We start from the raw sequence: 144,035 nt of genomic DNA on the forward strand, positions 1-144,035 counted from the left end.
CTTCGGAGGGGCCCCCTCCTGTTACGAGCGGCGGGTACAGCAAAGTTCCGGCGAGGTATAGCAGAAGATAGAGGTCCAGCTATCTCCCGGACTACGCTGTCTCCTCTATGCCGCTCGCACTGCTTCCTGGTTTAGTGCGCGGCAATTACAAAGGAGACAGCGACTGGGAGGCAGCTGGACCTCTATCTTCTGCTTTACCTCGTCGCCGGAAGTTTGCTGTACCCGCCGCTCGTAACAGGAGGGGGGCCCTCCGAGGTGAGGGATTGGGAGGATAGGAGGGGGCCCCCCCGGGGAAAATAGTTTTTTTTAAGGGAAAAAAAAAAAAAAAAAAACAGTCGGGCTGCAATCCCCGCGGCTTGTAATTGGAGGGGGGACACCCAGGTGAGGGGGAGCATAGGAGTCGGGGCCCCCACTGGCTACCCACCCGGCTACCTAACTGCCCACCCGGCTATCTAACTGCCTACATTCCCACCCGGCTACCCTTCTGCCTACCCTCCCACCCGGCTACCTAACTGCCTACCCTCCCACCCGGCTACCTAACTGCCCACCCGGCTACCTAACTGCCTACCCTCCCACCCGGCTACCCTTCTGCCTACCCTCCCACCCGGCTACCTAACTGCCTACCCTCCCACCCGGCTACCTAACTGCCCACCCGGCTACCTAACTGCCTACCCTCCCACCCGGCTACCCTTCTGCCTACCCTCCCACCCGGCTACCTAACTGCCCACCCGGCTACCTAACTGCCTACCCTCCCACCCGGCTACCTATCTACCCACCCGGCTACCTAACTGGCTGCCCACCCGGCTACCTATCTACCCACCCAGCTACCTATCTGCCTACCCTCCCACCCGGCTACCTAACTGCCCACCCGGCTACCTAACTGCCTACCCTCCCACCCGGCTACCCTTCTGCCTACCCTCCCACCCGGCTACCTAACTGCCCACTCGGCTACCTAACTGCCCACCCGGCTACCTAACTGCCTACCCTCCCACCCGGCTACCTATCTACCCACCCAGCTACCTATCTGCCTACCCTCCCACCCGGCTACCTAATTGCCCACCCGGCTACCTAACTGCCTACCCTCCCACCCAGCTACCTATCTGCCCACCCGGCTACCTATCTGCCCACCTGGATACCTATCTACCCACCCAGCTACCTATCTGCCCACCCGGCTACCTAACTGCCTACCCTCCCACCCGGCTACCTATCTACCCACCCAGCTACCTTTCTGCCCACCCTCCCACCCGGCTACCTATCTGCCCACCCGGCTACCTATCTACCCACCCGGCTACCTATCTACCCACCCAGCTACCTATCTACCCACCCAGCTACCTATCTGCCTACCCTCCCACCTGGCTACCTAACTGCCCACCCAGCTACCTATCTGCCCACCTGGCTACCTAACTGCCTACCCTCCCACCCGGCTACCTAACTGCCCACCCAGCTACCTATCTGCCTACCCTCCCACCCGGCTACATAACTGCCTACCCGGCTACCTATCTGCCTACCATGCCATGGGCGTCCCTACATAGGGCAAAATGGGGCATGCGCACTCCCCTGGCTAGCTGCTGCCCCCCCCCCTAGCTACCCGGACGTGGCTGGCCCGCCCGCTCTGGGGTGGCAGCGGAGAGAGAAAAGAAGTGGCAGGCACAGCGGCGCTGCCTGCCGCATCACTTAATTCTAAAGGGGGGAGCGAGAGAGGGGGAGCCCCAAGGTGAGGGAAGGGGGAGGGGGAAACGTCCTCCCTTCCCCACCGCTTCTCTTCTCTCTCCGCTGCCACTGAGGACACCTATAGATCTGGCTATTTAAACTGGGGACACCTATAGACCTGTCTATCTATACTGGGGGGCCCTGTCACTACCTAAACTAGGGGCTCCTTTCACTACATACACTGGGGGGGGGGTCCCTGTCACTGCATACACTGGGGGGCTCCTGTCATACCTAAACTGGGGGTACCTGTCACTAACTGAACTGGGGGGGCGCCTGTCAATACCTGAACTGGGGGCACCTGTCACTTCCTGAACTGGGGGGCCCTGTCACTACCTAAACTGGGGGCTCCTGTCACTACATACCCTGGGGGGCACCTGTTACTACCTTAACTGGGGGGCACCTGTCACTACAAACACTAAGGGCTCCTGTCACTACCTAAACTGGGGGGTATCTGTCACTAACTAAACTGGGGGGCTCCTGTCGCTACCTAAACTTGGGGGTCCTGTCACTACCTAAGCTGGGAGGCTCCTGGTGCTACCTAAACTAGGGTGCACCTGTCACTACCTAAACTATCCAGGCCAGCCCAGCATCACCACCAGCCAACCAGCCCAGAATCACTGTCAAAAAGGCCATAGCATCACCACCAACAGTCAGGCCAACATTTACTTCAACCAGCCAAGTACAGCCCAGCATCACCGCCAGGCCGGCCACAGCATCACCGCCAGGCCTTTCAGCCCACACATCATCCCCAATCCAGCCAAAAACAGTATTGCCTGGCACAGCAGCCAGTAGAGGAGAATTCAGAAGCCAGGTGAGAGGTGTCTACCATATTAAGTGGGCATTCTGCCTATTTATGTGAAATGCTGTTTATTTATGTGCCTCATGACTGCTGAATTTGTCTTGTTGGGGGCCTCATGGTTACTGAATTTGTCTTGTTGGGGGCCTCATGATTGCTGAATTTGTCTTGTTGGGGGCCTCATGATTGCTGAATTTGTCTTGTTGGGGGCCTCATGATTGCTGAATTTGTCTTGTTAGGGGCCTCATGATTGCTGATTTTGTCTTGATGGGGGACCTCATGATTGCTGAATTTGTCTTGTTGAGGGTCACATGATTGCTAACTGCGAGACTATGGAAAAAGCTGAATCATCATCATATGAGACAATAGCTACTTTTTAAAACAGAAAATAAAACTGGGAGGTTCTAAAAAAATAAAAATAAATAAATACATTTTTCAGGAGTTGGATGGATAAAATTGTTTATCTTCACAGTTTTCAACTTGGATTTTCCATAATGTTCATGTATGAGTTAAAACGTTTTTATTTAGTTTAAATTGCTGTTGCCACTTTGTAATAGATAAGTGACTTTTGGGTTGCAGTTTGGGCACTCTGCCTTCAAAAGGTTCGCCACCACTGTCCTAATCTAATGTCCCACCATTCATGCAAATTTGTCTCCACCCATGACTACACCCACATTCTGGTCCATGACCACACCCAATTCTTCCATGACCGCACCACTTCTTCCCCCTCCCCCTTTTTTCTATCTGCCCACCCGGCTAGCTATCTGCCCGCCATCTCACCCTGCTAGCTATCTAACCTATACTGGGGGCAGCTACCTATCTAACCTATACTGGAGGCACCTACCAATGTAACCTATACTGGGGGCAGCTACCTATGTAACCTGTATTGGGGGCATCTACCTTGCTAGCCTTTACTGGTGGCAACTATACTGGCTACCTATATTGGAGGCACCTACTTAACTAACCTATAAAGGGGGCACCTACCTATCTAACCTATGCTGAGGGAAACTATTCTGGCTACCTATATTAGCCCACTGCCTTACTGTTCCAGTTACATTACAATTACCCCCCCACCCATGTGATGTCATGTCCACACCCATTTTTTTTGTCGCTGCACGCTTTGCTTTTTGGGGGGGGTGTTGGTAAATTATCCGCACCGGGTGTCAAACACCCTAGCTACGCCACTGGAGGGGGGCACAGCTTGGAAGGGGGGGAATTGGGCACAGAGCGGCGGGGAGGGGGGGAAGCGTCCCCCCCTCCCTCACCTAGGGCCCCCCCCTTCCGCGCACCCCCCTCCTCCAGAAGTGCAGCCAGCAGCGAGCGGAGAATAGCTACAGAGATGATGCTATCTCCGCTCCGAGTCCGCATGCCGCTGCCCTGCTGGTCTCTGACTGTAGTGTGTGACGCTGTCCAATCACGCTCTCGCAGTACTTCCTGCTAGAGCGTGATTGGACAGCGTCACTACAGGAGACAGAGACCAGCAGGGCAGCAGCGGCATGCGGAGCGGAGATAGCATCATCTGAAGCTGGTAAGCTATTCTCCGCTCGCTGCTGGCTGCACTTCTCGAGGAGGGGGGTGTGTGCGGAAGGGGGGGCCCTAGGTGAGGGAGGGGGGGAGGCTTCCCCGCTGATCTGTGCCCTCTGCCCCCCCTTCCAAGCTGGGGGGGACTTGCATTGTGTGGGGGTATCTCTGCCACCAACCTGATTGCATTATGTGGGGGTATCTTTGCCACCAACCTGATTGCATTGTGTGGGGGTATCTGCAGCCAACCTGATTGCATTGTGTGGGGGTATCTGCAGCCAAACTGATGGCATTTTGTGGGGGTATCTGCAGCCAAACTGATTGCATTTTGTGGGGGTATCTGCCGTCAACCTGATTGCATTTTGGGGGGGTATCTGCCGTCAACCTGATTGCATTGTGTGGGGGGTATCTGCCACCAACCTGATTGCATTGTGTGGGGGTATCTGCCGTCAACCTGATTGCATTTTGTGGGGGTATCTGCTGCCATTTGACTACTTGATGAATTATCATGAGGCATGTAACTACTTGAATATTTTATCTACAATGTATCTGGTCGGACCTAATCTCTGAATAACGCCGCTACTTATTTTGTGTTTTGTATTTTTTTTTTTTTAAGTCTGCCCATGACTCATCATGACCACGCCGATGTTCCAGTGCGTGGTGACACCCATTTAGTTTCGCATTTAGACATATCCCTATTGGAGACTGTCCTCAGAATTGCTCACAATCTATTCCCTACCATAAAGTCATGCAACATTTCTAGAGTAAATGTGTATGTGAGCCCAAAATGGGGGGGGGGGGGGGGGGGAGGAGGAGGAGAGGGGGGTGGGCCCCAGGCTGAAACTTCCTTGGTGGGCCCTTGGTGTCCCAGTCCGACCCTGGTGACAGCAATATAGGAGAAAAGTAATTTATGGCTCATTTTAGTCCGGAAGAAACGTACTTCTTATCTGTATATGTTTACATGTATTTTACATTTTAAGATTTTCTCGGCTGAGTGTTCCTTTAAGGAGAATAGTGGGAAAAGGGGATTTTTTTTTCTTTACACAGGCCTTGTAGTTTTTGCGAAAACCTTTTTTATAATTACTGGGAATTACTAGGAAAAATGTTGATTAAATGACAGATAATTTATCCACCCATCAGTATTGAAAGTATACATATGTCTCCAGAATTGTATACAATGAACAGAGGCGCCAAAAGTATAAGATTAGATTAAATGAGCTTAAAAACCAACTTAAATGGCAAAATTGAAGGCGGAAGTGGTGGTCTTACCTCCCTCAAGCAGACACGACAACGACTGCGATTCAGACAGTCAAACACATTAATTAGGAACTCCAAAAAGAAATGCAACGCGTTTCGCAGGTTCAACCCTGCCCCATCAGGCAATATAGGGAGGAGTATCAAACTTGAATCCTTGTGCAGATTGTTTGATACTCTATGAGGCGCTTAACTTGAATTCTTGTGCAGATTGTTTGATACTCCTCCCTATATTGCCTGATGAAGCGGGGTTGAACCTGCGAAACACGTTGCATTTGTTTTTGGAGTTCCTAATAAATGTGTTTGACTGTCTGAATCGCAGTCGTTGTCGTGTCTGCTTGAGGGAGGTAAGACCACCACTTCCTCCTTCAATTTTGCCAATTAAGTTGGTTTTTAAGCTCATTTAATCTAATCTTATACTTTTGGTGCCTCTGTTCATTGTATACAATTTTGAGTCCACCCTTGGTGGAGGGTTGCTACCCTTTCTTCCTGTCTACAGAGAGCGACTTCTTAATCCTGAGTGGGGTCAGGACAATCTCCCCACCTGCCTTTACAGTGGTTGCCTGCTGGTGACCCTGACTTGTGAGTATCTAGCAATACAAACTTATTGCCACCTTGTCCAGTATGAATTACACTATTGGGGCTCTTGGTATTCCCTGTTTTTATATGTCTCCAGAAAAAGCAGTGAATCTAGGAAAGCCCAGGGCAAGTTGTAATGCACTTTTGCTGGGAATCGCTGTATGGCTGCAATATTGCTGCATAAGGATCTCTGGCAAATGTACAGTTAATGTATATAACAAAATGATGTGGGGTCTAACCACACCTGTGAGAACGTTTTATCTTATTCCACAAAATAAAAATATAACCACAAAAAAAGTCCTTTAGTGGATTTAAATAACCATGAATGCTACCTAATTAATCTTCCCTTGCCAATATTGTTGGAAAAGATCCCACACCCCTATGCCCTAGACCAGCCTTTCTCAACCTTTTTACCCTGGAGGAACCCCTGCATTTATATTGCAGGAGGCAAGGTCTTTAGAAGTTGGTGAGGCTGTCTATTTCACCACCCCGCCCCTATTACACTGACACTCATTGTACTGTCTCCTTATCCTAGTGCTTTTTATTAATGTGCTCATTAGTGCCCCAATTTAGTGCTTCTTGTTACAGTACTCCCTATTATAATGTGCTGTATTATACTTTCCCCACGATGGGGGGAAAATGCAAAGGACCCCCTGCAGAGTACACAAGAAACCCTGGGGTCCCAGGAAACCCTGGTTGAGAAACCCGGCCCTAGACCTTGATTAAAGATCTCCGCACACCCACCTCCCTGCCATCGCAACTTGCTGATCGTCTGCATGCCCACACCTGCCTATCAGAGGTGGCCCACAGTGATGAGAAAGGAGCACTGTACGCTGTGGCAGCACGGTATACTTCAATTACAGGAAGTGACTTCACTGTCAATGTTATGCCCATGCACTAGTCCTGTTCTTTACTAAAGAGTATGTTTAGCCAAGTTCTGAATTCTCTCTAACTGTAAATTACTGCCTTGGTGTCACCCTCCAATCCACACTCTCCTTTACTCTCCACATCCCGCCACATACAACCGCACAACATTTTAATAATATGCCATTTCTTGCTCAGAGCCGAGGCTACCAAACTTCTAGTGCATGCTATGCTCTCATATTTTCTTGCCTCACCTACTGCAAAATTCTCTTATTTGGAATTCCATTAAGAAGAACACCTCCTGGTAAATCTGTAGTCTTTACATGAAATCCAGAGCCGGGACAAGGTCATCCAGCACCCAAGGCTGAGACACCAAAGTGCGCCCCCTATCTCTCCCACCCAAGCCGTCACACACTGATTGCTATTAGACTAAAAGGCGCCCCAAGGCCCCCAACACATTAATCTCTAGTTATCTGGGTTGCAGTCACTGCCATGTATCCCCTTTTCTTATTTCTCTCTACTTCAAACTCAATAGGGGATGATAGCTGAGTGAGTTGTGTGCCCCCTCCTACACTGCGCCCTGAGGCTGGAGCCTCTCTCGCCTCTGCCTCAGCCCGGCCCTGAGAAATCTACCACCACCTGTTTTGCTTACTAACACCGTCCTTAAATAATACTGCAGACTAGAGTGGCCTTCCTTCATTTCTTTCATATGTCAACTATGTTTAGTAAAATGATATATGCATATTATCTATTTTCTAAAAATATAATCTCTAAAAAAAGACATCATCTGTAGATTGATGAGTTGTGCAGCTAATGTCACATGGGCATTTAGTGTGTCTGACTTAATTAGAAGTGCAGAGATTACACCATAAGTAAGGTAGTTAACAGAGTTACAGAGTAATCCGTTGGCATGTGAGCATTTCTGGGGATTATAGTTTGAGAGAGGCACTTCAAGTAACATCTTCTTTGTACAGAATTTCTCACACTTGTGAGAATGGCTGTGCTATTATTGATGTCTGCTGAAAGTTATGTGACTCTGTCATATAGGCTGAAAAAGGATCAATTCATATGCAGTGGCAAATCCATATATATGCTGCAAAAATAGAGTGCTATAATTACTAAGCTTTAGGTTGTATTCACAGTGGGACGGTGTGTTTTAATGCGACGTTAAAGTTGCAAAATGTCTGCATTAAGAGGTAACGCACTGCAAACAGTGAGTTAGCACAGCGCAACATTTTTTTAATGTGACTTTAACGTCGCACTGTGAACGGCTCATAGGATTAGCATTGCAATGCGGTGAGCTGCGTCATATGACTTTATGAGGTGTGACCATAACATCCCACTGTGAATGCGACCTTATAGACGTTCTAGATGACAATCACACAGCTAAATGATTTGCAGTAAGATAAAGGACAACTGAAGTGAGAGCGATATGGAGGCTGCCATATTTATTTCCTTTTAAGCAATACCAGTTGCCTGGCTGTCCTGCTGATCCTCTGCCTCCAATACTTTAAACCATAGACCCTGAGCAAGCATATGCAGATCAGGTGTTTCTGACATTATTGTCAGATCTGACAAGATTAGCTGCATGCCTGTTTCTGGTGTGTGATTCAGACACTACTTCAGCAAAATAGATCAGCAGGGCTGCCTGACAACTGGTATTGCTTAAAAGGAGTTTAAATGTGGCAGCCTCCATATTCCTCTCTCTTCAGTTGTCCTTAAAGTTGTGTATATATATATATATATATATATATATATATATATATATATATATATACAGTACAGACCAAATGTTTGTACACACCTTCTCATTCAAAGAGTTTTCTTTATTTTCATGACTATGAACATTGTAGATTCACACTGCAGGCATCGAAACTATGAATTAACACATGTGGAAGTATAGTACATAACCAAAAAGTGCGAAACAACTGAAAATATGTCATATTCTAGGTTCTTCAAAGTAGCCTACCTCTTGAAGCTCATCAAGAGAATGCCAAGAGTGAGCAAAGCAGTAACCAAAGCAAAAGGTGGCTACTTTGAAGAACCTAGAATATGACATATTTTCAGTTGTTTCACACTTTTTGGCTATGTACTATACTTCCACATGTGTTAATTCATAGTTTTGATGCCTTCAGTGTGAATCTACAATGTTCATAGTCATGAAAATAAAGAAAACTCTTTGAATGAGAAGGTGTGTACACATTTTTGGCCTGTACTGCGTGTGTATATATATATATATATATATATATATATATATATATATATATATATATATATATATATATATATATATATATATATATATATATATATATATACCGTATATATATATATATATATATATATATATACCGTATATATATATATATATACCGTATATATATATATATACCGTATATATATATATACCGTATATATATATATATATACCGTATATATATATATATATATATATATATATATATATATATATATATATATATACGGTATATATATATATACGGTATATATATATATATATATATATATATATGTGTGTGTATATTGTACCATTTAGCATATTGGTGCTTCACAGGCCTTTTTTCCATGAGCAGCTGAAGGCGGTGAATTCACCACCTGTCAGCTGCACCTGCATCATCCAGGCACTTACTGGTATTGTTGCTCTTACCGAGTAGGAGTAGCTACGTATTCGTAGCTTCTCAGAATCAAAATTTAAATTAGCTGTGACCACGGGAGAAGGTAGTTAACATACCCATGCGGCCGCCTCATTTGATGTGTTTCATTCACGGCATATGTTGTGTACCATGTCAAGCTGGATGGAGGAATTGTGGTGGGACATAGTACACAACGTATGCCATGAATGGAGCACATCAGATGAGATGGCTGCATGGGTATGTTAACCCCCCGCGCGCACTTTCACAGCTGTCTAATTTAAGTGCTAGCAACGATATTTGCTAGCACTCGGCGCAGGCGGTGTACAGGCACACACCATGCTTGTCACCTCCTCCCCCCACCTAGAATCTTTTTATAGTAAACTCCAAGGCAGTGTAGTTTACTATATGAGAAATGGTCATCCTGAAGCACTTAAAATATACTGTCCTACTGAATCTTAATTCAGTTCTATTATGATATATGGGGGGGGGGGGGAGGGGGAGAGAGCAGAATGGGTTGAGGGAGGGGGGCCCAAATCTGCTACTTTGGCTAGGGCCCCATTTGGCCTTAATCCGGCTCTGCCTGGACCAGAGGGGCCCTCCTTCATCCATCTTATTGACTTTGCATTGGTGTTATGCTGATAATGAACACCTCTAGATGTACATAGTAGTAATCATTAACAAACTGTTTCCTTCCTCTAATTACACCTCTCTGACACTGCTGCTGTCCTTGGAAGGTTTTGGGGCTCGATATCAATAGAGTTAGAGGGTCTCTATATAAAACTCGCACCGGGGCCCTAAGTTCCTTACTTACGCCACTGAAGAAATGGTAACTCCCAGATCGGGCTCTCATAAACTTTTATGTAGGCAGGGAGAAAGGATAAGCACAGCTAATGCTATAGGAAGTAATTCACAGGATATTGGTTTATTTTACTATTTATACATTGTTGTTTGCCGAGGCTGAGGCAGAGGCGAGAGAGGCTCCAGCCTCTGGGCGCAGTGTAGGAGGGGCGCACAACTCACTCAGCTATTATTCCCCTATTGTATTTGAAGGAGAAAGAAGAAAAGGGGATACATGGCAGTGACTGCAAGCCAGATAACTAGAGATGAAGGTGGTGGGGGCCCTGGGGAACCTCTTAGTCTAATAGCAATCAGTGTGTGATGGCTGGGGTGGCAGGGATGGAGGGGCGCACTTTGGTGTCTCAGCCTTGGGTGCTGGAGGACCTGGTCCAGGCTCTGGGCGCTTGGATTTCTGCTTTAGGTGCTCGGGAAAAATATTTAGGCACAGTCTTATTATTATTTTACTGGTAACTTGTACTTTACATACATTTACATCCACATAAGCTTTATTCTCCGTTCAACAATGCAGTTTATGGCAATGCCTGAAAAAATCTCATTTAATTTACTCAGCTCAATTACTGCACTTGACAATAACATGCTCCTTGTGAACAGATGGTTCCTAGAAATGATGGAAATGTAATTCCCAGCCTGTTTACATAGAGAAACATAGTGAAATGTTGTTGAAAATGTTAAAAGCCTGAGCATGTGATGATACAAGCAGGATCAGATGTGAATTGATAATCGTTGTCCCTGCAGAGGCCCATTCATGAAAAACAGCCCCAGGGTAGCATCACCCAGGGGAGCAGCAAGTCAACCTCCGGCATAGGATGCATTCATGTGCTTTTTTTCCATGTAATGACAAGTGCAAGTGAAATGGGAGCACTGGGGAAGTTCCTTCTACACGGCAGCTTGCTATTGGCTGTCTGATTGACTTACCTTCATTCCTATTACCTAAGGAGGAAGCTCACAGGCAAATAATTATACACATAAAAAAGCCATCTACTGTTCAATTACATATATTTTTATGTGTTTATAAATCCATCTGGAGATCATACGGAAAGATTCATCCCCAGAAACTGCTTAGTACGTACAGGAAGTCTGTGGTGAAGACGTCAAATAAATGATGAAACCTGGCTTTGCATACATGTAACTTTACATTAAGATGTATACATCTTAAAGTGGACCTGAACACTTGCTCAGGACAGAAGGAAAATATAGAGAAATGCACCCTGTATATACTTAGAGAGTTTAGCCTGTCTAATCCCCCCTCATCTGTGACTAATCACAAGTTGTAATTTGATCGCTCAGCTGTGACAGCTGGCTGCCTGGCCGAGCAGCTTATTTGTAAACACAGGATGTTAACAATATGTCTGCTTCCATGAAAGTAGAAACACTGCAGATTTATTGCAGAATTTGTATCAGCTGTAACAAAGAAATGTTTTTTCTTTAAAGGTTATTAGGCTTCTTGCACACTGCAAGCGATTCCGATTCAGATTCCGCTTTTTAATCGTTTTTTACATCCGATTCCGATTTGCAGTGTGCAGGGAGCAAACTGCAAATCGGAATCTGAATCGGATGTAAAAAACGATTAAAAATTGGAATCGCAATCGCTTCCAGTGTGCAAGAGGCCTTATAATGTTGTCCCTTAAAAGCGACCTGAGTTCAAGTCGCTTTTAAGGGAACCTGAAGCAAGTAAAATGATTTAAAATAAACACATGATGTACCTGCAAATGAATATTATATACTTACCTCACGGTCAGTTCCTCTCAGCTCATCATTTTCTTCTTACAATGACCCTTTCCATTTCTGACAATATTTTTCAGAACTGAAATATAGCAGTTGCTGTCAGTTATATATCAGCAGCTGTCAGTTACAACTGAATGCGCAAGGTGATGTCCATGTTTTCTTATGGCTCAAGTGGGTGATATCACAGTTTACCAGTGTGCTGACCAGGAAGCTGTTATGGGGTAATGGCCATTTTTAAAATGGAGGACAGAGAATTCCATCAATCACAGTGGACAAAACAGGATGCAGGAGAGGAGAAAGAGATTGAGGAATAGACTACATGGGAGGTACAGTGGGATGCGAAAGTTTGGGCAACCTTGTTAATCATCATGATTTTCCTGTATAAATCGTTGGTTGTTACAATAAAAAATGTCAGTTAAATATATCATACAGGAGACACACACAGTGATATTTGAGAAGTGAAATTACGTTTATTGGATTTACAGAAAGTGCGCAATAATTATTTAAATAAAATTAGGCAGGTGCATAAATTTGGGCACTGTTGTAATTTTCTTGATTCCAAAACCTTTAGAACTAATTATTGGAACTCAAATTGGCTTGGTAAGCTCAGTGACCCTTGACCTACATACACAGATGAAACTAATTATGAGAAAGAGTATTTAAGGGGGTCAATTGTAAGTTTCCCTCCTCTTTTACTTTTCTCTGAAAAGTATAAACATGGGGTCTCAAAACAACTCTCAAACGACCTGAAGACAAAGATTGTTCACCGTCATGGTTTAGGGGAAGGATACAGAAAGCTGTCTAAGAGAGTTCAGCTGTCTGTTTCCACTGTTAGGAACATATTGAGGAAATAGAAGACCACAGGCTTAGTTCAAGTTAAGGCTCAAAGTGGCAGACCCAAAAAAATGTCGGATAAATAGAAGCAACGAATGGTGAGAACAGTCAGAGTCAACCCACAAATCAGCACGAAAAACCTACAACATCATCTTGCTGCATATAGTCACTGTGCATTGTTCAACCATTCGGCGCACTTTACACAAGGAGATGTTATATGTGAGAGTGACGCAGAGGAAGCCTTTTCTCTTACCACAGCACAAACAGAGCAACTTGAGGTATGCTAAAGCACATTTGGACAAGCCAGCTTCATTTTGGAATAAGATGCTGTGGACTGATGAAACGAAAATGTATTTGGGCATAACAAGGGGCATTATGCATGGAGGAAAAACAACACAGTATTCCAAGCAAAACACCTGCTACCTACAGTAAAATATGGTGGTTGTTTCCTTTATGCTTTGGAGCTGTGTGGCCAGTGTAAGGACTGGGAATCTTGTCAAAGTTGAGGGACTCATGGATTCCACTCAGTATCAGCAGATTCTGGAGACCAATGTCCAGGAATCAGTGACAAAGCTGAAGCTGCGCCGGGGCTGGATCTTTCAATAAGACAACGACCCTAAACACTGCTCAAAATCCACTAAGGCATTCATGCAGTGGAACGAGTACAACGTTCTGGAATGGCCACCTCAGTCCCCAGACCTGAATATAATTTAAAATCTTTGGTGTGAGTTAAAGAAAGATGTTCATGCTCGGAATTCATCAAACCTGAATGAACTAAAGATGTTTTGTAAAGCGGAATGGTCCAAAATACCTTCAACCAGAATCCAGACTACAGGAAGCGTTAGAGGCTGTAATTTCTGCAAAATGAGGATCTACTAAATATTGATTTCATTTCATTTATGCACCTGCCTAATTTTGTTTAAAGGCACCCTGAGCAGTGACTTAAATTAAAAGATTAGACTTACCTGGGGCTTCCTCCAGCCCACCATAGGAGGGGAGGTCCCCTGGCATCCTCCTGGCTCCTCTTCCTCCTTTTGTAACACTAAACCGCGCATACGCAGACCTGTCAAGCCGGCCTCCGTGATGACGTGAAGCGGCCGGCGTTTTGACTTTTTATTTTCAGTTCATGTTCTCTTTAAAGCAGAATGCCAGTCATTTTGTTTTCCTTACATTTTAATGAATCGGCAAAAGTTTACAACCTGTGTTTTAGATTTTATTGCTGAAATTTGTTCTGGAGAACCTAAAGTGCCAGCATGCCTGTCTGAGCTGCTGCAGATTTGTAATTTAAAGCTGAGCGACAATGCATTGATTTCTTGCATGAAACATATCCGCCCTCTGAAATATTCAAGTAAAAAGAATAATATATAAAAAGTATAATAGATTGTAAGCTCACAAGGGCAGGGACCACCTCCAATTGTTTCTTTTTTGTTGTAATTTATCATATGTGTACCAATTGTAGTGATATCTCAAACCACACATTAACTCTCTATGTATTTGTACTTGTATTGCTGGATATCCTGATTGTACAGTTTTGTCTTTAACTTATTTATTATGTATATGTTACAGCAAGAACCCGAAGTCTGGCCACTTCGGGTACTGGCCGGCCAAAATGGGATGAGGCCATGTTGAAGCGGCCAGTGTCCGAAACGAATTGATGCCAGCGGCTCCGGCTCCTCTCACCATTTAGCCAATTGTGATAAGTAAATAGAGTCCAGCGGCTCCGGCTCTTCCCTTGTTACTTCCTCTCACCACTGGCAGCTGGTATCCCTACCCACCCTGTATCTTCCCCCCTCGCTCCGCTTCCCCCTACGTCAAGTTTCCGTTCGGTGCCCCCCCCTTGCTCACCTGGGTCCCCTGATCTGCGCTCCCCCTCCAGCTATTAAGCGCAGCAGCGTAGCATGATAAGGCAGCAGCGGGGATGACTCACCTCTTCCAGTGTGCGTTCCACTCTCGTCACTTCCTGCAATGCCATCCACCTACAGTGAGCGGCATTGCAGGAAGTGACGAGAGTGGAACGCATGCTGGAACGCGGAAGAGGTGAGTCATCCCTGTCTGCTGTCTGATCATGCTATGCTGCTGCGCTTAATAGCTGGAGGGGAAGCGCGCGCCACTGTGCCCTCTGCCCCCCTACCTGCCTGCTACCCCCTCCAGGCTACCTATTCTAGGGGGTTGTTATACTGGGGGGACGGCATCTCACAAGTTTGCCTCAGGCGGCAAAAAGTCTAGAACTGGCCCTGCACACAAACCAACTGCATCATACGAATATTGCCTGTGTATATCCTATTCCATCTGACTGCGCACTAACCAACTGCATCTTATGAATATTGCCTGTGTATGTCCTATTCCATCTGACTGCACACAAATCTGACAAGCACTGCATGTTACAAGTATTGCCTGTGTATGACCCATTCAATCTGTTGCAATCTTCCTTTATCATATTTACCAATTGCAGGGTTGCATATAGTGATTTTCATTACTGCTGTTTGTATTCCTGACCTCATTTGTTTGACACCTATTACCTGCTGGCTTATCTGTAACTTCAAACTGGATCTGTAAAGGTGCCCATACACTGAGTCTCTGAATTCCCGCCGATATACAGCACTGTGATCGAATCTGCTGTTAAATCGATAACGCAAACGCTGACTGATCGACCGATTACCATCTGAAATCGATCGATCCTGTCGATCTGTCCTGGCGGCAAATTTCTCTCGATCGCCGGCGGGTCGGGAACACGTCGATAGCGGCGTTCGATTGACTGATGACTGATGCAGCAATACATCACCTCTCCGCGGGCACGAGTCCCTTCTCCGGCTGGCCATCTTCTCTTCACTTCCTGTCCCGTCCTGTCAGGGGAAGTTCAAACAGTAGAGCACCCTCTACTGTTTGAACTTCCGCTGGTGCTGAAATCGATTCAAAATCTGTTTGCCGTGTATGGCCAGCCAATAGATCCCTCTGTGATCAGATTAGATCAGAGAGGAATCTATCTGTTGGTCGATCTGGTGGCAATCGACCTGTGTATGGATGCCTTTAGCCTTACATCCTGATTGATTTGAATTTGTAGACACCACCCCCTGCTGCTTAATATTCAAATCTACTCACAGCTGAGGAGGCCTCTCTGGTTAGACATTTGCCCTGGCCATATAAGAAAAGCCTCTAGTTAGCTTTGGGTGAAATGTTAGCTTCTTAAAGGGTAACTGTAAGAGTAAGGGTGCTACAATCGAATTAACCAGAATTTACCAGCAATTCAAAACAATTCTACAACACACCAAAGGTAACTGCCTCTGTTTGATAACCTCAGTTTGTTTGCCGGACACCATCCCAGCCTAGAGAGACCATCGTGGAATATCCCGATGCATGCAGCCCCTCTCCTATCGTGTCGCCACCCCTTCTCTCTAGAATGTAAGCCTTCAGCAGGGCACTCCCTCCTTGTGTGTCCTACCCGATCGTGTAACCCGCTCACAGAATTACATGAACTTGAATTACTTGGACTACTTCTTCAATGTATGATCTGGCATTGTGTGTCTTACTGCTCATTACCTGTATTGTATTTTCTACAGGGCCAGGCAAGACAGAGGCAAGAGAGGCTCCAGCCTCAGGGTGCAGTGTAGGAGGGGGCACACAACTCACTCAGCTATCAATCCCCTATTGTTTCTGAAGCAGAGAGAAATAAGAAAAGGGGATACATGGCAGTGACTTCAAGCCAGATAACTAGAGATTAAGGTGTTGGTGGGGGTTGGGGGCACTGGGGTGCCTCTTAGTCTAATAGCAATCAGTGTGTGATGGCTGGGGTGGGTGGGATGGAGGGGCGCACTTTGGTGTCTCAGCCTTGGGTGCTGGAGGACCTTGTCCCACCTCTAGTTGCCTTATTATAAAGCGCTGTGTAATATGTTGGTGCTATATAAATCCATTTTTCATTGTCATTTACATTTTCAGTTTGCAAAAAACTAATCATTTTGCAAAATAATTTCTTATAAATGTGTTTCTATTTAATGCAATTTTTCAAAAGTGAGCCTGAAATTGGCCTTTAAAGAAAATCTGTAACGAAAAAACCTCCCCTAGGGGGTACTCACCTCGGGTGGGGGAAGCCTCCAGATCCTATTGAGGCTTCCCCAGTCCTCCTCGGTCCCACGGTGGCGGCGAAAATCCTCCCGGAGCGGCGGCGATGTAAATATTTACCTTTTGGCTCCAGTGCAGGCGCAGTATCTGCTCCTTCCCACGGAGATAGGCGGAAATAGCTGATCTCCGTCGGGCCTGCGCAGTAGAGTGGACCCAATGGAGATTGGCTATTTCCGCCTATCTCCGTCAGAAGAGCCGCAACAGCGCCCCCGCTGGAGTCTGGAAAGGTAAATATTGAACAGGCTGTCGGGTCTGTCGGGCCGCTGTTCGGAGGGCTGCAGCGAGACCCCCGTAGGACAGAGGAAGCCTCATTAGGATCCGGAGGCTTCCCCCTCCCGAGGTGAGTACCCCCCAGGGGACGTTTTTCTTGTTACAGTGTCTCTTTAAAGAGGATAATTTGACCATCTAGCTTTTACACTTCTGGGAAAAGCAGTCTCTCATCACTTAAACTATACATAACCAATTTGTATAGCAGATTACTGGCATGATGTAAGAAAAACTAGAGAGCGTGCAAACAACTCTGTTTTTTCTTAGACACACAACCACAGCAGGTTGGTTTGTAGCATCCAGTCTAGGCTAGGGTACAGCCAGCTTTGCACTTAATTCATTAAGTCTAATAATACTGAAGTGATAATCAACTTGAATGACAGATTTTTTCACATCAAAGCAGCATCAGTCATTGGCCAGTTGCCCACTGGGAATTCACTAATAGCTGGCATTGAATGCTACCATTGCACTAAATGACCTCCAGCGCACAAGCATTTTGGATTTGCAGTTTAGACCATCTGATTACTAGGACACACCTGCATTGCCTTTTAAAAAGGCTGTAGGCTCTATTTATTGGGGTTTAAATAATCAAATTATATTTTATTCATCTTTTATTTATTAAAGAGAACCCGAGGTGGGATTTCATTATGTTAGTGGGGCACAGAGGCTGGTTGTGCACACTAACACCAGCCTCTGTTGCCCCATGGTGTGCCTCCAGGACCCCCCTGCGCGCCGCTATATCCCCCGCAGTGCTAGCGACACACAGCGTGTCGCCAGCACAATGTTTACCTATGAGGTGTCAGTCAGCGCCGCTCCCCCGCCTCCTCCGTATCGCCGCTACCCGCCCGCGTCCCTTCCCTCCCGTTGATTGGAGGGAAGTGATGTGGGCAAGTAGCGTCGATACGGAGGAGGCGGGGGAGCGGCACTGACAGACAGGCATAGGTAAACATTGTGCTGGCGACACGCTGCGTGTCACCAGCACTGCGGGGGTATAGCGGCGCGCAGGGGGGTCTTGGAGGCACACCATGGGGCAACAGAGGCTGGTGTTAGTGTGCACAACCAGCCTCTGTGCCCCACTAACATAATTAAATTTCACCTCGGGTTCTCTTTAAAGAGACTCTGAAGTCTCCTAAAAATGAGGTTTTTACTTTAAAAACCTCTTTAACATAATTGCCCCTCCTAAAATGCTGCATCCCCACTGCTGAAAATGCCATAAATCACCCCAAATTACCTGGGGCACATCGCCGGGCTCCTTCCGCACAGAGGCAGAGCTTTTGGCTGCAGCTTTGCCTCTACATGCTTCCATCAATGCGGATAGCCGCCTCTCCCCGCCCCTCTCAGTCTTCCTTCAGAGGGGCGGGGGAGAGGCGGCAATCAGCGCTAATTGACGCTCATGGAGGCAAAGCTACTGCCTCCCCAGGCAGCAAACTCCACGACCAAGAAAGTCATGGATTTTGCCAGGGGAATTAGGGGTGATTTATGGCGTTTTCAGCATTTTAGGAGGGGCAACTATGTTAACCACTTAAGGACTGCAGTCTTTTCACCCCTTAAGGACCAGAGCCTTTTTTCCATTCAGACCACTGCAGCTTTAATGGTTTATTGCTCAGTCATACAAGCTACCATCTAAATGAATTTTACCTCCTTTTCTTGTCACTAAGACAGTTTTCTTTTGGTGCTATTTGATTGCTGCTGCGATTTTTACTTTTTATTATATTCATCAAAAAAGACATGAATTTTGGCAAAAAAATGATTTTTTTAACTTTCTGTGCTGACATTTTTCATATAAAGTAAAATTTCTGTATACATGCAGCGCGAAAAATGTGGACAAACATGTTTTTGATAAAAAAACCCCATTCAGTGTATATTTATTGGTTTGGGTAAAAGTTATAGCGTTTACAAACTATGGTGCAAAAAGTGAATTTTCCCATTTTCAAGCATCTATGACTTTTCTGACCCCCTGTCATGTTTCATGAGGGGCTAGAATTCCAGGATAGTATAAATACCCCCCAAATGACCCCATTTTGGAAAGAAGACACCCCAAAGTATTCACTAAGAGGCATGGTGAGTTCATAGAAGATTTCATCTTTTGTCACAAGTTAGCGGAAAATGACACTTTGTGACAAAAAAAATAAATCAAAAAAAGTTTCCATTTCTGCTACCTGGTGACAAAAAAAAATAAAATCTGCCACGGACTCACCATGCCCCTCTTTGAATACCTTGAAGTGTCTAGTTTCCAAAATGGGGTCATTTGTGGGGTGTGTTTACTGTCCTGGCATTTTGGGGGGTGCTAAATTGTAAGCACCCCTGTAAAGCCTAAAGGTGCTCATAGGACTTTGGGCCCCTTAGCGCACCTAGGCTGCAAAAGAAATGTCACACATGTGGTATCGCCTTACTCAGGAGAAATAGTATAATGTGTTTGGGGTGTATTTTTACACATACCCATGATGGGTGGGAGAAATATCTCTGTAAATGAGATTTCTTTTGATTTTTTTACACACAATTGTCCATTTACAGAGATATTTCTCCCACCCAGCATGGGTATGTGTAAAAATACACCCCAAAACATATTATACTACTTCTCCTGAGCACGGCGATACCACATGTGTGACACTTTTTTGCACCCTAACTGCGCTAAGGGGCCCAAAGTCCTATGAGTACCTTTAGGATTTCACAGGTCATTTTGAGGCATTTATTTTCTAGACTACTCCTCACGGTTTAGGGCCCCTAAAATGCCAGGACAGTATAGGAACCCTACAAGTGACCCCATTTTAGAAAGAAGACACCCCAAGGTATTCCGTTAGTAGTATGGGGAGTTCATAGAAGATTTCATTTTTTTTTCACAAGTTAGCGGAAATTGATTTTTATTGTTTTTTTCACAAAGTGTCATTTTCCACTAACTTGTGACAAAAAATAAAATCTTCTATGAATTCCCCATACACCTAATTGAATACCTTGGGGTGTCTTCTTTCTAAAATGGGGCCACTTGTGGGGTTCCTATAATGCCCTGGCATTTTAGGGGCCCTAAACCGTGAGGAGTAGTCTAGAAACCAAATGCCTCAAAATGACCTGTGAAATTCTAAAGGTACTCATAGGACGTTGGGCCTCTTAGCGCACCTAGGTTGCAAAAAAGTGTCACACATGTGGTATCGCCGTACTCAGGAGAAGTAGTATAATGTGTTTTGGGGTGTATTTTTACACATACCCATGCTGGGTGGGAGAAATAAATGAAAATGTTTTGATTTTTTTTACACACAATTAAAAATACACCCCAAAACACATTATACTACTTCTCCTGAGTACTGCGATATCACATGTGTGACACTTTTTTGCAGTCTAGGTGCGCTAAGGGGCCCAACGTCCTATTCACAGGTCATTTTGAGGCATTTGGTTTCTAGACTACTCCTCACGGTTTAGGGCCCCTAAAATGCCAGGGCAGTATAGAAACCCCACAAGTGACCCCATTTTAGAAAGAAGACACCCCAAGGTATTCCGTTAGGTATATGGTGAGTTCATAGAAGATTTTATTTTTTGTCACAAGTTAGTGGAAAATGACACTTTGTGAAAAAAAACAATGCAAATCAATTTCCGCTAACTTTTGACAAAAAATAAAATCTTCTATGAACTCGTCATACACCTAACGGAATACCTTGGGGTGTCTTCTTTCTAAAATGGGGTCACTTGTGGGGTTCCTATGCTGCCCTGGCATTTTAGGGGCCCAAAACCACGAGGAGTAGTCTGGAAACCAAATGCCTCAAAATGACTGTTCAGGGGTATAAGCATCTGCAAATTTTGATGACAGGTGGTCTATGAGGGGCCGAATTTTGTGGAACCGGTCATTAGCAGGGTGGCTTCTTAGATGACAGGTTGTATTGGCACTGAAGTGCAGGAATGTTCTCAAATCGTGACCTGGACATGGCAATTAAGTCGTACCAGCAGTGATCAGAAAAAAAATTTCTGTCACTGCGGTGGGGCGGGTGAGGGTTTGGCCGGGTGATCAGAAGCCCGCAGGGGGCATATTAGGGCCTGATCTGATGGGTAGCAGTGACAGGTGGTGACAGGGGGTGACGGGGTGGTTGATAGGTGATCAGTAGGTGATTACAGAGGAGAATATATGCAAGCAATGCACTGGCGAGTTGATCAGAGGGGGTCTGGGGGGCTAATTGAGGGTGTGGGCGGGTGATTGGGTGCCCGCAAGGGGCAGATTAGTGTCTGATCTGATGGGTAGCAGTGACAGGTGGTGACGGGGTGATTGATGGGTGATCAGTGGATGATTAGAGGGGAGAACAGATGTAAACAATGCACTTTCGGAGGTGATCTGAGGGTGGGTCTGCACGCAATCTGAGGGTGTGGGTGATCAGGTGCCCACAAAAGGCAGGTTAGGGTCTGATCTGATGGGTGGCAGTGACAGGTGGTGACAGGGGGTGATTGATGGGTGATTGACAGGCAAGGGCGTAGGGCCCGTGGTCGCAGCGTTCACCTTGGCGACCGGGCCCGGCTCCTGAGGAGGCGGGGGAGGGGCCCGGGGGGCCCATCTCCATTTGGAGGGCCATGCAGCCCGTGCGCGCTGGTAGGGGGGAGCCGCAACCGCGGGGAGGGCAGCCCGACCTCTCCCTCCCTTCCTCTCCCCGGGCCCCCCCCCCCTCAGATGCAGAGTGAGCGGCTCACGGAAGCGCTGTAGGCAGAACTCACCTCCCTGCTTTCCACTCGCCACTGATCTCCTCTCTGGCTGGCTCTGCATAGATGCTGTTACACACGCAGCTTCCGGCTAAACAGGAAGCTGCGTGTGTAAGCATCTATGCAGAGCCAGCCAGAGAGGAGATCAGCGGCGATTGGAACCAGGGACGGAGGTGAGTTCTGCCTACAGCGCTTCCATGAGCGGCCGCTCACTCTGCATCTGAGGGGGGGCCCCCGGGGAGAGGAAGGGAGGGAGAGGTCGGGCTGCCCTCCCCGCGGCTGCGGCCCCCCCCCTCCATTATGGGGTTGGGGCACCTACCTACCTGCCCTATCCTGGGGGGCAGCTACCTAATCTATCCTGGGGGGCACCTACCTAATCTAACCTATACTAGGGGCACCTACCTAATCTATCCTGGGGGGCAGCTACCTAATCTATCCTGGGGGTCAGCTACCTAATCTAACCCAATCCTGGGGGGCAGCTACCTAATCTATCCTGGGGGGCAGCTACCTAATCTATCCTGGGGGGCAGCTACCTAATCTATCCTGGGGGGGCAGCTACCTAATCTAACCTATACTGGGGGGCACCTACCTAATCTAACCTATACTGGGGGGCACCTACCTAATCTATCCTGGGGGCAGCTACCTAATCTATCCTGGGGGGCAGCTACCTAATCTATCCTGGGGGGCAGCTACCTAATCTATCCTGGGGGCAGCTACCTAATCTAACCTAATCCTGGGGGGCAGCTACCTAATCTATCCTGGGGGGCAGATACCTAATTATCCTGGGGGGCAGCTACCTAATCTAACCTATACTGGGGGGCAGCTAACTAATCTAACCTATACTGGGGGGCACCTACCTAATCTATCCTGGGGGCAGCTACCTAATCTATCCTGGGGGGCAGCTACCTAATCTAACCTAATCCTGGGGGGCAGCTACCTAATCTATCCTGGGGGGCAGCTACCTAATCTATCCTGGGGGGCAGCTACCTAATCTAACCTATACTGGGGGGCACCTACCTAATCTAACCTATACTGGGGGGCACCTACCTAATCTATCCTGGGGGGCAGCTACCTAATCTATCCTGGGGGGAAGCTACCTAATCTATCCTGGGGGGCAGCTACCTAATCTAACCTATACTGGGGGGCAGCTACCTAATCTATCCTGGGGGCAGCTACCTAATCTATCCTGGGGGGCAGCTACCTAATCTATCCTGGGGGGCAGCTACCTAATCTAACCTAATCCTGGGGGGCAGCTACCTAATCTATCCTGGGGGGAAGCTACCTAATCTATCCTGGGGGGGCAGCTACCTAATCTAACCTATACTGGGGGGCACCTACCTAATCTATCCTGGGGGCAGCTACCTAATCTATCCTGGGGGGCAGCTACCTAATCTAACCTATACTGGGGGGCACCTACCTAATCTAACCTATACTGGGGGGCACCAACCTAATCTAATTTATACTGGGGGCACCTACCTATCTAACCTATACTGGGGGCACTTACTTATCTAACCTGTATTGGGGGCACCTAGCTAGCCTATACAGGTGGCAACTAAACTGGCTACCTATATTGGAGGCACCTACCTAACTAACCTATACTGGGGGCACCTACCTATCTAACCTACGCTGGGGGCAACTATTCTGGCTACCTATATTAGAGGCACCCACCTAGCTAACCTGTACTGGGGGCACCTATCTATCTAACTTATACCGGTGGCGCCTGCCTATCTCACCTATACCGGGGGCAACTATACTGGCTTACCTATGCCTGACTACCTATACTGGGGGTACCTATAGCTGGCTATAGGGATTTTGATATGTGTGTGCATCCGTCGGGTGTTGCCGGGGGAGGGGGGCTGTTGTTGCCGGGGGGGGGGGGCCCACATCCAGATTCCGCATCGGGGCCCAGAGGTTTGTAGCTACGCCACTGTTGACAGGTGAACAGTGGGTGATTATAGGGAAGAATAGATGTATACAGTACACAGGGGGGAGGGTCTAGGGAGGATCTGAGGGTGTGGGGGGGGGGGTGTTCAGGAGCCCCCAGGGGGCAGTTTAGGACCTAATCTAAAAAATAGCGTTGAGATAGTGACAGGGAGTGATTAATGGGTGATTAGGGGGGTGATTGGGTGCAAACAGGTGTCTGAGGGGTGGGCAGGGGGGGTCTGATGGGTGCAGTAGGCGATCAGGGGGCAGGATCAGTGTGCTTGGGTACTTACTAGGAGGGCTGCAACCTGCCCTGGTGGTCCCTCAATCACTGGGACCACCAGGGCAGGAGGCAGTCTGTATAATACGCTTTGTATACATTACAAAGCGTATTATCCGCTTTACATGCGGCAGATCGGGGGTTAACAACCCGCCGCCGCTGCTAATTGGCTGGCGGGTTGACGTCGCGGGTGGACACATCCAGCGTGCGATCCCAGGCCAGCTAGTCCGCAACGAGCCGCCGCCGATCGGCGTATTGCGGTCGTTGCGGGCTCCACTTTGCCGGCGCCCCTAGGTAGGGGCGGTCGGCAAGTGGTTAAAATCACAATCCAGTAAAAAAAAAAAAATATATATATATATATATATATATATATATATATATATATATATATAGATATATATAGATATATATAGATATATATAGATATATATAGATATATATAGATATATATAGATATAGATATATATAGATATAGATATAGATATCTATATATATATATATATATATATATATATATAGATATAGATCTATATATATAGATCTATATATAGATATATCTATATATAGATATATCTATATATAGATATATATATATCTATATATAGGTGGTTGGGAGGGGATCAAGGGATACATGGGGGGGAGATCTGGATAAAAAAGTGTTTTTTTACACTAAAATCGCACAGCCTGTCATGGCTGCAGGCTGTGCGTCTCTCCCTGTCACACAAGATCCACAGTGACAGGGAGAGGGAGGCGGAGAGGGAGGCGGAACGGCAACTATGTTGCCTTTCGGAGGGTGATCGCTGTGATTGGCTCACAGCGATCACATGGCAGAGAGCCAATCAGTGACGGCTCCTGCCGATACCCGGAAGCCTTAGCTGTCATAAGACAGCTAAGTGCAGCCGGTTCGGTGCGCACGATCACGGCGGGGAGCGGCGGCGCCGGTGATAGAGATCTACTCCCTGCCAGCCAGGAGTCCATCAAAACAGGGCGTAGATTTCTATCACCTCGGTCCGGAAATGGTTAAAGAGGTTTTTAAAGTAAAAACCTCATTTTTAGGAGACTTCAGAGTCTCTTTAAAACCAAACTATAAATAAACCAATTTTTCACACTGTGGGTCCCAAAATTAGCAAATAAGGTGCTTCCTTTAGAGTCTGAGACTCATAAACCATAAACTATTCACTTGAAAAAAAGGAAGAAAAATATACTATAAAATCAATAACATTTATTTAATCACCAATTATAAAACATTATATAGCAACTTGATTCTATAAAAACCAGAGTATTAACTCCAATAACCTGGGGGAACTCAATCACCGGCCTGAAAAACCAACATTAGTTGTTAACATGATAAATAGGTCAAACAATTATAAGCTGGAGCTCACAGCAAAAAAATGTATAGGCCTAAAAATTGTGGACCACACAAAGTGCAGTTCCAATTTGAAAAAAAGGACGTATTCAAATGCATAGAGATGTAAGATCCATAGCAATCCAAGGTGGTATCATAAGATCAAAGCAGAGTTCAAAACAAGGTTCAAACCGAGTTTCTTCCTAGTATGGTGACATACATGTATCCCAATGGTCATTCCTCATCACTGGAGTGACAAAGTTCCTTGGTTATTCAGTATACTCAATACAACCATCAGCTCAAATACACCTTCTTAGTTCCTCGATTAAATCGCAAGAGCAAGGCTCATAAGGACATCAAAACGTCATAGCATCCATCAAACATATCGTTTACGTGACAAATAGTCTCAAGATCAGCTGTAGTATGGAATGTAGTAGGAGATCACTGTATTGTTAGTCAGCAATTAGTGAGTAAACAGTGTTGAGATCCACCAGTGATCATTCCCTTGTACAGTTCTCCATTCTCCTCATGGATCAGTGATAATATGGGATATGATGTCGGAGATCACTGTATTGCTTATCAACAAACAGATCTATAAACAGTGTAAAGTCCGCCAGGGATTAGTCCCTTATGCAGCTCTCCAATCCCATTATGGTCACGTGATGGAGGATATAATGTAGTTGTAGTATTTTCATAAAATAGTGTATGAGGCAATGTCCATCCATATGCATGTCAGCGTATTGTAAAACAAGGATTGCAAAGAATACTCATCCACTCTAGGTTGGTCGGTATTGGTAATCCCCCAGGTGGAGCGTTGCTACTGGTAGGCAATGAGCCCTGGTTTGCCGACCGGTTTCCCTGGCAAAGTCGCCAGCATCATCAGGGCAGGCTCATTGGTTCTCCCATCCGTGCAGACCTGGCCTAATAATGGCGCCCGGCGGCCCCAGGACGCCCGGCCGTACGTGGGCCCGCCCCACGTCAGCGCGTCACACTGCTGCGCGCGCAGACCGGGGGGATACCACGTCAGGCGCGCATCCACCCCACACCAGCGCGTCACAAACCTGCGCACGCAGGTAATGGCATAGAGTGCGCACCGGCCGATTGGAGCAGCGCATCAACCCAACCAACCAAGAGTGCCATCTTGTGGCCAGATTGAAATTAGTCACAAATGGGCTGCGCACCACCCAATGGCCAAAGGGAGGCCGCATTTAGGCAGTGCAGAGCCCAATGGATGAGCACATATTGGGGAAGGGGGAAAGCACCGCCCTGGGCAAACCGCCCACAATGGCGCCCCGGGGCCGCCCTGGCTCCACACCACTGGGCTCCCCAGTCCCCCCTACAAAGGAACGGCCACACAGACCTGAGACTGCCAAGCCGGGGAGACGAATCCAGGGGGGGTCGATGCACCACAATTAGTGAAAAAATCACCCATTATAGGAAAGGCCACATATAGATATAAGATCTGTCCACCAAGCCCTGGAGCGACCGCTCCCATGTTAGGGGCTTGGATTAAACATATCCAGGCACACCGCTCCCCCAAGGGCCATCCCCACAGCGCAGCAGCCCCAACCCCGCATGACAGCCCCCAGAGGGCAAGAGGAATAACCCAGGGGGCCTAGGTATGAACACATCATAGGACTAACACAAAATCAAATACATTTCGATCCAAAAGTATATACAAATATGTTATATTTAGATTGTATATCCCATTTAAAATAAATTTCATTTATAGATGTTATGATCAACCAATATATCAGGTAAACAAAAGCTGTCCCAATGAAACATGGGGCACAGCTGTTTTGCAGAATCACATTGACATAAAAATCAATAGTTCCCGTTAAGGCTGGACCCCGGGGGTCAGAGGGGACCCCCACATAAGGGGATGTGGTGGAACAACAAAGCCAACCCCCCACGGGCCAAAACGGTCCGGGAGGACACGGCGGAGCTCAAGAAGGAAGACAAATAAGTTAAATGTGTAGAGTAATCCCAAAGGGGAGAGAACCCACCATGGCAAGTGGCTCGCTCAATTTCCTATCACAAAAATGGGGCATAGTCAATGCCTTCATTCAAGCCTGGAGGCCGAAAGGCCCTCAGTTTATATATCCAGAAGGCCTCACATTGAAGGAGCCTCCCGTCCCAATCTCCCCCCCTTGGGTCTAAATGTACCCTGTCGAGACCAAAAAATCGTACTTTGGTTGGATTGGCATTCTGACATCCAGCAAAATGTCGTGCAACTGGTGTATCATGGGATTCACTGATCCCATATGTATGTTCATAAATGCGTCTTTTGAATGCTCTACCCGTCTTGCCCACGTAGAAGGCTCCACATGGGCAAAGAAGCAGATAGATGACCCCCTCGGTCTCACAATTGGTATAGTGTCTAGTGGTAAGTATTTTGTCTCGAGCCTTTAGTGTACATTGCTTGCCCACATGGATGTAGCGGCACTGATTACATGCATGACAGGGATATGTACCCAAGGCAGTGCATTTACATAGTCTGCCCGTTCCACTTTGACCTGGATAATGACTGCGTGTCAATTTATCCCCTATAGTGGGGGCCCGTTTAAAAGTCAACATTGGTTTTTCTGGGACAAGGGCGGCAACTTTGGGATCCACCATCAGCAAAGGCCAATGCTTGCACAATAAAGATCTAATCTGTTGGTGTTCACTGCAGAATTTAGTAATGAAGGATAGTCGCCTAGTGGCAGGGTCCTGTGAATCAGTTGGTCTATATAGTAAATCTGACCTACATGTGCTACTAGCTCTATGATAAGCTCTCTTGAGGTATTTCTTAGGGTAACCCCTGGCTCGAAAGCGTTGTTGTAGGTCCTCGGCCGAGGACTGGAAATCAAGGTCATCTGAACAGTTACGCCGCACCCGAAGGTATTGGCCTATCGGGATACTGCGTATCTGGTGGGTAGGATGGAAACTACCAGCATGCAGCAAAGAATTCGCTGCTGTCGGTTTCCTATACAATTTTGTCTGTAGCATACCCTTCTCATCCATGTAAACAGTCACATCCAAGAACGGGATGCTATGTGAATCCTTTGACATGGTAAATTTTAGATTAAATGGGTTATTGTTAAGCAATCCCACCAATTTGGTTAGATCCTGCTCAGTACCAGTCCATATCAGGAAAATATCGTCTATAAAACGATGCCAAGTGATAACATTTTGTAACAACCCACTCAAATCCTCATTAGAGAAGATGTATCTCTCCCACTCCCCCAGGTACAGGCACGCATAGGACGGAGCACACGTTGTGCCCATCGCTGTGCCCTGCACCTGGAGGTAGTGGGCGGAGTCAAATGTGAAAAAGTTGTTGGTCAAAATAAATCGCAACAACTTCAATAAAAAGATGTTGTGCGGAATACTATCAATGGGTAAAGTAGTCAACACCGACCTGATAGTTTCCAAACCCTCTTCATGTGGTATACTGGAATAGAGGGCCTCGACGTCGAGGGTAACCAGCCAAGATCCAGGTGGAACACTCATTCCATCCAAAATGGTCAGGAGATGAGCTGTATCCCTCACATAGGAGGGAAGTGCTTTAACATGTGGTTGAAGATGTGTATCCACATAAATGCTTGCATTGGCCGTTAGGGAGCCACATCCAGATACAATGGGTCTCCCACTGGGATTAGTAATTGATTTATGCGTCTTGGGTAACGCATAAAATGTCGGTAATCTTGGATTGGGGTTCCACAGGAACCGATAGGTCTTTTTGGATATCAATCTCACCGCTAGACTGTCATCCAGCAATTTTTTGAACTCACCTGTGCTGGCCTCCACCCTCGACATCGAGACCCTCTCATACCAGTCTGTGTTGTTAAGTATGCCATAACATATTTGTTCGTATCGGTCCTTAGTCATGAGGACCACGTTGCCGCCCTTGTCCGAGGGCTTAATCACCAGGTTGGGGGCCGCCGACAGTTCGTCAAGGGCCCTTTGTTGATCACAGGTCAAATTTGAGTGGAATCCACTTCCAGATGGAAGTGTTTCAAGATCTCGCATCACAGATAGAGCAAAGATTTGCAAAGAAGGAACTGTTGATAATGCAGGAACAAAGTGAGACTTCGGTCTCACTCTAGTTTTATCTGGTAAGTCTATTTCCGAAGCAGATGATATCAAATTCATGTCACTAACATCACCCATGGGACAGCAATCTTTCCATAGGCTCAATAAGTCTTGTTGTGCTTGTTGATCCTGTGAGGTAGTGAGGGAAATGGGGTCTCTAGTATCATCCCCAAACATTACTTTTAACGCCACACGCCTACAAAAGAGGTGTAGATCACGTACCAATTCAAATTTGTCCAGGTTGGTGGTAATTGCAAAGCCCAGGCCCAGATTGAGGACTGCAACATGGTCATCATTAAGTACAAAGTCAGATAAGTTGATAATTTGTTTAGACAAAGATTCATCCATGGTGTCAACATTCAATGTTGGTTTATACACCAGTTGTTGATCTATTTGTGTTGATGGCCATGTTTGTCCTTCGATCTGCCCGATCTTAATGTGCCTCCCCTGTCCCTCGTGTCTGGCCCACCCACTCCTAAAAAATGTTGTTGTTGTGATGTCACAGAAGACAGTGAAGATTGTGAGCTAAGATTAGGGGAAGATAAAGATTCTTCATGTGAGAAGTTGGATAGAAGTGATTCCAAGGAGGAAGCCGAAGGGGCTCCTTTTATTTTTGGAGAAAAAATATTAAAGTGTGTTTGTGAGACATCTGATTGTGTCTTCTTAGGCTTTTTGGGTGCTAAATTCGGACCTCCTGGGTTTAATTCACTCTGTGAGGATAAAGATGAGCTAGGTGACTGTTTATGTGTAGGATTAGGGGCTTTAGGTTGTAGATTGGGTTTATTTGGTCTGGGTTGAACAGGCTTATTAGGTAGAGAAGGTGTGGGTTGTGGTCGGGGGTTAGGTTTAGGTCTATTAATGTTCCATTTATAAGCTTGGCCCATGGCATATGCCAATCTGTCCCGTTCAAACTTTCTCTCCTTCATATCAACTATACCCCTATTATAATTCTCCAGATGTTTCTTTAATTTCTCTTTCCTCTGTTGGAGGAATGGGTGTTCTCTGAAGGGCTCCAATTTTGAATCAAAATCTTTAATCTGATCATCAACACAGGTGATTTCCACCTCATGTAATTCAATCATCAGCGTCATCATAATTTTGGAGCAACCCTCAAAGTTCTCCTCTCACCTCTCCTTAAAGGCCGGAGTAAGTTGCTTAGATTGTGGGAATATCTGGACACGCATACCCATTGGTGCAAATTTAGCTTTGATATATTTGTTGAGATAGGTAATATCCCACCACTTTTTGGACTTGATCTCATATAATTTTTGTAATTTGAAGAAGTAGTGAGAGATCTCAACCTCAATCTTACGTGTGGGCTGTGCATTAGTATTTTCCTCCCTAATTCGCTCCACCATATCATCCCATCCCAGGGCGGCGGCCATGGCTCCCCCCACGCGGGGATCCCCCGCCAACCCCCCCGGACCAGCCAACGGGACCAAATAAGTTAATATATAAAACGAAAAGATATAGCTATTTAATATCCACATTTGACCCACCTATATAGATGGGTGTTTCCACCCCTGAGCAAATAATTTTTCACACTGTGGGTCCCAAAATTAGCAAATAAGGTGCTTCCTTTAGAGTCTGAGACTCATAAACCATAAACTATTCACTTGAAAAAAAGGAAGAAAAATATACTATAAAATCAATAACATTTATTTAATCACCAATTATAAAACATTATATAGCAACTTGATTCTATAAAAACCAGAGTATTAACTCCAATAACCTGGGGGAACTCAATCACCGGCCTGAAAAACCAACATTAGTTGTTAACATGATAAATAGGTCAAACAATTATAAGCTGGAGCTCACAGCAAAAAAATGTATAGGCCTAAAAATTGTGGACCACACAAAGTGCAGTTCCAATTTGAAAAAAAGGACGTATTCAAATGCATAGAGATGTAAGATCCATAGCAATCCAAGGTGGTATCATAAGATCAAAGCAGAGTTCAAAACAAGGTTCAAACCGAGTTTCTTCCTAGTATGGTGACATACATGTATCCCAATGGTCATTCCTCATCACTGGAGTGACAAAGTTCCTTGGTTATTCAGTATACTCAATACAACCATCAGCTCAAATACACCTTCTTAGTTCCTCGATTAAATCGCAAGAGCAAGGCTCATAAGGACATCAAAACGTCATAGCATCCATCAAACATATCGTTTACGTGACAAATAGTCTCAAGATCAGCTGTAGTATGGAATGTAGTAGGAGATCACTGTATTGTTAGTCAGCAATTAGTGAGTAAACAGTGTTGAGATCCACCAGTGATCATTCCCTTGTACAGTTCTCCATTCTCCTCATGGATCAGTGATAATATGGGATATGATGTCGGAGATCACTGTATTGCTTATCAACAAACAGATCTATAAACAGTGTAAAGTCCGCCAGGGATTAGTCCCTTATGCAGCTCTCCAATCCCATTATGGTCACGTGATGGAGGATATAATGTAGTTGTAGTATTTTCATAAAATAGTGTATGAGGCAATGTCCATCCATATGCATGTCAGCGTATTGTAAAACAAGGATTGCAAAGAATACTCATCCACTCTAGGTTGGTCGGTATTGGTAATCCCCCAGGTGGAGCGTTGCTACTGGTAGGCAATGAGCCCTGGTTTGCCGACCGGTTTCCCTGGCAAAGTCGCCAGCATCATCAGGGCAGGCTCATTGGTTCTCCCATCCGTGCAGACCTGTTGGTTTTTCAGGCCGGTGATTGAGTTCCCCCAGGTTATTGGAGTTAATACTCTGGTTTTTATAGAATCAAGTTGCTATATAATGTTTTATAATTGGTGATTAAATAAATGTTATTGATTTTATAGTATATTTTTCTTCCTTTTTTTCAAGTGAATAGTTTATGGTTTATGAGTCTCAGACTCTAAAGGAAGCACCTTATTTGCTAATTTTGGGACCCACAGTGTGAAAAATTATTTGCTCAGGGGTGGAAACACCCATCTATATAGGTGGGTCAAATGTGGATATTAAATAGCTATATCTTTTCGTTTTATATATTAACTTATTTGGTCCCGTTGGCTGGTCCGGGGGGGTTGGCGGGGGATCCCCGCGTGGGGGGAGCCATGGCCACCGCCCTGGGATGGGATGATATGGTGGAGCGAATTAGGGAGGAAAATACTAATGCACAGCCCACACGTAAGATTGAGGTTGAGATCTCTCACTACTTCTTCAAATTACAAAAATTATATGAGATCAAGTCCAAAAAGTGGTGGGATATTACCTATCTCAACAAATATATCAAAGCTAAATTTGCACCAATGGGTATGCGTGTCCAGATATTCCCACAATCTAAGCAACTTACTCCGGCCTTTAAGGAGAGGTGGGAGGAGAACTTTGAGGGTTGCTCCAAAATTATGATGACGCTGATGATTGAATTACATGAGGTGGAAATCACCTGTGTTGATGATCAGATTAAAGATTTTGATTCAAAATTGGAGCCCTTCAGAGAACACCCATTCCTCCAACAGAGGAAAGAGAAATTAAAGAAACATCTGGAGAATTATAATAGGGGTATAGTTGATATGAAGGAGAGAAAGTTTGAACGGGACAGATTGGCATATGCCATGGGCCAAGCTTATAAATGGAACATTAATAGACCTAAACCTAACCCCCGACCACAACCCACACCTTCTCTACCTAATAAGCCTGTTCAACCCAGACCAAATAAACCCAATCTACAACCTAAAGCCCCTAATCCTACACATAAACAGTCACCTAGCTCATCTTTATCCTCACAGAGTGAATTAAACCCAGGAGGTCCGAATTTAGCACCCAAAAAGCCTAAGAAGACACAATCAGATGTCTCACAAACACACTTTAATATTTTTTCTCCAAAAATAAAAGGAGCCCCTTCGGCTTCCTCCTTGGAATCACTTCTATCCAACTTCTCACATGAAGAATCTTTATCTTCCCCTAATCTTAGCTCACAATCTTCACTGTCTTCTGTGACATCACAACAACAACATTTTTTAGGAGTGGGTGGGCCAGACACGAGGGACAGGGGAGGCACATTAAGATCGGGCAGATCGAAGGACAAACATGGCCATCAACACAAATAGATCAACAACTGGTGTATAAACCAACATTGAATGTTGACACCATGGATGAATCTTTGTCTAAACAAATTATCAACTTATCTGACTTTGTACTTAATGATGACCATGTTGCAGTCCTCAATCTGGGCCTGGGCTTTGCAATTACCACCAACCTGGACAAATTTGAATTGGTACGTGATCTACACCTCTTTTGTAGGCGTGTGGCGTTAAAAGTAATGTTTGGGGATGATACTAGAGACCCCATTTCCCTCACTACCTCACAGGATCAACAAGCACAACAAGACTTATTGAGCCTATGGAAAGATTGCTGTCCCATGGGTGATGTTAGTGACATGAATTTGATATCATCTGCTTCGGAAATAGACTTACCAGATAAAACTAGAGTGAGACCGAAGTCTCACTTTGTTCCTGCATTATCAACAGTTCCTTCTTTGCAAATCTTTGCTCTATCTGTGATGCGAGATCTTGAAACACTTCCATCTGGAAGTGGATTCCACTCAAATTTGACCTGTGATCAACAAAGGGCCCTTGACGAACTGTCGGCGGCCCCCAACCTGGTGATTAAGCCCTCGGACAAGGGCGGCAACGTGGTCCTCATGACTAAGGACCGATACGAACAAATATGTTATGGCATACTTAACAACACAGACTGGTATGAGAGGGTCTCGATGTCGAGGGTGGAGGCCAGCACAGGTGAGTTCAAAAAATTGCTGGATGACAGTCTAGCGGTGAGATTGATATCCAAAAAGACCTATCGGTTCCTGTGGAACCCCAATCCAAGATTACCGACATTTTATGCGTTACCCAAGACGCATAAATCAATTACTAATCCCAGTGGGAGACCCATTGTATCTGGATGTGGCTCCCTAACGGCCAATGCAAGCATTTATGTGGATACACATCTTCAACCACATGTTAAAGCACTTCCCTCCTATGTGAGGGATACAGCTCATCTCCTGACCATTTTGGATGGAATGAGTGTTCCACCTGGATCTTGGCTGGTTACCCTCGACGTCGAGGCCCTCTATTCCAGTATACCACATGAAGAGGGTTTGGAAACTATCAGGTCGGTGTTGACTACTTTACCCATTGATAGTATTCCGCACAACATCTTTTTATTGAAGTTGTTGCGATTTATTTTGACCAACAACTTTTTCACATTTGACTCCGCCCACTACCTCCAGGTGCAGGGCACAGCGATGGGCACAACGTGTGCTCCGTCCTATGCGTGCCTGTACCTGGGGGAGTGGGAGAGATACATCTTCTCTAATGAGGATTTGAGTGGGTTGTTACAAAATGTTATCACTTGGCATCGTTTTATAGACGATATTTTCCTGATATGGACTGGTACTGAGCAGGATCTAACCAAATTGGTGGGATTGCTTAACAATAACCCATTTAATCTAAAATTTACCATGTCAAAGGATTCACATAGCATCCCGTTCTTGGATGTGACTGTTTACATGGATGAGAAGGGTATGCTACAGACAAAATTGTATAGGAAACCGACAGCAGCGAATTCTTTGCTGCATGCTGGTAGTTTCCATCCTACCCACCAGATACGCAGTATCCCGATAGGCCAATACCTTCGGGTGCGGCGTAACTGTTCAGATGACCTTGATTTCCAGTCCTCGGCCGAGGACCTACAACAACGCTTTCGAGCCAGGGGTTACCCTAAGAAATACCTCAAGAGAGCTTATCATAGAGCTAGTAGCACATGTAGGTCAGATTTACTATATAGACCAACTGATTCACAGGACCCTGCCACTAGGCGACTATCCTTCATTACTAAATTCTGCAGTGAACACCAACAGATTAGATCTTTATTGTGCAAGCATTGGCCTTTGCTGATGGTGGATCCCAAAGTTGCCGCCCTTGTCCCAGAAAAACCAATGTTGACTTTTAAACGGGCCCCCACTATAGGGGATAAATTGACACGCAGTCATTATCCAGGTCAAAGTGGAACGGGCAGACTATGTAAATGCACTGCCTTGGGTACATATCCCTGTCATGCATGTAATCAGTGCCGCTACATCCATGTGGGCAAGCAATGTACACTAAAGGCTCGAGACAAAATACTTACCACTAGACACTATACCAATTGTGAGACCGAGGGGGTCATCTATCTGCTTCTTTGCCCATGTGGAGCCTTCTACGTGGGCAAGACGGGTAGAGCATTCAAAAGACGCATTTATGAACATACATATGGGATCAGTGAATCCCATGATACACCAGTTGCACGACATTTTGCTGGATGTCAGAATGCCAATCCAACCAAAGTACGATTTTTTGGTCTCGACAGGGTACATTTAGACCCAAGGGGGGGAGATTGGGACGGGAGGCTCCTTCAATGTGAGGCCTTCTGGATATATAAACTGAGGGCCTTTCGGCCTCCAGGCTTGAATGAAGGCATTGACTATGCCCCATTTTTGTGATAGGAAATTGAGCGAGCCACTTGCCATGGTGGGTTCTCTCCCCTTTGGGATTACTCTACACATTTAACTTATTTGTCTTCCTTCTTGAGCTCCGCCGTGTCCTCCCGGACCGTTTTGGCCCGTGGGGGGTTGGCTTTGTTGTTCCACCACATCCCCTTATGTGGGGGTCCCCTCTGACCCCCGGGGTCCAGCCTTAACGGGAACTATTGATTTTTATGTCAATGTGATTCTGCAAAACAGCTGTGCCCCATGTTTCATTGGGACAGCTTTTGTTTACCTGATATATTGGTTGATCATAACATCTATAAATGAAATTTATTTTAAATGGGATATACAATCTAAATATAACATATTTGTATATACTTTTGGATCGAAATGTATTTGATTTTGTGTTAGTCCTATGATGTGTTCATACCTAGGCCCCCTGGGTTATTCCTCTTGCCCTCTGGGGGCTGTCATGCGGGGTTGGGGCTGCTGCGCTGTGGGGATGGCCCTTGGGGGAGCGGTGTGCCTGGATATGTTTAATCCAAGCCCCTAACATGGGAGCGGTCGCTCCAGGGCTTGGTGGACAGATCTTATATCTATATGTGGCCTTTCCTATAATGGGTGATTTTTTCACTAATTGTGGTGCATCGACCCCCCCTGGATTCGTCTCCCCGGCTTGGCAGTCTCAGGTCTGTGTGGCCGTTCCTTTGTAGGGGGGACTGGGGAGCCCAGTGGTGTGGAGCCAGGGCGGCCCCGGGGCGCCATTGTGGGCGGTTTGCCCAGGGCGGTGCTTTCCCCCTTCCCCAATATGTGCTCATCCATTGGGCTCTGCACTGCCTAAATGCGGCCTCCCTTTGGCCATTGGGTGGTGCGCAGCCCATTTGTGACTAATTTCAATCTGGCCACAAGATGGCACTCTTGGTTGGTTGGGTTGATGCGCTGCTCCAATCGGCCGGTGCGCACTCTATGCCATTACCTGCGTGCGCAGGTTTGTGACGCGCTGGTGTGGGGTGGATGCGCGCCTGACGTGGTATCCCCCCGGTCTGCGCGCGCAGCAGTGTGACGCGCTGACGTGGGGCGGGCCCACGTACGGCCGGGCGTCCTGGGGCCGCCGGGCGCCATTATTAGGCCAGGTCTGCACGGATGGGAGAACCAATGAGCCTGCCCTGATGATGCTGGCGACTTTGCCAGGGAAACCGGTCGGCAAACCAGGGCTCATTGCCTACCAGTAGCAACGCTCCACCTGGGGGATTACCAATACCGACCAACCTAGAGTGGATGAGTATTCTTTGCAATCCTTGTTTTACAATACGCTGACATGCATATGGATGGACATTGCCTCATACACTATTTTATGAAAATACTACAACTACATTATATCCTCCATCACGTGACCATAATGGGATTGGAGAGCTGCATAAGGGACTAATCCCTGGCGGACTTTACACTGTTTATAGATCTGTTTGTTGATAAGCAATACAGTGATCTCCGACATCATATCCCATATTATCACTGATCCATGAGGAGAATGGAGAACTGTACAAGGGAATGATCACTGGTGGATCTCAACACTGTTTACTCACTAATTGCTGACTAACAATACAGTGATCTCCTACTACATTCCATACTACAGCTGATCTTGAGACTATTTGTCACGTAAACGATATGTTTGATGGATGCTATGACGTTTTGATGTCCTTATGAGCCTTGCTCTTGCGATTTAATCGAGGAACTAAGAAGGTGTATTTGAGCTGATGGTTGTATTGAGTATACTGAATAACCAAGGAACTTTGTCACTCCAGTGATGAGGAATGACCATTGGGATACATGTATGTCACCATACTAGGAAGAAACTCGGTTTGAACCTTGTTTTGAACTCTGCTTTGATCTTATGATACCACCTTGGATTGCTATGGATCTTACATCTCTATGCATTTGAATACGTCCTTTTTTTCAAATTGGAACTGCACTTTGTGTGGTCCACAATTTTTAGGCCTATACATTTTTTTGCTGTGAGCTCCAGCTTATAATTGTTTGACCTATTTATCATGTTAACAACTAATGTTGGTTTTTCAGGCCGGTGATTGAGTTCCCCCAGGTTATTGGAGTTAATACTCTGGTTTTTATAGAATCAAGTTGCTATATAATGTTTTATAATTGGTGATTAAATAAATGTTATTGATTTTATAGTATATTTTTCTTCCTTTTTTTCAAGTGAATAGTATAAATAAACCAACTTATTAACCAGAAATATTAAATCAAATCTGTTTGGTCTTTAGGCTCAATAGCATGTAAAAGGTCCATCATTACGGTGATTGGCAACCTTAACTCACGATAAAGTAAATTGTCTATGATGAAATTAAGCCAAAAACTAGCGGAGTTGGGCTGAAAAGCTGCCTGCCTGAAGAAAAAGCTGAAGCCCACATGTCAGGCCAACGCATATATAGGTTACCTATCCACCTCACAAGATCCAGCAGAATTCGCTCTCCTGTAGGTGAGTAGCTGTCCATGCTACATATCAACAGACCACCTACTGTATATTAGCTTCTCCTCAGCTCTTGAGATATACAATCATGTATACACATGTGATACACATGTTACATGCCTATCTTGAATGTATGCTTAGTGTATAGATTACTTTTCACACTCGTATGTCTTTGCTTCTAGTTACTGGAGTTCAGTACCTGGGTATTATCTGAGTTGAATTCCAGATGTCATGGATTCTCTTTGGGTTCAGTGAAGCATGTTGTTGCATGCCTGAATCCTGCTACCGCCATTTTCGGCAGGTAATTGTGAGATATTGGTGCATAAGATACGCAGGCATAGTAAGACATTGTTTTCCCATCCAGTGAGCACAAGGTCATGTGATGTTACTGCATAAGCACACTGGTCTGAATATGCATTTGATATGAGGGGCTTACATACTGTAAGTATTGTTATGTGGTCTCTTCCATGCGCTTGCGCATTGGTAAGGATTCTTCTATTATAGTCAGGAAGATACCAGAGACTTGGGACTTTTCACAGAAACAATCAGTTCATGTACTGACTGCTGTTCCAGGTATCTTCCCCATCGATAAAGGGCCTTAGGCTGAAACGTTGTGTTTCATTGCCATGGTGGAAATAAACACATAAGTTATTTGCACAAATCCAGGTGGAGACCCAGCTGTCCTTTCTTTGCTGTATGACAGCTTCACACCCCTGGCGGATCCGGGTGTATGCTGGTTGACTCCCTGGTGACAGAAACATTTTTAGCGGTTGAGCCTGTGGTCTGCTGCTATTGATCTTCCCCATCGAATTCACTGAAGTTCCCCAACTGCCTGGGTAATGGTAATGCTGCAATACCTGATAAACGTATTGATGCTTTATCAATAACCAATCTCAACTATGATTCCGTATATATATATATATTAACAGAATTATAGCTTATTAGTTAATTATTAGTTAATATTAATGTTTTGTATTTAGTTTTGTCAGCAATGTTGTTCTTGCCCAGCATAACTAGTGCGAGAAGTTGAAGGGTTTAAAAACAACTCATAACCTATGAACCACTATCGGTAAACCCCAGCATTTCTGACACTTTCGCTCTGGCCTTCCAGAGAGGTTCCAATGCGGTTATTTTGACATTCGGAACTGATAGGCATGTATTGTGCCAGTGGGGATAAAGACAGGGACAATGCAGACCGATGGAAGAGTGCAATGGCTGGGACAGGTGAGCCACTCAGCTGCTAAATTCTCTACAAGGACCGTTACACAATTTAGTGGAGACCTAGAGGCCTGGCAGCCGACTCATGGGCACTGGGCTATTGCATAGTTAGCCTCTATGGAAGCGTTGGCCCTGGAAATGGTATCTGTTTATTAGTTTTTCATTGCAGCTGGGAATTTTCAACAATAGATTGGTAAGCATCTGTCTACTGAGTCTGAGTTTTGTTCTAGTGAAAGGTGTGTATTAAGTACTGATGATGAGAAGATCAATTCACTCAAATCAGGATTTACAGCAAAGCAGTTAAGGCTGATCTGCAATAAGTTAATAGTGATTGCACATCCCTCTACACTGTCTGGTGTGCTAATCTACTTATGAGCTGCTAGGAAAGTCCTTGTGAGAGTCACATGGTCATTCCTGATTGACCCAACAAACAGCTGAATCTACAGAGGGCATGAAGCAAGTTGTATGGCATTGGCAAGATCATGACAAAAGTGTTTAGTCCACCACGTTGCTTCTACACTAGGAGCGTTGCTAGTCCCAAAGATCAGTGGCATGTGCCCTGGATCTATTCTGAGGGGAGCAGTGAAAAATGGCGCCAAGCGCGGGCGCTATAAAAATGGCGCCTCATTGAAAATCATTATTAAACAATATTTATCATTTTATAAAGTTAAAAAATGGCGCAGACTGTTAAAACAATATTTAGCTTTTTAAAACCTGCTTTTTTTGTCCTGCCTGAATATTTATCATCCACCCCCTTCTCCTGGGAGGGGGGTGGACATCTGGGGTCCCCTTCTTAAAAGGGACTCCCAGATGCCGCCATGAACCGCCCCCCCCAGGGAGTCATCGCCCCCACCTCCTCCTGGGGCACCGGAGGTGGGGAAGAGCCCCTTGTCCATGGGTTGGACAAGGGCTCGGGGGGGGGGGGGCGATAAATATCATTCAGACAGGACAAAAAAAGCAGGTTTTAAAACGATAAATTACGTTCACTAGGTCTGCGCCATTAAAACGATAGATATCGTTTTAAACAAAGGTGCCACATATGTCTCCAAGGCAGAGTCAGGCAGTGGGTGGCAGTGCTCACCACTGGCTTCTTTGTCTCAAGATTCTGCAGACATCTTCTCTTCTGGGCTTCTCCCCCTAATGCCTGAGAATGAATCAAGTGCTAGAGCTCCTAGCGTTTGATTCTTGGATGCTAGGCGGAGAATCGCCAGCTACAGAGGATGTCTCCAGACTTCCTCTGTAGCTTCCTCTGAGCTGATGGAGGAGATGAGTAGTTCCTCTCACTGTGCTACTCTGCTGGGAGGGGTCAGGGGGAGGAACAGTGAGAACACACAACGATGCAAGCTCCCTATGGAATCTCCATAGCTGCACAGCTTCAAGCATGTCACCACAACACCCAACATGCTCTATGGAGGCACCAAAGCACCCAGCATGTCTCAGAGGCTCCACAGCATCCAGCTTGGCACAACAGCATCCAGCATGGCACCACACAGCACCCAGCATGCCCCATAGAGGCACCACAGTACCCAGCATGCCCCATAGAGGCACCACAGCACCCTGCATGTCTCCCCCAATGATGCACTACAGCTCCCAGCATATCCCTATTGAGACACCACCACAACTCCCAGGATATCACCATAGAGGCAACACAGCTCCCAGAATACCCCATAGAGCTGTGGAGCCTCTATGCTTGAGCTGTGGTTCTTATATGGGGGCATGCTGGGAGTTGTGGTGCCTTAATGGGAGGCCCATGGGAGGGAGTCCACTAGAAGGTCAGGGAATGCTACTGGAGAACTGCCAAACAACCTAGCAGCAGGCCAGTCTGCACAGCAGAAAGTCAGACTAGTCAGCACAGAAGCCAGGTAACTCTGCCTAGTTATGTTTAGGTGACACTGTCTATGTACAATCAAAAATCATTTCTTTATTTTTATCTGGTAAACAAGTAATAAGGATGGCTGGCTCTTGTAGGAAACAAAAAAGGCACAGGGAGACCGGGAGCCCGATCTGGTGTATTATCGACGAGGCACCAGAATATGTGTATAATAGGAAGAAATATACTCACAAAATTAGGTTGCTATCCGTAAGCAACCACTTTACTCGCATGTGAGGAAGTACCGTCCTCACTCGGCCTTGCTTCTGATAATGGGATTGGTCGCAGCTCCAAGAGAAAAGTATGCCACTGGAAGGACTTCCAAGTGTGCACTCCCCTGTCCAGGGGTAGAAAGGACTGGGAAGAGCTAGGAGTACCTTATGTGAGCTATTACACTCAATTTAAGAGCCACAGATACACGTCCACGGGCGCCTCCTAGCTCTTCCAAGTAATAAGGATGCTAACCAGACAATCCAAAAGTTAAAATCACTATTACTTTTCTTGTTGATGAATGATCATTCCCCAGTTTACCTGACTCTTATTTGGTACAAACAAAATTTGGTACACAAAATGAAGTTGCAGGGCATGCTGGGTTGTCCTTTTTTGCTTCTCTATTTCCTCTCAGACTTAACTAATGCAGCCTGCTTGGCTTAAGCCTCTTTCCCTCCTATTTTTCCCTCCCACACCTCTGTCCCTCTCTAGACAATATTTCTCATGCTGAGACAATGCACTTTCTATAGTGAAGGGTGGGAAAGTCAGGCAGAGGAGAGTAAGGGAGGAAAGTACATCAGGATTGACTTCAAAACAGCCACAGTTAAAATAGCAAATGCTACTGTAGAAAAATCACTAAAATAAAAATGTGGACAGTGCAATACATAAGTTATGTAAGTAGAGCAAGTATTTATCTACATAGATATATGTTTTTTTACTGAGATAGTATGGCTGACAGCTCATTGTTAAGTGATATGCTGCAATGTTGTTGTTTTTTTGTAATAATGGGAAGGGGGAGGGCTTCATCCAACATTTTGCTGGACAGGCCTGCTTAGACCGCAGTTAAAGGACAACAGTATTGGGAGGTATGTAGAGGCTGCCATATTTGTTTCCTTTTAAGCAAGACCAGTTGCCTGGCTATCCTGTTGATCTCTGCCTCTGATACTTTTAGCCATAGCCCCTGAACAAGCATGCAGCAGATCAGGTGTTTCTGACATTATTGTCAGATCTTACAAGATTAGCCTCATGCTTGTTTCTAATGTTATTCATACACCACTGCAGCCAAAGAGATCAACAGGGCTGCCAGGCAACTGGTATTGGTATTTAAAAGGAGACAAATATATGCAGCCTCCATATCCCTCTCGTTACATTTGTCCTTTACGTTCATGGAAATTTGCCTCCACCCATTACCACACCCACATTCTGGTGCATGGCCACACCCATTTTTTGGCTGGAGTGCACAAAAGTGCCCCGGATTTCTTAGGATCCTAACAATGCCCCTGTTCTACGCACTTTTAATATTCGCTCATTAACCTGATTGATATTGGAATCTGCCTCATTCAGTTTTGGTTGAGATGGCTGTTATCCATGTAGTCTCTCTGAGCAATATATTGCAGGATGTAAAAGTAATATGGTACGCTAAGGCAGAATTGTGCTCCCACCAACATTTACCAAATAAAGGCATGTTAAAGCACACCAGAACTGGTGCCAAAATGTTAAACTAAACATTCCCTAAACATTCCCCTGTATCGCTGGACTTCCCTCTGTTGTACTGCTCTGCCCCTCATTCATGGCTCCAACTGCACAAGTAGCACTTTTGAAGTATTCCTGCCCAACACACCACAGCTGCTGATGAGAGGCACAGGCATACAGGGAGCGCAGAATGTTACAGAGTGTACGCAACTCCTTAGGCTTCTGCTCAATATATATGGGGAAGAGCAACACAACAGAGGGAGGCTCAGCAATACAGGGGGACCTGAAAGTACTGGGACCCCACAATACACTCATTCACTCATGCTCATTTAACGACTTCCCTACCACAGGTTATTTCCCCCTAAAAACCACAACAATTTTCACATCACACTCCTCCCATTCATTCACCAATAACTTTATTGCTACTTACCACACTGAAATGATCTATTTTATTTTTTGCGGGTTAAACTAGGCTTTCTTTAGGCAGTACTTTTTGCTAAGAATAATTTTATTTTATTTACATTTTACAGTGAGGAAGAAGAAAAAAATTGAAAAAAAAATCCTAATTTCTCAGTTTTCAGCCATTATGGTTTTAAAATAAAATGTGCTGTTGTAGATAGAAACCACACATTTTATTTGCCCATTTGTCCTGGTTATTACAACATTTAAATTATGTCCCTAGTGTATGGCGATAATGTTTTATTTGGAAATAAAGGTGTATTTTTTCCCATTTAGTGTTTTTTTTTGTTTTTTTTTACTATATCAATAATTACAAGCCTTTATTTGCAAAAATAACAGTAATATATTCTTATGATATACATATTAAAAAAGTAACTATTTATGTACCTTTTAAAACAATGTAATTTTTTGTTTGTTTGTTTTCCAAGTGTTTTATTTTGGTAACTATGGGGTAGGGGTGAAAGGGGTTAAAACATGATAAAAAAAAGTATTTACTTTTCCATGTAATAGTGTATGTGGGTGTATTTTTACTTTTTGGCCATAAGATGACACTACACTAGATTCTCAGGTACTGTATACACAGCATATGGGAAGTAGTAAGTGTAACTGTTCACTTTCACTTTGCGAATGAAAGCAGACGTCTTGCTGATGCTGGCTTTCATTCATTACAGGCACTTTGATCGGGTTTGGGAACAGCTGTTTCCCATTCAGCACTCATGGAACGGCGGGATCGTGACGAAGGCGAACGGGAGCGGTGCGGTGATGGCGAACTGCAGCGGTAAGAAACAAATACATAAATCTACGCCCCTGATCCACAAGTGAAGTATACAGGGGTGTAGATAGAGTCCGGAAGTGGGTAATTATTTTTGGTGTCAGTTAAGGTGCCCTTTAAGTACACAACAAGAGTATGCTAAGACATAATCCGTCAGAATTACTGACATGTTGTGTAGGTACGTAGTAACTCTTAAAGAAAACACACGTACGTAGTAACTCTTAAAGTAACTCTTAAAGAAAACACACACATTTTTCCAAAAATTGTGATCTTTATTTATCCATTTGATGATAGCCAAATCCCAGCCAAATACAAATTTCCAACTCCAACTTCTTCACCAAACAAAACTGTATTAATCAACGTAATAAACAATAAACTAAGGAAAAAATACAGTAATTTAATCAAATGTAAATAAAAGGAATCTGTTATATATAGAGAGAAATTCAGCAGACATAGATGTGCATATCGCATTACTGACTGTTTGTTTTTTTACTTCCCCATTCACAAGTACAGTAGATGACATAATGTAGACAATTACAGAAGCTTACAATTTCTTCCCTCCTGCCTTTGTAAATTGTAATTCTTAAAGCCTATTGCCATGTCACATGGGTGTCTCTGCTGCAACATGATGCTGGCATTGTCTCTTAGTGCTGTGATGTGCAGTAACTAAGAAGATTTGCATTTGGAGCTGCAGAATGTAGCAAGGGTACTGCTTCACAAAAGTGGGACTGGTGCTTCCATAGGGGCGAACTGGGTGATTGCCCAGGTCCTCTGAGTCGGCTGACGAGCTAAAGTGTGTTGGGGGGGGGGGGGGGGGTGCAGGGTCGGTGGTCCCCATGTTAATTTTTGCCTAGGGTCCCATTTTGTCTAGAAAATGTCCTGCATATGAGTACTGACAATCCTCATCTCCTCAGAAAATAAAGACTAGGGACCATATGCAATTCATTTTTTCTCCTAAGTTGTCTTCAGGGTAATATTTCCACACCTTGTCAATACAATGCCCTTTAAACCACTAGCAAGCAAGAAAATATTTAAAATCATTCTGAAAGAAATTTTCACCTACTTTGTGGTGTTTTTTCATTTGCAATGTGCTGAAAAGTTATATTAAAACGACGTTGAAAAATAAAATTACCTCCCAGGAGAAAACTCAGGAGAAAAAGTGAATTACATGTGGGCTTGGATCTCTATCTCAATGTATGCAAGTCTATAACAGTGATATGTTTGAGTCTCTACAGACATCTGGGTCTCTAGTCAACTACATTTTCTCTTGAGTTTTCTCCCAGGAGATAATTTGTTCATCTTACCTAAAAAAAAAAAAACCTTTCAGCACCTAACAATTGAAAAATAAACCCTAAAAAGTAGGTAAGAACATTATATGAAATGAAGGTGATAAGGTGTGAAAACATCTTTTGTGAAAAAACAAAGGAGAAATGTTAAATAAATAGGAGCCCTAGAGCACTAGTGGCAGAATGCTGTACCAGCTGTGTGACAAGGACCTTTAGTGAATTAACTTTTTCTCCTAAGTAGGGCTGATCAAATCCGGATCCGGGAGACACCCAGATAGTTACTATCCGGATATCTCCCAGTAAACCTGTGCGGGGTGGGTGGGGGGTGGTGGTCAAGCTTACCTGTCTGATGTTGTCTTCGTCCGTCCCTGACGCCTCCCACGATGCGTTGCACGCGGCGGTCACGTGACTACAAACACTTCCTCCTTCCGGGTTGAAGGAGGAAGTGTTTGTAGTCACGTGATGCGCGTGGACCGCATCGTGGGAGGTGCCAGGGACAGACGAAGAAGATGTCAGACAGGGGAGTCATGCTTACCTGTCTGACGTCTTGTTCGTCTGTCCCTGGCACCTCCCACGATGCGGTCCACGCGCATCACGTGACTACAAACACTTCCTCCTACAACCCGGAAGGAGGAAGTGTTTGTAGTCACGTGACCGCCGCGTGCAACGCATCGTGGGAGGCGTCAGGGACGGACAAAAACAACATCAGACAGGTAAGCTTGACCCCCCCCCACCCACCCCGCACAAGTTTACTGGGAGATATCCGGATAGCAACTATCTGGATGTCTCCCGGATCCGGAGTTGAGCAGCCCTGCTCCTAAGTTTTCTCCTAGGTGATATTTTCACACCTTATCAATAAAGGGCATTTTAAGCCACCAGCAAGCAAGGAAATAATTTAGGCAGTACTCTTCACCTACTTTTTTTTAGTACTTTTTCAACTGCAAAGTCCTGAAACGTTATTTTAAACAGAAGATTAAAAAGTATCTCCTAGGATGTTGTTTTATCTTGTAAAGTTAATTTGGGTCTCCAGTCATATGGCATTATGTAATTTCATGATGGGTTAAATAAAAGTATCTCCCATCATTTTTGAAAAGTGATCCCCTTTTTCTCTGCCCTCCCTCCCTCCCCCCACCTCCTTCTCCTCCTTTTCTTTCTCTCCCCTGCCTTTTCGCCCCATCCTAAAGCCTCTTTTATACTATACTCTGAAAATGAATGTTTTCATAGCAGTGCATTGTAAAATGTGTATAATGTAAACTGAGCCATAGGGAAACATGGACATTACCTTGCACATCAGTTGTGTGTTCAGTTATAACTGACAGAAACAGATGTAAAAAGGACTCTAACCTCACCCTTCATCTCCCCTCTACTCCTTCTCTATTTCCAGCATTTCTTATGATGCCCACACAGAAAGACAAGCATTTCAAACAATTTTGATTATTTTCAGTAATGCCCGCTGTAAACTATTGTACTCCCACTAAAGAAAATTACACAAACATAACAATTTAAAGCAATGGAAAATGTCCCACTCGTGACCGTCATTCTTGTTTTGACAATAGATCAAAATATACGGTACATAGCACAATAAGACATTATCGTATTTAACACATATCATTTTCAGTTGAGAAGACATCTGAATAATATGGAAAATTGTAAGCTCAGATTGTCAAATGTGGGGATCCCTTTACATCTACTGAGGCATTTTATCTAAAATCTGGGCAAATAATCCATGAAGAACTCAGCTACTGTTATCTAAACTTCTAAAATGTTTGTTTGTTTACTATTATTAAAAAAATTCCTCTCAACACTTCTTATGTCTAAAATGGCCATGAAAAAATTACATTACGTAAAAATTAAAACTATTCAAAAATATCAAATTTTGCATGCACATTTGTTCATTTTCTCTCTATAGTCAGTAACTGCAGCACTCGACACTATTGCCTCCCAGGAAATGATTTGTCCTGTGCACATGTCCATTAGGCTATGTTAGCAGTGGCCATTCCCTGTGACAGCAGAACAGAAAATCAATGGATCAGGAAAGTAGCACTGCATGTTATCCGCACATTGTGTCGCATACCGTCAATGAAACGTATGCTTCATTGTACCCGTTAATGCACGTGTTTGCGGTAATACACTACATGCAGTGCATTACCGTACCCTACACTGTTGTACTGCAATGCAACCTCTGCACTGTGAACCTTGCTATAGGTGGTGCATTGCCATGCAGCAAACAGCGTTACAAAGCGGCCTGCGCACTGCAACACACAACTGTGTAGCCATAGGCCTGGAACCCACTAGCAGTACGTTAGCAAGCCGTTTCTAAGCAGTTGTGATTTAAAAATCTCTTGTTAATGTAATGCTATGGGTGTGATCCCACTTGAGAGATGTAATTTTATAAAAAAATTCCCCATAGCATTGCATTAGCAAGAGCTTTTTCAAATCACTAGCAGTTAGAAAAGGCTGCTAGTGGGTTTGAGCTTTTAGGCATTATAATCATCCTTTCTTAGGCTGCTTTATGAAATAAACCCACCTTCTTTTTTAAATATGTTTAAATTTTATTTTAGTAACAAATATTTTAATATAGAATAAAAATAAGAAAACTTTGAAAGAGCTGACCTCAACTAACACGGCCAACTGTGCTCAATTTTACAGTATATTTTCACATTCCAGTAAATCATAAATTTGCTATTTTATGTCCAGAAGATGCTGAATTTAATAATTTTAAATATAGAGTGTAATTAAAAAAAGTCAATGCTAGATGTGTGTGTTTATTTTAATTTTCTTTTTCCTTGTTTTTCTGTAAAATATATACTTACTTATGCCTTTATTTAGTTTTAGTTTATTTTCCGAAACAGACAAGAATAAAATTTAATATTTCAGAAAGCAACATTACCAAGTTATAGAACAGTGAAAATATATCAAACCAAATCATGTGGCTACTTTGAATTACGTAAAGCAAAAAGTGGTAATTAGCAGTAACAAATAGAAAATCAGCTTTGACGTGACTGACTACACTATATGCCTTACATAATCTAAAATCGAACAAGGCAAATTCTGAAACCAATCACGCCGATTACTGTACTCTTACTGAACTTTTAAAATTAAAAAAATCTTTTGTACAGCTGTGTACCTCTCTATATAGACTTAGGACCTCTCCAGACTGTAATTTCCTGTTATGAGTTGAGGTCTTAAAATTGCTCACAAATACTTCCTGTGAGCTATGACATTCCTTTTCTTCATGCAAAGAACACATGTAGTTTTGGCTTTATTGTTCTTCCCACCAATCTAGCCAATCAAAAATGAATTCCATCTACCACTTCGCCTCTATGTTCTGTTTATACTTGCTTTATAACCTAGTTCTCATTGATTGGCTTCTTTAGTTTTGGATTTAGTTGGACTTTGCAATAAATTATGCTGTGGAGTAATTATATCTTATCTCTGGGAGTAGTCTAATTAATAGGGTATACACCAATAACTATCAACAGTCCATACACGATGAAGACCACTCAACCAGATTAACTGCTTTACTGTATTACTTCACATAAAGGCAATTAAGACAACTAGACACAACATTTCGGACCTGACACTCTCTGTCGAGTGCCTGATGTTCATTATTTGCCTTGTTTCATTTTGGATTTTGTTGGACTTTAACAACCTAAAAACTGGTGTTTATTTGTCAACAATGGTTTACTGCTTCATGCCCTGTTGTTGCATAAGCCAGATATCCTGGGGTCAGACAGGTGAATGTGCTGCAGTTAATCATCCAGCACAACCGTGGATACTGTTGTACTGTTAATCTCACTAGTAATGGAAGCTGATGTTGCTGGGGCACTCTTATCATTAGTGACAGCTTTGCCACCAACGATTTCTTCTGTGTTTCTTTCCGGCTTAATGAGAATTATATACCCCTTCGGGACATAAAAACAGCCCAGTAAACCAAAACTAGATGCCAGAATGGCAAAGATTTCAACAGCAACCTTAAACTTCCCCCGTGTGCTCAGGTAAGCCGGAACAAAAGAGATCCAGACGATGAAGAAGACCAGCATTCCAAACGTGATGAATTTAGCCTCATTGAAATTGTCTGGAAGTTTCCGTGCAACAAAAGCAGTTATAAAGCACAGAATGGCCAAGAAGACATCAAAGCCAAACATAGAGCACAGGAATTCAATGGACCCTTCATTACACTCCAGGATGATCTTGATGTTCTGGGACTCCATATTTTTGTAAACCCAAGGAGGCTTCAGAATCAGGTAGGCTGTACATATCCCAACTTCAATAACTAAGCCAATCACTGCAACCATTTTCTGATACAGAGGTTTCATAGTGATTACCCGTGCATTTTTATCTGCCTTCTTAGCCTTAACAGCTCGCTTTGCTAACATGAGAACAATCGTCTTACCGAGTATACACGAGAGGCAAAGTGAGAAGCCGAGAGCGAGAGTAGTCTGTCGGGCCATGCAAGACCATTCCACTGGTTTGCCTACAAAGAGGATGGATGTCATGAAAGTACACACCAGCGAGAACTGTATCACAAAACTCAGACTGCGGTCATTAGCCTTGACCAATGCTGTGTCCCTGTAAATGAAGTAGATAATAGCAAATGCAATAACCAGGGAGGCACCAAACACAGCCAGGAAAATCAGTGTTATCCCCAACGCTTCATCGGTGGCCAGAAATTCCACTTCCTTCAGCACACACTCGTTCCTGAAGGAATTAGACCAGAAGTCTGGAAGACATGCTATACATTCTCTTGCATCTGTAAATCAACAGCAATGCAAATTATTTCAATTGATGACATTTTATATAGTCAGTGGCATGAGTACACTACAAGTTACAAGTTTTACAAATATTACAAATTTTAAAGTGACACTGAAGTAAAAAAAAAACCTTATGATATCATGAATTGTATATATAGTACGGATAATTCATAGAACTTTAGTAGCAAAGAAACAAGTCTCAAATTTTTATTTTCACTTATATAAACTTTTTTATATAACATTGCATCATTCTTTCATGTTTGCAAATACAAACCACACTCTGTATTTTAAACTAGGGAACAGAGCAGAGCTAATGACCCTTTGAACTCCCCTGCAGTAAAACCTTATCTAAAGCTGCGTGTCACTGTTTTTTTAATGTGCTTCAGGAAAAAGTTCGGTCAGAGAAGCTCTTTTGCATAGATAACAACTGAAGTTACTTAATTCTTCCTGTACTGGAAACAATATGAGAATCATTTGTTTGCTACTAATGTTCTATTTCTTAGCTGCACTACACATGCAAGTCATTGGCCCATATGCAATTCACTTTTTCTCCTGAGTTTTCTCCAGGGTGATATTTTCACAACTTGTCATAAAATGCTTTTTAAGCCACCAGCAAGCAAGAAAACACTCAAAATAGATTTGATATTTCTTTTTCACCAACTTTTGTTTACTTTTTCGATTGTAAAATGCTGACAATGTAGTTTAAAGGGAAGATGAAAATGATCTCTTAGGGTTAGGCGATAACTCAAAAAAATGAATTGCATGTGGGCCATACATACCTCATAAGTTTATTTTCTCTTCAGATTCCTTCCAGCATGAATCTGTTGAAACTAAAAGGTGTGACAAGCAGGGATGCTCATCTGGATTCCAGATATCTGGGTAACCCGGATATCCAAACTTTTATTATGCTATCCAATTCGGATCCCGGATTTAAAAAAAAAATCTGGATAGCTATCTGCGGATATTTGGCCTCATAACGCGAATATCCGCGGCTATTGTGGATATCCGGATCCGAAATACTGTAACTAAGGAGATGACGTCCTGGAGCCAATAAGAGGGCTCCTAGCAGAAGCCCTAGCAACCAATCACAGAGGGGAACCCTGGCCAGCCCCCCTGCATAATAAGGAGGGCTGCCATGATGAGACATATTGTCTTAGCTTGCTTAATACTCACTGAGAGACATGCTCCAGTGCTGGTGGCCTGGCAAGGGCTGTACACAGTTATACACCTAAAGCTGTTCAGTGATTAACCCCGTCACTACTATCACTACACTATTGTTAAAGTGTAACTGTCGGGCATAAAATAAAAAATCAATTCTTTATTTTAATCTGGTAAACAAGTAATAAGGTTGCTAACCAGGCAACCCAAAAGTTAAAATCACCGTTACTTTTCTTGTTGATAACAAGATCATTCCCTAGTTTACCTGACTCTTTTTTGGTACACACAAAGTTTGGTATACAAAAAGGAAGTTGCAGGGCATGCTGGATTGTCCTTTTCTGCTTCTCTACTTTACCATCAGATTCCTCTGCCCGATTTTCCCACCCTTCACTATAGAAAGTGCATTGTCTCAGCATGAGAAATATTGGCCAATCAGAGAGGAACAGAGGTGAGGGAGGGTAAACAGGAGGAAAAGAGGCTTTAGCCAATCAGGCTTCTTTAGTTAAGTCTGAGGGGAATTAGAGAAGCAAAAAAGGACAACCCAGCATGCCCTGCAACTTCCTTTTTGTATACTAAATTTTGTGTCTACCAAATAAGAGTCCGGTAAACTGGGGAATGATCATTTAGCAACAAGAAAAGTATTAGTGATTTTAACTTTTAGATTGCCTGGTTAGCATGCTTATTACTTGTTTACCAGAAAAAAACAAAAAAAAATAGATTTTTGATTTTATGCCCGACAGTTACACTTTAAATCGTTAATTAGCTTGATTGATGTCATAGTGTGACAGTCAGAGTGTGTGCTCCAGGCTGCTGGGCCTAGCAAGGGCTGTACACAGTGATAAACCAAAAGCTGTTTAGTGATCAACCCCATGCACTATCACTACACTATTGTTAAATCATTAATTAGCTTGATGTAATTTGTGTGACAGTCAGAGTGTGTGCTGCAGGCAGCTGCTATGTGTCTGTGTGTGTGTGCTGTGCACAGACCAGGCCAGCTGCTGGCCAGCTATTAGCCTTAGGTATAGGTTAGGTTAGGGATTAGGGGATAGGATTACTGTGTTATTGTGTAGTTAGTACTGTAGTACTGCAGTCAGTGCTAGTAGTTGTTATAGTAGTACTACTGTGTTAGCTTTCTACAGAACTGCTGTTCTGTGAGCAGTGCCAGTGTGACAGTTAGTGCGCACTAGTGTCTTCTCCTCACCTGTCTGACTGTCACTCGGTACATGGCACTTGGCACGTGTCACTTGCCACGTGGCACTTGGCACGTGTCACTTGCCAAGTGTCACTTGCCACATGTCACTTGCCATGTATCACGTGGCACGTGTCAAGTGCCATGTGACACATGGCAAGTGCCATGTGACACGTGGCAAGTGCCAATTGCCACGTGCCATGTCCGGCATGCTCCTGGCACATGTTACACCTGCTGCTGCTGTATTGCCCTGCTCCTGCTGCCTGTGCAGCTCCCACCGCCAGGCCAGGGTGCCACAGGCCACTGATACCACCTATATTTAACCCAAAACACAATTGCTGCGTAATTTTTTGAAGGCGTCTTGGCTGAAAACTGTCATGTCCCAGTTGTGCGGTTGGACTTTGGACACAATGAGGGCTGCACGACCGCAGTCTGGAACCAAGGCCTAATGTTACTTGACAGCCATTTTTTTTGTGGGGGGGGGGGGGGATTTTAAGTCCCCACATCATCAATTAGTGTCCCCTTTAAAAAATAATGATGCTACATGCCGCATTTACCCTAAAAAAATACATTTTTAAAGCAATTTAAAGGGCACTTCCGGTTTTTCTATCCGGATATCTGAATCCACCCGGATAGCGCCGATAATGCATTCGGATATCCGCATGAACACGGATATCTGAAAGTTCGGATTCGCATATCCGATCCGGATATCTGGGGATCCGGATCAATTTCGGATTTTGAAAAGGGGTATCCGAGCAACCCTGGGGACAAGCACTCACCATTCGACGCTGCCTTTTCCCTGCCATTGCTCAGACTGAGTGAAAATTCCAATATTCTTTTTGCTTTCATTTTTGCAAAAATAATGTACAATTCGACTTCCAATCGAAAATGCAATTGAAAATTAATTTGTAATAAGTTTGTGATTTTTATGTGAATTGTTCAAATTTAGTATAGACAGAGGCTGAGAACAGACTCATCTATATACATATAAAATTAATCTTGTCATACAATTCTAAGTCAGAAAGAGCAATTATCCTCCAGGCCAGTAAAGATATTACATCATGAATTTTACAAACAGAAGCTGAGACTTAGATAGCAAAGTTTGGTTGAATCTTTGGACTGTATTGCACACGCTTAACAAGGATAACACGAACATTGCTATAATAATGTGTGAGGTAACACATTTTGCCATAACAGTGTGCATGTTACCCAGGGACCACACATGGTGCTGATAGTTTAATGGACAGTGCCCCCTCCCCCCGGCACTAGTACCAAAAAAATTGCCTTGCCCTGCCAGCTCAGGGCAATTTTATAGGCCTTTTATGCATCAGCCCTATTAATAAGAAGTAGTAGAGTACTTACCTGTTTCATTGGTAATTTCTCCATCTGCACATGAAATGCAGTCAAAGCAGCACACTGGCTCTCCTTGCCTAATGCCTTTCCTGGTCCCTGGAACACAGCTCATACTGCAGACAGACTGAGGAGGCTGAAGAAACATTCAGAAATTAAGTAATCACTATTGTTCTTTTTTGGACAAATGGCCACACTTTACAAAACAATATGTGGCAGATCAAGTTAAGGATCCATATTCTCCTGGTATTATCCCTTTCTTGGTCTACCACCAGGGGCTTAACCATAACCCCTCCCCCCGCCCCCCTTTCAGGTGTGGTCAGTAAACCACTTCCGCCCCTTCATGCTACATAATTTTTTCTTCCCACATGTTGCAGGGTTCCAGTACCTACATCAAGTATGAGACAGACACACGCTCTGTGCTTACATACTTCCGGTTCCCGATTCATGTGACATGCATAAGTAGCCGAATGTTTGCTACTGATGCATGTCACGTGACATGAATTGATAGCCGATTCATGTCACGTGGCATGTAGTTGTCAAGTAGAACAAACGAAACCCAACGTAGTGCTAGATCAGGTTATAGTGTATAGCTGCCTATGTCACATGGACAATTTCTACGTTGGTAACATGATTACCATCATAGTATTGGCTGAATAAACTTTCCATGGCCAACAGAGTGCTATGTTGCTGTTATCAAAGATTTGAAATGGTTAATGCAAATAATTCCAAGTGAATGCAAATGTTATGGAAAAGTTATGCAATTGTATGCAGTGTACAAATGGACCAATCAACCACAACAGTTACTGCATGCATTTGCATCAACTTGGAATTATTAACATCTCGTTAAAGCGGTATTGTCACCATAAAAATCAAATTTCAACAGCAAGTGGTCTGAGAGTATTAAGTGATAAAGATGATAATCCTGCATTCAAAACGTGCAAAACTTTTTCTGCTGTTATGGTTTGTAGTTATCACATACTTTGGGAGCACTGGCCCTAGTGCCAAACAGTGCCAAAAAGTTGAATGCTGGGAGTTCTTTTTATCTATAATATATCCCTCCTCTTCCATTTATTTCCCTATCTAGCTGTTTATCAGAAACACCCTCTGATTACTTGTGTTTACAAACAAGGCTGAGGTGACTCAGTGATTGGATCGGATGTGTAAATAAAAAAAAGAGTGCAGTTCCTAGTATACACATCAATGGGAGTGTCTGAAGACTCTGGGAGGAGGGCAGCTAATGAATACACAATGAGCAAGAGAAGGAAGGGGGGGGGGACAAGAGTCAGGGAGGATATGATGTCAGCATTAGCTTGGCAAGATGGCCACTGCCTAGAATATGATTTTCTGCTTTTCTTTTATAAAATTCACAGGAATCATTACGTGGATAGCACAATACATCTGTTATTTAAGTAGAAGTAGTATTTATTTACTTATATATGTGTTTTTTATTTCTAGGTTAGCATGGGTGTCGCTTGTTCTTTAACTATCCTGTTACAGATCAGTGCAGAGACTCACATGCTGCCACCTTCTGTCCTGCAGCCAGATTCTCCTGCTGACCCTGCTACTCTTCTGGACACAGTATTGGCCTTGCTTCTGGCCTGCCTTTGGATCTTCCTCAATAACATGGTCTGGTCAACTCCAAAAGGTGAGCAACCTGCTATGCTTCCTGTTGTAGGAGCTCAACCACATTTTTGGCGGTGTCCTCAAGTTGGGTCTCTTGCATAGATAACAACTGAAGTTTCTTAACTCTTCCTGAACTGGAAAACAATAAGACTCTTTTCTGCGCCACTAATGTTCTATTTCTTAGCTGTACTACAAATACAAGGCATGATTTCATACGTTTTCATTTCAGGTTTGCTTAAATACTGAGTGTACCTCTGGCTATCTAATACTAAGTAGCTACAGGTGCCCCCAGAAATTTGTTAGCTAGAGGTGCCCTTGACTGAAGGGAGATCTTGTCAGTGGAATGCTGAAAGTGGATGAGTACATCTCATTTATGCTCCATTTGGGATTCTGCATAGGGAAGGAAGGAGACACCCGAGGAGAGGAGTGAGCTACAGTACCTTTCCATCATTGTTATTATTATTATTATTTAGTATTTATATAGCACCAACATCTTATGCAGCGCTGTACAGAGTATGTTGTCTGGTCACTTAAAGGGACACTTAAGCCAGAAAAAAAAAATGAGTTTTACTCACCTGGGGCTTCTACCAGCCCCCTGCAGCAGTCCTGTGCCCTCGCAGCCACTCACTAATTCTCTGGTCCCCCGCTGCCAGGTAGTTTCGTTTTTGCCAACAGGCCGTCAGGACTGGCCACGCGTAGCTTTTTCCGCATTCCCAACGCATACAAAAATACGCGTTACCGCATTATGAACGCATAGATATGCGGCAACACGTATTTTTGTACGCGTTGCGGTCCACAATAGCGCTAATTACAGTTGGGAATGCGGAAAAAGCTACGCGTGGCCAGTCCTGACGTGCCTGTCGGCAAAAACGAAACTAGTTGGCAGCGGGGGACCAGAGGATTAGTGAGCGGCTGCGAGGGCACAGGACTGCTGCAGGGGGCTGGTAGAAGCCCCAGGTGAGTCAAACTCTTTTTTTTCTGGCTTAAGGTTCACTTTAACTATCCCTCAGAGGGGCTTATATATCTAATCACTACCATAGTCATATGTGTATGTATGTATTGTGTGGTGTATGTATCGTAGTCTAGGGCCAATTATAGGGGGGAAGCCAATTCAATTATCTGTATGTTTTTGGGATGTAGGAGAAAACCGAAGTGCCCAAAGGAAACTCACTCAGACATGGGGAGAGACCATACAAACTCCTTGCAAGTGTTGACCTGGAGACTGGGGACCTAGCCCTGCAAGGCGAGAGCACTAACCACTATGCCACCATGCTGCCCACAATCAGGCACCTATAGGCATGAGCCTACAGCGCCTTATGGTAAATCCATCCTTGCTCCCGATGATAATATTCTAACCTCCCACTACTCGACCCCCTAACACTATTCCTCCTACCGATACACCTAACACTAACCGATACGCTTATCACCTAGCACTAATCCTGCTATGGATCTGACTAACACTAACACTAACCTTCCTCCTGATATGGCCGAACCTACCTGCTTATACACCTAACACTATCCTAATACTTCCTCTGCTTGCTGAATCTTTCTGTGCCACTTGCTGAACTCACCACATCATTTAAAATGCTTACTAGTAACCAATGGCAAAAACAGCCTCCTCTGTGCCTCATAGCCTTAATTAAAATTGCAGTCTATGGAATAGGTGAAAAGGGCCAAAATAAACCCAAGCACGAACCAGTAGTTTGGAATGGAGCAAATATTAGTGATGTTGCGGAAATGGAAGTGGCAGGATCCGGATACATTCTGGATGTGGGGGGAGAAGGAGAGTGCTGAGTCAAGAGTGACGCTCAGGCAGCTGGTTTAAGGGACAGAGTGAATGGACAAGTTGTTGCTAGCAATGGAGATGTCAGCGAGAAATCTTGATGAATGGGGTGAGCAGACAAAAAGTTTCAAAAATACGTAGGACATGCAGAGGTGGAAGACAGATAAGTCGAGATTTTGTCCAAAGTGTGGGGAGAGATCAGGGGTGTGGAGAAAGATCTGGGTATCATCAGCCCAGAGGTAGTAATTGATGCAAATTGAGGAGATGGGTTTGCCAAGGAAGGAGGTGTAGAGGGAGAAGAGAAGGGTGCCAAGGACAGAGTCCTGGGGGACTCTCGCAGTGAGTGAGGTGGAGAGGGAGGAGGATCCATTGAAGGAGGTCTGGAAGGAGCGGTCAGAAAGGAAGGAGGAGGACCAAGTCAAGGCTGAGTCACGGACACCCACTGAATGTAGGGTTTGGGGCAGGAGGGGATGGTTGACACTGTCAAAGGCAGAGTGTTTGTTTGATTTGGCCAGGATGAGGTTGTTGGTGATGACCTCAGTAAGTGCTGTCTCTGTAGAGTGGGCAGGGTGGAATCCAGATTGAAGGAGCCAGGGAAGTGAATCAGCTGCTGTGTAACACTTGATTTATGTCATGTTCCAGTGTTCATATGAACACAGGATCTAATTTTCTGCTAAAAAATGATGGGGTAAAAGTGAATCTCAAACTTGGGTCCAAAAACCAATGGTGGGCTATAATGGGTAAGGTGTATCCCAACCATGATTTGCAGCTTTTCTTTATGTTCATAGTAAAGTTTTTTTTCCCCGAGGGAAAACAGGTTAACCAAACCACTGCAGAGAATGGCATGATGCAATTTGCTTTGGAAAGTAATTTAACAGGCATTAAGTGCCTCTTTGCATCTGTGAGTAGTGGTGTCCAGATCCAAGACTTCTGAAAAATGACTGTTATGAAGCATAAAGCCCAGCTTAAAGTGGATCCGAGATGAAAAACTAACTATAGCAAGTAACTTATCTATATATATTATCTAAAGTTTAGATGGTTTACACAGTAAATCCAGCTTCAAACAGCTTCAATAGCATATGATTATTTATTTTTGTGATACTATGAGAGCAGCCATATTCTGCTTGTCATCATTACACACAGTCAAGCTGCTCTGCATCTCCACCCTCAGCCTGTGAAAACTCCACTTCCCTCTACTCCTCTCTCCTCCCCTCTCCGCCCCCTCGCCTCTGAAATTTCATGCATGCTTTAGAAAAAGCCTCCTCCTCTCCAGGCTGAGCTCCCATGAGAAAATTTAAAAAAAAAAAGCATTTGGGGGAAGAATGCCTAATAAACTATATGTAAGGGGCAGAAAAGGCAGCAAAAGTTTGTCTCGGATCCACTTTAAAATAAACCATTTTCCAATTTCTTTTTCAATATATTACTGTTAGTGAAATAGCACCTACCTGGGAGTTTGGGGTATTCCAGATTATTGAGCTGTTGACTATTTTGAGCTCATGAGATGCTCCAGCCCCTAGATATTTGTAATGACCCATTTTAACAAATGAAACAGTCTCGTTATTTTGCACCTGCCAATTTAAAATATCATAATAGCCTTCTACATCTCCAGCTTCATCAAACTTGAGAGCTTCATCAGTGAAAACTTTGAATTTTGTGTTCTTCAAATAATACATAAGCTGTTGAGAAATTTAAAAAGGCACAACTCAGAAGTGACCAAGGATACAAAAAATAGTCATGTATGTTTGTGGAAGTTCAATAATGCAGAAACTGTGCAGATCAACTCAGAGCTGCTTTAGTCATGCAACTAGTCAGGGCTGGTTTTAGACTCACTGCCATTTGAAGCAAGCATTTTGAGAAATGCCCCCCCCCCACCGCCATTCAGTAGCCTGCCGACCGCCCCCCCCCCCCCCCAGTATAGGTAGCCTGTCACTCCAGTATTAGGACCCCCGTATAGGTACCCCTCTCCCCCTCCCTCCACTGGCTGCTCGTTCACCTGCTCCGCCTCTTGCCTGGCACCGCCCCTTGGAAGAGGCTGCATAAACTACGTGGTTCAGGCTGCGTCATACAAGGTCTGGCCCATCTGCCAGTCTTAAAGAGACCCAGAGATGAACTAACTAACAGTTTTATACATACCTGGTGCTTCCTCCAGCCCCATCAGCCTGGATCGCTCCCACGCCGCTGTCCTCCACTGCCTCTGTCCGCCGGTACCGGGTCCCGTCATTTCGGCCAGTCGAGCTAGTCGACACAAGCGCGGTGAGCATGCGGACCCGCTACCGGCGGTAGAGGCAGCAGAAGACAGCGGCGTGGGAGCGATCCAGGCTTATGGGGCTGGAGGAAGCCCCAGGTATGTATAAAATCTTTTCCTATTTTTTTGTTAGCTTCGTCTCTGGTTCCCTTTAAGCCTGGCACACACTTTGTCATTTCTCATCAGATTGAGACATTGAATCCATAATTTCCAACAGGTTCGATCAGGTCCCAATTGATAATGGGATCGATTTTGTGCAGTAGTTATCGGAAAAGCGATCGGAACCTGATCGGACTTGTTTATCTATTTGCCCTGTTGATCTGATAGGATATTGCATGGTGTGTAGCAGACTTTACAACAGGGGTCAGGAACCTTTTTTGGCTGAGAGCCATAAAAGCCACATATTTTAAAATGTATTTCCCTAATAACCATATAATATGTTTCAAACTGGGACAGTGCACACGCGCAACAGAGGGCCCACGTCCCTGTTGCCATGGTGGTGTGTATACAGTTGATCCAGCGGCCAGTGGAAGTGTTAGACATGTCTTCAGCTTCTCTTGGGTTTCACCAACATCAGCAATTTTCCAGACAGAAGAAATACAGACTAACAGCTTGTACAATTATCTAGCTGACTTGGGGTTGATTCACTTTGTAGGACGAGATTTCTGCACTTTGGCCCAATAGGCTGCCTGTCAAGTGACAGGCAGCCTATTGGCCAATAAAAGTGCAGGGATCTCATCCTACAAAGTCACTGGACCTGACAGCGTCCAGAGTGGAACAATTGGAGCAGCCGATTGTGTTGGGGTAGCGCGAGTAAGTTAGTAGTGCACGCTACAGCAGTAGTGTGCCTACTTTGAAAATGTTACTTCCGCTGCCACGCTAAGCTGTGCTGCTTGAGCAGTGTAACTTAGTGAATCAACCCTACTGATTTGAATGTGAGCCAGATGTAGTCATCAAGAGAGCCACATCTGGCTCCCGAGCCATAGGTTCTCTACCTCTGCTTTACAAGATAGAAGCAGGCTCCTGAACAAAGCACTTCTTATGCTAATCTCTACAAGGCTCATGCTGTGCTAATATGTGGTCTGTCACTAAGTCACTAGGCAGATCTTTCAAATGTTAATTTTCAGCATACAGTATCTGGTTAAACACATCAGAGATCTTTATTTAAAAAAAAATGCATTAAAAAACTCATGAAAAACGCATTAAAACGCTATGCATATGCGTCACCATAGACTTTCATTATGTGCGTTTTGGCAGCTATCCTGCATAATATGCAATAAAAGCAGAGTTCGTGAACCACATACGGTAAATCGCAGTACAATGCATCTTTTTCTACGCCCGATTGACTAACATTGCTACAAAAAAAGCAGCATTTTACACAACGCAAGCGTTTCTGCTATGTGTGCACCCAGCCTCAAAGATGAGCAATAGCATAATAACCTTCATGCAGGGAACACACTTGTTTTTCAGTTTTCTGCGCATGGTTTTCTGCGTACGTTTTCTGCACGCCAAGTGTGTTTCTATGCAGAAAAACGCGCACTTTTTTTTTACGGCAGCCAATGTAATTGATGCAGAAAACTGACAAAATGTGCAGAATCCTGATGCAGAATGTCAGTTTTTTTTCTGCGTGCGAAAAACACATTAAGTGTGAACTAGCCCATTGATTAACATGAGTTCTCTGTGCAGAAAACGTGTACAAAAATAGTCAAGTGTGTTTCCTGCCTCAAAGAAAAACATTTCTTTGTTACAGCTAATCCTGCAATAAATGTGCAGTTTGTCTACATCCTGCTTTCATGGAAGCAAACATTGTTAACATCCTGTGTTTACCAATTAACTCTCTGCCATGGCAGGCAACCGACACAGCTGAGGGATCAAATTACAACTTGTGCTCATTCACAGATGAGAGGGTATTAGGGAGAATTTAGGGGGAAATACATACAGGGTGCATTTCTATAAGTGGCGGACACAGCCAGCAGTGTGCCCCTGTGCAAAATATCAATTGCAGGCCCCTGACAGGCAGCGCAAAGTGGGTGTGGCCATAACTAAATTGGGTGTGGTTACACATTGCCTGTATTTACCAGTACAGTCTATGGCAACCTTCCCTGAGGCCCAGAAATGTTTCTTGATGTATACATGTAAAAACTGCATTATACAGGTTACTGAACAAAAGCAAAACGTAACCCCAATCCTGCATCTAGACAGGGCATGACAGGATAGGCTCTGTCTTTTATACTTGAAAGCATCTGAGGTGAGAGGGATATGGAGGCTGCCATATTTATTTCCTTTTAAACAATGCACATTGCCCGGCTGTCCTGTTGCTCCCCTGCCTCTAATACATAGACCATGAACAAGCATGCTAATCAGATGTTTCTGACTGAAGTGTGGAGCTGACTGGAAAAATGCAAATCAATCTAGGACTGACTAGCCAAAGATGGTGCAGTCTGCAGTGGCATTGTGCAGCTTCGACCACCTGGCTGGAAACCAGTACAGAGGCTGAGTGAGCTAGGAGGCAGAAGATGTTTTGGGTTTTTTGAGGGTGCTATGCAAATGCTGGATCCACCACTGGGGTAGTTGGCCTGCGCCGCGGCAAAAATGGGCATGTCCATGCACTTGGCTCTATAATTCCATTTTGCCTGAGATCAGAACGCCAGAAAATACAATTTTAGAAACCTAGGGAACAGAGGCGTATCTAGAGGGGTACAGGCATGGCTTGTGCTATAGGCGCCATTCCTACCCTTGTGCTGCACCGCCATGCCTGCCCACTGTGCTGTGTCACCATGCCTCCCTGTCATTCAGACCGTGTTAGTGTTGGAAAAGAGGACAGAGAGGGAATAAGAAGAACCATTTCCCCCCCAAAAACCTCAGCAATATCCTGAGCCAAAAACATACAGGCCACCATAACACATGTACGGAGTGAGAAAATATGTTGTTTTTAGAGGGGAAGGGGACTCTGACAGAAGAGGGGGGGTGCAATTTCAGTGTTTGCCATAGGCGCTATATTACCCAGATACGCCCCTGTTAGGGAATCTATTCCATAGGGCCCAATCACATACAGTATCTCACATTTTTGTAAAGTAAATATTTTGTCTCTTCATAGGACTACACTGAAGATGTAACACTTTGATACAACGTAAAGTAGTTAGTGTACAGCTTGTATAACAGTGTCAATTTGCTGTCCCAGCAAAAATAATAACACACAGCCATTAATTAATAAATCTCTGACAACAAAGGTGAGTACACCCCTAAGTAAAAATGGCAAAAGTCTGCCCAATTATACATTTTCCCTCCCCGGGGCCATGTTACTTCTTAATGTTACAAGGTGTGAATGGTGAGCAGGAGTGTTAAATTTGGTGTTATCGCTCTCACACTCTCATATACTGGTCACTGGAAGTTCAACATGGCACTTTATGGGAGAAAACTCTCAGAAGATCCAAAAAAATGAATTGTTGCTCTATATAAATATGGCCTAGTCTATAAGAAGATTGCCAGCACCCTGAAACTGAGCTGTGGCACAGTGGCCAAGACCACACAGTGGTTTAACAGGACAGGTTCCACACAGAACAGGCCTCACCATGGTTGACCAAAACAGTTGAGTGCATGTGCTCATCCAGAGATTGTCTTTTGCAGATAGACAATATGAGTGCTGACAACATTGCTGCAGGTGGAAGGGGGGAGGAGGTGGCAGCCTGTCAGTGTGCTCAGACCATATGCCAGACACTGCATCATCACAGAACAAACAGATGATGAACAAGAAAGCCCTCAAAAAGTTTGCTGATGACAAGCAAACTCAGGAGATGAATAACTGGAACCATGTTCTGTGGTCTGATAAGACCACGATAAACTTCTGGAGTCAAGCATGTGTTGCAGCACCCAGGTGAGGAGCACAAAGACAAGTATTCCTTGCATGCAATCAACCATGATGGTGGGAATATCAGGGTATACATACCTCCCAACATTTTAAATCTAAGAATCGGGACACTTAGGCCACACCCCTAACCCCCCCCCCCCCCCCCAATCACACCTACCATAAAAAAAATGATTTTTTTTTTTAATTAATAATATCCCCTAATAATTTTTACATATGTCTCCCCCATATATGATGATGATGAGGAGGAGGGTGTCCGTGGGTGGGTGGGTGAGGGTGTCCGTGGGTGGGTGGATGGGTGGGTGAGGAGGAGGGTGCCAATGCAAGAAAAAAATGATCGAGGCGCCAGCCGCGGGTAAATGGGATGCGGGACGCGTGTATCCCATTACTACCTCCCTCCCTCCCTTGGAATCTGGCCCCCCTGTGTCTCCCCCCTGTTTGCAGAGTGCGCAGCTAAGCGGAGCGGGCTGTCAGTTTACCGGTATCCATGGACGCGTACCACCATCTGGCTTCCTGCTTCCTGTGACGTCACAGGAAGCAGATTGAAGCCGGACATCGGTATGCGTCCATGGATACCGGTAAGCTGACAGCCCGCTCCGCTTAGCTGCGCACTCTGCAAACAGGGGGGAGACACAGGGGGGCCAGATTCCAAGGGAGGGAGGGAGGTAGTAATGGGATGCACGCGTCCCGCATCCCATTTACCCGCAGCTGGCGCCTCGATCATTTTTTTTCCACCCTCACTACCCACTGCTGACCGGGACTTGGGGGGCTCATACCGTGATAGCGGGAGAGCCCCCCAAAATCGTGACAGTCCCGACGAGATCGGGACGGTTGGGCCCTATGGGGTATATGGCTGCAAGAGTGCTGCCAGCACTGGGGAGCTACTGTTCATTAAGGGAACCATGAATGCCAACATCTACTGTCACATACTGAGGCATAGCATGACCCCCTCCCTTTGGAAACTGGGCCGCAGGGCAGTATACCAACATAATAATGATCCCAAACACACCTCCAAGATGACCACTGCCTTGCTTAAGAAGCTGAGGGTAAAGATGCTGGAATGACCAAGCATGTCTCCAGACCTTAACCCTACTGAGGATATGTGGGGCATCTATGGAAGGCAGAGGAGCACAAGATCTCTAAAATCCACCAGGTTCATCATGGAGGAGTGGCAGAAGATTCCAGTGGGAACCTGTGAAACCCTAGTGAACTCCATGCCCAAGAGAGTTAATGCAGTGTTGCAAAAATAATGGTGGGCACACAAAGTACTGACACTTGGGGCAGAAATGTGACAGTCTTTACTTAGGGGTGTACTCACTTGTGTTGCCAGCGGTTTAGACATTAATGGCTGTGTGTTGAGCAAATTCATATTGTTATACAAGCTGTACACTGACTACTTTACATTATATCAAAGTGTCATATCTTCATTGTTGTCTTGTGAAAAGTTATAATAAAATATTTACAAAAAATGTGATAGGTGTATTCACTTTTTGTGAGATACTGTATATGTACATTTAATTAAATAAATCACATATCCAAGCACTCAATCTTCAACCTGATTGGTTTACCACCAGAGTGTCATCAGGGGTACTAGTGGTGAAACCGGTTGGGTTGGAGGTTGGGCAGTTTGATGTAAAATATTTTTATTTGATTAATGACATGCTCATATATGTGATTGGGTCCTATGGAATATGACCCGTAATGTAAGTCTTTGCATTTATCTTGGAAGTTTGTTGTGTTTGTGTTTAGCACTTGATTTAATGTTGTGAATAAATGCTTTAGCTGATAGCCCACCCTTTTACCTGTTCCACCTATGTGCCTTTAGTGTGAATTAGTTATTGGGTGACAGGACTGTAAAAAGAAACAAGTGGGCTTGATTTATTTAAGCTCATGAAATCTATTGTGCACACACAGCACAGGTTGACATTAGTGTGCACACGGTGCACATGGTCCGATCAGTGTAGTGGGTGCTCTTAACTTATGCGCAATGCTCCTAACTGCCGCTCGTAGCACAACCGCGGTATTCCACTAGTGCGGATGATACTATGTTAATTAACGTAGTAGCCGCCGGGCTAGTGGACTACTCTAAGGCTGGTTTCACAGTGGGACGTTGCATTTTAGGGGACGTTATGGTCGCATAACGTGCCCCTAACGCAAAGCCTGGTGGTGTTGGAGCAGGACGCTACCAAGAGCCGCGTTACAAGCAGCTCTTGGTGCGCCTGCTCTGTCGGAGGCACTGCGGAGACCACGTGAGCGGAGCTCTCCGCATCACGTGGTCCCGCGAGCCAATCCGCGGCCGCTCCAGGATGTAAACACTGCAAGTGCAGTGAATAATAAGTAGCCATGTGCCTGGCTACGTAGCGGCCTCTCCCCGCCTCCTCTCCGCCCATAAAATGAAAAAAAAAAACCTACTGAGCATGTGCAAACCGTCTAACGCGGCTTAGCCGCGTGTAAAGTACTGCATGCAGTAAGTTATGTAGACGTGCTGCGTTACAATGTAACGCAACGTGGGCACTGTGAACAGCCCATTGATTTTTCATTGCTGTGCGTTGGGGTGCGTTACAGGCTGCTCTAACGTGCGCCTGTAACGTCCCACTGTGAAACTAGCCTAAAACTAAGTACACACAAGCAAAAATTGTTGCGCGTAGGGGTTTGGGAGCAATCCCTCAGCGACAATGCAGGGGCTGATGCTGTGAATACACCCCACTAGCCTTTGACTAACAATGCATTCTGATGCTATGGAGGGGGGCAGAGGGGCGAAAATTGGTACATAACGATGCAAATTCTCCTGGTTGGGGTAGCAGAAATAACATTGCGATCTGTCCTGTTTGGGTGTCGGTAGTGGCTAAGGATTTAGAGTCTGTAGTTGAAATGACACAAAGGACACATGGACAGTGGAACGGCTGTTTCTCTCTGTTAAAAAGACATGCTTGTGCATACTGTAGACATCATTCCTTACCTGCCAAGGCTCAAAATCAAGCAAATTTGCACAAGCACCATTTGGGAAGGGACCACTCCCTGGCACGCATGAACTTAAATCATTAAGAGCATGAGCGATGGTGTACACGGACTTGTAGACGCTGTATGTGATTCGCAGCTCTGACACATCTCTGTATGTGTTTTTAATATCGGTAAGCTTCTCTTTTCCAGTGCAAGCGAGTGGAGAAATGTTTCTTTTTCTTCCAGCAACAATTGCTTCTATGCTTATATTTGTATAAAAGGCTGCTCTTTGGGTGTACCAGGTACAGTTAAAGGCTTCCTCCCAGAACTCATAGACCAGGTCATCATTTCCATGTTCTGGGTGAATATCAAGAAGGAACTGTTCAAATCCCGGGATCTCTGCTCTACGAATGGCAAAGCCAATGGTTCCTCCAAGGAATGGGAAATATTCTGGCTTAGCAATCAAAGCTGATGTAGTCCAGGCTTCGCTAGCAATGTATGTCTTCCCAGTGATATTGGTTTGTACCAGTGCTTCCATTAATGGACTAAGGTCAATGTCTGAAGAAAATATGACAATGACATTGGCGGATGATCCTCGTATTGCTTTAACAATGGCATCAATTGCATCTTTGCTGTAGATCCGGGGAAGTGTTTCAGAAAAAGCAATACAGACACCGTTTTTTTCAACCTCTTCTTTAAAAACTTTGATACCATATTTGCCATAATCATCATCAGCTGCTATTGTTCCCACCCAAGTCCAACCAAAATATGTCACCAAATCAGCAAAGCCTTTGGACTGGGACAAATCACTGGGTATAGTGCGAAGAAAGGATGGAAACTGAAATTTGTCACTAAGCACCGAACAAGATGAAGCATAGCCCACCTGCCAAATAAAGAGAAGAAAATGTAGTACATTTTTTTAAGAAACTCATGGTCATGAGATAACAGTTACCCAGACTGGTTATTTGCTTGACAATGTCACTATTTGGATAGGGTTAGACGCATTGAGTAGCACATTGCCACAGTCTGTAGCACTCTTGCCTCAGTCAACAGTCTCATATTGAATTCCAGTGCCTGGACACAATCTGTGCTGCATTTTAAACTGAAACCAAAGTGAGAGGTATGTGGAGGCCAGAGCTGGGACAAGGTCCTCCAGCACCCAAGGCTGAGACACCAAAGTGCACCCCTCCATCCTTCCCACTGCAGCCATCACACACTGGGCTCAATTCTCTGAAGCGTGATAACTGCTATCACAGCAGTTATCACGTGATCTGCCACACACATGGTCACGCGCAAACCTTCGCTTATTACGTGAAGTAACGCTGTTCACGTGAAAACCTTTGCGCGTGGCAGATCGCGCGATAACTGCTGTGATAGCAGTTATCACGCTTTAGAGAATCGAGCCCAGTGTGATTGCTATTAGACTAAGAGGCGCCCCAGGGCCCCCAACACCTTAATCTCTAGTTATCTGACTTGCAGTCACTGACATCATGTATCCCCTTCTCTTATTTCTGCTTCAAACACCATAGGGGATTGATAGCTGAGTGAGTTGTGTGCCCTGAGGCTGGAGGTGCCTACATTGCGCCCTGAGGCTGGAGCCTCTCTCGCCTCTGCCTCGCCCGGCCCTGGTAGAGGCTGCCATATTTATTTCCTTTTAAACAATACTAGTTGCCTGGCTGCCCTGCTGATCTCTTGGGCTGTAGTAGTATCTTAATCACATGCCTGAAAAAAGCATGCAACTAATCTTGTCAGATTTTTGTCAGAAACATCTGATCTGCTTATGCTTGTTCAGGGCATATGGCTAAAGGTGTTAGAGACAGATGATCAGCAGAACAGCCAGGTAACTTGTATTGTTTAAAATTAAACAAATATGTCATCCTTCATATCCCTCTCACTTCAGGTCTCCTTTAAAGAGTAACTGTCAGGCTGCAGAAGCTAATTTAAACCTCTATTCTCCTGTGTTAAACAGTTTAGAAGGAAGCCAAAAAGGCATTAGTGAAGATAAAAATCCCTCTTACCTTTGATGTGTGCTTATCAGCAAAGCTGTTAGACCCAAGAGGACACAAGCCGCATACTATACTGCAAAGCATTCTGGGGCCCTCCCCTCGGCTGCTAATGAGACGTTACAGCAGCTTGTAATCAGTCCAGCGCGTAGCACTGATAAATCTCCGGGCAGAGTACACTGCAGGAGTCAGCTATTGTTCCTGGCCACATGGCTCATTAATATTCACTGCACACTGTGTTATTCAGTACGAGCTTTTCTGTGATCAGGAAGCAGGCAGGACATGACGACACATTTGACAGAAAAACATGGAGCCTGCCATGAGCTGTCAGGAGCATCTATCTCTGCATATACTATATACAAATTCTGTGAAATCCAAACGTGGACAGTGAAATGCATATGTAATGTAAGTACAGCCAATCTTTAGCTACTGATATATGTGTTTATTTTCTCTGAGACCTTATACCTAACAGCTCCTCTTTAAGTGAAATTCACTTAAAAACTGACAGTACTTTCTCACCTTCTTTTGTGGTACTTTTTCAATTGCAGAGTGCTGAAAAGTTATTTTAAAGGACTACTGTAAGGGGAAAAAGAGTTGAACTTACCTGGGGCTTCTAATGGTCCCCCGTGGAAAACCACTTCGCCTGCACGACCACGGCCTTGCTCCCGCTGATGTCAATAGGAGTGTGTTGCGCAGGCCCAGTACAGTCTGTGCGTGCGCAGTACGCTCCTGGTAACATCAGTAGGAGCAAAGGCGCGACTGTTCAGGCGAAGTGGTTTTCTTTAAAGTTGGAAATTCCAGAAGTGAACCGGAGGCGGGGCCGGAGCATTGGTGAGTGGCTGCGTGGGCACAGGATGTCTGCAGTGGACCATTAGAAGCTGCAGGTAACTTCAATTCTATTTCCCCTACCTCCCTACAGTAGTCCTTTAAACAAAAGATGAAAATTATGAGAAATAGTGAATTGGATCAGGCCCAAATGCTTTTATTTATGGCATTCACAGATAAGAGAACAATTTGCGCATAAGTATGTTGGTGAGTTGGCGCAGGGCAAGCTGAATGACGGCTCACCCTGCTCCCTGGCGGCGTTAAATAGTATCCCCCCTCCGAGTTGTCGCAACTCGGAGGGAGGTGTAATTCGCGGTCTGGCAGCTGCTGAAGCCCCGAATTACCGTTACATGCCCCGTGCAGCATAACATTTCTGCTTTGGGCGCCTGGTTTCATCATCTTGCAGCCTGGACTCTGGAGTAGTCCTGCAGCTCAGCCACGCTGCACAGTTGTGCATAGAATTAACTTTCTAAACTTTTCCCCAATATTTTATTGTGACAAAATTGGAATCAGCTGATATAAACTAAAAACCTAAATCAAATAACTAAGACACACATATGTTCACACAGACTCATATGCGAACACCAGAGAAGGATTAAGACGAAACAGGGCCCTAGGCAAGGTAGTAGCTTTGGCTCCTCATCAAAGTTATTCTGGTAAGATGATGTGAGCAGTGGCGTAGCTATGAAGCTGTGGGCCCCGTTGCAAGTTTTACATTGGGGGCCCCAAGCACTATATAGACGCAACAATTGATATGGCATATCAAAACCAATCAAGGACAACCACAGTGTCAGATGTGTGAGAAGGGAATGGGAAACAGTGTATTACTACTATTCAAAGCATCTATAGAAGTGAATATTATCAGCACAGGACCAATAAAGAGCAAATACTGTGGTTGAGGGAGGGCCCCATATGGGCCCTCTGGCCTACAGGCCCCTATGCGGTCGCAACCTCTGCACCCCTATTGCTACGCCCCTGGATGTGAGGGATGATGCAAAGAAAGTGGTGCCCCCTGGCACCAATTTGACCCCAGGCACTTGCCTTGGTTGCCCTGTGGATGATCCTGCTCTGGTGAACACACATAGGAATTCACTGAATTCATTTTACCTGTGGGAAGTAGTAAAGTCCCAATATTCTAGCTGTAGCAATAGACAATGCTGATCCACCTGCTCCAATCACAGCTGCCAGTGGAGCACCAGCACTACACCGGAAGTTCGGGTGGGTCTCGTTCTGCCCGGTAAGAAATGATAAAGTGGCTTCCACTGATTTGGATATAGTGAAACATGTGTCAAATATCTGATATCCCAGAGTTATATCCTTCAGGAGGTCATTGCGCTTGTTAATTTCGTTAATGGCAAACATCATGGCTCGCGTCCATCGCAGGGCCCGGAAATTGAAGCTTTAAAACAAAAAAGAAACTTTAATAACAAACACATTCTTCCTGCTGTGTTGTACACTATTTCATACAGCACATAATGGGCTCACATCAGTTATCAACCGAGCTGCTGCGCGCAAAGGTTTGCACGCAAACTGCTTTACTTTGCATGATAAGCGAAGGTTTTCGCGCGAGCACGTGCACGTTTCACGTGAAAAGCGCATGTGATCGCGCACAAACCTTCGCTTATCACGCGAATTAACGATGTTTGCATGCAAACCTTTGCGCGCAGCAGCTCGCGTGATAACTGCTGTGATAGCAATTAGCACACTTTAGTGAATCAAGCCCAATGTATCAGTATGCAGATAAGGAGCTTGATTCACTAAGACAAATAGCATGCCTTATCAGACATAACACGCCTTATCAACGTTAGCACGCCTTATCAGAGTAGCATAGCGAACTTATGCCTGCTAATTGGCAATGATGAGAGCTCCACTCGTCCTGCCCTGTGCCCCTGCGGGGTTCATAGCGCTCGCTATGCTACTTTGATAAGCCGTGTTAACTTTGATAAGGCATGCTATTTGTCTTAGTGAATCAAGTCCAAGGTGTTGTTTCTGCTCACTTCTGAACACACAACAATCAAACATTCCACATTGATGCACCTTGCCAGCAGTAAAGATGTCGCCACCTGTGATAAATGTAAGAATGTAAATAAGGGTGAGAAAAGGTTTTATAATGGACAAACACTGACTAAATCATTTCTAAAGTAATATTGTAAAAAATAGGCAATTGTATCATATGCAGTTATATTCAATACAATTTATCTTTAAAAGTATTATTGGCAGTGCATCAGCACACAAGTCAGGCAACTGTCATTGCGTATTAGAGAATGACGTTAGAAGCTTCTATATGCCTCTTAATTTAGGTTAGGGATGAATTAAATCATCGCTGCCAAGTTTGCAGGTTTGTCAAAGTTCTGATCGGTCTGGGAGAATCCTGCAAATCAGTTTCTTGAAACTTGCACATTCGATTAGACAAATCGATCATAAATTCAAGTACAGTTTTTACCATTGCAATTCTTAAATCAGGTCTTTAGATCGATATTAAGAGCCAAAATCGATCAAAATATTCTCCTAACATAGATAAGATGACATTCCATACGTGAACGTCATACAGTTTTATACATGAAGAGGGGAAACATAATTGAAATTCATTTACACGGAAAATCTACTTTCTCACCTAACATGGTTATTGCACAACTCTATCAAGAAACTGTTCAGGGTGGAGCTATGCATATTACTCAGTCGCGTCTATTTGAAAAGGGTGAAAAAGGGCACCTGGTGTAGCCCATATATGCCAAATTCGACTACAAAAATGGCGCCTGGTGTAGCCCATATACCAACTTCGCCTACAAAGGGCACCTGGTGTAGCCCACATACAGTATGTCAAATTCGGCTACAAAGGGTGCCTGGTGTATCCCATATATGTCAAATTCAGCTACAAAGGGTGCCTGGTGTAGCCTATATATGCCAAATTCGGTTACAAAGGGCGCATGGTGTAGCCAATATGCCAAATGCAGCTGCACAGGGTGCCAGGTGTAGCCCATATATGCCAAATTTGGCTACAAAGGGCTCCTGGTGTAGCCAAAAAAGCTAGTTTTAGTTTATAAAAATGATGCTGTTATAGGTAAAATTTGTTGGGCTATAAAAGGGCTTTAGATATAGCTGAGAAAAGATTACTATGACCTAACTTATCCCTACTCTCACACAGAACCCTCCCCTGATGGTGCCTAACCCTAACCCCCCTGGAGTTGCCTAACCCTAACCCCTCCCTGGTGTTGACTAACCCCTCCCTGGTGGTGCCACTGCCTAACCCTAAGACAGCCCTGGTGCTTACTATGACGTTGTTTAAAAGAGCTGAAGAGAAAATCGGCACTAGATGTGGACCTGGCAGGTCAGGAGATGTAGGTGCAGTATGGCAATCATGCCTCCAGCAGATAGTAATATCAACAGAGGAAAAAAAAAGAAAAAAAGATTTCTCCGGGCACCAATTGCGAAAAAAGTCACCTTTAATTGATGCTCCCGACACCTTCTAACAATTATGCACAAAATCTAGCCTTACAGCTGTTTCACGGGAAAACCCGCTTCTTCAGAGGCAGCTTCTTCTGCTGCCTCTGAAGAAGCAGGTTTTCCCGTGAAACAGCTGTAAGGCTAGATTTTGTGCATAATTGTTAGAAGGTGTCGGGAGCATCAATTAAAGGTGACTTTTTTCGCAATTGGTGCCCGGAGAAATCTTTTTTCCTCCCCTAACCCCCCCTGGTTGTGCCTAACCCTAAGACTCCCCTGGTGGTGCCTAACCCTAAGACTCCCCTGGTGGTGCCTAAACCTAAGACCCCCCAGGTGGTGCCTAACCCTAAGACCCCCCAGGTGGTGCCTATTCCTAAGACCCCCCAGGTGGTGCCTAACCCTAAGAACCCCCAGGTGGTGCATAGCCCTAAGACTTCCCCACTTTTTATGCCTAATCCTAACCTCCCTGCACCCCGAAATCAAAAATCTCAGCAATAAAAGGGTGCCCTTTTGTAGCAGGATCAAAAACCTTGTAGCTGAAAAAAATATGGGCTACAAAGGGGTGACCTACTGTAGCCGAAAACCTTGTAGCTGAAAAGATATTGGCTGCAAAGGGGTGCCCTACTGTAGCCAAAAACCTTGTAGCCCAAAAAATATGGGCTACAAAGGGCCACCCTACTGTAGCCGAAAACCTTGTAGCCGAAAAAAATATGGGCTACAAAGGGGTGCCCTACTGTAGCCGAAAACCTTGTAGCCGAAAAGATATGGGCTACAAAGGGGTGCCCTACTGTAGCCGTAAACCTTGTAGCCCAAAAAAATATGGGCTACATAGGGGCACCCTACTGTACCCGGAGACCTTGTAGCCGAAAAAAATATGGGCTACATAGGAGCGCCCGCTTGTAGCCTATATCAAAACTTGGGTGCCCTTTTTCACCACCTTGTAGCCCATATGTGCAGAAATACCATTGATGTCTATGGAGGCACCCTTTTCATACAGGCAGCTCAGGCGCCCTTTTCAACGGATCCCACCCAGTTGGTGCAATCTGGCACAGAGTATTATGAACAGGGGAATTGTGCAATGCGATTATCCTGCCCTGGGCTCCCCTGCCGCAGCACAATCACAATGCTCTGTATGTAAAACGAGCCTAAAAAGCAGCAGCGGCAACACCCGAAAAGCTGGCCGGTCACGTGCCTCCTCACCACGCCCCCGTGTCTCCTCATCATGACCCCGTGCACGGCAGCATTCTGCGCATGTGCAGTACGGAAAAACCGCTACTGTGCATGCGCAGAACACTCCAGTCAGCGGTAGCACAATCAGGGTATGCGCAGTTTAGGGTCGCGCTTGTGCAGTAGCCTCCGGCTGGTTGCGACCGGCCAGACTTGAGGGCGTCGCTGCTGCCGATTGGAGGGACGCAGAAGGACGCATGGGCACAGGATGACTCCAGGGGGGCTGCAGGAAGCCCCAGCCCCCAGGCAAGTTAAACTGATTTTTTTGGGGGGGACTTTAGTAGCCCTTTAATTTTCCTATGTATATGAAAAAGCTTTATTTTTGACGACAGTCCGCACATCCTAAGCATTCTATAGGGGAAAAATAAGTGGTGGATTGCCGATGGCCGCCATCCCACGCGTTATATGTGTCCTCCAATGCCCGTGCATTAAAATATCTCACCTGTTTGCTGTTACCGCAAGTCCACCTTCTCTACTTCTGCATATTTGGGTCACACTTGGCTTTGGTGTACAGCACTGGTGCACGTGTGACGTCACACACTTGCCATGTGCTATGTGTGGCAGTCACGTGGGATGTGAATGCGAAAGAACAGGTTGACTCACGGTTGCAGCAGATACTTCAAGGCATGGGCTCATATAACATTTGGGGGGATCAGAGTTAGCCAGAGAGAAATCTGTGTCTTGGGCGATCTGCCTATACCAGTGTTTCTTAACTCCCCAATGGTGCATGTGTTGCAGGCAGCCTCACCTATGCACAGGTGGGGTAATTAGTGTATCAGCTAGGTGGATTCTATGTAGCTGAGACACTAATTACCCCACCTGTGCAGAAGTAAGGTTGCCTGCAACACATGCAACGTTGGGGAGTCACGAGGACAGAATTGAGAAACATTGGCCTATACAGTGCTAGCTGTTTTTTCAATTTGAAAAAAGATTGGAATGACGTAATTACACCATGCCCTCAGAGTGCGCAAATATAGTATCTTGCTGCAATAGATCTGACCCATGGGAGGGGCATTCTGACAACTTTGTTATATGAATACAATAAGCTTGTGCTTAATACCTTTTTGATGAAAGGCAGAATGTCTATTCAAATTAGGTTTGAATTTCAGTACTTTGCTGTATAGCAGACAGTAGCACAGATTATTGGGGTGTTATAAGAAATCAGAAGTGAGTGGTATATGGAGGCCATATTTATTTCTTTTTAAACAATACCAGTTGCCTGGCAGTCTTGCTGGTGATCAGTTGTATCTGCATCACACACCTGAAACAAGCATGCAGCAAATCTAGTTGTTCATCAGAAACATCTGTTCTGCATCTGATCTGCATGCTTGTTCAGGCAGTGGTGGCTCCAGCTTCAAGTTCTTTGGAGGGCACAAAGGGGGCACAGCAGCTGGATGGCTGGTGAGGCCCATTTGGGTGATCAAAATCGATGTTTGCATGGCAAACCTTACATATTTGTTTGCCTAACTCAATTGATAAAATTAAGGCAAAATCGTTCAGCAATGATAGGAACGAAATGTAAATGTCACACACAGGGTTTTGAGCAGAGCAGATTGTCCAAATGATGCTGCTATCTGGGAAGAAAAGATACCTAAAGATTTACTTGGCTAGTTTGCTGTCATGCTTTAAACCTTACTTGGTAGCTAAGCATTGTTGGAGACTAGAGCTTGTATTTTATAGACAGGAATTTTTGAATCTGGATTATTATCCTAAATCAAAAACGTTCTGTCTGTAAAATAAAAGCTCTAGTTTATTGGCTAACTTAAAAGAAAAACAGAAAGCTTTCCACTTGTAAACCTTCTTCAGACCTTCTTCAGACTCTATTCCTGTTGACAGCCTCCAGCCTCCATATACCTCTCACTTCAGGTTTCCTTTAAAGGGTTCCTGAGACTTTGACTAGTGCTGTATTTATACAGTACTTACCTGAGGCTTCCTCCAGCCCCATGAGGTGCAGGGGCTCCCTCACCATTCTTTCCGGCTGCTCAGTTCTCTCGTTATCACCGCCACTAACCTGGCCAGTCATGTCCAGTCATGGTTTTCTGCGCATGCGTGGTCTGGATGCGTAAACCCCCACCTCACCTGTCGCATTTCCGCACCCAGGAGCAATCTGTGCCTGTACGATGGGGGTTGCACGCACGGCTGGGCCACGCAAGCGCAGAAGAGCATGACTGGCCAAATAAAAAAAAAATGGGTAACCCCGGGAGAATGGAGTGGCCAGAGTGGACAGCGAGGGAGGTCATGGACTGCATGGGGCTGGAGGAAGCCCCTTGTAAGTATAAATACAGCACTATTAAAAGTGTAGCATAGTCCATTTTCCTAAACAAAAAACCTTTTAATTCACAGAGTTTACTAAGCTGTATTATACAGTCATACAAACAATTTTCCTAGTGTTTTCCCAAGTCACCTCATTGGAGATCTGCATGTTTCATTGTAAAAACTGCCTTTGTTTGTTCTTAGGTGTTAGTTAGATGGGAGTGCTTTGTCTGGAAGCACATATGTATAGAACATGCAGGCTCCTTCTAACCTGTGGAATTATTATTATTATTGATTTATAAAGCGCCAACAAATTCTGTGGCGTTGTACAAAGTAAGAAACGAACATGGGGTACATGTTAATACAGAAAATGGTGTACACCATTATACAAAATACATAATTGATGACAAAATACAAAAACGATACAAAATACAAGATACAGAATTGGTAATGACAGTGATAAAAGTAACATGATTAATAAAATATAGAACCATTTCCAGGACACAAAAGGGGAGAGAGCCCTGCCCTTGCGAGCTTACCATCTAAAGGGTGAGCTTACAATCTAAAAGAACGGGGAATGTGTCATTTCAGCAATACCAGTGAAGTGAAGGGAGGCAATAAGTTCTGCATTGGGCAGACATGGATAAAAAGGTAAACAGTCGGAGAATTCTGGATACCTTTAACACTAAACTGTATGCTTTTGCCATAGCTTCCAGCATTTCTTAACAAGCTTAAAACAGCTGTAGAGTTAAGCTGTATGTAACATAGTGATAGTCAGTTGCAAACCTGCTTATGTAGTGGAAACACTGCATACAGTAAAAAATGGCGGCGGGAAAAAATGGTGCATGTTCAAAACGCTATTTTGCGTTTTAACGTTAAAGCGTTAAACAGTGTTTTAATGTTAAAACGTTAAATAGCGTTTTATTGTTAAAACGCTATTTTATGTTTTGACATTAAAACGCAAAGTAGCGTTTTGAACACTAGCAGCGGGTCCGTGCATTATTTGTACATAAATAGAAAATAAAATAATAAATATTCATATTCATAGATATAAATAATGTGTGTATATATATATATATATATATATATATATATATACATACACAGTGGGTTGCAAAGGTATTCGGCCCCCTTGAAGTTTTCCACATTTTGGCACATTACTGCCACAAACATTCATCAATTTTATTGGAATTCCATGTGAAAGACCAATACAAAGTGGTGTACACGTGATAAGTGGATCGAAAATCATACATCATTCCAAACATTTTTTACAAATAAATAACTGCAAAGTGGGGTGTGCGTAATTATTCGGCCCCCTGAGTCAATACTTTGTACAACCACCTTTTGCTGCAATTACAGCTGCCAGTCTTTTAGGGTATGTCTCTACCAGCTTTGCACATCTAGAGACTGAAATACTTGCCCATTCTTCTTTGCAAAACAGCTCCAGCTCAGTCCGATTAGATGGACAGCGTTTGTGAACAGCAGTTTTCAGATCTTGCCACAGATGCTGCCACCACTATATTTGACAGTGGGGATGGTGTGTTCAGAGTGATGTGCAGAGTTAGTTTTCCACCACACATAGCGTTTTGCATTTTGGCCAAAAAGTTTCATTTTGGTCTCATCTGACCAGAGCACCTTCTTCCACATGGTTGCTGTGTCCCCCACATGGCTTGTGGCAAACTGCAAACGGGACTTCTCATGCTTTATGTTAACAATGCCTTTCTTCTTGCCACTCTTCCATAAAGGCCAACTTTGTACAGTGCATGACTAATAGTTGTCCTATGGACAGAGTCTCCCACCTGAGCTGTAGATCTCTGCAGCTCGTCCAGAGTCACCATGGGCCTCTAGACTGCATTTCTGATCAGCACTCTCCTTGTTCGGCCTGTGAGTTTAGGTGGATGGCTTTGTCTTGGTAGGTTTACAGTTGTGCCATACTCCTTCCATTTCTGAATGATCACTTGAACAGTGCTGCGTGGGATGTTCAAGGCTTTGGAAATCTTTTTGTAGCCTAAGCCTGCTTTAAATTTCTCAATAACTTGATCCCTGACCTGTCTTGTGTGTTCTTTGGACTTCACGGTGTTGTTGCTCCCAATATTCTCTTAGACAACCTCTGAGGCCCTCACAGAGTAGCTGTATTTGTACTGATATTAGATTACACACAGGTGCATTCTATTTAGTCATTAGCACTCATCAGGCAATGTCTATAGGGAACTGACTGCACTCAGATCAAAGGGGGGCGAATCATTATGCACACACCACTGTGCAGTTATTTATTTGTAAAAAAAAATTTTGGAATCATGTATGATTTTCGTTCCACTTCTCACGTGTACACCACTTTGTGTTGGTCTTTCATGTGGAATTCCAATAAAATGGATTTATGTTTGTGGCAGTAATGTGACAAAATGTCGAAAAATTCAAGGGGGCCGAATACTTTTGCAACCCACTGTATATACTGATAAATATATATATATATATATATATATATATATATATATATATATATATATATATATATATATATACGGATATATGTTAATACATGTATGTATATATGTATTAACATGTATATAAATGTTTTCTTTGGGGGGGCTTATTGTTTGAATATATAATAAAACAAACAAAAAAAATGACGTGGAGTTCCCCTTTCCGAGCCTCTTTAACCCCTTGTCCCCCATGCAGGCTGGGATAGCCAGAATGCGGAGCCCCGGCCGAGTGGGGCTTTGCACCCTGAGCTATACCAGCCTGCATGGTCCATGGCATAGGGGGGCAAGGGGCTTGGCCGCCCCTCCCCCCCCCAGAGCCCTAGTCCAATCCATGGACAAAAGGCTCTTCCCCGCCTCCCTTGCCCCAGGTGGAGGCGGGGGGCGATGACTCCCGGGGGGGGGGGGGGGGGGGTGTTATAGTGGCATCTGGGAGTCCCGTTTAAAAAGAGCACCCCAGAGCCACTTCATTGTCCCTCCTGCGCGTCTTTTCACACTTCTCCCCGCATATCGTATCTATAGCGCCCACCCACCCTGTCACCCTGGGTGCTCCAGGGTGACAGCATGGGTGAGCACTATAGATTTAGTATGCGGGGAGAAGTGTGGAAAGCCACGCAGGAGGGACGGCAGAGCTGCTCTAGCTATACTCTGTATAGCTAGAGCTACAAAACATCTTTAAATTATAGCTCCAAGGCTCCCCATTGGTCTAATAACAGACCAATGGGTATCAGAAGGAACCCCATTGGTCTGTTAATAGACCAATGGGGCTCCTTGGAGCCAAATTCAAAGATGGTTTTTATCTCTAGCTATACTCAGTATAGCCAGAGCAGCACGGGGGAGCGGCGGTGTGTGGTGGCGGCGCCGTGTGTCAGCGGAGATCTTCAATCAAGGTTGCAACATTAGAGGATACTGTCGTGGGATGATTTCCGAGGATATTGGCGTGGGAAGATTTTTTTTAAAGGTACAGGTAAGTATATCTGGTTAATTAAGAATAATAAAATACTTTTTTCGTTGTCGTGTTTTTACTTCATTTCCTTGTGGAAATGGGTAAGGGGTACTTTGTACCCCTATACTAATTTCTCCTGGGAGGGGGGGGCAGGCATCTGGGGGTCCCCTCCTTAAAGTGGACTCCCAGATGCCACCATGAACCTCCCCCCCCCAGGGAGTTGTCGCCCTCGCCTCCACCTGGGGCAAGGGAGGCGGGGAAGAGCCCCTTGTCCATGGATTGGACAAGGGCTCAGGGGGGGAGGGGGAGGCTTGGCCACCCTTCCCCCCCCCCCGGAGCCCCCCATACCATGGACCATGCGGGTGCAAAGCCCCACTCGGCCGGAGCTCCGCATTCTGGCTATCCCAGCCTGCATGGGGAAAAGGGGTTAAAGAAGCTCAAGCGGGGGGACCCCACGTTGTTTTTTTTTTAAATTTCAAACAATAAGCAAAAAAAATCCCCGACATTTATATGCATGTTAATATACACACACAAACATACACACACACATATATATATATATATATATATATATATATATATATATATATGTATATATACATATATATATACAATTTATATTTAAGAATATTATTTTATTTTTTATTTATGTACAAATAACAAATGGTGCACGGAGCCGCCGCTACAGTGTTCAAAATGCTATTTTGCGTTTTAATGTTAAAACATTAAGTAGCGTTTTAACAATAAAACGCTATATAACAATTTACGATTAAAACGCTATTTAACGTTTTAAATTTAAAACGCAAAATAGCGTTTTGAACATGCGCCATTTTTTCCTGCTCCCGAAACACTATATATATATATATATATATATATATATATATATATATACATATATACCTTATTATAATAAAGACAGGAGAGTGCAGCTTCCAGCAGCAGGGTCCGGAGGGGAACAGTGTGCTTGATTACTCATGTCCCTTAAAGATCTGCAAAGCCAGATCTTTAACTGGCCTTGGGGGAGACCTGTACATTTGCTATATTCTCCATGCCGAATGACCGTCTTAGTCAAGTTCCATCTAGCTTGTAGCTTAACCACTTAAGCCCCAGTATATCTACACCCTGCGGGAAGACTGTTCCTATTCCAGGGACATAGATATTCATCTTCGTCTTCTAATGCGTGGCGCGTGCAACCTACCCCCACGGCAGAGTTGTAGACCTCTATTCACTGATGAAAATGCAGGTGATCAATGATCACTGGCATCAATGAGATGCCGGTGATCATTAATAAAATGAAAGTGAAAGCACAAACGCTAAACTTCCCTGTGTACAGAAATAAACTGAGGGTGGGGGACATCTAGTGGCCAAATAGTAAAATAACATAAAAATACATAGATCCCCCATTAAAATGAACCCCTTACCTCCCCCACTCGCCCATAGTTACCAAAATAAAACACACACACACACACACACACACACACACACACACACACACACACACACACACACACACACACACACACACACACCTTTACCATGTATGTCATGAATCCTTACTATATAGTTACATAGTTATTTACTGTATGACTGTATGTCATGAGGGTATATTACCACTAGTTTTTGCAATTAAGGGCCTGTAATTAGCGACGGACGCGAAAGTGAAAAAATACACCTTTATTTCCAAATAAAATATTTTTGCCATACATTGTACTAGGGACATATTTTAAAAGTTGTAATAACCGGGACAAGTGGGCAAGTAACGTGTGTTTTATCCACAGTAGTACATTTCATTTTAACTACCTAACGACCACGTGTCGCCAATGGGCGTGAACGCAGCGGCAGCCCCAGGACGCCAATTGGCATCAAGTCCAGACTATTTGTAAATGAAAGGGGAAAGAAATCCCCTTTGTTTACATCAGTACAGCGCTGCGGTCTCCGCTGTACGAGATCGGCGATCCCCGGCCTCTGATTGGCCGGGGATCGCCGTCCTCTCATAGGCTGACGCCTATGAGAGGTGGAAAACAGGACGGATCGCCGTCCTGTTCAATCCCTGAGGTGGAGGGGAGGGAGGAAGGAGAGGGAGGGGGATGGCGGCAATGAGAGCCTCTATAAGGCAAAAAAATCAAAACAAAACAAGTGGAGCAGCGATCGGACCCCTCCGGCGGCATGTCCCCTTAGGGACAAAAAAGAACGTGAGTCCGATTGCCGTGCTCCTTAGCTGGGCTGTGCAGGAGGCTGAAAAGCCATCACAGCCCAGTGAACCAAAAAAGGGCTGGTTGTTAGGGGGGTTCAGCACCGTAGTCCTCAAGTGGTTAAAACTATACAGGATCTTCTCAAAAAATTAGCATATTGTGATAAAGTTCATTATTTTTTGTAATGTACTGATAAACATTAGACTTTCATATATTTTAGATTCATTACACACAAGTGAAGTAGGTCAAAGCCTTTTATTGTTTTAATATTGATGATTTTGGCATACAGCTCATGAAACCTAAAATTCCTATCTCAAAAAATTAGCATATCACGAAAAGGTTCTCTAAACGAGCTATTAACCTAATCATCTGAATCAACTAATTAACTCTAAACACCTGCAAAAGATTCCTGAGGCTAAGTTCACAGTGGGACGTTAAAGTCGCGCGTTAAAACAGCATTTAACGCAGAATAACTCACTGCAATGAAAAATCAATGCCCTGTTCACAGTGCACACGTTGCGTTGGTGTCTAACGCTGCACGTTAAGTAAAAGTACTGCATGTAGTGCGTTATACACGTTATTAGCTGCGTTGGACTGTTTGCACATGCTCAGTAATGACTTGGAAGCATACTTTTCATTGCCTGTATTTTTTACTGTATCTGCTGTATGCGACGGTAACGCTGCGTTGCCACTTTTTGGGCGCGTTGCGTTGTAAGCTTGCGGTGCGACTTTAACGTGGCATCAAAACGCAACGTCCCACTGTGAATCTAGCCTGAGGCTTTTAAAACTCCCAGCCTGGTTCATTACTCAAAACCGCAATCATGGGTAAGACTGCCGACCTGACTGCTGTCCAGAAGACCATCATTGACACTCTCAAGCAAGAGGGTAAGACACAGAAAGAAATTTCTGAACGAATAGGCTGTTCTCAGAGTGCTGTATCAAGACACCTCAGTGGGAAGTCTGTAATTGCCGAAAATTTAGAAATAATGAATTTTTTCATTTTTTTTTTCATATTTATTCCCGTTAAAATGTATTTAGACTAAAATAATTCTAAGCAAAACATAGTAATTAAAGAAAGCCTAATTGGTGGTGAATTAAACAAGATACAGATCATTTTGTTGTGACAAATAGTAATAAAGTTATTGGCGAATGAATGGAAGGAGCACTGAAAGGTGAAAATTGCCCTGGTCCATGAGGGGAAAAACCTTTTAGTCATGAACTGATTAAAGGCAAAAAATTGTAAAATGTAAGATATGTGTACAAGAAGTACATTTCTTCCAAACTAAGGCCCGGTTCACAGAAGCGGAACGTATACTGTACAAATGGTCCAGTATGTGAATCGATCCAATGTTAAACCAATGGATTTGTTCACATCCATCCGCTTGTATGGATCCGTTGTCCATTCCGCTCAGCGGACAAAAAAATGCTGCAGGACTTATTTTTCCAGACCGTTGTGCCCAGCGGAACGGAAATGGAAGGTTTTGCAGCTGCATAGGAACAAATAGAAAACTGACAGCTTACAGCACACTGGCTGGTTTTACCTGATCCTGAGTGCCGGATCCGTACGGCCGGCTCCGCATAAAACCGCTAATATGAACCGGGCCCAAATGCTGTATAAATTACTTTTCTCCTACGTTCCTGTCGCTTACAGTAAGCAGTAATCTGACATATTCTGGACTAATCCATCTCCTCATGGGGGATTCTCATAGTTTTCTTTATTGTCAAAAGCACTTAGTGAATGGCAGTTGCTTTGTCCAACTGCCAAAAATTGAGCCAATTTGTACAGAGGATAACCAACATCTTTGTATAGAGCCTTTCCAGGGTTTGCTTTTGTACAGAATAAAGGAGATATTGATATTCCTCCAAGAGGAGATAAACTAGTAGTCCAAAACCTGTCAGAATTTTAATGCCCACTGTAAAGGTGGCCATACACTTGTTAGATTAGCAGCAGATAGATCATCAGATAGATCTCTGATCTATCTGATGTGTTTAGGAAAATTTTTTACTAGGAACAGATTTCCAATAGATTTCAGTATGAAATCTATTGAAAATCGATCTGATGGCATTTGTTTGCCATCAGATTTCCATTAGGTCCAATGCAAAATGATAAGCAATCTCAACAGATCCACCTAGATTTTCCATCATGTCAGATCGATTGAAATCGATCGAAATCGTCTGCAAATCGATTGATTGGTCAATAATCGGCTAACTGTATGGGCCCCTTAAGCGATTGCAACTCAATTTACAGCGCATCTTACTTTGAGAGGAATGCAAATCTTGTAAGCATGTGTATACATAAATTTTAAACTTTATATTTTTTTGTGATTGTGTGTGAGTGCGTATGTATGTGTGTGTGTGTGTGTGTGCGTGTGTGGGGGGGGGGGGGGGTAGGGGAGGGGGTTGCTCTGGCTACCAACATTATATCCATTGTCCTGTATTTTGATAGAAGAGTAAAAATGGAGAGAGCTGTAGACAGCTATGCTTAGCTATGTACCAGTGAACTCTGTTGGCATTGGTTGGTTGTGTGAATAGGATAAGGCCTCTCTAGAGTCACAGATTTTTCTTTTCAATAAGCAGTATTTTCCATGTGTTTTTTAAAGAGCTCCATTACTAAGAATTTTATGTTGTGCATAGCAATGGACAAAATGTCAACTAAGACTATCATGAAAAAAAATTTAAATTTTCAAGCCAGTTTTTCGCTTAAATGGTGTTGTGATCATGTGGCAGGAAGCCTGCCGCCACATCACCGCACCACAGAAATCAGTCTTCACACGACCCTTTGCCACGGTGCATGTATGCATATGCCAGTTCCCCACTTCGTGACATACTCTCTGCTGGGCAGGGCAGGTAGGGGAGGGGGTTGCTCTGGCTACCAACATTATATTCATTGTCCTGTATTTTGATAGAAGAGTAAAAATGGAGAGAGCTGTAGACAGCTATGCTTCGCTATGTACCAGTGAACTCTGTTGGCATTGGTTGGTTGTGTGAATAGGATAAGGCCTCTCCAGAGTCACAGATTTTTCTTTTCAATAAGCAGTATTTTCCATGTGTTTTTAAAGGGAAGGTCCAAGCAAAATAAAAAAATGAGTTTCACTTACCTGGGGCTTCTATCAGCCCCAGGCAGCCATCCAGTGCCCTCATAATCACTCACTGCTGCTCCAGTCCCCCGCTGACAGCTTTCTGACCTCGGAGGTCGGCTGGCCGCATTGCGTACATTTTTACGCATTTCCGCTAGTGCAGGAACATTAACACATACATTTTTAAGCGTTACTGGTTCAATGCGTACATTTTTACGCATTGAACCAGTAATGCGTAAAAATGTATGTGTTAATGTTCCTGCACTAGCGGGAATGCGTAAAAATGTACGCAATGCGTCCCGCCGACCTCCCAGGTCGGAAAGCTGCCAGCGGGGGACTGGAGCAGCAGTGAGTGGCTACGAGGGCACAGGATGGCTGCATGGGGCTGGTAGAAGCCCCAGGTAGGTGAAACTAATTTTTTTATTTTGCTTGGACCTTCCCTTTAAAGAGAGTCTGAAGCGAGAATAAATCTCGCTTCAGACCTCATAAATAGCAGGGGCATGTGTGCCCCTGCTAAAACGCCGCTATAGCGCGGCTTAACGGGGGTCCCTTCACCCCCAAATCCCCCTCGATACACCGGGGGAGCGCTTCCTGGTTGGGGCAGGGCTAACCGCCGCAGCCCTGCCCCACGCGCGTCTGTCAGCGCGTATCTCCGCCTCTCCCCCGCCCCTCTCAGTCTTCCTTCACTGAGAGGGGCGGGGGAGAGGCGGCGATGCGCCGCTGACAGACGCGACTGGAGGCAGGGCTGCAGCCGTTAGCCCTGCCTCCAGGAAGAGACAGCCAGCGACCTTTTCACGACACACTTTTGCGGGGGGTGGGTTGGGGGTGAAGGGACCCCCGTTTAGCCGAGGGATAGCGGCGTTTTAGCAGGGGCACACGTGCCCCTGCTATTTATGAGGTCTGAAGCGAGATTTATTCTCGCTTCAGACTCTCTTTAACCACTTAACGACCGCCCCCAGCCGATGGGCGGCGGCAAAGTCCGGGCCCAAACGACCGCAATACGCCCATCGGCGGGGGCGGCTGCGGGAGTGGCTATGCGGCGATCGCGTCATTCGTGACGCGATCAGCCGCCGGGGACTGGCTCCGCCCCCCGTTCGCCGTAACCCGCCGGCCGTTCGGAAGCGCCGGCGGGTTACTGGCATCCGGATCGCCGCTGCAACAGTGTATAATAGGCTTTGTAATGTATACAAAGCCTATTATACTGGCTGCCTCCTGCCCTGGTGGTCCCAGTGTCCGAGGGACCACCAGGGCAGGCTGCAGCCACCCTAGTCTGCACCAAACACACTGATTTCCCCCCCCCCTGCCCCCTGATCGCCCACAGCACCCCTCAGACCCCCCCCTGCCCACCCCCCAGACCACTGTTTGCACCCAGTCACCCTCCTAATCACCCATCAATCACTCCCTGTCACTATCTGTCAACGCTATTTTTTTTTTAAGTCCCTAATCTGCCCCCTACTCCCTCCTGATCACCCCCCCACCCCTCAGATTCTCCCCAGACCCCCCCCCAGACCCCCCCCCCCGTGTACTGTATGCATCTATCCCCCCTGATCACCTGTCAATCACCTGTCAATCACCTGTCAATCACCCGTCAATCACCCCCTGTCACTGCCACCCATCAATCAGCCCCTGATCTGCCCCTTGCGGGCAATCTGATCACCCCCCCACACCAATAGATCGCCCGCAGATCCGACATCAGATCACCTCCCAAATCCATTGTTTACATCTATTCTCTCCTCTAAACACCCACTAATTACCCATCAATCACCCCCTATCACCACCTGTCACTGTTACCCATCAGATTAGACCCTAATCTGCCCCTTGCGGGCACCCAATCACCTGCCCACACGCTCAGATTGCCCTCAGACCCCCCCCTTATCAATTCGCCCGTGCAATATTTACATCTGTTATTCCGGGTAATAACCCACTGATCACCTGTCAATCACCCATCAATCACCCCCTGTCACTGCCACCCATCAATCACCCCCAGCCACTGCCACCCATCAATCAGCCCCTAACCTGCCCCTTGCGGGCAATCTGATCACCCACCCACACCAATAGATCGCCCGCAGATCCGACATCAGATCACCTCCCAAATCCATTGTTTACATCTATTCTCTCCTCTAAACACCCACTAATTACCCATCAATCACCCCCTATCACCACCTGTCACTGTTACCCATCAGATTAGACCCTAATCTGCCCCTTGCGGGCACCCAATCACCTGCCCACACGCTCAGATTGCCCTCAGACCCCCCCCTTATCAATTCGCCCGTGCAATATTTACATCTGTTATTCCGGGTAATAACCCACTGATCACCTGTCAATCACCCATCAATCACCCCCTGTCACTGCCACCCATCAATCACCCCCAGTCACTGCCACCCATCAATCAGCCCCTAACCTGCCCCTTGCGGGCAATCTGATCACCCACCCACACCAATAGATCGCCCGCAGATCCGACATCAGATCACCTCCCAAATCCATTGTTTACATCTATTCTCTCCTCTAAACACCCACTAATTACCCATCAATCACCCCCTATCACCACCTGTCACTGTTACCCATCAGATTAGACCCTAATCTGCCCCTTGCGGGCACCCAATCACCCGCCCACACGCTCAGATTGCCCTCAGACCCCCCCCCCTTATCAATTTGCCCGTGCAATATTTACATCTGTTATTCCGGGTAATAACCCACTGATCACCTGTCAATCACCCATCAATCACCCCCTGTCACTGCCACCCATCAATCACCCCCTGTCACTGCCACCCATCAATCAGCCCCTAACCTGCCCCTTGCGGGCAATCTGATCACCCACCCACACCAATAGATCGCCCGCAGATCCGACATCAGATCACCTCCCAAATCCATTGTTTACATCTATTCTCTCCTCTAAACACCCACTAATTACCCATCAATCACCCCCTATCACCACCTGTCACTGTTACCCATCAGATTAGACCCTAATCTGCCCCTTGCGGGCACCCAATCACCCGCCCACACCTCAGAACGCCCTCAGACCCCAGCCCTGATCACCTCGCCAGTGCATTGCTTGCATCTATTTCCCCCCTCTAATCACACCTTGAGACACCCATCAATCACCTCCTGTCACCCCCTAGCACACCTACCCATCAGATCAGGCCCTAATTTGCCCCGTGCGGGCTCCTGATCACTCGGCCAAACCCTCAGATCCCCCTCAGACCCCCTTCCGATCACCTCCCCAGTGCATTGATTGCATCTATTTTCCCCTCTAACCGCCCCCTGAGACACCCATCAATCACCTCCTGTCACCCCCCTAGCACTCCTATCCATCAGATCAGGCCCAATACATCCTGTCATCTAAGAGGCCACCCTGCTTATGACCGATTCCACAAAATTTGCCCCCTCATAGACCACCTGTCATCAAAATTTGCAGATGCTTATACCCCTGAACAGTCATTTTGAGAAATTTGGTTTCCAGACTACTCACAGTTTTGGGCCCGTAAAATGCCAGGGCAGTATAGGAACCCCACAAGTGACCCCATTTTAGAAAGAAGACACCCCAAGGTATTCTGTTAGGTGTATGATGGGTTCATAGAATATTTTATTTTTTGTCAAAAGTTAGCGGAAATTGGATTGTTATTGTTTTTTTCACAAAGTGTCATTTTTCACTAACTTGTGAGAAAAAATAAAATCTTCTATGAACTCACCATACCCCTAACGGAATACCTTGGGGTGTCTTCTTTCTAAAATGGGGTCACTTGTGGGGTTCCTATACTGCCCTGGCATTTTAGGGGCCCTAAACCGTGAGGAGTAGTCTAGAAAACAAATGCCTCAAAATGACCTGTGAATAGGACGTTGGGCCCCTTAGCGCACCTAGGCTGCAAAAAAGTGTCACACATGTGGTATCGCCATACTCAGGAGAAGTAGTATAATGTGTTTTGTGGTGTATTTTTACACATACCCATGCTGGGTGGGAGAAATCTCTCTGTAAATGGACAATTGTGTGTAAAACAAATAAAAAAATGTGTCATTTACAGAGATATTTCTCCCACCCAGCATGGTTATATGTAAAAATACACCACAAAACACATTATACTACTTCTTCTGAGTACGGCGATACCACATGTGTGACACTTTTTTGCAGCCTAACTGTGCTAAGGGGCCCAAAGTCCAATGAGTACCTTTAGGATTTCACAGGTCATTTTGAGACATTTGGGTTCAAGACTACTCCTCACGGTTTAGGGCCCCTAAAATGCCAGGGCAGTATAGGAACCCCACAAGTGACCCCATTTTAGAAAGAAGACACCCCAAGGTATTCTTTTAGGTGTATGATGAGTTCATAGAAGATTTTATTTTTTGTCACAAGTTAGCGGAAATTGATATGTATTGTTTTTTTTTTCACAAAGTGTCATTTTCCGCTAACTTGTGACAAAAAAAAAATCTTCTATGAACTCACCATACTCCTAACAGAATACCTTGGGGTGTCTTCTTTCTAAAATGGGGTCACTTGTGGGGTTCCTATACTGCCCTGGCATTTTAGGGGCCCTAAACCGTGAGGAGTAGTCTAGAATCCAAATGCCTCAAAATGACCTGTGAATAGGACGTTAGGCCCCTTAGCGCACCTAGGTTGCAAAAAAGTGTCACACATGTGGTATCGCCGTACTCAGAAGAAGTAGTATAATGTGTTTTGGGGTGTATTTTTATACATACCCATGCTGGGTGGGAGAAATCTCTCTGTAAATGGACAATTGTGTGTAAAAAAAAATCAAATAATTGTCATTTACAGAGATATTTCTCCCACCCAGCATGGGTATGTGTAAAAATACACCCCAAAACACATTATACTACTTCTCCTGAGTACGGCGGTACCACATGTGTGGCACTTTTTTGCACCCTAAGTGCGCTAAGGGGCCCAAAGTCCAATGAGTACCTTTAGGATTTCACAGGTCATTTTGCCACATTTGGTTTCAAGACTACTCCTCACGGTTTAGGGCCCCTAAAATACCAGGGCAGTATAGGAACCCCACAAATGACTCCATTTTAGAAAGAAGACACCCCAAGGTATTCCGTTAGGAGAATGGCGAGTTCATAGAAGATTTTATTTTTTGTCACAAGTTAGCGGAAAATGACACTTTGTGAAAAAAAACAATTAAAATCAATTTCCGCTAACTTGTGACAAAAAAAAAAAATCTTCTATGAACTCACCATACATCTAACGGAATACCTTGGGGTGTCTTCTTTCTAAAATGGGGTAATTTGTGGGGTTCCTATACTGTCCTGGCATTTTAGGGGCCCTAAACCGTGAGGAGTAGTCTTGAAACGAAATTTCTCAAAATGACCTGTGAAATCCTAAAGGTACTCATTGGACTTTGGGCCCCTTAGCGCAGTTAGGGTGCAAAAAAGTGCCACACATGTGGTATCGCCGTACTCAGGAGAAGTAGTATAATGTGTTTTGGGGTGTATTTTTCCACATACCCATGCTGAGTGGGAGAAATATCTCTATAAATAGACAATTGTGTGTAAAAAAAATAAAAAAATTGTCATTTACGGAGATATTTCTCCCACCCAGCATGTGTATGTGTAAAAATACACCCCAAAACACATTATACTACTTTTCCTGAGTACGGCAATACCACATGTGTGGCACTTTTTTGCGGCCTAACTGCGCTAAGGGGCCCAAAGTCCAATGAGCATCTTTAGGCTTTACAGGGGTGCTTACAATTAGGCACCCCCCAAATGCCAGGACAGTAAACACACCCCACAAATGACCCCATTCTGGAAAGTAGACACTTCAAGGTATTCAGAGAGGAGCATAGTGAGTCTGTGGCAGATTTCATTTTTTTTTGTCGCAAGTTAGAAGAAATGGAAACTTTTTTTTTTTTTTTTTTTTGTCACAAACTGTCATTTTCCGCTAACTTGTGACAAAAAATAAAATCTTCTATGAACTCACCATGCCTCTCACTGAATACTTTGGGATGTCTTCTTTCCAAAATGGGGTCATTTGGGGGGTATTTGTACTATCCTGGAATTTTAGCCCCTCATGAAACATGACAGGTGCGCAGAAAAGTCAGAGATGCTTGAAAATGGGAAAATTCACTTTTGGCACCATAGTTTGTAAACGCTATAACTTTTACCCAATCCAATAAATATACACTGAATGTTTTTTTTTTTATCAAAGACATGTAGCAGAATAACTTTCGCGCTCAAATGTATAGGAAATTTTACTTTATTTGAAAAATGTCAGCACAGAAAGTTAAAAAAGTCATTTTTTTGACAAAATTCATGTCTTTTTTGATGAATATAATAAAAAGTAAAACTCGCAGCAGCAATCAAATAGCATCAAAAGAAAGCTGTATTAGTGACAAGAAAAGGAGGTAAAATTCATTTAGGTGGTAGGTTGTATGACCGAGCAATAAACCGTGAAAGCTGCAGTGGTCTGAATGGAGAAAAAGGCTCTGGTCCTTAAGGGGCGAAAAGACTGTGGTCCTGAAGTGGTTAAAGGGAAGGTCCAAGCAAAATAAAAAAATGAGTTTCACTTACCTGGAGCTTCTATCAGCCCCAGGCAGCCATCCAGTGCCCTCATAATCACTCACTGCTGCTCCAGTCCCCCGCTGACAGCTTTCTGACCTCGGAGGTCGGCTGGCCGCATTGCGTACATTTTTACGCATTTCCGCTAGTGCAGGAACATTAACACATACATTTTTAAGCGTTACTGGTTCAATGCGTACATTTTTACGCATTGAACCAGTAATGCGTAAAAATGTATGTGTTAATGTTCCTGCACTAGCGGGAATGCGTAGTGCTTAGTGCGTAGTGCTATAGCGCGGCTTATAGCGCTTATAGCTTATATGCTATAGCGCGGCTTAACGGGGGTCCCTTCACCCCCAAATCCCCCTCGATACACCGGGGGAGCGCTTCCTGGTTGGGGCAGGGCTAACCGCCGCAGCCCTGCCCCACGCGCGTCTGTCAGCGCGTATCTCCGCCTCTCCCCCGCCCCTCTCAGTCTTCCTTCACTGAGAGGGGCGGGGGAGAGGCGGCGATGCGCCGCTGACAGACGCGACTGGAGGCAGGGCTGCAGCCGTTAGCCCTGCCTCCAGGAAGAGACAGCCAGCGACCTTTTCACGACACACTTTTGCGGGGGGTGGGTTGGGGGTGAAGGGACCCCCGTTTAGCCGAGGGATAGCGGCGTTTTAGCAGGGGCACACGTGCCCCTGCTATTTATGAGGTCTGAAGCGAGATTTATTCTCGCTTCAGACTCTCTTTAAAGGGAAGGTCCAAGCAAAATAAAAAAATGAGTTTCACTTACCTGGGGCTTCTATCAGCCCCAGGCAGCCATCCAGTGCCCTCATAATCACTCACTGCTGCTCCAGTCCCCCGCTGACAGCTTTCTGACCTCGGAGGTCGGCTGGCCGCATTGCGTACATTTTTACGCATTTCCGCTAGTGCAGGAACATTAACACATACATTTTTAAGCGTTACTGGTTCAATGCGTACATTTTTACGCATTGAACCAGTAATGCGTAAAAATGTATGTGTTAATGTTCCTGCACTAGCGGGAATGCGTAAAAATGTACGCAATGCGTCCCGCCGACCTCCCAGGTCGGAAAGCTGCCAGCGGGGGACTGGAGCAGCAGTGAGTGGCTACGAGGGCACAGGATGGCTGCATGGGGCTGGTAGAAGCCCCAGGTAGGTGAAACTAATTTTTTTATTTTGCTTGGACCTTCCCTTTAAAGAGAGTCTGAAGCGAGAATAAATCTCGCTTCAGACCTCATAAATAGCAGGGGCATGTGTGCCCCTGCTAAAACGCCGCTATAGCGCGGCTTAACGGGGGTCCCTTCACCCCCAAATCCCCCTCGATACACCGGGGGAGCGCTTCCTGGTTGGGGCAGGGCTAACCGCCGCAGCCCTGCCCCACGCGCGTCTGTCAGCGCGTATCTCCGCCTCTCCCCCGCCCCTCTCAGTCTTCCTTCACTGAGAGGGGCGGGGGAGAGGCGGCGATGCGCCGCTGACAGACGCGACTGGAGGCAGGGCTGCAGCCGTTAGCCCTGCCTCCAGGAAGAGACAGCCAGCGACCTTTTCACGACACACTTTTGCGGGGGGTGGGTTGGGGGTGAAGGGACCCCCGTTTAGCCGAGGGATAGCGGCGTTTTAGCAGGGGCACACGTGCCCCTGCTATTTATGAGGTCTGAAGCGAGATTTATTCTCGCTTCAGACTCTCTTTAAAGGGAAGGTCCAAGCAAAATAAAAAAATGAGTTTCACTTACCTGGGGCTTCTATCAGCCCCAGGCAGCCATCCAGTGCCCTCATAATCACTCACTGCTGCTCCAGTCCCCCGCTGACAGCTTTCTGACCTCGGAGGTCGGCTGGCCGCATTGCGTACATTTTTACGCATTTCCGCTAGTGCAGGAACATTAACACATACATTTTTAAGCGTTACTGGTTCAATGCGTACATTTTTACGCATTGAACCAGTAATGCGTAAAAATGTATGTGTTAATGTTCCTGCACTAGCGGGAATGCGTAAAAATGTACGCAATGCGTCCCGCCGACCTCCCAGGTCGGAAAGCTGCCAGCGGGGGACTGGAGCAGCAGTGAGTGGCTACGAGGGCACAGGATGGCTGCATGGGGCTGGTAGAAGCCCCAGGTAGGTGAAACTAATTTTTTTATTTTGCTTGGACCTTCCCTTTAAAGAGAGTCTGAAGCGAGAATAAATCTCGCTTCAGACCTCATAAATAGCAGGGGCATGTGTGCCCCTGCTAAAACGCCGCTATAGCGCGGCTTAACGGGGGTCCCTTCACCCCCAAATCCCCCTCGATACACCGGGGGAGCGCTTCCTGGTTGGGGCAGGGCTAACCGCCGCAGCCCTGCCCCACGCGCGTCTGTCAGCGCGTATCTCCGCCTCTCCCCCGCCCCTCTCAGTCTTCCTTCACTGAGAGGGGCGGGGGAGAGGCGGCGATGCGCCGCTGACAGACGCGACTGGAGGCAGGGCTGCAGCCGTTAGCCCTGCCTCCAGGAAGAGACAGCCAGCGACCTTTTCACGACACACTTTTGCGGGGGGTGGGTTGGGGGTGAAGGGACCCCCGTTTAGCCGAGGGATAGCGGCGTTTTAGCAGGGGCACACGTGCCCCTGCTATTTATGAGCTCTGAAGCGAGATTTATTCTCGCTTCAGAGTCTCTTTAAAGAGCTCCATTACTAAGAATTTTATGTTGTGCATAGCAATGGACAAAATGTCAACTAAGACTATCATGAAAAAAAAATTTAAATTTTCAAGCCAGTTTTTCGCTTAAATGGTGTTGTGATCATGTGGCAGGAAGCCTGCCGCCACATCACCGCACCACAGAAATCAGTCTTCACACGACCCTTTGCCACGGTGCATGTATGCATATGCCAGTTCCCCACTTCATGACATACTCTCTGCTGGGCAGGAAGTATGTTACTGGGATTCCCGTCGGTCCACGCATGCGCACTGCGCCGCACCGCACTCCTGTTGTGCGCGCGCAATGCGTCTCCCATTGACTTGCATTACTACTGTTCATGCGGTAACTCACTGCAGATTTTGTGACGGCATTGAGGCGATTTGGATACTTCCAACGCACCATTATGCAAGTCTCCATACACTTGCATGTCCCTTGTGAAGAGCTGCGGCGGGGAAGAGTACCGCGGTGCGACTCAACAGGTCCAATGTGCAAGGGGCCTCAATACATACATGAAAGATGTATGTTTGTCCCAAAGTAACGCATTATTCATCATTATTATTATTCATTATTTTCTTGCTATGTCCCATTGCTTACAGTATTTTCTATTTTAAAAACACTTTCTGAATGGAAGTTACTCAGTCCAACTGCCAAAGTAGTTTGCAAATAATTAGGGCGGCTGCCCATGATCTTTGTATGGATCCTTTCCATGGTGTGCTTTTGCAAAGAATAAAGAAAATACTGAAAATCTCCCATGAGGAGATGGTAGTGAAAGTGGTCCTTTAAAGTGAACTTGCAGCAAGGAAACTTGCATCAGGTTAGATACTTACCTATATAGAGGGAAATATCTGCATCACATCAAGCCTCCCAGATCCATCCCGTCGTTCCAGTGCCATGCCCTGGTGCAGTGCTGCGATTGAAGACCTCTTTGTCCCACCTTGGGCAGGGTTTGGAAGAACTTGAGTCTGAGGACACACCTGTGTGCAATACAGATGCGTTCTTCTTTGGGAGTACTCAAGTACTTCCAAAGGCTGCCTGAGGAGAGACAAAGAGGTGTTCAACATAGCAGGTCAAAGAACTTCATCAGGACATGGCACTGGAACAACGGTATGGACTGAGACTGGAAAGGCTTCATAGTTAAGTATCTATCTTTTTTTTAATTGATCCACTCCAGGTTCACTTTAAGCTGCCCATTCAGGGCTGGATTTCTGAAAAAGGCCACAAAGGCCCGGGCTTTGGGCAGCCTCGCCCCAAAAAGGCACCTGAGCATGAAAGAGGTGTTGCTACGTATGAAAAAGGAGGCTGAAAATGGAGAGCAACACATGAAAAAGCGAAACTAATGCCCCCAATGGAGTCGTATATGATAAGAGAGGGACTCGGTACATGGATAATATACATGGAAGAGGGGGTACACAGGGAATCTCAGGGGCACTGCTGCACATGAAAGGGGAGCCATAGCATACTTGGCCTATGGGCACAAAAAGTATAAATCCATCCTTGTGCCCATTCACTATACAATCTTGTAGGTGGAGGAGAGAAAGCAAAAGTCGGCACTGCAAACAATCCAGTTTATTCCAATGTAAATAGGCAACCAGCGACATAAAAAAGTGCTATCCAGTGCAACAAGTCAAAAATATGTGCACATAGCGGTCCCGGTGGGCAGTCAGTGGGTGATGGATGGTGGGTGCAGGGCACAGCTGCCTTAGGCAGTATTGTATGTTGTGGTCTGAGCACACAGAGCATGGGTATTGGCTAACCAGCTGGCCCTTATTGGTGCAATCGCAACCCTCCCTAAGTGCACTGCAGTGCCAACGCCTGGCTCTACATCTCCTACTTACCAATCACTATACAATCTTGTCCAGTTTTACCAAATCTATGCTGGAGAAGGGTAAACTGATAGAATACACCTTGAAAAAATGGCAATGCTTAAAATAAGCTTTGTACTACATAGAGGTTGTAGGATTGAATGGGGTTGTAATAATACATCCTCCAATTTTGCCTGTATAATCTTTTCCAGTCTTGTTGCATATTTGTCATAGTCAGTTCAAAGTGTATACAAGCTGTGTGTCTTTAGGCTTGAAAGACATAGCAAAATCTTATGTACAATTTTATAAACATCTGTGTAATGTAAGGACCAACAGAATGAATGTCATTTAGATATATTATTCTGATACTTCAGAAATGTGGTAAGATTGGATACACTTTGTACAATCAGATTGTAAAATATGTAACATGGGGAGAGGGGGGGGGGGGCGGTGTTGCCAGAGCTCTGATCTTTTCTCAGGGGAGAGGCCAATAACCAGACTTCCAATCCCAACTCCCAAATCAATCAAGCAGCCGCTTCCTACACACTATGGCTTCAATTCACAAAGGACTGTTCGTTAAAAAAAAAAATCTGGTCGGTAAAATGCTGCATTCTATATTTTATACGTTTTTTTTCCAAATTCACAAAGATTTTCACACCTGCAGTAGAAGTCCGGTAATTTACTGAAAAACACTTCAATTCACTAAGACCTGTTCTTAAAACAGCTGAAGGTCTCCGCAACAAATTGCGTTTTGCTATGTGATGTTTCCCCACTTCTGTGCTGTCACACAGCATTACATTAGTAAGGCATCCCTTTAAATTTACATGACTCCTTCAAACACCTCTGAAACTGTGTATCGCTCTTCCTCAACTTCTTATTTTAATAGCTTGAGTTTAGATAAACTTTAAATAAACATTAGACGCACCATGCTTGGATGACTTCACAAGTTGCTCCGAGTCCTTGGTATCTTGGAGCAGGAGTCTAAAGGGTTACTGTCTAAAGGACTGCAGGGTAAACCACTTCCTGTGCCTGCTCTCTTCTCTTCTACCTGGGTTATAGAAATTTGTCCTGCCCTGCAGTATATCAGCACCAATGGAGGAAGTAGCAGGACTGAGTGACTCCGCCTATTGGCTGGCTCCTTTGCCTGTAACATTTTACCAAATACTGCTTGTTGGTTTTCGACAGCTCAAAGCAGGAGATAAATACCAAGTACCTTCCATGGTTTTATCGAATGCTCTAATTTTTGTGAATTGACATTTTCTGACATGTATTGAGGTATTTACCGCACATGTCAGTAATTTACCTCACTGGTCAGTCATTTCAGCTTGCCATGCGATAACAGCCTTAGTGAGTTGACATTTGTTAAGATGTTTGGTAAATTCAGCTGTTTTCTGCATTACTACATGATGTAATGTTTTTTTTTATTGAAGCCTATATCTCTGGATGGCATTTTGGAGACAGGCCACCCTTCATGGAGATGCATTAAAAACAATTTTATTCAAGTTTTAAGTAAGCACAGTGGTGATGTACTTGGCTAGTTTGCTGGCATGCTTTAATCCATACTTGCTAGCAAACTGCTCCTGTGTGAACAGATCACAGACAAATCATTCCAGCCTGTGTCTCGTGACTCTATAAGCAATGGGAGGGGGAAAAGGCAGGAGGGAGAGAAACACTGTGTGCGTAGTTCCTTATCTTAGTAGCAGGGCCGGCTCTAGCTCCAGAGGGGCCCCTGGGCAAAAGTAACTTGGAGGCCCCCTTGACACCCTGAATGATTCCACCACTGCGCTGCCGTAGGTCGTCCCACCAGCATAGATAGCCAGATGTGTCTCCCAGGATTAGATAGCCTATCCCCAGTATAGCGAGATGTGCCCCCAAGGATTATTTAGCCCCCCAGTATGTATAGCCAGATATGCCTCCAAAGATATTGTTGCCCCCGGCCCAGTATATATAGTCAGATATAGACAGTAAAGATAGCCAGGTGTGCCCCCCAGGATCAGGTAGTTCCCCCCAAGTATAAAGCGACAGCTGTACCACCAATTTTAGGTAGTCTCCCCCTAGTATAGATAGACAGATGCCCCCCGTTGTAGGTGGCTTCCCCCTTTCCCCACCATATGCAGAGTGATGCCAGCAGAAGCAACAATAACACTCACCTGTCAGCGCCACCGCCAGGAACTTCTCCCAATCACAGAGTTCCGTGTCTGCTCTCTGACTCCTCTAGTGGTGCAGTAATGAGAGGCGCCACTAGGAAGCAGCAGAGAGGAGACACGGAACTCTGTGATTGGGAGAAGAGAAGACTTGGAGATGTTCCCGGTGTAATGTCTGATCACGCTGCCCGGATGCTCCCCTCCACACTGAGTAGCACACATGCGCAGTGTGAAGTTAATTATGCTGCTGATGGTAACATAATAAATATATTCGCTTACACACATCCTACACTTCTCAAATTTTCAGGGAAGGGAGAGGATGCCCCGAACTACATATATGCCAAATTGCAGCCTCCGAGCCCCGCTGGTTCAGGAGATAGATTAGAGAAACCTATCTCGGGAACCAGTGGGGCTCGGGGGCTGCAAACACCCTGAAGTGTAGGATGTGTGGAAGTGGAGATATCTATTATGTTACCACCAGCAGCATTATGAAATAGGAACTGTGGCCGCACAGTCTCCAACTGCGCATGCGGGGCAGCGCAAATCCACAGGCAGCGTAATCAGACACAACACCAGCAGCGCTGACAGGTGAGTTGTAATGTCGTGCTTCTGCTCGCATCACTCTGCATATGGGCAGGCGAGGGGGGACACTAGGGGAGACTCTTTCTCCTTCTGCATGCCGCTGCCTGCCTAACTAACAGCTGTGGTACCCGGCAGCCCGGCCGGACGGATTACTTTTTTAAAAGCTGAAGATGGGACAGGCTTGGGGGGGCCCCCCTGAGCTCTGGGGCCTAGGGGCATTCTCCCTCCTTGCCTTAATGGTAGCGCCGGCCCTGCTTAGTAGCTAAGCATTGCTGGAGAGAAAAGCTTATATTTAACAGTCAGGAAGGAGTAAGCATGAGATTTTTAGCATTCTTTTCATTTCCTCTTTCCATGTTCTCTCTCACTCATCATACCATTGGTACGCTTCAAGGCCCAAAATGTATTAAAGTGAACCCGAGGTGAGAGTGATATGGAGGCTGCCAGGGGCGTAACTACAAGTCATGGGGCCCCCCTGCAAAACTTTGGTGGGGCCCCCTATTGTTCACAACCTCTTCCTTGCCTCCCCCTGGTAACTCATACTGCCTGTGTGAATCCATCTAGCAAGGGCCATAAAACAAGTGTGGCTATCATAATCTTCACACCCATAACAAGCACAGCCACTAAAACACCTGATCTGAAGATGGACCCCTAAATCGGAGGGAGTGAAGAAGCAGTTGGGACCCCCTTACAGCTCTGGGCCCCCCCACAGTCATGGGGGCTGCTCCCCTCTAGTTATGCCCCTGGAGGCTGCCATACCAGTTGTCTGGCAGCCCTGCTGATCTATTTGGCTGCAGTAGTGTCTATATCACACCAGAAACAAACATCAATCCAATCTTGTCAGTTCTGACAATATTGTTAGAAACACTTGACCTGCATGCTTGTTCAGGGTCTATAGCTGGAAGTATTAGAGGCAGAGGACCAGCAGGGCTGCCAGGCATCTGGTATTGCTTAAAAGGAAATAAATATGGTAGCCTCCGTATCCCTCTCACCTCGGGATCACTTTAGCAAGCATGCAGATGTTTCTGACTGATGTCTGACTAGAGTATCCACATGCATGTTTCAGGTGTGTGATTCAAACATTACTGCAGCCAAAGAGCTCAGTAGGACATCCAGGCAAAAAGAAAATAAATATGACAGCTTCCGCTTTGATTCAGGTTAACTTTAAGGTTGACCACACACAGTTTCATTATTTTTTTTATATAATTTTTTTTTTGGGGGGGGAGCGGGGGTTGACCAGGGAAATTCAATAGATGTTTGCACTTGATTGACTAATCAGAGGAATCACACCAATATACACTTACCCCTGTGTCCCTGTGTGTGCTGTCTCTGTATAGCTGGGTCAGTGCTTTTTGCTACTGCGCATGTGCGCAGCACGGACCCAGCCTCACAGAGACAGGAGGACGGGGACGGGGCCAGGGAGCCAGGCGGGCGTGTGAGCGGGCGGGTGCCCACCTGTAAACGACCACAAAATCCATGTAAATCCATGTCCATACCTATAATATGTGGATTTATCCCAGAGTAAGGCCTGGTGCAAACCAAACACCGCTAGCAGATCCGCAAAATGCTAGCAGATTTTGAAACGCTTTTTCTTATTTTTCTATGGCGTTTTGCTAGCGTTTTGCGGATTGCTGCAGCGGATTTCAGTATAGTACATTTCATATATTGTTACAGTAAAGCTGTTACTGAACAGCTTCTGTAACAAAAACGCCGGCAAAACCGCTCTGAACAGGCGTTTTTCAGAGCGGTTTGCGTTTTTCCTATACTTAACATTGAGGCAGAAACGCATCCGAAATCCAAAAAATGCCTCACCCCGGCATTTTTCGTTTCTGCAAAACGCCTCCCGCTCTGGTGTGCACCACCCCATTGAGATACATTGACCAAGCGGATACGCAGCCGCAAGCGGCTGCAGAAACGCTGAAAAAGCCGCTCGGTGTGCACCAGCCCTAAAATGCACTGGGAATTTTTCCTATGCTGCTGTCACAGCAGGTAGTAAAAAAAAAAATCTGCTCCCAGCAGAAGCCCCAGCAACCATTCACAGAGGGGAACCCTGGCCAGCCCCACCTGACCTCATTGTAGTGTTGTCCGGATCATGAACGATTCGGATCTTTGATCCGAATCTATTTAATGAGTCGATCATCCGAATCATCAAAATGAACGATTCGGATCGCAAAAGGGGCGGGGCCAGGAGCGACACGCCCCCTCTCAGCGGGCAGCGGGGTCCTGGAAGCAGAGCTGAGATGGATCGCTCTGTTGGATGGGAGGCAGCCTTGCAGGGACAGCAGGTAGATAAGAGAGAGGGGACATGGGTGCCACTGCCAGATATGTGTAGAGCACACATACTGGCTGAAACGTGCTTCTCATTATAGGCTGGCTGTTCCGTAGTTGTACACAGTGAACACATTTGAAGCTTTTGGCTCAGCACAGCTCAGTAACTTTGCAGGCACTGTGATTGCAGGGCAAAATAATCCTCCTCCACTCGGCACTAAACAGCTGCACTTATCTTCTGGGAATGCTTCCCTTCACTGTGTGACGTTTGCATGGAAAGTACACAGATGAGCATATAGGTGAAATAAATACATGTAAAGCATATGATTGCAGCATGTGGGTATTGTGTGCACAAACATTTCTGCTCTCTGCTCGTCCCTCCTCCCTTCTCTGTCCACTCCCTGCCCTCTGTCCATCTTCTCCCCTTCTCTCTGTGTGTCCACCCCCCTCCCCTTCTCCTGTCCACAGCAGGGAAAGACCTGTCCTGCTAGTCATCTCACCCCGAATGCTTCGGTGGTAAAATGATCCGAGATTCGGATCAAAGATCCGGATCTTTTCAATGATCCGATTCGAATCATCCGGATCATTGAAAAGATCCGAACTTCCCATCTCTACCTCATTGAGCTAATCAGTGGGCTCCCAGCAGAAGCCCCAGCAACCAATCACAGAGGGGAACCCTGGCCAGCTCCACCTGACGTCATTTAGCCAATCAGAGGGCTCCCAGCCTAAACCCTGGCATCCAGTCACACAAAGGAGCACTGGCCAGCCCAGCCCCCCTGTATAGTAATGAGGGCTGCCATGATGAGACAGATCGTCCCTAGCTTGCTGAATGCTCACTGAGAGACATGCTCCAGTGTGGTGCTGCCAGTGCCTACTGCCTGGCCTAGTGCTGTATACATAACCTAAAGCTGTTCAGTGATTAACCCCTTCACTATCACTATGTTAATTTCTTAATTAGCTTAATTGTCTGACAGACTGTCAGAGTGTGTGCTGCTGCAGCTATGTGTCTGTGTCTGTGTGTGTGCTGCTCTGCACAGACCAGGCCAGCTGCTGCTTGCTGGCCAGCTATTAGCTTTAGCTAGCTACAATACAGGTTAGGTTAGGATTAGGGAATAGCATTACTGTGTAATTGTGTAGTTATTATAGTACTGCAGTGAGTGCTAGTTGCTTGTTAGAGTAGTAGTACTACTACTGTGTTAGCTAACTACAGAACTGCTGTGCTGTGAGCAGTGGCAGTGTGACTGTGCACTAGTGTCTTCTCTGCAGTCTGACTGTCATGTGGCACTTGCCACATGTCACTTGCCACGTGGCATGTGGCAAGTGACACGTGGCAAGTGACACATGCCAAGTTCCACGTGACACAAGAAATGCCGGAAATTTTTTTTTCCATCAAATTATTTTTTTTTTATTAAATTACACCTATTTAAATGTGATTTCCCTTAAAAAAAAACACCCGAATTCACAAACACAAATTTTTCCCGAATTTAGTTACTGAACCCAATTGAATTCGAACCCGAATTTGCCCCGGACCCGAATTCGAATGTACTCGAATCTAATTTGGGTACATTCGAGCATGCCTGATTGTCTCCTATGGGTTTGTATGGTCATACAGCAGGTAGTATCATATCCTAGTATTTGCACTGCCATTGCATTGGGGCTCATTCACTATTTATTATTTAATAACTGATGGTTGATGCTTTCATCTAGCACTTTTGTGTACACTATATTTATTGCATGGTGTATGTTTACTGTATGACCCGGGTCATACTCCTGTATGGGCTATTGCAGCCCCTGCTGGAGAGGTCTTGTTCTTGCTGTATCTGTATTATCCCCTGTGGTTGAATGACATGGGCTGTTCGGTCCTTGTTATAATTTTAATTGTTTTTAAAGTCGAATAATACTTTTTTTGGCTATCGAATAAACTTTTGTAACTTCTTGAATATAATTGCATGGAATTGGTTCTTTGTTCTTTTGATCAAGGAATTATGATATGACAGTGGTGCTCTTTACAGGGAAATTTCTTTCTTTAGTTCTATCCTTCTCATTGAATGCTGCATTTTGGGAATTTAGAGTTTTCACATATGCCACGGGCACAGGATGACGCAGCACCACAGCTCCTAGTACCTCTACTCTTTGGCCTGCCTCTGTTATGCTTGTTAGAGTGAATGACCAGCCAAGGGTTATTGTCACAAATGTAATTTGTTCTTTTTGAGCTCATGGAGATCACCAACAACACACAGTGCGGTCACACAGATGTTAAAGTGACACGGTAACAGAACACGTTGCTCACATAGCAGGCAGTGACCAGCCAAAGGGTACTGTCACAAATCTAATTTATTTTTGGCATGCGGAGGTCACCTGGAGCACACAGTACAGTCACATGATGTTGAAGTGACACGGTAATGGTATACTAGTACACATTGTTCACACAGCAGACAGTGACCAACCAAGGGGTATTGCCACAAATCAAATTTTTTTGAGGGGCACACGTAGATCACCTAGAACACACAGTACGGTCACACAGATGTTGAAGTGACACAGTAACCGCACAAGTTGTTCACACAGCAGGCTGAGAGCAGGCAAACAGACAAATGGGTGCACACACATAATATCAAATTGCTTGCCACCACCAGTCTATACAGGGACACAACTTGAAAAGACACAGTTATGCAAAACAAACTTTGTTTAACTGTTTGCTCTATGCAAAACACAATGGCCTCAATTCACTAAGATCATGCTGGAGATAATAAGGTAAGAGATAACTTGCCACCACAGTTACCACACCAACTTACCTCCTCTGTATAGAGAAGGAGATACAATTGGGAGCCCCCAATAGTGTATTATTGATAGCACAATTGGAGTAAATACAGATAGGGTTATACTCACAAGTCTAGGTTGCCGGTATATAGGCAACCACTTTCTTCGTCTAAGGGGAAAATAATCCTGTCCCCACTCAGGTTAGAAGAGTCGCTCTCCGTAGAAAAAGAAAAAAGTGATCACACCAATCCACCAGGTGGATAATAATGTATAAGAGGAGTACAGAGGTGCCAGCAGAATAAAAAAGAACCACAATTTTAAAACCAAATAAAAACGTGGTTGGCAAGGGTGGACTTGCCAACCTAACAATTTACACAACCAATTTTGTATGGTATAAACAAATTTAATACGTACTCCAAAACAAACACCATATGCAACGCGTTTCGCGGGTCCAAAGCCCTCCTCCTCAGGCAAAAATAAAGAGGAGGAGTAACAGTAGAGTTGTGCGTACGAGTGTAGCGCCTCTATGCAGAGCGGGCGCTACACCAACTGCTTTTATACTCTTCCTGTGTAATCAGGCGTGAGTGCGCTCCAGATGGGGGCGGAGATCTGCTGAGAGTGGAAGTGTTTGTAGATAGACCTATATCTACAAACACTTCCGCCGACTGTGGGCATGGCTTTCCCCTCATGCTGCGACCCCTCCAGCCCCCCAAAACGGCCCCGAGCGAGCCCCGGGGGGGATTTCTGCAGGGGGGCCCGGTGGGGCCTAGTTACGCCCCTGGCCTCAGGTAAGTGAAACTGTTTTTTTTTAACAGGAATTTACAGTTTCGCTTTAAGTTTCGGTCTGTTTCACTTCAGGGTTACTGTGGAGCTGGTGCCCTTTACGTTTGTTTTGTCCTGCTTTAACCTTGCTGAGACTCTGTCCAGCGTCCACTTCTTGTGGTATTATAACTGGAAACATCAATATAGAAAACATCCCAATGGCCTCATTTCCTAATTAGTATTGGTGTTCAAATTCTGCATAGTGAATTCAGTACACCCGAATGCTCCTTATTACCACTGTTCAGTATTGGACAAGTGGCTGACTTGTGTGTCAAGGAACATTTCACGTGACTCCAATCCTTCCTCCTCATCAGATTCACGTGAAAAGCAATATGACATGCAAGTCAGTGAACTCCTCCTGACCCTGTCCACTTGTTCAGTGCTGAACAGCTGCAGTCAGGAGCAGTGGCATAGCTAAGGAGCTGTGGGCCCTGATGCAAATTTTACATGGGGCCCCCCAAGCACTCTATACATAACAATTGCTAGGGCGCACCGAAACCTGCCAATGGCAACCACAGCGTTAGAGGTGCAAGAAGGGAATGGGGAACAGTTTGTTAATGATTACTACTGTTCGAAGTATCTATAGTAGTGATTATTACCAGCACAGGACCAATAGAGAGCTAATACAGCAGTTGAGGGAGGGCCCTTCCTGCCCAAGGGCCCCGATACGGTCGGAACCTCTGCAACCCCTATTGCTACACCCCTGTCAGGAGCATTTGGGTGTTCTGAATTCGCTATGCCAAATTCGAACACCAGCACTACTCCTAATGCTCACTGTCTGGGGATCATTCTGGACACTAATTTAAACCACATATAGGCTACTACAATGCTTGTACATGCCCTAATTATTTCCCATCTTGGCCACTGTAACGCGTCTATCAATAAAGGGCGCGTGGAAAAAAGGGCGCGGGGTGTAGCCGAAATTGTACGTTTGAATGCAAAACCATATTTTCGTTTAATATGTTATAAACGATAATTTAGTGCTGAATAGGTTAAATAAACGGAAATGAAATGGCAAAATACCGTCTATAACAGTAAACGAATTCTGAAATAAAACGTCAAATAGCGTCTATAGAAAAAAACGCTATTTACACGTGTATAAGTATACCTAACCCTCCCTGTACCTATCCCTAACCCCTAGACCCCCCTGTTGGTGCCTAAACCTAAGACCCCCCTGGTGGTGCCTAAACCTAAGACCCCCCTGTTGGTGCCTAAACCTAAGACCCCCCTGTTGGTGCCTAAACCTAAGACCCCCTGTTGGTGCCTAAACCTAAGACCCCCTGTTGGTGCCTAAACCTAAGACCCCCCTGGTGGTGCCTAAACCTAAGACCCCCCTGTTGGTGCCTAAACCTAAGACCCCCCTGTTGGTGCCTAAACCTAAGACCTCCCTGTTGATGCCTAAACCTAAGACCCTCCTGTTGGTGCCTAAACCTAAGACCCCCTGTTGGTGCCTAAACCTAAGACCCCCCTGGTGGTGCCTAAACCTAAGACCCCCCTGTTGGTGCCTAAACCTAAGACCCCCCTGTTGGTGCCTAAACCTAAGACCTCCCTGTTGATGCCTAAACCTAAGACCCTCCTGTTGGTGCCTAAACCTAAGACCCCCTGTTGGTGCCTAAACCTAAGACCCCCCTGGTGGTGCCTAAACCTAAGACCCCCCTGTTGGTGCCTAAACCTAAGACCCCCTGTTGGTGCCTAAACCTAAGACCCCCCTGTTGGTGCCTAAACCTAACCTTAAAATCACTTATGCATTAGAAATCTTAAAATAACGGTAATATTTAAAGCGATATTTTAGTAACTATAATCAACGCATTATAAATGTAAAAACAAAGTTAATACCAAAAGCGAAGTATTTGTAATACAATCAGGTTGAGAAACGTTATGTAAGCATTATACATATGAAAACGAATTTTAAATGCAAAAAGAAGTGTAAACGAAATTTTAGTTGTAATAGGTTTGTAAGCGTAATTTTAAAACGAAAAAACTAGTTAAAACTCATATAAGCGAAATTTACAAACGAAAAAATAAGTATAATACAAAGTCAAAACTAACTTGTAAACGATATTTGTTATAAACTTTATCCTGTAAATGGAGCCTTTTGTTAACACGATCCCTGTAAAACGCTATTTCCCGTGCGCCCTTTTTTCCTGTCGGGCGCGGAATAGCCGATATTTTGCATTGCAGTCTATGGCGGCGCCCTTTTTGTCCACTATCCCTGTGCGCCCTTTTTTGCTAGCCCACACTGTAACACCTTACTCTGCAGCCTACCGAAAAACAGACTAGTACCTCTTCAGTCCTTATTGAACTCTACAGCTTGTTTTATCCACTTCTCTGCTTCTCTGATGATGCCCCTCTCTGCCAATACCTTCATTGGCTGCCACTTACCCAAATGATCCAGTTCAAACTCCTGGCATTATACAAAGCTCTACACAAGCTGTCCCCTCTATGCATTGCAGAAAGGAAAGGAAGACTGGGCCTCGACCTGGATTTTAAGCAGCAATGCTATAATTTATTATACCATAGTTACAAAACACACAACGTTTCTGCCTGAGGCCTTTATAAAGTGTTAAAACACACTGAGCAAATGCTCGCATATAAATCATATACCATATTAAAAAACATGCCCCTAAAGGGCGGGCACAATCTTAAATAGAGAGATTTAAAGTGACAGTGTACAGATCAATATCTTTCATTAAAAAAAAACATTTCAAACTGAATTCCTCATTAAGTCCATTTGGAACAAGTGTCTCCAGCTTATTGATCCATCTACTTTCCCTTTGTAGGAGGATTGTCTCATTGTCCATCCCTTCTCCCGCTGTAACCTTCTCCAGTACACACCAGTGTAAATCGCTAATCATATGGTTACATTCAAAAAAAATTTTGCCTATTGGGTGAATCAAAACATTTTTCTAGGTCATTATAATATTTTCTGTATAATCTTATGTTGCTTCCAGTGGTGTAGCAATAGGGGTTGCAGAGGTTGCGACTGCACTGGGGCCCTTGGGCTGGTTGCTGCGATGTTCATTTAACCACTTGAGGACAGCAGTGTCAAACCCCCCTAAAGACCAGGCCATTTTTTAGCAAATAGGCCACTGCAGCTTTAAGGCCTCGCTGCAGGGCCATCGAACTCAGCACAAGTGATTCCCTCCCCCTCTTCTCCCCACCAACAGAGCTCTCTGTTGGTGGAGTCTGATCGCCCCACAGATGTTTGTTTGTTTTTTTTACAAATATTTATGTTATTTTTTTTTTGTAATAAATATTACTATTTATTTTTTTATTTTTTACTCCCCCCTCCCTCCCTTCCCCCGCCAGCCAAATCAGCGTAATCGGCTGTCATAGGCTTCAGCTTCAGCCTATGACAGGGGATCACTTCCGCAGCTACAGAGGGGACGAGGGGACAGCCATGTCACATGGCTGTCCCCAGTACAGCGCTGCCTTAGATCACAGCGCTGTACAGGTTTAACAGTCTCCTAGCAGCGATTGTGGCAGGGAGACGGAAGGCGGAGCGCACGCGCGATCCCCTGCAAACTCCGCCCCACATAGCCCATCTCACAGGGGCACTTCAAAAAATAAATAACATTTGATGTAAGACAAGAAAAATTACTATTGATCTTAATTTTTGTGCCCCTCCTGGGATGTGCCACGTGGTTGCCTTTGATGATACCAGAACAATTCTGGCAACCAAGGCATGGAAATGTGCCTTTCTTTTTCAGCAAAAATGTCATCATCTGCTTCAGATTCTTTTTTAGATCCGCTCAGATCAACATATCCCTGATAGTTTTTCCTTTTTTTTTTATACAAAAGTGGGAGGGGAATGAAAAACTTTAGATAAAAGGGGGTCTGCTTCTATGAGTGACCAATTATCAAGTATGCTCTTTCTCACTAATTGGGCATGATTATCAAATGTAGAGATAAACTGTACACCCACATCACGTTGCTCCCTTTGTGACCTCTGTCTCAAAACTTTTCTATCCAATTTTCAAATACATCCAAAACCGAGTTCTCAATCGGTGGATCACTCTTATTCCTTGCTTTTCATCTGTTTGGAATGTCTCCCTCATCATCATGGCCGTATTTCAGGCAAGGCCGCAAAGGCCATGGCCTAGGGCACCAGGAAAGTAAGGGGCGAGTTGTAAGCGGCGGGGTGGCAGTAGCAATTAGCCTGCCGAACATTTCTCCTACTACGAAGAGTTTGCACATAGCATTGTGCGGCTACCAACAGCCAGACCTGACACTCAGGGGATGAAGGGGCAGCGAACATGCATTTACAGTGATTTCTGAGCTGCCTGTCACTCACTGAATGTGCCCCTCGCCAAGGAGCTTACAATCTAAACCCTGCCATCACTTCACTAACTGTCCTTAGAGAACACTACATTCGAATCCCTGCTGTGTCGGACGGGGAAAGGGGGGGGGGGGCGAGTTTAGGATGCTGTCTGTCCAGGGGCAGCTGGTGATAGTGGGCCTTGGGTGGTAAAAAGTACAAATCCGGCCGTGCTCATCATTAGTTTCAGTTCTATCCAGACCGTTTGCTGGCCTCCTCAAAAAATGCCAGAGCTTCCATTTTAACTTTCTCATAAACTTGTATAAATTCACTTCGATATCAAAAATGTCCTGATAGAAACTCGGGACGAAACTCAAACGACGGTTTAATACCGCCAATTCAGTAGAATCAAACTGTCTGTCCGCAATATTAATGACTCTGCTGTAATAGCCGGACTGTGGCCTCTATACATTGCTTCATTCATCTTGAACAAAGTATGTTTATGTCTTCTCACCAGTGGCGTAGCTATAGGGGTTGCAGGGGTTGCGACTGCATTGGGGCCCTTGGGCCAGAGGGGTCCCGAGGGGCCATCCCTCAACCACAGTATTCACTCTTTATTGGTCCTGTGCTGATAATAATCACTTCTATAGATGCTATGAATAGTAGTAATAATTAAAAAAATGTTCCCCGTTCCCTTCTTACACCTCTGACATTGTGGTTGTCCTTGATTGGTTTTGGTGCGCCATAACAATTGTTATGTATAGAGTGCTTGGGGGCCCCAATGTAAAACTTGCACCGGGGCCCACAGCTTCTTAGCAACGCCACTGCTTCTCACACACCCTTGATATGGGTTGATTACCTATAGGGGTGCTCCAGCCAAATTTTCAGGGTGCTGGAAAACATTCTCTTTAATCCTCCAGGTCTGTGGCACATGCACATGCGCAGAAGACCCGGACTAGACCCGACTGAGCCAGTTACCGGGGATGATTGCGGCTGGACGGCAGACCGTGGGAGGATGGTTAGGGGCTCACACGTGTTTATGGGGCTGGAGGAAGCCCCGGGTAAGTATCAAATCTTTAGGTAGCGAGGTCTCTGGTACACTTTAAGGGCCCTGCCTCTGACACAAGAGACCAGGGTTTGAGGACTACAACATGGTGGAAAAGGGACCTGCAAAGTAAAGAAGTAGGGGACTGGGAAAAATGGGCAGACTACATATGGATTATGTTTAGTATCTGTTATTTATATAGCGCCAACATCTTCCGCAGCACCGTACAGAGTATATTGTCGTGTCACTTAACTGTTTCTCTGAGGGGTGCACAATCTAATATGTCTGTGTATGTATTGTGTAGTGTATGTATCTTATTCTAGGGCCAATTTAGGGGAAGCTTATTAACTTATCTGTATGTTTTTGGGATGTGGGAGGAAACCAGAGTGCCCGGGGGAAACCTTCACAGACACAGGAAGGACATACAAACTCCATGCAGATAGTGCCCTGGATGGGTTCCGAACCGGGGTGCCAGCACTGCAAGGCGAGAGTGCTAGCCATTACTCTACTGCGCTGTGCAATGGTTCATTTTTAGCAGGGATTGCCATATTCAGCAGACTTTCTAGCATCGGTTTGGCATTATTAGTATCTCACTGACTACCTTAACCAATGAATAAACAAAGAAGAGCATAAATATTGTTTAGGGAGTAAGCCTCCCCGACCACCCACATGCCTGGGACTGTCACTTTTACCAATATAGCTTGTTTTTTTTGATGAGGAAAATTCAACTCAGCATAAACACAGGTTGGTGCAGCTCTCCTGTGTCATTCAAAGAGATATTTTATAGTACAGTATAAACATTTTTGCTCAAAAGGAAGTAAAAAGTTGTGTGAACATCAAAGTCACACCATTATATGGCAGCTGATACAATGAAACAGTTGTCCCTTACATGTTAGCTCATGGCTTTAATTTGCTCAGGGCCATATCCATTTCTTCTGGACTGTAATTGACTTTATATCTCCACAAAGTACACAGTTAAGTCTTGGCAAAGCAGACCCACTAGGATTGGACAAGGTTCAAAAGCAGTGGTGTAGTCGTATAGCTAAGGAGCTAAGGTCCTCAGTGCAAGTTCTACATTGGATCTCTACAAATAACATCTGATATGGAGCACCAAAACCTGTGTCATAAGTGTCATAGAAGTTTAAGCAGTGCAACGCACATACACATGTAAACATACCAGCAGAGTACCCGGTGGCGTAGCTATGGAGCTATGGGCCCCGGTGTGAGTTTTACATTGCCCCCCCCCCCCCCCCAAGCGCTCTATGTGTAACACTTGATACAGCGCAACAAAACCTGCCAAGGTCATCCACAGTATTAGAGGTACAAATAACGGATGTGGAACAGTTTGTTAATGATTACTACTATTCAAAGCATCTATAGAAGTGATTATTACCCCCACAGGACCAATAAACAGCTAATACTTTGGTTGAGGAAGGGTCCCTCTGGCCCAAGGGCCCCGATGCGGTCGCTACCTTTGCAACCCCTATTGCTACGCCACTGAGAGTACCAATGGAAAGCTAATACAGTCGTTGAAGGAAGGCCAATGGTAGGCCCCTCTTTTCCAGAGGCCCTGGTGTGATTGTAACCTCTGTACCGCACATTGCTAAGCTGCTGGTCAAAGGGAACACAAAAATCCTCTCACCAAAGGAGCTTTATAAAATATAATTATGCCAACTTAAAACAAAAGGAATTTGCAATGAGTTAGCTTTACTTGAGCAAGAGGGTACTCCCATAAGGTATCACTTCTGCTGAGTGAGTGAATATGCAAATCATTCCTTTATGTCCCTGAAAAGCTGGTTCACTCTAGGCATAAGTGTCGACTCTTCATGACTTCCAGAGGAATCATACAGCTGTAGACTGTTCATTGTTGGATCTGAAAAAAATCTAACTAGCCTTCCCCATCAAAGAACTACTATAAAAGTGCAGCAGCTGCATACTGACTATTTACTGTACATTATGAACAGAGTACAGTGAGAAAATTGTGTATAAGATCATATGGTTTGTGCTCAGGTATTAAGCAGGGCGGCCACAGAGGGAACCTTATAAACAAGGATGGGGGAAGTATCTCATCTCACCTGTAATTGAAGGTTACAGCTTCTTAATTATAAACTGCGCTTGGCAGGCTTGCCTCTCACCTGAGTATCACAGCTGTCACTGTTGTTAACCTATATACGTCATTTCACTTCTTAGCTTATAATCATAGAGATGGGCAAAAACATGTACCTTGTATGCAAATTCCTGCTTAGGAGGAAATATTCAGGGCCAATCGGAATCCCAGACTGTCGGTCAATTAACTGTTAGCCATGTTAGTTTATCAACTGACATTTTGTTAAATCAGCAATTCCCAAGCCTATGTAAGGCCTGTAACATTTCTGCAGAGAAGGCAGATCTTTCAATCATCTCTTGTTATTGGAATTCTTTTCACTTCTACATTCCATTAAAGTGTATCTAGAAAGTGCTAAAATATGGAGCACTATCAACATTCTTATGAAAAGCACATGAGTTATATCATAAGAAGTGTTGATCATGAACACAATACATTCCGTTGCAAACAATATCAGCAGTAGGTAGTTCAGTAAGGAGCAGCCAATGAAAATCCTTCTATGACGGCTTAGTAGGCACAATCTTGCTGTAGGTACCAATATGCTAGATCAGTTGCCTTAACTGGATTGAAAACACAACTGCAACTATTGGGAAGCAGCCCCTGCAGTTTCAGCTAGGGTCCTTTTCGGGCCCTTTTCCATTGATTAGTGATGCGAATGCGGCTACCTCGCCACTTCACATCACTACCGCTGCTGGCCGCGTCACTGCCACATCTCCCGATGCAGAAGTGCCTGGACGAGACGGGGGGCGGATGCATGTGGCTGTGCGAGAATCTGCAGCATACTGCAGATTCTCGGATTGCTCTGCACCGCTCCACAAGCAATGGAAACAGTTCCATTGCTGTGCATTAGGTTCAGGACACCTGTGGTTCGATGCGGCTGTGTAGCCTGGCAGTTGCCAGGCAGTCCTGCTGGGGCACATTGGCTCCAGTAGTGCCTGAATCACACACCTGAAACAAGCATTTGGCCAATCCAGTCAGACTTCAGTCAGAAACACCTGATCTGCATATGCTTGTTACGGGTCTATGGCTAAAAGTATTGGAGGCAGAGTATCAACAGAACAGCCAGGCAATCCGCATTGTTTAAAAGGAAAACAATATGGCAGCCTCCATATCCCTCTCAGTTGAGGTGTGCTTTGAGTAGGTCAAATTTTCTTGAGTGTCTTTAGAAGATTGAAATTCCCATTCAGGGCCAGTTCAGGCCTCGATGGGGCCCTGGTGGAAAGGTACTGTGCCCCCCCCCCCAACAGCCAAGCCAAATCAGCCCCCAGGGTCCCCGAGTTGTGCTCCCTGGGGCTGGATTGTAACTCACCTGTCTTGGCCCACTGCTCCACCCCTGCTGCCTGACTCTTCTCAGTGAGGAAGAGGAGCCCGGACTGAACAGTGCGCTGGGACAGGTGAATTGCAATGCTGCAAAAAAAGGTGCTGTGGCCGCGGGAAGCACAATTCGGAGGAAATCTGGGGGGTCCGGAAGTGCGATGGGACGGAAAATTGCCCCCTCTGCTTCAATGGAAGCGCCGGACCTGAGAACATTTTCATAGCTTTTGCCTACTCTGGTCTCCAGCAACATTTTAAGCTTGGAATTTTGCCAATTCATGCTTCATACAGCCATATGGAAGGCAGCAAGTTCAGTTGCATTAACCAGTTCACTTCCAAAACAGCTGTAGCAAAAGCTTCAGCAAACTTCCTGCAACCGCTAATCTCTTATTTACCTCACAGTTCTGGGATTAAATCAGACACATGGGCAATGAAAACATCTAGCATCTCATATTTCACTAACGTTTTTACAAAATATAGCAGAAATGCAATAGTGTGCCGTATAGACAGCTTAGTCAAATTAGGTCAATTGTCAGTTTATCGTTGTAATTATTCTTCAGTAAGTGATATAATAATATATGTATATTGAGCACAGTTACAGGCAGTAGCACCCCTGAAGCATAGCAGCTCAGTTTCAGAAACAACTTAGACATGCCTAAATAACAAGTACTGTGTATTTATTTCCTACAGTGCTAATGGTACACTATTTTCCTCAGATGTAATCATTCCATCAGATTTTAATGATTAAATTGTACAGAAAACAGGACACCTTCATGTAACAAATGTGTTTACCAAGTAAATTAGAATTGCATGGAATCGGAGGATCCTGCTGCTGCTGGACATAGTAGGATGGTACCTGCTATAGTTAGCTTTAATTTCACCTTGGTTGGAGTGATTATTATTTTTTACCACAATAACATTTTAACATAGCTGATATATGTGGTGTCCATCAGGCCACTGCCACCCACAAACACCATATTTACATATATATCTATAACAATGATGATTATTGTCAATTTGTCACCCATGCTGACCCTATACATACATCAGATTACTATCACCCATGCTGACCCTATACATACATCAGATTACTGTCACCCATGCTGACCCTATACATACATCAGATTACTGTCACCCATGCTGACCCTATACATACATCAGATTACTGTCACCCACGCTGACCCTATACATACATCAGATTACTGTCACCCATGCTGACCCTATACATACATCAGATTACTGTCACCCACGCTGTCCCTATACACACATCAGATTACTGTCACCCACGCTGACCCTATACATACATCAGATTACTGTCACCCATGCTGACCCTGTACATACATCAGATTACTGTCACCCATGCTGACCCTGTACATACATCAGATTACTGTCACCCATGACAGTAATAAGTTTAAGCACCAACTGGGTTAGCACCGCAGTGCACAGCTGATCAAAAGTTTTGCGCTAGCAAAGTCTGGTGCACTTCGCATAGAGTTTAATGGCGCTGCATTGCGTGCGGGACTTTGCGCGCGATCTAAACTTATCTAAACTTAGCATGCCTAAACTTATCACGCCTAAACTTATCACGCCTAAACTGGCTTTTCACCAGTGTGGTGCAATGGTTATCACGCCTAAAGTCTATAACTGGGTTAGCACCGCTTTGTGAATCGAGCCCATTGAGTTATACTCCTGTTTGCCTGATGAAGCAGGACCACACCTGTGAAACGTGGAGTTCAATAAAAAAATTTGTATTGATATACATACATCAGATTACTGTCACCCACGCTGACCCTATACATACATCAGATTACTGTCACCCACGTTGACCCTATACATACACCAGATTACTGTCACCCACGCTGACCCTATACACACACACCAGATTACTGTCACCCACGCTGACCCTATACATACATCAGATTACTGTCACCCACGTTGACCCTATACATACACCAGATTACTGTCACCCACGCTGACCCTATACACACACACACACACACCAGATTACTGTCACCCATGCACACCCTTTCTGATGAGACTGGTAGACACTGATGATTCATTCAACAAAATGCACATTTTGGTTCCACAAAAACTGACAAAGTCAGTTTGCATATTGGTGAATTAATTAAAAGCTCCCACAACAAAGTTCTGGTCCAGCCCTCACAAATTCTTTTATTTGCTGTTCAGTAAGATTTAATCATAAGCACTGCTCCTTATTCCATCTGAACTGTACAAAGTAACACATAGAGATGTAAGGATGGCTTCAAGGTGCAAACATAAAATCATATTATAAACAGAGACTGCAATGTTCTCATTCAGCAAGCCAGTGCTAAGACCAGTGAAGTGCAGAAACCCATAGCTGCCAGCCAACACGGCATAGTAACGATGCAATGGCAGAAACAGATTGCAATTCCCTTGGTTACTTTGGGTTAATGCTCTGATATTTGCATTTCTCCATTAATAGATGACGTGTTGCATATAAAATTTGAAAGCTGGTTTTACGTAAAATCACAGCTTTCTTGTCTAAATATAATTATACTTAACTTATATCAATAGCCTATAATACATAATTACCAACCTACCCGGGGCATAACTACAAACCATGGTGTCCTTATCGGGCCCTCCAATATTTACACCCTTTCCCTTGCCTACCCCTGGTGACCTTGCAGCCTGGGGGCCAATCTTGCAAGGGTCCTAAAACAAGTAATTTCCACATCTATAACAAGTGTGCCTCAAAGACACCTGATCTGAAGGCTGGACCCCTTTATCGGAGGTAGTGAAGTAGTACATGGCGCCCCCTAGCAGCTCTAGGCCCCCCTGCAGGCACAGGGGCTGTTCCCCTCCTGTTACACCCCTGCTACCTACACCAGAATTTTGCAAATGACAGACATTCAATAATCACGTTTATTTGCTAACTGACTCAGTGGTATCACTGTAACTCCATCATTTCTATTCCTATCTGAACATGAGAAGGTGGACTCACCCTTCACACTTTGGAGATTTGGGCTCTTCCATCTCTGTGTCATTGGTCAGTATGGTCCTGAAGTGAAAAGGGAACATTCCTCCAATGATCAGTTCATGGTCCTTAGATTCTACAAATCCATGGAGATCGAACTTCCCAATCAGCCTGCACTCCTGCCCCTGCACTTGAAGCTGCTCCAGCAGGCTGATGATCAAAGCAAAGGCAGCAAGTAGATAGAAAGTCTTCCTATCCATTGAAAAGTACATTTTCCTGGTCTGCGTGAGGACTGACATGAATAGCTGGTGCCAGAGATGATCAGTTTATATCAATAGCTGGCTGACTGTGACCTATTGACCTGTAAAAGTATTGAATAGCTGAAGAGAGGTTGCCAGATGCTCCTTGGCACATAACATGGTTCATTTGTCAGTCTGGAGAGGAAAGTTGTGCTGCTAGCAAATAAAGATATGCTGCCTTACCTGCTGTAACATTAAATAGAGCCGCAGCTATTCCTAGGGGACAGGGCTGCCTTCATGATTGGAGGTGTTCACAGTACAGTGTATGAAAAGGAAGTCACAGGCTGGCTATAGCCAAGATAAATCTCTGTTTCAAAAAAAACTTCAAGTCCCAGAATCCCCTGCCTGACGCCAGCATTTGCATGCCAGTTTTTCTTTTACACATCTAATATATACACATACACACCTACACATGCTAGAGTTTGTGAACTTTGCTATATTTCTATATGAATGTAGCCTAAAACATCCACTTTTCAAGCAAGTCCTAAAAGTAGATGAAGAAAGTCTTGTTAAAGCAATAAAACGGAAATCTTTATATTTGGTCATGTATTTATTGAAAAAGATAGTTATAACATAACATAAGGCAAAAGTAGTGAGTCCCACCCTCAGCATTTGGTCTGATGAAGCTTACCACAAGCTTACCCTATGAAGCTTACCACAAACAGCAAGTAAATGTGTGTGGTAACTGCTGATTTAGCCCATTCCTCCATACAGAACATACAGAACAAAGATATTGGTGCCTGGGTTTGCACACATGAAGCAGTCATTTTAGGGCAGCACGGTGGCGTAATGGTTAACGCTCTCATCTTGCAGCGCTGGGTCCCCGTTTTGAATCACAGCCAGGTCATGGAGTCATAGTGGTTATCAGCACTCTTGCCTTGCAGCACTGGGTCTCTGGTTCAAATCTCAACCAGGGAACTATCTGTGCTGATTTTGTACATTCTCCCTGCGTCTGCGTGGGTTTCCTCCATGCACTCCAGTTTTCTCCCACATTCCAAAAATATACAGATAAGTTAATTGGCTTCCCCCCAAATTGGCACTAGACTATGATGTATACACTACACAATACATACATAGACATATGACTATGGTAGAGATTAGATTGTGAGCCCCTCTGAGGGACATTTAAGTGGCAAGACAATAAACTCTGTACAGCGCTATATACGACCTTGCCTTAGCTAAAGCTGAAGGTAAATACTCCATTCTCCTCCTCCTTGACCTGTCAGCAGCTTTTGACACAGTAGATCATCCCCTACTCCTCCAGTCCCTCCAGTCCTTGGGCATTCACGATCTCGCCCTGTCCTGGCTTTCATCCTACCTCTCCAACCGCTCCTTCACGACCACCTTCAATGAGTCCTCGTCCACCCCCAACCACCTCTCGGTGGGAGTCCCCCAAGGTTCGGTCCTTGGCCCCCTACTGTTCACCCTATACACATCCTCCATTGGCAAGGTTATCTCCTCCATGGGTTTTAACTATCATCTGTATGCAGATGACACCCAGATCTACCTCCACACCCCTGACATATCCACCACTACCATGGACAAGGTCTCCTCCTGCCTATCCGCCATCTCCTCCTGGATGTCTGCTAGGTTCCTGAAACTAAATCTAGACAAAACGGAATTTATGATCTTCCCACCCCGGCCATCCACGAACCTCCCAGATGTGCATGTCACTGTTAACCACACTACCATTCGCCCTACCTCTCAAGCCCGCTGTCTGGGTGTCACCCTGGACTCCGCACTCTCCTTCACTTCCCACATCCAAAACCTCACAAAGTCCTGCAGCTTCCACCTTCGTAACGTCTGTAAGATTCGCCCTTTCCTGACCTCTGCCACCACCAAACTCCTCATCCATGCCCTCATAATTTCCCGCCTTGACTACTGCAATGCCCTGCTGTCTGGTCTCCCTATGACCCGAACAGCCCCACTGCAGTCCATCATGAATGCGGCAGCCAGAATTATCCACTGCTCCCATCGCTCCACCACGGCAGATCCCCTCCTAGAATCCCTCCACTGGCTTCCTATCCAGTCCAGAATCAGATTCAAGATACTGTTTCTGACCTACAAATCTGTCCACAAAAGATGTCCAACCTACATTTCCGATCTTACCCAGAGGTACACACCTAGCCGCTCACTCCGCTCTTCCAATGAACTTCGCCTAACCGCCCCCCGCATCACCCAGTCCCATGCACGCCTCCAGGACTTCTCAAGAGCTGCTCCAACACTATGGAACTCCCTACCTCCACCCATTAGGGCAGCCCCCTCCTTCAACATCTTCAAGAAAGCCCTCAAAACTCACCTTTTCACTCTGGCCTACTACCCCTCACAAGTGCTCTAAACCTACAGCTGAACTCTGGTCCCCTACCATTCGTGTCCTTACCTCTCCCTCTAGATTGTAAGCCTTTGGGCAGAGTCCTCCTCCTTTTGTGTCCTACCTGATCTGGCACCTCCATTACTGTGCACCCATGCTATGCATCTGAGTGAACATAACTTGCCTAATCTCCATGCTCCATCCAGTGACTGACTAAGCATTACCTTGTACTAATACTGTGCTGTGTGATCTGGTTTTCTTGTATTCCTGTATTGTCATATTGCTGTATGTCACCCCTAAATATTGTCTGTAACCTAAATTAATGTTCAGCGCTGCGTAATATGTTGGCGCTTTATAAATACAATAAATAAATAAATTATAAATATACAGTAAATACTAAATAGTAACTTTAGATCTTGCCACAAAATATGAATTAGGTTAAGGTCAGGAATTTTGCTTGGCCATTCCAGAACATTCCCTTTATTCTTTTCTGACCATACTTTGGTAGAACAAGGATAGTTGTCTTGCTGCATGACCCACTGTTCACAGACAAACGCTTTAGTGTTCTCTGGTATAGTCCGAAATTCACTGTTCCATCAATGATGTCAGCAAAACAGGCCCGTCAGAACACTAACACAAGCATGTTTTACTGATGGTAAATGGGATGATTCCTGGTGGTTGAGATCCCATTTGCCGAGTTTCTGTAATGAGAGAGACCAGGAGCCCGATGGTGCAGTATCGTTAGGTAAAGTTGGTATGAGTAGGGTAGTGAAATATACTCACAAGGGTGGGTTGCACTCCTGCAACCACCTACAGAGCCTATGGGAAATTAACCATTCCCGTTCGGTATCCCAGATCTGCTCAGCAGGTACTGGTTGGTCGCTCTCCTTAGGTATTTGGACAAATGGTGTACCATATACTACCCCGAAGGGCTGGACTACAACTGAGAGAACTTGTTAGAGGCGCCCAGAATCTAACTTCTTTAAATTATAAGGTATAGGAGTAATTAGATCTTACCTCCATGCATGGACAAACCATATAGGTATACGTAATTTTAATGATGCACAAAAAAGACAACACATTTCATGTGTACTGGCCCGCTTCCTCAGGTCAATAACAAATGCCTAAGTCTGTAACAGTGGCAGGCAGTGTTGCCAACCGCCCGTAAATTTACGGGCAGCCCGTACATTTTGATACAAAATGAGCTGCCCGTGAATTCCGTAAGGAATTCAGCAGCGTCCGTAAGGGCGGCGCAGTGGAGGAAGAGCTGTGGGCAGCGGTGGAGAAGGGGGGCAATCTCCCCCCCCTTCTCTCACCTTAGTGCTCTCCCTCCCTCGCTGACTGTCCCCTCCTGATCTAAGTGCTGGGTGGCATTTGGCAGGGGGCGGGACTTACCTTCCGTCTCGCTCCTGGCCTGGAAGTTCTGCTGCTCTGGTCTGGACCAGACCAGAGTAGCGGCAAATCATCCCGCGCCGGCGACGAGACGCAGGTAAGTTCCGCTCGCTGCCGCCTGCCAGCCACTCAGCACTTAGATCAGGAGGGGACAGTCAGCGAGGGAGGGAGAGCACTAAGGTGAGAGAAGGGGGGTATATTGCCCTCCTTCTCCACCGCTGATGCCACAGCTCTCCCTCCACTGCGCTGCTGTCCTCCTGCTGGGGGGGGGGGTCACCTGGCTATCTATTGTGGGCACATATACCTCTGGCTACATATACTGGGCACATATAACCCCTGACTACATATACTGGGCACATATACCCCTGACTACATATACTGGGCACATATACCCCTGGCTACATATACTGGGACATATACCTGTGGCTACATATACTGGGCACATATACCCTGCCTACATATACTGGGGACATATACCCCTGGCTACATATACTGGGACATATACCTGTGGCTACATATACTGGGCACATATACCCTGCCTACATATACTGGGGACATATAACCCTGGCTACATATACTGGGGACATATACCCCCCTGGCTACCTATTGTGGGCACATATACCTCTGGCTACATATACTGGGCACATATAACCCTGACTACATATACTGGGACATATACCTGTGGCTACATATACTGGACACATATACCCCTGGCTACATATACTGGGGACATATACCTCTGGCTACATATACTGGGCACATATACCCCTGCCTACATATACTGGGGATATATACCTCTGGCTACATATACTGCGCACATATATCCCTGGCTACATATACTGAGGACGCTGGCTGTTTGCCATTATGTGCATTTACTGGTGAAAAGCTGTCTCTTATTATGTGCATTTACTGGTGAAAAGCTGTCTCTTATTATGTGCATATACTGGTGAAAAGCTGTCTCTTATTATGTGCATTTACTGGTGAAAAGCTGTCTCTTATTATGTGCATTTACTGGTGAAAAGCTGTCTCTCATTACGTGCATTTACTGGTGAAAAGCTGTCTCTCATTACGTGCATTTACTGGTGAAAAGCTGTCTCTCATTACGTGCATTTACTGGTGAAAAGCTGTCTGTCATTACCTGCATTTACTGGTGAAAGGCTGTCTCTAATGTGCATTTACTGGTGAAACGCTGTCTCTCATTATGTGCATTTACTTGCCATGCCCACCTTTGTCGCCGCGACGCGCTTTGCGCGCCGCAAATTTCCTCGAACATGTTGCCCCCTACCCATTTGACTGCCCCCTCGTATGTGCCAGTCTAGAACCGGCCCTGTACCCCTGCCTACATATACTGGACACATATACCCCTGGCTACCTGTTCTGGGGACATCTATACCCCTGGCCACCTATTCTGGGGACACCTATAGACCTGAGGCTACCTATTTTTGGGGAACCACTGCTGTCAGATTAAATGTATTTTGGGGAACTGCTGCCAGATTATGTGTATGTTGGGGGAATCGCTGCTGCCAGATTACATCTATTTTTTAGGAACCACTGCCATATTGTCTGTATTTTGGAAGAACCTCTGCCAGATTACGTGGATTTTTGGTGAAATGCTATAAGATTACATGTATTTTGGGGGAAGGGAGGAAAACACTATGGCAGAGCTCAAACTTCCCTAGCAGAACTTTTACAGCAATACTAAAATCATGTTTATTTGGCCCCACCCACGACCACGCCCACATTCTGTTGCGTGACCACGCCCATTTTTCGCCGTGGCGCAGAAGATTTTGTCAGTAAAAAAATCTTTTGTCAGTAAATTTTTAGGTATTTGTCAGTAAAAAATAACGTGAAAGGTTGGCAACACTGGTCACAGGTGTGGGCGCCACTTTTTACAAGAGGCGCCCATATGCTTTCTCTATGCATGGAGGTAAGATCCAATTACTCCTATACCTCATAATTTAAGATAGTTATATTCTGGACGCCTCCAACAAGTTCTCTCATGTTTTACCGATATAATAATATCTGTAATATACCGGTAATCATTTTTGTTTCATTTATTTTACTAGGTTTACTTCATCTACTTTTAGTACTTGTTTGAAAACCAGATAAACATTTTGAAAATGTTAAAGGGTTCACAAAAAAATTGCATCCTTAATTCCAAAGCGATTAAAAAATCATGCAATGGTACAGATACCGCATAGTAAGGAGAGGTACAGGCAGTGAGGGGGTCAACAACTGTTTCGCTGTTGTTGATCCCCTCACTGCCTGTACCTCTCTCTCTCTCCTTATTATGTGATATCTGTACCATTGCATGATTTTAACCGCTTTGGAATAAAGGATAGATTTTTAGCTGGATGTGCGCTTGCACTTGCCTTTTTCTTAGATATAGTTACCTCTCATCTAGTAGGCTGCACTCCGATGTAATAACAGGTCCCTGTCCTGTGCACTAGCCAACTTCTACTGGAACCACTGTATATACACTACATTGCCAAAATTATTGGGATGACCCTTCATATTGTTAAATTCAGGTGTTCCAATCACTTCCATGGCCACAGGTGTATGAAATCAAGCACCTACAGACATTGTGATTGATTGGGTTGCACTCAAGAGCCCAGTAAATTCCAGCATGGTACTGTGATAGGATGGACCTGTGTCTGTGAAACTTCCTCACTTCTAAAACATTCCACAGATGACTGTTAGGTTGCATTAGAACAATGTAGAAGCAACAACAGCAGCTCTACTATGAAGTGATAAGCCACATAAAATCACAGAGTGGGGTCAGCACTGAGGTGCACATTGCACAGTAGTCACCAACGTTCTGCAAAGTCAATAGCTAAGGATCTCCAAACTTTATATGGCCTTCAGAAAACCTCAGTGTGCAAAAAGCTTTATCGAATGTACAAAAGAGAACTCTAATCAGCGTATGAGTTACTGACGCTTAGTGTGTACATGGCAAAAAAAAAAAAAAGTACCAAAAAGCCAAAAAACCCTCTTACTAAAAAGGCTATGCAAAACCAAGATCTACCTTCACCCTTTAGTCTCTTTGAAAATGGGCTAGTTGTATTTTCTTCAGCTCGATTTGATTGGTTCATTTTCAAGCTGCATAAATTAGCATACACAATTTGCCTAATGCTGCATCAACTCAAAATTATTTGCATCTCCCTGACCATCCTTAATACTGACTATAGGATGAGCAAATCTACAGATTTGCAAACTTTTCACAAAATGACGTTACATTTGTAAAGTTTTGCGGATCTGTAGCCATTTTGCAAACTTTTCACAATATTACCTTACGTTCGCGAAGTATTGCAGATCTGTAGCCAGATACACAATCAGCTTTTTTTTCAATGGGAGTATGTGCATATGACACAGAATTGAGCAGAAATGTACACACTAGTAACTTTTATGGTAACAGTAACACTATTATATTCATACTAGTCTACCTAAGCCCGTTTAAAAACAGGCTCTAGGTAGTGATACCGCACCCCCGCCGCCAGTCAGTGCGCGTGCACGCACCCGCCAGCCATGCACGCACACGGCCGCCTTGCTCCCTGGCCCATTCTCCCATCCCAGTGTTTGACTGTACTGCGCACACGCGCAGTACAGAAATAAAAAACACGGATGGACAGACAGGGAAAGAGGACGATGCAGGGACAGTTAGGTTTTATTATAGGGGATATGCTCAATATTAACAATAAAAGTAGGGTGAGGTCCCAGTCCACCCCCACTCTTTTACTCTCCACAGACGCCGAAAAGGCTTTTGATAGGGTGGACTGGGACTTCATCGAGGGCACTCTTCGTCACGTTGGCCTGGGGGGGAAAATGTGTAGACGCATTCTGGCTCTTTACTCCCGCCCTAATGGTCGGGTTAAAGCTAATGGGGTCCTCTCAGATACATTCAATATACGAAATGGCACAAGACAGGGGTGCCCACTGTCGCCCCTAATCTTTGCTCTTTCCCTGGAGCCTTTTCTGTGCTCGGTGCGTAACAATCCTGACATTCAGGGGGTGAACTTTCCAAAGTCTATGCATAAAGTCGCAGCATATGCGGATGACATGCTTTTCTACCTAACTAACCCTCATATCACCCTCCCAAACCTAATGGCGGAATTCCGCAAGTATGGAGCCTTGTCCAATTTATCTATTAACTACGAGAAAAGTGAAGCTATGGGGATCCTCATCCCGAGTCCTCTCAAAGCTTTGATACAGAGTAACTTCCCATTTAAATGGCATGACCGCTCCCTGAAATATTTAGGGGTGAACATCACTCCAAATCCAAGCGACTTAATTGCCCATAATTATGCCCCTCTCCTGGAGAAAATTAAAATGGATCTTAAAAAGTGGGATAAGCCCCACTTTTCATGGTTTGGTAGGACAAGCATCATCAAAATGACGATTATGCCCCGTCTGCTATATCTTTTCCAAACTCTCCCAATTCCCTTATCTGCCGCATACCTTAAATCAGTCACTCAAATCTTCTCTAGATACATTTGGAGCGGCCGCAAGCCCAGGCTAAAATATCAACTCCAAACAGCACCTAAAGAACTGGGGGGCATGGCTATTCCTAACCCTAAACTATATTATGCAGCTGCAGTGTTGATTCGGGTCATAGACTGGCATAGACATGCCAATTGTAAACGCTGGGTGTCTATGGAGGATGAATTACTGTCTGGGTATCTGACTGATACCCCATGGACAACCCAAAGCCCCCAGCTGAAAATCCCAGCCACAGCCCTGGTGAACCACACTATCAAACTGTTTGCAAGATATAGACATTTACCACTTATATCCCCATGGCCCACGCCACTCCTTCCCATCCTGGGGAACCCAGCCTTCCCTCCAGGACTCCACTCTAGAAGCTATCCTAATTGGAGAGGAAATCTCCGGTTGCGGGCTCTTCACCTTTTGACCGGTGGGGACTGGGTTCAGCTTCATGCATTACAACAAACCCTGCAAACTACACAGCTGGACGGCTGGAGCTGGATCCAGTTCAAACACTTCCTGATATCCCAGGGACCTAGGGCCAGCTTTGATAGAACCCTCACTACATTTGAGCAAACCTGTCAGGGGGAGGGACAATTAAAAGGTAACATTTCCCTAATGTACTCACTATTGAATGACTCAGACTCTCCTGCAGAGTGCCTTAGGTCAAGATGGGAGCAAGATCTGGGGCTTAATTTTAGTGATAAACAGTGGAATAAGATCTTAATATTCTCACATAAGTCATCTATCTCATCGAGAAACCAGGAAGCTGGGTATAAAATCTTCACAAGATGGTACCTGACCCCCTCCAGGCTTCATGCCATGTTTCCTAACACATCTAATTTGTGTTGGAGGTGCGGAATGGAACAGGGAACGCTATTGCACATCTTCTGGTCCTGCAATAAAATATCTCAGTTCTGGGCAGATGTTAGGAATATTATGCATGAACTCACTGACTTCTCACCCCCTGACTCCCCGGCCTTCTTCTTGCTGCACCATAATTCGTGGTCTATCAAAAAATATAAAAAAACTCTCACCAGACACCTGGTCAATGCGGCCAGGGCCCTGGTCGCTAGGAATTGGAAATCTACCACTCCCCCTCAGATCAAAGACTGGCTTCGGGAGGTTAATTGGGTTTGCCTAATGGAGGATCTCACAGCGACTATGCAGGGTAGGCACGAACAGTTCTGGAAAACATGGTTCGGGTGGTTCGAGTTCAAAGAAACCCCACGTTATGAATCTCTAAAGTCTGGCATCTAGCACACATGCTGGAAAGTGAGGTATGTTCAAAATATGATTCTTGACGGCCCTGAGACAAGCCCCCTGGTGAGAAGGGATCCCTTTAAACTTATTACTTCTGCGGTGGTCTCCTCGGCCCCTCCTGGGCGCGGTCCGATGCCTTATCCCCATTTCACTTTTCCTTGATCTTCTTTCACTATCTTAGTCGTTTTGTCTTATGTTCTTGTTAGGTTTATGTTATATGTCTAAACCGCTAGCCCAATACCATAACGGTATATCTATATTGGAATTACATAGATCCCACTTAAGATACAAGCACAGTTGGGGATGTCTACCAGAAGGTCACATGAGTTCTCCTATACTAGTAAGCATCAGTTATGGGGTGTCCTGGTGTATGTTCCCTAAGGGCCCAGGAACGCCCAGCAATCCTAATCAGAAAGTATCTGAGAGAACGTACATATATACATGTGAGATGTTAGCGTTGCCGGGCTGTGATTTCGCACGCAACAACATTTATACTTTAGAATACGCTACCCCATTAAAATACTATTAAGCACATCCCCCATTTCCAGTTAATAAGAGGCCACAACGGTTAGCATCCAGTAAATATTCCTACGGATATATCCCGGGGAAGAAACAATTTATAATCTATACCGTTTTGTTCTTTTTATATGATGCTTGATATGCAATTTATCTGCAAACCACTGTGTTGTTAATTGGATTCCTGTTCATTGTATTTGATAGATGTCTGTTTCTTGTCGTTGTTTTACTATGCCAAAAAATTCTAAAATAAAAGAATCTTTAAAAAAAAAATAAATAAAAGTAGTAACAGAATTATGGTATACTGTATCACCGGGGATAATCACTTAAGTACCAGCGGTCTCTGCCCCCTTAAGGACCAGAGACCGCTGGTACAGAAACGGCGGAATCCCAACAGTTGCCGCACATACTCGCTGCAGCCGGCGTCACCGCCGCACATACTCGCCGCAACCGGCGTCACCGCCGCACGTCGGGAACCTGGGCCACCCACTCTGCCATCTCTATGACGGCAGAGTTCCTGTGAGCTGGTCAGGAGCCGTTTTCATTGGCTCCTGGCCCTGTCTTTCAATGTAAGCCAATGGGAGTTGCTTACATTGAAAGACAGGGCCAGGAGCTAATGAAATCGCCTCCTGACCGGCTCACATGACTCTGCCGTCATAGAGACAGGCAGGGCGAGTGAGCTGCGGTGGGAGACGGCGAGGATTCAGTGGCGAGATCGACGGGAGGGATGAAAATGGCGGATGCAGCAGCGGTGGTGAGTTGAAATCTACGCCCTGGCAGCCAGATAGCCATCAAAATGGCATAGATTTCAACTACTAAGGTCCTTAAATAGTTAAGCTGAACTTTTTGTCCCAATTTTTGGGGGTAAAAGTGAAGCAGTGGCTTATCTGCAAGTGACAGCCTATGTGTGGGGTCCCCCTATGGAGAATGTGCATAGGAAGCGCATGGGACAGAAACCATAGCTACATATTCTCAGTCCAGTTCCAGTCCTTGAATCTCCGCTGCAGCTTAGTAACACTGCGGTCACATGACAGTGAGCTCCCACCGTGACTTATGCAGCTGAGGGGGAGAAGCAAGGACTGGAGCTGGAGCAAGTGGGGGTAGTTATGGTTACCAGCATGCTTCCAGTGCGTTCTCTGCAGTTTAGCCTATCTGTGGTGGCGATATAAAATAAGTGGAAATGTGCACTACATCAACCCTCATGATAACAGTAACCCACAGTTATATACTGTACAAATGTGCAATACTAACACACAATTATGTTCAGATGTGCACAATACTAAACTTTATAATAACCAGAACAGAAAAATGTATATTGGCAATGGCAGTGACTGACTGAGTTTGCCTGTGTAGTGTGTGTACACTAGAGGTGTCAAACTCGATCACATAAGGACCCAAAGTCTGAAACACAGTTTAAGTTGTGGGCCAAATTGTTTATAAACTTTTAACATATATTGAACAGTCTAAAACTGACAATGGCCTCAATTCACTAAGATCATGCTGGAGATTATAAGGCAAGAGAAAACTTGCCATGACACAGTGAGAGATCTTTTCTCTTCATTCCTTAAAGAGGAACTCCAGTGAAAATAATGTAATAAAAAAGTGCTTCATTTTTACAATAATTATGTATAAATGATTTAGTCAGTGTTTGCCCATTGTAAAATCTTTTAAATACATTCTGACATTTATTACATGGTGACGTTTTTACTGTTGGCAGGTGATGTAGCTGCTGCATGGTTTTTTGGCAGTTGGAAACAGCTGTAAACAGCTATTTCGCACAATGCAACAGGGTTCACAGACAGGAAACAGCCAAGAGTACGTACTCAGAATTTCTTTGTGGGAGGGGTTTCACCACAATATCAGTCATACAACGCCCCTTGATGGCCTGTTTGTGAAAAGGAATAGATTTCTCATGTAAAAGGGGGTATCAGCTACAGATTGGGATAAAGTTCATTTCTTGGTCGAAGTTTCTCATGTAAAAGGGGGTATCAGCTACAGATTGGGATAAAGTTAATTTCTTGGTCGGAGTTTCTCATGTAAAAGGGGGTATCAGCTACTGATTGGGATAAAGTTCATTTCTTGGTCGGAGTTTCTCTTTAAGCTACCTCCTCTGTAGTTAAGTTACCTCCACTGTAGTTATTTTCACACACAGGCTGTCTTTAACTTTAGAATTCTGGAGTTATTTTAACTTCTTAACGATGACCGGGTGTGACCGCGGCGGCAGCCCCAGGACCGCCTAACGCCAATTGGCGTCAAGTCCTGGGGCTGCAGTTTGCAGGAGATCATGTGCAGGCTGCGCACGCATCTCCTGCTTGGGGGCGGAGTTCCACCCCGCCTTCAGTCTCCGAGTGGCAATCGTTGCTCGGGAGACTGTTAGACGGTGAAACCTGCGTCTTTACATATAGTACAGCACTGCAATCAGCAGCAGCGCTGTACTGGGGACAGCCGTGTGACATGCCTGTCCCCCTGGGGGACAAGAGAGCGATCGGCTCTCATAGGCAGAAGTCTACTTTGGATTAGACCCCACCAACAGAAAGCTTTGTTGGTGGGGAGAAAAGGGGGGGGGATCACTTGCTGTGTTGTGCGGCCCTGCAGCTTGGCCTTAAGGCTGCAGTGGCCAATTTTGTAAAAAATAGCCTGGTCTTTAGGGCGGTTTAGCACTGTGGTCCTCAAGTGGTTAAGGAGAGAAGAGTTAACTTTAGGTTTGCCTAAGGTAAAATGTTTCCTGAATACTACATGCCTTATCACCATGGTGATAACTCTAGAAACGTTATTAAAGACAGGAGATAAGCTTTAGTGAATTGCGGCCAATGTTTAACCACTTCTTCATCCCACAGGCTATTTTAACCTTCCCTCCAAGAGCCATTTTCACCTTTTAGCACTTTTCCCATTCATTCAGTCATAACTTTATCACTGCTTATCCATACCCTATAGTTTTAAAGAAATAATGCTGCTATAGGTAAAACCCACACATTTTATTTGCCCATTTGTCCTGGCTATCACAACATTTCAAATACACCTGTAATAAAAAAAAAAGTGCCCCTGGGGGGGAAGCCTCATGATACACTGGTGGTCAAATGTTCTCAAAAATACAAATAGGTTAATTTGTCCAGCAAAACATTGTCTGTAAGAACATAAGGGAGAGGCTATTGAAGCCTCTGTACAGGACTCAATCCCCAACTGTCACTCAAGGCATCAAGTCACGATCCTTGTGAGTGATAGCAATTGTGCTCGTGTACGCACTTGTAGTTTTTGTAAGATAAACATGTTTACATTAGGTTACAGTAGGAAGGGAGGCAGGTTCTGAGGGTTATATACTGCTGTTAAATCCGGTGCATAACTTAGAAGTCAGAATATTTGAGGAATGGGATTTCATAGAGACAATGTAGACAATGTATGTAGCTTATTATGCTTCAGAGGAGAACATACAAACACCTTTTATTTAAAAATAAGACATCCAGATTTTAGGTACACTTTAAAGGATGCCTGACATGAGGCAAAGCTTACTAGGCTAAGCACAGAGGTGTGTTCATGCTAAATCCACATAGCTCTGTGCATTGTCCATTCCTTTCCTCATTCCCTCTGGTCCCTGTAAAAAGGGAGGAGAGAAACAGACAATGCACAGAGGTATGTGGATCCAGCATGAACATACCTCTGTGCTTACCTTAGGTAGCTTTGCCTTGGGTCAACACCTGGAGAGGCTGATAAAGGAGTGTTTTAAAAGTGAGGGTTAAGCTCAACACACACCATACAATCTTGGTTGTACAGATTTACCAAATCTATGTAGTATAAGGGACAACAGAATGAAAATACCTTGAATGATTGATTGGATAAGCTCTTATAATACATGAAAGTGGTAAGATTGAACAACCAAGATTGTATGGTGTGTGTTGACCCTTAGAACTACATTTTTTGGGACTTCCTAAAAGCAAAAAACAAACAATACAATGGTAAAAGGTTCTGCCCATTCCCTTTGCTATTCCAAACTAGTCGTAGTCGAATAGCTCTCTGTTTGATTCACTGGCCATTTGATTGAATAGGTTCAAATTTTTGGGATGGTGAATTTGAATGCAAATTTTTTCATGCTAGAACCACCAAGTTCACTAGGTATGTTAAGGAGACCAGTGGGAACAAGAAAAGGGGGGGGGGGCAAGGGGAACACACATTTTCAAAAAGACCTTGTAGATTGTAAGAGTTTGGATTGAAAAATGTTTTTTTAAATGTGGTTAAATGACAGATAAAGGTTATTAAAATATCCCTGGCAAATATAGGTATTAATAACATAAAAAATGTAATTTAAAAAATGATGTGGGGTCCCCCCCTCCCAAGCCTCCTTAACCCCTTGTCACCCATGTAGGCTGGTATAGCCAGAATGCGGAGCCCAGACCGTGGCCTGAGCTATACCAGGCAGCATTGTCAATGAAATGGGGAGGATCTGGAAGAAGAGGGCTGAAAAAGCCTTCCCCTTTCCCCCAGTGCCATTGTCCAATCCATGGATGAGGAGCTGTTCCTCACCTCCGGTGCCCTGGTGTTCATGGAGGCATTGGAGGCCCCTCCCCCTGGGAAATCATTGGTCAATTAAAGGACAAATGGGGAGCCCCTGGCAGCACATTTAAAGATGCCTTGGTATACTTTAGTGCCAGCGGTGTGAAACGATGTGTGTGGGGCAGGCATTGTTCATCGCTGGTCAGGGATCAACGGATATTGGCGTGTTATTATTTCTTAGGATATTGGCATGGAAAAATTACTTAAAGGTAAGTATTTATAATTAATGAACAATATTGAAATACTTTTTTTCGTGTTTGGATTTGTATTTTTTTTAACTCCTTGTGGAAATGAGTAAGAGATACTTCAGTACCAATTTACTTATTTCCCCTGGGGGGGGTTGGGCATCTGGGGGTCCCCTAGCTAAAGGGGATCCCCCTGATGCTACAAAGAACCCCACCAGGGCAAAGACCCCCACCCTCTCCTGGGCACCAGAGGTGAGAAAGAGCCCCTTGTCCATGGATTGGACAAGGGCTCTGGGGGAGAAGGGGAGGCTTGGCCACCATATCAGGACCATGTGGGCCAATATAGCACAGCCCCGCGCTGTTGAGCCCCACGTGGTCCAAGCTCCACATTCTAGCTATACCAGCCTGCATTGGTGACAAGGGGTTAAAGAGGCTTAGATGGGGGGACATCGCGTCACTTAAAAGACAAACAAACATTTTATCATGTTAATAATATTTATGTTTGCCATGAATCCTTCAACTACCTTTATCTTTAATTTAATCCCTTTTAAAAAACATTTTTTCTATCGTTAACTTTTAATTTGGTTTTCTCAAAAACTATCAAAAGGTTCTTTTCCCCTTGCTCCCACTGGTTTCCTCAACATACCTAACAATTTTGACAATTCTATCATGTATGGGGGCTTTGGTACTAACTGTCAAATTTGGCCGTATTGTTCAATGCAATTCTGCCGAATTTGTGCAGTTGGATGTTTTTCAGGTCACCAATGTCTGAATTCTTTTCAAAACATTTTAATGAGGTTGTTCGTCAATTACATTGATACAACTCTAGTATATACATATACAGGATCTTCTCAAAAAATTAGCATATTGTGATAAAGTTCATTATTTTCTGTAATGTACTGATAAACTTTAGACTTTCATATATTTTAGATTCATTACACACAACTGAAGTAGTTCAAAGCATTTTATTGTTTTAATATTGATGATTTTGGCATACAGCTCATGAAAACCCAAAATTCCTATCTCAAAAAATTAGCATATCATGAAAAGGTTCTCTAAACGAGCTATTAACCTAATCATCTGAATCAACTAATTAACTCTAAACACCTGCAAAAGATTCCTGAGGTTTTTTAAAAACTCCCAGCCTGGTTCATTACTCAAAACCGCAATCATGGGTAAGACTGCCGACCTGACTGCTGTCCAGAAGGCCATCATTGACACCCTCAAGCAAGAGGGTAAGACACAGAAAGAAATTTCTGAACGAATAGGCTGTTCCCAGAGTGCTGTATCAAGGCACCTCAGTGGGAAGTCTGTGGGAAGGAAAAAGTGTGGCAGAAAACGCTGCACAACGAGAAGAGGTGACCGGACTCTAAGGAAGATTGTAGAGATGGACCGATTCCAGACCTTGGGGACCTGTGGAAGCAGTGGACTGAGTCTGGAGTAGAAACATCCAGAGCCACCGTGTACAGGCATGTACAGGAAATGGGCTACAGGTGCCGCATTCCCCAGATAAAGCCACTTTTGAACCAGAAACAGCGGCAGAAACGCCTGACCTGTACTTGACACTGGACTTCAGGCATTTTGGCATTTCCCTCTCCCCAGTCTTTCTCCAGACTCTGGCACCTTGATTTCCGAATGACGTGCAAATGTTGCTTTCATCTGAAAAAAGTACTTTGGACCACTGAGCAACAGTCCAGTGCTGCTTCTCTGTAGCCCTGGTCAGGCGCTTCTGCCGCTGTTTCTGGTTCAAAAGTGGCTTGACCTGGGGAATGTGGCACCTGTAGCCCATTTCCTGTACACACCTGTATACGGTGGCTCTGGATGTTTCTACTCCAGACTCAGTCCACTGCTTCCGCAGGTCCCCCAAGGTCTGGAATCGGTCCTTCTCTACAATCTTCCTCAGGATCCGGTCACCTCTTCTCGTTGTGCAGCATTTTCTGCCACACTTTTTCCTTCCCACAGACTTCCCACTGAGGTGCCTTGATACAGCACTCTGGGAACAGCCTATTCGTTCAGAAATTTCTTTCTGTGTCTTACCCTCTTGCTTGAGAGTGTCAATGATGGCCTTCTGGACAGCAGTCAGGTCGGCAGTCTTACCCATGATTGCGGTTTAGAGTAATGAACCGGGCTGGGAGTTTTAAAAGCCTCAGGAATCTTTTGCAGGTGTTTAGAGTTAATTAGTTGATTCAGATGATTAGGTTAATAGCTCGTTTAGAGAACCTTTTCGTGATATGCTAATTTTTTGAGATAGGAATTTTAGGTTTTCATGAGCTGTATGCCAAAATCATCAATATTAAAACAATAAAAGGCTTTGACCTACTTCACTTGTGTGTAATGAATCTAAAATATATGAAAGTCTACTGTTTATCAGTACATTACAAAAAATAATGAACTTTATCACAATATGCTAATTTTTTGAGAAGATCCTGTATATATATATATATATATATATATATATATATATATATATATATATATATATATATATATGGCACAGGCTTTGCCATATTTAAAAATAATTCAAATCATTGAATAGTTGCAAAGTACAAAAGTGTTTTCTATGTCTGAATTTGAACAGCCATGTTTGGGTCGAATTTAAGGCCAACCCAAATTCAAACACCAACACTATTCTAAACTAATAAAAAGTTTTGCTTTGACTTCTTTTTTAATTCTGTGACTACTGGAATCTATTGTCAGCGCAAGTGTGCTAAATTCTGATGAACATATCTAGGACATTTTTCTCATGTTGGCAGCATGCTTTGGTATATGGCATGCTTCGGTATATGGCATTTTTATTAGGCTATGGCTTTTATGCTGAGTGATATGCTTGTTACCACTTGTTTCTTTCCCTTCCAGCAACAGAAACACCTGAACCCATCAGCAATGCTAATGTTTGTTTGTCAGGGGACTGAGATAATGGCAGATAAATTATATGTTCCTGGGATTAACTCAGCACTTACTGAACATGATGCAGTAACTCTTGCATGTGTTCTCAAAGGTTTCCATAGTTACACCGAGACCCATTCATACAGGTAAACAACTGGCTCTGAACATAGTGATCAGGTGTCATATAGCTTATAGGTAAAGAGGAAATGTTGTCCATAGCATTTACATCATAATATGTATTAAGGCAGAAACTTGCTGCTAAGGGCAGTCTTAGGTCTCACCATGTATGGGACCTTTTCTAAATGCAAATACAAATATGCAGTGTTGCTGTTAGGGTTAAACAGTCCAGGAAACAGAGCACCAATAAAATTGTCCTTTCCCTGAAGTTGGAAACAAGGAAATGATTAAATGATTGCTTGAATAGATTTCCTGACCCCTTAATATAAAACAAATATGTGTTTGCTAAGATACCAGAGTGTGGACAACTGAGAATGTCAAAAGGAGACAGTTCTGCACACCTAAGCGAGTACGTATGGTACCAGTACCAGTGACCTGAGCAAGGGCAGACGCCAAGAGACGACTCTCCCCAAGCTAGGCAATGTAAGGCTATATAACAAACTAGTAGACCTAAGCCCGTTAATATAACGGGCTCTAGGTCTCCCTCACAACCCCCCTCCCGGCCCTGTGACCACAGCTACCGCCACATGTCAGCGTGCATGCATCCGCCCGGACATGTGTGTGTGGTGAGCACACCCTCTATCTGCGCACATGCACACGTCTACCCGTGTACACGCCCACCCGGCCCCCTGGCCCCGTCCTCTTCCTATCTATCCAGTATAGGTAGTCAGATGTATGAGGCTACAGGTAGACAGATATATTTGTCTCTTGCATAGGCTTGTTATCTCTAGTATAAGTAGTCTTGTATTGATGGCTCAAGCTGAAGTAATGCAGGTATATGTGTCTTTTGAATAGGCTTGCTATCTGTAGTTGCTTCAAGTGAAGTTTGGCAGGTATGTGTGAATCCAGTAAAGGTAGTCAGATATAGGTGGCTACAGCTGAACATAGACAGGTATATGTGCCGGTTTTGCATAGGCTTGTTATCTGTAGTTGCTATAAGTAGAGTTAGGCAGATGTAGGTGGCTACAGTATAAGTAGTTTGGTATTGGTGGCTCCAGCAGGATTTAGACAGGTATATTTGAATCTTCCATAGGCTTGCTATCTCTAGGTGCTCGTGTAGGTGGCTTTAGTATAAGTAGTCTGCCACGTTACAGACAGCACATCACATGCCACACCAGACAGAAGAACACCCTGGACCACTGTTACACTGTACTCAAGGATGCCTACAAATCGGCTCGCTGGGCTGCTCTGGGCAACTCCGACCACTGCCTAATCCACCTGATCCCCACCTATAGGAGGCAGCTGGAGACCACCAAGCCTGCCCACAGGACGGCTAAAAGATGGACAGAGGAGGCCAAGTCTGAGCTTCAGGACTGCTTTGAGAGCACAGACTGGTCAGCCCTGGAGGCACCCTGCCTGGAAAATTGGGCAGAGATTGTCACCTCCTACATTAGCTTTTGTGAAGAGACCTGCATCCCCACAAAGACCTTCAAAGTCTTCCCCAATAATAAGCCATGGTTCAATGGCAAACTGCGCAGACTTCGTTTAATCAAGGAGGAAGCACACAGATCTGGTTCCTCGGAGGAGTTCAGAGCAGCCAGAAACACCCTCAATCGAGAAATAAAGGAAGCTAAACGGGCGTACTCGAACAAGCTGAGCCACAACCTCCGCTCCAACAACCCACGAGAAGTCTGGAAAGGCCTCAAAGCAGCCACCAATTTCAAACCTCCACCCCAGCACGCGCCTCCTAGCGTGGAACTCGCGGAGGAACTCAACAAGTTCTACTGCCGCTTTGAGGCAGCTCCGGTACCCCCCGGGGCCCTGGCCCTCACACCGCTGGCCTCCCCCCAGCCGGCCTGCATCAATGCTGCACCTATCACGCTCCAGGAGGCAGACGTTCTGAAACAGCTCTGGAAGCTAAACCCCAGAAAGGCCTCAGGCCCGGATGGAGTGTCATCAATATGCCTAAGAACCTGCGCGACCCAACTTGCTCCTGTTCTCACCTCCCTTTTTAACTTATCACTAGCGGAGGGCAGAGTTCCTTCCTGCCTCAAGAGATCGACTATCATTCCAATACCCAAAAAGCCAGGGAAGACTGACCTAAACAACTACAGGCCCGTTGCCCTAACCTCAACCATAATGAAACTCTTGGAAAGGATGGTCCTCATCCACCTGAAGAAGGCTACTGACCCCCTTCTGGACCCCCTCCAATTCGCATACAGGGCTAACAGATCCATCGAGGACGCCATCAACTGTAGCCTGGCGTCTATCATGGAACACCTGGATAAACCAAACACCTACGCCAGGTTGCTCTTCCTCGACTTCAGTTCCGCATTTAATACTATATGCCCGGACATTCTGCACACTAATCTGGCACAACTCGGTCTCAATCCCACTCTTTGTGCATGGATCAGGGACTTCCTTACCAACAGGTCGCAACTTGTCAAGCTTGGCACCTGCTCCTCCCAGGATAGAATAACAAACTCTGGTGCGTTTGTAACAAACAAGGGTGCGTTCTGTCCCCTTTCCTGTTTTCCCTATACACGAACAGCTGCTCCTCATCCACCAACTCCGTTAAGGTCATCAAGTTCGCAGATGACACCACCATCCTTGGTCTCATCAGCAGCGACGGTGAACAGGCTTATCATAATGAGATTGAACGCATTTGCAGCTGGTGCTTAGACAACAAACTTGTTCTTAATACAACCAAAATAGTTGAAATGGTCGTGGATTTCAGGAAGCGCCCTTTTTCTCCCGCTCCTGTCCTCATAGAAGGCAGTGAGGTCCCCAGAGTGTCAAGTGTACGGTTCTTGGGCACTACTATCACAAAGGACCTGCGGTGGGGGGAGAACACCAGTTTAATCCAGAGGAAGGCTCAGCAGAGATTGTTCTTTCTGAGACAGCTGAGGAAGTTCAGCATGCCACGGGAATTGTTGACCTGTTTTTACACCGCCACTATTGAGTCCATCCTCTGCTCCTCCATTGTCGTCTGGTACGCAGGCGCTACCACAGGTGACCGGATGAAACTTCAAAGAGTCATCAACACTGCGGAGAGGATCATTGGGTCACCTCTGCCACCCCTGGACCTCCTACACACCAACCGTTTGCGGGGAAGGGCGTATAAGATACTGAACGAACCCTCACATCCCGGCTGGCGCTACTTCAACCGCTTCCCCTCTGGCAGCCGCCTCAGGACTTGTCTCACCAAAACCACAAGGCACAGGAATTCTTTCTTCCCTCAGGCGGTCCTTCTCTTGAACTCACTCACCCTCCCATATGCGAACCCCTAAGGACATGGTCAAGCCCCTATGCTCCGTTTTAGTGCAATGTTATCCCCACTATGTTTGTATGTTTTGATGCTTGCTTGTACTGTCTGTTCTCTACTCTCTTTGTCTCTGCCATGTAACCACAAGCAATTCCGGGTGTGACACGGTCGCACTTGGCGAATAAAGTTTTCTGATTCTGATTCTGATTGGTGGCTCCAGTAGAAGGTAGACAAGTATTTTTTTTTTCTCTTGCATAGGCTTGCTATCTCTAGGTGCTCCAAGTGTAGGTGGCTTCAGTATAAGTAGTCTTGTATTGATGGCTCCAGCAGAAGTAATGCAGGTATATGTGTCTTTTGCATAGGCTTGCTATCTAAAGTTGCTCCCAAGTTTATTTGGACCCAGTGTAAGTGGTCTGTTATCGGTTGCTACAGCAGAAGTTATACAGGTATGTGTCTTTTGCAAAGGCTTGGTATTTGTTAGTGCTTCAATTGTAGTTTGGCATGTATGATTGACTCTAGTGTAGGTAGTCAGATGTAGGTGGCTCCAGCTGAAGATAGAAAGCTATGTGTCTTTTGCTTAGAGTAGCTATATGTGGGTGTCTCCAGTATAAGTAGTCTGGTATTGGTGGCTCCAGCAGAAGTTAGACAAGTATGTGTCTTTTGCGTATGCTTTTTTGTAGGTGCTGTATGTGTAGGTTGCTCCAGTATAATTAGTTTGATATTGGTGTCTTCAGCAGAAGTTTGAAAGGTGTATGTGCCTTTTGTATAGGCTTGCTATATGTAGGTGCAGTAAATATAGGTAGACAAGTGTACATGGCCTCTTGTATAGGCTTAGTACCTGTAGGTAAGGTATTTCAAAGGACCAGGAAGAAAGATAGATGTATTTACGTTTCTTTTTCTATCCATGTATGTGCACTTTGCTGTGGATCCCGTAAGTTACAATATGTAAACATATTCATTCTTGTTCCCGGTTGCAATATTGATCATAGACCCTTTGCATAGGTTGTAAATTAACCACCCTGGCGTTCTATTAAGATCGCCAGGGCGGCTGCAGGAGGGTTTTTTTTAAATAAAAAAAAAACTATTTCATGCAGCCAACTGAAAGTTGGCTGCATGAAAGCCCACTAGAGGGCGCTCCGGAGGCGTTCTTCTGATCGCCTCCGGCGGCCAAAAGTAACACGGAAGGCCGCAATGAGCGGCCTTCCGTGTTTTGCTTACTTCGTCGCCATGGCGACGAGCGGAGTGACGTCATGGACGTCAGCCGACGTCCTGACGTCAGCCGCCTCCGATCCAGCCCTTAGCGCTGGCCGGAACTATTTGTTCCGGCTGCGCAGGGCTCAGGCGGCTGGGGGGACCCTCTTTCGCCGCTGCTCGCGGCGGCGATCGGGCTGTACACGCGGCTGGCAAAGTGCCGGCTGCGTGTGCTGCTCTTTATTTCATCAAAATCGGCCCAGCAGGGCCTGAGCGGCACCCTCTGGCGGTAATGGACTGAGCTCGTCCATACCGCTAAGGTGGTTAAAGCATATTTATGGTTTCTTGATTTTTAGGAAACCTGGATAATTGTTTCTTTACAATTTCCTTTTTGTCTGGTCTGTCAAGAGGTGCAATATTATATGGCAAGTCTGTTTATTTAGAACTCCAAGTAGACTGTAATTCACCAGTGCATATTTGTAGAGTATCATGCATATTTTTGTATACATGGTGGTTGGTAGTTGGTGTGTAAACAAGTTGCACTACCCATATTTTTTGTCCATGGGGATAAACCAGTTTCGTTCTTTTTGCATGTAGTTCTTCACTTTTTCCAGTTGTTTTTTTAATAGTTGCTTGATGTTAATTTAAATTTTCATTATGCGAGAGTATGGCTAATTTTGTACGGGCATCCATTGCATCAAATCCGTAATGTAATCGCTTTGGTCTGTACTTTAGTATCGTGCTGTGGAAGTTTTCTAATTTACCTGTACAACAGTACAGAGTGAGGTATGGTATGTCACGCATTAATGTAGGAGAATTGACTATTTGAACTAACGCTTCGAACGCGGGCAAATCTTTCTGAATCCAAGCAGTTACTCTATTCTCCAGAGTCATTTCTTCGTGATCACATTGCTTCATTGCTTCCCCATCTAACCAGGCATGCTCATTAGCCACATGATAAGTGACAGCCACTTCTCTTTGAAAATTTCGGCACTTCCCACGGCAAATTCGACTGCACCAGTAGAAATGGTTTATTATAGCGGCAATCCAAGGACCGAGATCATTGTATAAGGATCGTTTTGCTTTTTCCGCCAACAGTTTTTTTTAAGCTTTGGCATAGTGCTATAAGTCAAATTGATGCATTAGGTGCTTATATTTATTTGCCATGAATTTTCGTATTGAACAGTGTCTGTCTGTTCCAACAATACTAAGTTTGTAATATTCTAACAGCCGATCCATACACTGTTCAAAGGCCAAAACCTCCATTGATGATGACGCTTGCGTTACTTGGACCATTTCAAAATCTAGAATTTTAGATGTTTCCTGATCCATAATTGTATAGCAACAGTACTTCGCAGAATGTCCCGGACTGTCACACATTCCGTCTCCACAAACAAATAAAGGGGTGTTGGCAAATGAGGATATCATCGACTGTTTTTCTAAACTCCAATTATTTTCTATTGATGGGAATACAAATTTTGCCTGGTAAATGTAAAACATCGATTTTTTAAACAATTGAAGAGACATGGAGGAGCACAATTTGTGGACCTTTGTAAAACTGGATCCACTACATATAATGGCCGAAGCCATTAGTAGATTTCCAGCACCTATTTTGTTTACTCTTGGTTGGCTCTCCCACATTTTGTTTTTGTGCCCCTCTTTGCAAACTGTGTACACTACAAGGAGCGTGCCGTATATTTTTTTTTCTACTGTTACAACCTCCTCAAAACAGTCTTGCTTAGGACAAGGCAAATTTTGGAACAACTGATCAAGGCATCGTTCAAAAACAATGTATTTTTTTTTCTTAAATGAGCTGCTCTGTATTTGAAATTGGTGGTGTCACATCTGAGGGAAGAGTTTGAGTAAATGAAATATCCATATTGTCATCCGATTCATTGTCTATGTCAGATGGGATGTATAAGAAGTCACTATCTTTGTTTTCTTCTTCTGAAAATGTTTCAAATGGCTCCTCATTACACTTTTCTAAATTAGAAGAGTTTATTACTAACCCACCTGCTACATCGCATGGTACTCCAATAATATGGCCACCTAATTGCTAAACAAATCCGAACATAATAACACTATCTACGAACCAACAACCAACTTACACTATAAAGTGAACAAGCACGGGAATACAACCGCTAGACTACAAGCATATGAATAGACTAGAAAATAATACAAAAACTGTGACAAAAACTGTGACTGACCTAGGTCAATGTAGGATAACTTAAACCATATAAAACTATTGCTATTGAGGACAACAACTTTCTCCTTCTCCCTTCGTTCTCTTCCTTTCTGTCGCTTCTTCCCTGGTTTAGGGATATTCCCATAGGTTTTATATCCTTAATGCCTTAAGACACACCAAGGTTCACTACATTATGATCTGAGCTAAACAACTCATCCTGCGACTTTCCCAGTAGTACCTACTACAAGCCAACCACAACACTCTCTTGGAAAACACCTAGATCATATAAACTACATAGATCTCATTCACACCTTGGTATGTACCTAAAGGATAATACCTAAAGGATAATACTTGATGTATCCCAAGATAATGTTCAATGTTTAATGTTCAATGTTAAATGTTGACTACTATGAATATAAGACAATACCTAGTCACTTATACGCATAATTTTCTGTATGTTCAAAATTACAATAAAAATGTATTGTTAAAAAAAAAATTAGTAGAGTTTAAGTTGACATTCATGAACGTTGACTGGACCTCTGAATTGTTAATTTCATTTTCAATGAAGTTGGAAATATTTACAATTTCTTCTGTGATGATTGAAATATAATTTTCGTTACAACTAAATGAAGAAATGTCATTAGTGCTGGCGATATCATAGGTTTGGTTGTAGGAATGGTCATGGTATGCTTTCGTAATTGTATCTGTTGTGAAATTGGGGTCCCCGAAATTCAAAGTGTAAAAATCATCAGCAGAAGTTTGAGTTAAAACATCTACTGTAAAAGTCTTGGGACATATGCATTTATCTTTGGCTGTTTGTGAAGGATCTTCATAGTCTTTTTAGAGGTTCAGTACCGTAAGTTTTTGTGATTTTCTTCTCTATTTTCTGAAATGCATGCACCCAATAATCAATATTGTTCTCTCTATATGCAGGTTGTGTGAAAATGGATGGTACTGCATCTTTTTTAAGATATTTCTGAGATACTTTAAAAGTATAGTCATTTTCACTAAAATGTAGAGAGCATACACAAAATGTGTACAGCCTGATATCTCTCATAACTAATTTGGTCATTTGTTCGATGCAAGAAATGTGAACCCCATTTTTTTGGAGCCATCTTTTGATTTGTTCACATTCTCTTGGAAATACATGTACAATAACATCAGGAAAATTCTCTTTGCATCCACTTTTAACTTTGCAACTTGGGAGGAAACATTGAGGCATCTAAAAAACAAAAACAATACAAATAAAATAATGAATTGTAGAAAAATTGTACAAGATTATATAAATTAAGAAGTTTTATACTATAGCCATACATCTACCGTAGTATGGGCAGAATCAACCTAGACAAATCTGTTAAGAGAACTATCAGCTGCCCATACATCACATGCCTATTCGCAAACAATGTTATACTGAAATTGTACCTGAGTGCTACATCACCGCTGTGGCCCCCTAATGGACACCGTGCAAAAATGATACATTACCAGTCCATGGCCTATGATTGTCCACCATCGGCTTCCATGCTTATTTTCCTATGCACATAAATGCACACCCAATTTGGTCTTCTAGTAAGGGCGCACATGTGTGATGTCACACACGTGCCCTTACCAGGAAACCAAGTGGGGTGAGAGTGTATGTGGAAGAGGATAATGCGTTTGGAGTAGCGTTAGGACAAACGAAGGGTGTATATAGATAATGTATGTACTTTATCAAGGCGGTGAATGGTTGCGTTGATTATTGATTTTATAGCAACAGTACTTCGCAGAATGTCCCGGACTGTCACACATTCCGTCTCCACAAACAAATAAAGGGGTGTTGGCAAATGAGGATATCATCGACTGTTTTTCTAAACTCCAATTATTTTCTATTGATGGGAATACAAATTTTGCCTGGTAAATGTAAAACATTGATTTTTTGAACAATTGAAGAGACATGGAGGAGCACAATTTGTGGACCTTTGTAAAACTGGATCCACTACATATAATGGCCGAAGCCATTAGTAGATTTCCAGCACCTATTTTGTTTACTCTTGGTTGGCTCTCCCATATTTTGTTTTTGTGCCGCTTTTTGCAAACTGTGTACACTACAAGGAGCGTGCCGTATATTTTTTTTTCTACTGTTACAACCTCCTCAAAACAGTCTTGCTTAGGACAATGCAAATTTTGGAACAACTGATCAAGGCATCGTTCAAAAACAATGTATTTTTTTTCTTAAATGAGCTGCTCTGTATTTGAAATTGGTGGTGTCACATCTGAGGGAAGAGTTTGAGTAAACGAAATATCCTTATTGTCATCCGATTCATTGTCTATGTCAGATGGGATGTATAAGAAGTCACTATCTTTGTTTTCTTCTTCTGAAAATGTTTCAAATGGCTCCTCATTACACTCTTCTCAATTAGAAGAGTTTAAGTTGACATTCATGAACGTCGACTGGACCTCTGAATTGTTAATTTCATTTTCAATGAAGTTGGAAATATTTACAATTTCTTCTGTGATGATTGAAATATAATTTTCGTTACAACTAAATGAAGAAATGTCATTAGTGCTGGCGATATCATAGGTTTGGTTGTAGGAATGGTCATGGTATGCTTTCGTAATTGTATCTGTTGTGAAATTGGGGTCCCCGAAATTCAAATTGTAAAAATCATCAGCAGAAGTTTGAGTTGAAACGTCTACTGTAAAAGTCTTGGGACATATGCATTTATCTTTGGCTGTTTGTGAAGGATCTTCATAGTCTTTTTGAGGTTCAGTACTGTACATTTTTCTGTGATTTTCTTCTCTATTTTCTGAAATGCATGCACCCAATAATCAATATTGTTCTCTCTATATGCAGGTTGTGTGAAAATGGATGGTACTGCATCTTTTTTAAGATATTTCTCAGATACTTTAAAAGTATAGTCATTTTCACTAAAATGTAGAGAGCATACACAAAATGTGTACTGCCTGATATCTCTCATAACTAATTTGGTCATTTGTTCGATGCAAGAAATGTTAACCCCATTTTTTTGGAGCCATCTTTTGATTTGTTCACATTCTCTTGGAAATACATGTACAATAACATCAGGAAAATTCTC

General features: G+C 44.7%; 1 protein-coding gene across 1 annotated transcript; it reads right to left on the reverse strand.

Annotated features, from left to right (window-relative positions):
• Nucleotides 1-49,473: 49,473 nt before the first annotated feature.
• On the reverse strand, nt 49,474-116,424 carry LOC137570568 (vomeronasal type-2 receptor 1-like). Its single transcript, XM_068279269.1, has 6 exons — nt 116,355-116,424; nt 70,590-70,881; nt 66,674-67,537; nt 59,050-59,280; nt 54,208-54,331; nt 49,474-50,497 (listed from the first exon to the last, which is right to left on the reverse strand). Exons 1-6 carry the CDS (start codon nt 116,384-116,386, stop codon nt 49,497-49,499), a joined length of 2,544 nt encoding a protein of 847 aa, XP_068135370.1. The 5' UTR covers nt 116,387-116,424; the 3' UTR covers nt 49,474-49,496.
• Between the last annotated feature and the right edge of the window lie 27,611 nt (nt 116,425-144,035).

The sequence above is a fragment of the Hyperolius riggenbachi genome, chromosome 4 (genome assembly GCF_040937935.1).
Source record: "Hyperolius riggenbachi isolate aHypRig1 chromosome 4, aHypRig1.pri, whole genome shotgun sequence".
Taxonomy (NCBI): Eukaryota; Metazoa; Chordata; class Amphibia; order Anura; family Hyperoliidae; genus Hyperolius; species Hyperolius riggenbachi.

Bases quoted from the DNA above. Each gene is read 5' to 3' on its own strand.
- LOC137570568 (XM_068279269.1), bottom strand. From the start codon at position 116,386: ATGGAAGAGCCCAAATCTCCAAAGTGTGAAGG. The intron at 67,538-70,589 runs GTAAAATGAATT...TTTATTTGGCAG, and splicing joins GACTTTACTACTTCCCACAG to GTGGGCTATGCTTCATCTTG. The intron at 54,332-59,049 runs GTAGGTGCTATT...ATGTTTCTTCAG, and splicing joins GGAATACCCCAAACTCCCAG to CCTCCTCAGTCTGTCTGCAG.